We start from the raw sequence: 144,179 nt of genomic DNA, 5'->3' as shown, positions 1-144,179 counted from the left end.
AAGGATCTTAGACAAGAGCTCTAATGTGAAAAAGAAAACCCCAGTTTTCTTCATTCAGGAGCCCCATCCAGGTAATACTAAAAGTTACAAGACTGTGCTAGACTCAGGAGGAAGAACTACAGGGAATCTCTTGATGCTTTAGGAGCTCAGAAGTAAATAAACTCCTCTCTGTACTGTTCCTAAGGAGATGTAGTGGCTACTTTTTGCTAGGGTAACAGAAACTAAAGCTGGCAGGTTCTATCTGGGTGAGCCCAAGAAACCAAAGAAGTGAGAGAGCCCCAAAATGCTCCTTGATCCTTCATATAAGGAAAGATCCTCTGAAATATGAGCCATTTATATATTCTTAATAATATTTTTATTCTGCTTCAGCAAATCTGTAGCTATTAACCACCATATGCATCTGCTATATATCTTTCCATTGTCCTTTGAACCACCTGTAATTTTGATCATTCTAAAATCATGGTGTCCTACAGATCATTCAAGTAATCATTCAATAATCTATTTCAAAACATCTTAGGTGAGAGACTATTTCTATTTCTAAAAGACTTTTTCTAAAATTAAGGATGCATGGATTTCGGAGAGCAACTTTGACATGAATAGTGAAAATGGCTTACATTACACAAAGTGTGGGATGAAGAATCACTGCTCCGGATGGCAAAGGATAGTAGAAGATGGCTCAAGGATCATGGCTTAGACATCTCTTTTCAACATCTTTATAAAGGATCTGAAAAAGAAGAAGAAGGCATTTTCCAAATGACACCAAAGTCTCTAAGTATCAAAAGGCCAAGTAGATAGAAATAAAATACAGGGAGATCTTATGAATATCTACAAATGGCCAAAAAAGGTATCAGGTCAGTTTAAGTATGGATAAGGACAACTACTTTTATGGATTAAAAATCCACACTCTTCTCCCAGGGATGCTTAATAGCTATGAATCACAGAACACCACAATTTTCAAAGAATCACAGAATCAGAGAATTTCAGAGTTAAAAGGGACCACTATGGGCATCTAATTGAGAGGCATCTAGGTGATTGCGTGCTGAGCCTGGGGTCAGAAGACTTAGTTCAAATCCAGCCTTAGACATCTTACTAGCCATGTGACTTTGTGCAAATCAATTAATCTCTATTTGCTTCAGTTTTCTCAGCTTTAAAATGGAGATGATAATAATAGCACCTATCTCCTGAGGTTGTTTCAAGGATCAGATGAGATGATATTTGTACAGTGCTTATCATGGCATCTGGTTATATAAATGCTGACTATTATTAGTATCATCTAGTTTAAACCCATACCCGAATATACTCCCTATAATGTTCCTGTCAAGTGGTCGGCTTGGCGGCAGAGTGGATAGGGCACTGGACCCAGAGTCATGAAGATTTCTCTTCCTGAGTTCATATCTGGCCTCAGACTCTTACTAGCCATTTTGGGCAAGTCATTTAACCCTGTTTGCCTCAGTTTCCTCATCTGTAAAATAAACTGAAGAAGGAATTGACAAATTACTCCAGCATCTTTGCCAAGAAAACCCTAAATGGGGTCATGAAGAGTTGGACATGACTGAAAAACAACTTAAAACAACCACTGCTTCAAGACCTCCAAAGTGGGGGAACCCACTATCTCCCAAAAAAGTTCCCAATTCTAGGGGCTAATAAGTTTCCCCTGGCATCAAGCCCAAGTTGACCTCTTCACAAATTCCATCCATTGTTCCTTGTTCTTCTCTGTGAATCTAAATAGAACCAGTCTTTTCATGACAATCCTTCAAATACTTGAAGATATCTACCATGTGCCCCCGAGCTTTCTCTTCTTCAGGATAACTGTCTCTAGTTCTTTCAGCTGATTCTCATGTGGCACAGACACAAGACGCCCTACTATGAGGCTGCCTTCCTTCATGTTGTCTATGCCCTTCCTAAAATGTGGCATCCAGCACTGAACACTGAGTGTTAAAGATATGATGTGAACAGGGTAGAATGCAACAGGAATATAGCCTCCTTATTTCTGGATTACTTGGTAAGACTTGTCTAGCTGCAGTTGGGCATGTGGATTGAGAGTGTTAGCCAGCCAGGGAGAAATGCCCTGGTTCCCACTTCCCACTAAAATCCTCTCTCAAGGTCACTGACCAACCAGCTTATTGGTTGGTCAGGTCTGAGCCCATCTCTTCCTGGGGAAAAAGTTGAGACCTTTCTATTATGAAAGAACCTGACTCCAACCTATTATTATAGCTTCATTATATATCACTCCCTTTCCTGCATTCTTTTGGCTTGCCCAGACAAACTGACCTTCCTTCTGTTCTTTACACATCTATCTCCCTGTCTTTGTACTCCTCCTAATTATCCTCTTTGTCTATTATCTCCTTCTACCTCACCTCCAATTAACAAAATTCCTCCCTTCCTTCAGGACACAGTTCAACCACTACCTTATACACTGATTCCAACTGTCAATGCCCTCCCTCCCTCTCTAACTGCCTTGCATTTATTTATTCTGCATATACATATATATAATACATATAAAATATGCACAAGTATACATCCTTATGTGTATATATGCTTACATACATATATATGCTTGTATATATTTATACACTATATGTTATCATATATACTTACATACTTATATATGTATATATAAATATATACTTATATACAGAATACATACAAGTATGTACATATACAGAACATATAAATATTACAAATATATACCATCTATACATATGTATATACATATGTGCACACATACATATTGTCTCTATATATGAGAATATAAGCTTATATAACCACATAAGGGATAGTGAGAAAGGAGTTCAAAGAGATCTTTAAGATTGTCTAGTCTAGCTCCCTCACTTTACAGTATGGAGAAACTGAGGCCTGGAGAGATGAAACCACTTATCCACAATCATATAAGACTCTGGAGGATCCTCTTGGAATATGGGAACAACCGATATACATCTTCATTTCCTCTGATTTGGCCAGTGCTCTTGATGGCAGAGGCCACAGCTAAATGACTTTGTCCCAGAGCTCCTTAAAAGATGACCTAGCAGCTAGAATATTGGGGGAAAAGTCATAACCTCAGAGTTGGCTCGGCCAGTAGCTCCCTGGGTGATCCTGAGCAAATCAGAGTACCCAGCACCGTTCAGGACTTTCACGTCCTCATCTGTCCCTGCCTTGCCCACCTTGCCATAATGTCCAAAGATCTATAATACAATAATCAATGTGAAAGAAGTTTGAAAGATGTCAAGTACAAAAGTAAAGTAGTGTTTAACCTTTCTCATACTTGGCCCCTAAGTGGGCAGATCTGGGAGGAATGACAGAGTGAAGAGCCTAGAGATTTTGCCCTATGAAATTTGGCCATTTTGGAAATACTGAAGATGTTTACCCTAGAAAAAAATAATAGGCTTAGAGGACAAGTGCTTCAAGTTTTTGAGGGCATGTCACTTGGAAGAGGGATTATATACTTACTATCTTTCTGTTTGCCTCAGTTTCTGCCTCTGTAAAATGGAGATAAAAATAGTCATCTATCTCCCAGGGATGTTGTGAGGATCAACAAAAATAATATTTGTAAAGCATTTTGGAAACCTTAAAATGCTCTATAAATGCTATCTATTATGATTACTTTGCTTTTTGCTTGCATCTGAGGGTAGAGCTAGGAGTAATAGTAGGAAGTTGGAGATAAACTCTGTAAGCATCAGAGGATCATAGACCTCTTCATCCAATAGTCCCAGACTGATTACAACCCCTCTATGTTCAGAACTCATCAATGGGGGACTGCAAGCAGAGTCCATCAGAATGATGTTCTTCACTCAATGGCCTCATGCCAATATCTACCAGTCCAGGGCCCATCACTTAACAAAGGAGGGTGCAACTAATATGAGACCCCTTTTCCCCAATAATCCCAACATGATTCCCATCCACCCAAAGTCTACCAGGTTCTCTCCTTCCTAACAGTAGTGAGCCAAATCTATCCAGGACCCTGACCATCCCAGAGGACATGCCCACTCAGTCATGCCTCCCATGAGCAGCGACAGAATAACCAACAGCAGTCCTTCTAGTAAGACAGAAGACCCCAATCTTAGCATCTGTCATGACACTGTCTTTATTCTCAAAACCTTCATCTTCTCTGCAACTGATGCTTCCTGTATATGCTGTCTCCTCCAAATTAGAAAGTATGTTCTCAGTACTTAGCACAGTGTTTGGCATACAGTAAGTGCTTAACTAATGCTTCTTCATTTCATTCCCTAGCACTTGAAGGGACCTCAGAGACCATCTGGTCCAACCCCTTTATTTTGCAAATGTGGAAACTGAGGCTCAAGGAAAACTGTCCTTTTAAATTAAATTAAATTTAATTTAAATTTATTTAAATTAAATAAAATTAAAGCTGTCTAAAACTAGGATTCGAGTCAATGCAACATGTATAAAGCTCTTACCATGTGCCTGGCACTATGCCATACAAAAGGATAAAAAGACGAAAGGAAAATAGCATGCCTGTTCTCAAGATATTTGTGGAGGGAGATTCATTTACACCGATAAATCAAGGCAATAGAGGAATTGTAAAGACAATAAGGAAAAGGAGAGATGACTAACACCTAGGGGGAAGTAACAGTGTCCTTCAAGTGAAGACTAGAGGGAATTTCCTTCCAGGTCTGGGTCAGACCAGATGGCCTCTGAAGTAGATCCCTTTCAGCTCTGAAATATTGTGACTAAGGCAAAGAATACAGGTATTAGATCTGGGTTCTAAGCCCAGGTCTGCCAGTATAACCTTAAGCATGACCCTTCAGCTCTCCCTCCTCTGGAATGTTCTTCTCATTCTTATAGTCTGTAAGGTATCCTATCTCCTCTCATTCTCTCAGGCACCAGAGTTCAGGTCATCAACAGGGGCAGCCAGTATGGCACCAGTCACAGACTCGGTACAAGGAGTGGGGATGGAGCCCCTTGAATGGAGATTCCTGAAAACAACCAGCAAGGGTTTCTTCTGAATCCTCCCTGGCTCAGCTAAGGGGAAAGCATTATCATAGATTCCCAACTCCAGGCCCAAGGGCTGAGCCCATGATCTGGGTAGAGAGGTACTCAGAGAGAAAAAAGAGGAGGGGGCTCCCTGTGTTCAGCTCTCCAAGCCGGCATTATTTATGTTATACTATTTTAAAACGTCACGTCAGCAGTCAGGAGCCTTGTATGGCTGCCACCCCTCCCCCAGTCTCTGCTTCCCCACCCCCACCCCTATCTCCCCCACACACTTGCCTGTAGGTCTCTCCAGCAATTCAGTGGCTCTGGAGATTACATTCCAATTAAACTGTGTTTTAATGCTTCAGAGTAAATAAATACTAGACAGCCCTCAGTGTCAAAACCAGAGGGATTTCGGCAAACCTTGTGATGATGGGATCCAGGGAATCTGCATTAATTCCTTCCCAGAGAAAAGAAATGCTTTTCTGTCTTTAAAATTTAACGAGGCACCTACCCCTCACCATTGATGCTAGCTGGTATTTACACAGATTTTTGAGATTGATGCACCATCCTTACATCTGCTCAGGGTGATTAGTAAGAGGACTGATTTTCAAGTCTGAAGAACTGGGTTCTAAGCCCAGCTCTGCTTCTTAGGACTTGGGTAACCTTGGATCACTTCTGACCCTCAATTTCTTTACCGCTAAAAAGTCTGAGCAGAGTTGAGGATGGGGAGGGAGGTGCTCAGGGGTCAGGTGATCTCTTACCATTCTAAGCCATTTTCTGTTTATTTATAAATGCGCATGTTCTATCTCATGAATAAATATCACCTCCTTGAAGACAGGAACTTATCTTCAGTGCTGGCAGCATTCCTGTCCTTGTTCATTGACTGATCAATTGACCAATATCCCAATCATAATAATAGCTCACAGTTGATAACTGAAATTTATGAAATGGTTTCACTCTAGAGACCCATGAGGCAAATTGTACAAATAATATTGCCTATACATGAGGAAAGAGGCTCATGGTGTTGAAACGTAAGGCACGCAGTATTAGCTCTTTCTGCCACAAAGCATGAGGTTTAAATCGTAAGTCTTGCAACTGAGTGACCACTCCCCCCAGGGCAAGTTACTTCCTCCCTTTGGGCCTCACTTTCTTCACCTATAAAAGAAGGGGTTTGGAGTAGAATACTTCAGAAGTGTCCCTTGCAGCTCTAAATGCATGGGCCTAATAGAAAGTCTGAGAGGGGAAGGGGAATGAAGAAAGGTTTTTTGAAGGATTTGCCAATTGATCTGATCCCTGAAGAAGGAAGCTAGGAATTTTAAAAGGCAGCAGTAAGGAGGAGGAACATGCCAGGGAGATAGACAAGCCATGCATAAGCACAGATTGTGGTTCAGACTACAATGCATTAAGCCTGAAATGGTAGGAAGAAGCCAGTAATGAATGGTCTTTATATGCGAAACAGGAACAGGAAGAAAGTTCAAAAATCACTTCTACCCTACCCTTTAATTTCCATAATGAAACAAAACAGGGATAGTAAACTCTTGCATTAGAAGGCAAGCTTCTTAAGGACAGGGACTGTATCCCCAGTGCTGAGCACAGTGCCTGGTATACAGTAGGGGCTTAATAATTGTTAATTGATTGATAGAGAATCTGGCATTTGGGTTCCTCCTCTGAAATCCTCCAAAGTAAACTGGAAGCAAGCCTGGATCCTCTAATATTATGCTGGTGAGTCCTATCAGGTGCATAAGGTTTGAGGATGGCCCCAGACACAGACTGTGTGTGTCTGCTGTCCAAGGACACGCCAGGCTGAATTCAGAGATCCATTGTCAGACTGGCCCACGGGGCTGATGAGTTTTCAGCCATGGAAGTTCTCAGAGATGACTATGTCAGAGGGAAACTATAATCTGTGCTGGAGAAGTAAGGACCCATATTAAGGAAATAATAGATTCCTAGAGGACTTAAGTACATTTGTGCCTTCTTCTTTGGTATTATAACCTCTTTGAATCCATTATTCATCAGGATCTTCAAGAGCCCTGTGAAAAAGTGGGGAGGACAGTCGTTTGACAGATGAGGAAATAGTGACCCAGACCACTGATCTAAAGTTGCAACAGCCCTCAGAGGTCATCTAGACCAATGCCCTCATTAAAGATGAGGCATAGCTCTAGAGCTAGTAGGTGCCTCAGACACCAGCTGGTCCAACCACCTTCATTTCATAACTAAAGAAAACAAGACTCAGGCTACATGACTTGCCCAACTCAGCCTGGCTTGTCCTTGGACAGTGGACACACACAGTCTATGTCAGAGCAGCCCATCCTCAATGCAGGTGGTCAGTATTGGGGGGAGGGGCAGGATTTGAATCTAAGTCTTTCCCTTCATTTCAGAATTAGTGTGCATTCCACTGTAACAGGCTACCTCCTCAGGGCAGGCAAAGGACTCCACCAAGGTCACACAGAGAAACAGTGGCGGAGTCGAGAGGAGCCCAGATCTACTCACTCTTCCAATTATGCTCCACCACATCTTTTCCATTATGGTGGTCATAGGTCAATGCCAGTTAATGCACAATATACTCTAGACCCATATTTCAGAAAAATCAACAGAGCCTAAACTCTATAATCTATAAGTTCTTGTAAGAGCCTTAAAAGCAGAAACCATTGAATTTTCATCTTTGTATTCTCAGTGTCTAGCAGAGAGCCTGGGACAGAGTAGGTCCTTAATAAATGCTTTTTGAATTGTTGAACTAAATTTCTCTTTCTTCTCCATCCCTATAAGTCAGAATCTCTGTATACAAGGACTAGAGGATGGATGCTCAGTTCATTTTATCGCCTATCTCATTTACTTTAGGATTTTTGCCACACCTCTCCATCCCCTCTGCCTCCACTTCTCCAGGGATCTCCGCAGTCCTTGAACAGCTGAAATCTGGCCACACAGTGGTGGACTCTGGACCAAGTCATATACAAGGCCAGCAGAAAAGCTTGGTCCCTGCAGAGATGCCTTCCTCAAGTTCCAGTCCTGTTTTTTTACCAGGTTGACTGACTCTTATAGCTAGATCTTCTTATCACTCACATTGTGTGACCTTGGACGAATCACTTGACTTCTCATTTGCAAACTAGGACTAACAATATTTGAGCTACTTCTTTCATAGAGTTAGAGAGGAGTCAGACAGAGACAGAGACAGAGACAGATAAAGAGAGGGAGAGGAAAGGAAAGGAAAGGGAAGCAGAGGGGAGGGGAAGGAAAGGGAGGGGAGGGGAGCGGAGGAGAGAGAATACTGGGGAGGGAAAAGTAGGCAAGAGATGACTGAGAGAGATGAGAGAGATGAGAGTGCTGGAACCTGTTTTTAGAGGTCATGTAATCCAAACTCCAAAAGAATTCATTCATTCATTCATTCATTCATTCATTCATTCATTCAGGATCCTCTCTATTATATCTCTAAGAAATGCTCTTCCAGCTTTACCTGAATGTTTAATTCCCAGATCATGTATTTAAACTATCTTGCATTTATATTAAGAGCACTGGTTCTAGTTGAAACAATGAGAGCAAGCCCAGAATGGTTAAATGACATCTGCTTATGTAACCTGATACCTTTGGGTCTTGCCATCTATCTTGCTGCTCACCCATTGGGATTACAGCACCTTTTCATCTGCCCTACAACTGAGCTGTCTTTTGTATGTTGTTTCTCTCAATTAGACAGTGACTTCTTTGAGGGTAGGAACAATCTCAAATTTTCCATTTACATTCCCAGAGCTTAATACGGTATTTGGCAGATAGTAAGAACTTAATAAATGTTTTTACCCTAGTTCCCTTATTTATATATTTCTTCTGTACTATATAAATCTCATTTCTCATCTGGATCCACTATCTTGGGATTTCTCTGACTTTTCCATCATGCCCCCACATTGGGTACTTTCTCCAGCTCCGTCCCCCCCCCTTTTCAGCTTCCTTTTGTGTGTTGTCTTCCTCCATTAGATTGTAAGCTCCCTGGGGGCAGGGAATGTCTATTTTCATATTTGTATCCCCGGTGCTTAGCTCAGTGCCTGACATTTAATAAATCTTTACTGACTGACTGTGCTAATCAGTAGAGTCTTAATTCCAACACAAATGTTCTGGCTACATACAGGATTCTTCCCTTTTCATTGTGCTGTCTCTGTGACCTTGAGCAAATTCATTTCCCCTCTTTTGGCTTCAGATCTCCATCTGTTAAATGAGGGAGATGACCCTGAAGTTCCCTTCCAGTGCTAACACTTGACAAACATGAAAAAATCAAGCTAGATTTCTGTCTCCCCAACAGAGGATTGCTTCTTAGCTCACATCAGGTCCTTTATGTACCTCTTGGAGTTCAAATATTTGTATAATGTCAGAAGTGAATAAGGAGTTAATGTTGGTGCTCTCTAGAGTGTCACTCATTCTTCTGTATGACTTTAATTAGCATTTGCAGGCTGATCAGGTTCAGGATATTAATGAGTCACTGAGTCGCAGCCAGTTTTCCAGTGTGTTGGTTGATGATGAATTAATTGCCTCGGAGGGCTCAAAGCTCTGAGCTCCTTGTTTGCTCTAAGCAAGGCCTGGGAATAGCTCTGGTATTTTTGTAAGGGGTTTTAAGACAGCCAAGCTCTCAGCAGCTCCCCCTTGCCTGCACTAGGCTGCATGCGGTTCAACCAGGCATTCAATGCCCTTCATAAGACTGACTCTATTTTCCCTATTTAATCTCATCTCCCATTACTGCCCAACATATACGCTACATTGTAGCCAATTAGATCTTGACTGTGCCTTGGAACTTTGGTAAAATGAGGAAATAGGTCATTTTCATCACTAAACCCCATGATCTTATGCCAAGCTCATTCCTGCTTTCAAAGCTTTGAGAGAGAGAGGCAGAGAGAAAGAGAGAGAGAGAGAGAGAGAGAGAGAGAGAGAGAGAGAGAGAGAGAGAGAGAGAGAGAGAGAGAGAGAAAGAAAGAGAGAGAGAGAGAGAGAGAGAGAGAGAGAGAGAGAGAGAGAGAGAGCGCATCATTTGTGCATCCTGTTCCCTTAGTTGTCCAAGTGATTTTCCTAAAGCACAGAGCTGGCCATGCCATTCCTCTGCTCAACAAATATTGGCAGCTTCCTATAATCTCTAGGAGCAAACATGAACTTCTCTGTTCGATGCTTAAAGCCCTTCACAACCTTGCCATGACCTTCCTTTTCAGTTTTATTATACATTGCTTCTTTTTTGATTCAGCTAAATGATCCTTGCTATTTCTCATACAATCCCCTTCTTGGAGTAAGCTTACTAAGTAAATGTTCATTGACTTGACATATATAGGACCCACTTCCTGGATCCTTCCCCAATTTCCACTAGTACTGGTACTCCAGGTTCCAATAGGATGATTGCTACTACTCTCATGATTGCAGAGATAACCCTAAGGAACTAGAATTTTAGTACTTTCTATCATGAGCCCTCACTAGTGAGCTTCCCACTCTCAGTCAGACAACATTTGCTTTTTTGGTAAAGACATTTTCAACAGTATAACAAATATTCCCCCCAAAAGTCTGAAGCAGAGTCATCCTCAAGCACACACAGGGTTTGTGAGGAGAGTGAGCACAAACTTAAAGTACAAATGTAGTTAATGAAGTTCCATTTGCAAAAGAGTAACTCATAACTCTTGGTCACTGGTTTCTCCCTTGTTGAGTCCTCATGAAGTCCCAGTATAGATAGAGGTAGATACAGATGTAGATGTAGATGTAGATATAGGCAAATATGTGGGTGTAGGAGCAAATATATTTTGGGTACATATAGATCTCTTTTGGGTTCTGAATATCAGTGTCTTCATAAGGTTATGTCCATAACTTCTCTCTGTAATGAGGAGTCATAGTTCATTAAGCTTCTACCACTCTTAGCTAATTATGTTGTCTCCTGCCAGTCCCAGTGTCTCTGATGACATGGTCAACAAGGATAAAGTGGGAGAAAAAAGTCTCTCCCTCCCTCTCTTTCTCTCTCTCTCTCTCTCCCTCCTCTTTCACTTACTCACACACACAAACACACACACATAAACTCACTCAATGAACCACTGCTTTATTGAACTGACTCCAAATTAGCTTCCTTTTTTAATATTTAGCCCAAGAAGTGTGACTTGATTTTTTCATTCAATCACAAGATGTTTTCTGTGTAGATTCATTTGCCTTTTGTCCAATTATCAGGTCATAAAATCCTTTCAAATTAAGGGCTAATTCATACCTAGCTTACACTTTTGATTGATTAATTCACTCAGGATGGCTGGATCTATGTGATTTCATATGTGATTCAGTTGATGATTGAACCCTTCACTTATATGATACCTTTTGTCTCCCCCTAGAGAATGTAAGCTTATTGAGGGCAGTTACTGCTTCGTTTTTGTCTTTATATCTTCATTGCCTAGCACGTTGCCTTTACATCATAGGAATTTAATAAACACCTGCTGGTTGATAGATTCTGAAATGACCCTCTTCCTTTCTCTCCACCTAATTCAAATTATACTTGTTCTTCAAAGTTCAGACAAAATAGGGAAGGGAATAGAGAAAGGGAGAAAGAAGAGAGGCACATGCAAAGTAAGGAAGTTATACAGTCACAATGACTGTCAGATTAGATTGTCATTTCCTGAAGTCATTTCCAGATGTTGTTGTATGTTGGACCAAGAAGAACTTGCTCAACCCCCATACAGCTCACTACCAGGGCTGTTGCTCCTCCTAAGAAAAGCTCTCTAGGCAGAGTTGATAGGGCCTATGGATTTCCATCATGATCCATTTTAAAGGGTGGAAAACATAACTTCATCTTCTCCCCAGGTCACAGAAGGTAAAGGGAAAAGCCTAGGACAGTTCTTTTAGCACCTGGAGAGAACTGTGGAGCAGCAAGGTCTGAGAGCAAGAGTCCAGTGTCTCTGGACCTCATTATAGCTCTTGAAGGAGAGAGTCTAGATGAAAAACTCTATCAAAATTCTATCAAACCACATCTGGGCAGGAAGCAGGGGCAGCATTTTCTCTGAACGAACTTCATAGATAACAGGATCATAGACTACTGGTCCTCAGAGGTCTTAGGGTTCAAAACCATCCTTTTACAGGTGAGGAAATTGACTTAGAGAGAAACAATGACCTGCCCAAAGTCGTATGGAGAGTAAATGACAGAGCCAAGATTCTCCACTTCTATGATCCTTCTCCATTCTCATATTACTGTGCCTGTGTCTGTTGGCCTTGTTGGATGGTGTCAGGTTGCTCCCACACTCAGACCTCATTGGCCCTGCTCCTACTCACAAAGGTCCTAGTGGAGTTCAATGCCAGCATTTCCCCTGGAACCCAAAGGGAAATCGAACCTTTCCAGCTCAATAGGTCATTGGGCCTCAATAATGCAGGGCCAAGAAGGGGGCCATGCTTTGTGCCCCTTTCTCAGACATCTGCACCCTCAAAACTCTGCCCTTGAAACCAGTAGCTGAACCTACATCTCTGAAAGGAACTCTTTCCTCCAATCAGAATGATATTCTTGGATCTGTAGAAAAGACCAGTTGCTATGGCAACCCTGTGACAGAATCAGCCTGTTTCAAAGGACTTTGCTTTCTAGCAAGGAGAGAGGAGGTATGCACCTGTCCTGATACATTATGAAAATAAAGCTCACCATCAAGCCTCAGACTCCTGACACTGGGAAAATGAGGCAGGATGTTTCTTGGAGAAAGATGGGCCAGCCTAGGAAAGTGGTAGCAGGGTGATTTTAAAAGGGTTATCACCTCTGAAACACCACATTCAGAAGTTCACCCCTCTGCCCTCAAATATTCAGTGGATCCCTGTTGCCTCCAGTATCAAACAAGGCAGAGGAAAGAGTATTGGCTTTGGAGCCAGTTTTGCCACTTACTACATATGTGACCTTGGGTAAGCCAACCTCCAAGGTCACTGCCAGCTCTGGACATATGTTCTATTGATTTACTCTTCTCCATACTGATATCTACCTTTTCTAGCTTTCTACAACCCTAAATTAGTATTTAAGCATCGACTATCTGTTGTTATTATTTCAGGAGACAGTAAAAATAATGGATTAATCATTGGATTCTGAGCCATGCTGTCCTAGGTTCAAATCCCAGCTCTAACATTTAATAACTGATTAACCATGGGCAAGTTACTTGACCTCAGTTTTGCTCACTTGTATAATGGGGCTATAATAATAGCTATAGCACCTATCTCACAAAGTTATTGTGAGGTTTTGGGTCAGATTATGTAGAAGAGATAGGTATAGGGACCAGACCTGTGATCTCACTGGAAATAGAGAATTCCTTGGTGAAAGAAACTTTCTCTACTCATGCAAATGGGTGCGCAGTTTAAATCTAGGAGATTTGCCTAGAGAATCGAGGTTAAGTAACCCACCCAGAGTTACACAGATAAGTGTCTAAGTTGGGATTTGAATCCAGGTCTTTCTATATCTGAGGCTAGCTCCATTAGTGCTAGCCTACATTGTCTTTCAAGATCATGTATATAAAGTTTAGAGTGCTGTAAAAATGTCTGTCATTATTATTGTATTTCAACCCTTTCACAATCTCCCTCCCCTGTTAGAGTATGACATAGGAATTTGCAACACGGTATCACATTCATAATCTTTCCGTTCCAGGAGCCTGTTGAAGCAAAGAGACACACACAAAGGACCCATAGAAACAGACTATGGAATAACATACTTGTCTTCTCTGACATCAACCTTCAAACGCTCAACTCAACTTCTCAACTTCTCTTGGGTGCCATTTTTGGCTTAGTCATGAGTAAATTTGCCCAAACTCTTTTCTGCATCTGCGTATATTTTCTACCTTTTCCACCTCTTAGGGCTAACAGACAAGATCTATTTTGTTCAAGAAAGTAGTAATTCCTGGGATTTTTCATCCCTCCTCAAGTTAAACAAGACACCTCCACATCCTCAAAATTTCTCATTCTAGGCTCTGTCCACCTGACCCAAAGGATCATGATTTTATAGATTTCCATCATGGTGCCCTTCATCCTAGTGTCATGGAAAGTGAAATTTGGAAGGAATCTTAGAAATCACCTGGTCTGATCCCCTCACTTGATACAGAAATATACTGAGGTCCAGCAAAGTGAAATTGAACTCACCCCATAGTCAATGGCAGAGTTAGGTGGCCTTAGTGAGGAGGAAAGTGTTGTGTGATAGGAAAAAAACTGCATATTTGTTAGTCAACAGGGGCTCAAATTCTGGATCTGCCACTGACTCACTATGTGACCTTGGGCAAATCATACTTCCTCTCTAAGCCTCAATTTCCTCATTGATAAAAATGAGAGAGCTGAACTAGATGATCTCCCAGCTTTTATCCAGCTCTAAAATTCACTTAGCCTCTGAATTCTATTTAAATTTTATACATATATATATGTTTTATACATATATATACATAAATATGCATATGCATACATATATACTTGAATAGAGTATATACACCTATGTATCTACAAATATTCGTATACACACGTACATATGTACGTAGTATGTGTATCTCAGTCTCATTTATTCAGTGCTTACTGTGTGCCAGGCACTGTGCTAAGCACTGGGGATACAAAGAAAGGCAAAAACCATCCTTGAACTCAAGAAACTCAGTCTAATGCAGGAGACAACAAACAATTACATATGTAGAAGATTAGATAGATGGAAAGATGAATAGCTAGATATAATGTGTGTATATGGAGAGAATGAGAGAGGGAGAGAGAGAAAAGGAGGGAGAGAGTGGGGGAGGAGAAGTGAGAAGAGGGGAAGAGAGAGAGAGGGAAAGAGAAAAGAGAGAAAGAGAGAGAGAGAGAGAGAGAGAGAGAGAGAGAGAGAGAGAGAGAGAGAAATTGGAGGTAATTTCAGATGGAAGGCCCCAGCAGTAAAGGGGGCAGAGCCAATCAGGAAAGGCTTCTTGTAGGAATTTGAACTGTCTTGAAGGAATCCAGGGAAGTCCAGAGGCAGAAACAAGGAGGCAGAACGTTCCAAAAATCAGGGACAGTCAGAAAGAAGGCAAAGAGTCAGGAGATGGAGTGTCTTGTGGGAGGAAAAGCATGAAGTGGCTGCATCATAAAGTACATGGGAGTGAGGAATACATTGTAAGAACACTGGAAATGTAGAAAGTGGTCAGATTGTAAAGGGCTTTAAAAGTCAAATGAAAGATTTTTATTTGATCCTCTAAGAAAGTCTAGGTAATAAGGATCCACTGAAGTCTGAGAGTTGGAAGGGGGTGCAGGATGATAGGGTCAGTCCTGCATTTTAGGAAGATCAGTTTGACAGATGAGTAGAGCATGGATTGGAAGTAGAGGTTTGAGGGAGAGAGACCTAACTACAATAGTCCAGATGTGAGGTGATTAGGGACTATATTTGTGTATCTGTGTGGATGTATGTATATGTGTATATATATATATATATATATATATATGTGTGTGTGTGTGTGTGTGTGTGTGTGTGTGTGTGTGTGTGTGTGTGTGTGTGTGTGTATACATATGTACATGATATAGATGTGTATGTATATGAATCAGGTATACATGCATATATGAGTGTATATATACACACCTACATTATCTGTAACACAGAATCACAAAATCTAAAAACTGGATCTTCAGAATGCCTTCATCTGACCCAAAATGCTTTCCATAATACTCCATAACCCTCCAGATGATCATTCAGTTTGTCTTGAAGACCTAGATCAAAAGTGCATCTACTACCTTCCTAGGCAGCCTTTGGACAGCTCCAGTTGTTAGGAAGTAGGTCCTTATGCTATGCTGAGTCTGTCTGTCTGTAACTTCTACTGTGTCCATTGTCCCTTGTTCTTCCCTCTGAGGTCAAGCAGAGTTAATCTAATCCGTGTTTCCCAGATCCAGTAGCATGTCCAGCCTGAATCATCTCCTTCAGGCTACCCACATGCAGGATGGTCTCAGGGGTATACTGGAGATAGCTAAAACCAACTCACAAGAGCTGATGGTTAAATTTTTCAGTGTGAACATGTATATCTTGGATATCAGCAAACTTACAAATTATAGCTTGATTTGTCTTCATTGATTTCTACTTTTAAGAAAGTGATATAGAAACTGTTAATAATGCAAATTAAACTTTAAAATATGCGCAGCACATATTTCCCTTCAAGAGAATCAGTTGTTAAATATTTACCAGAACACTCTTGGATGGTCTCTTATCCTCCCACAATCCTAATTATTCTCTGTTAGATGTACTTCAGCAAGTCTAAGTCTTTCCTAAAGTGTGATGCCCTCAATAGATGTTATTTCATCAGAGAAGAAGATAATGGAATGATATTACCTGCCTCCTTTTGGATGCTATGTCCCTTTTAATGCACTGGCCTTTGGGGATTAGCATGTCACAATGTTGACTCACATTGAACTTTTAGTCCATTTAAACCTCCAGATCTTTTTCACAGAAACTGCTGTGTAGTAATGCCTTCCTTAGTTTGTACTTGTGAAATTGATTTTTGTACCCCAGTCATATGACTTTATATTCCTCCCTATTAAGCTTTGTCTTTTTCAATTCAGGCCATCATTCTAGCAGGTGAGTGTTTTTCTGGATCCTAACTCTGTCATCCAACATGATAACTAAAGCCCCAGATTTTTGTCATTGGCAGATATGGCATCCATGCCTTTATTCAGGTCATTGACAAGAATGCTAGACAGCACAGGTCCAAGGACAGATACTTTAAACATTCCACTAGAGACTTCTTAATTTGACATTGACTTTTCGATACTCTTTGGGTCCATTCATTTAGTCTCTTCCAAATCCACTTTATCTGATCCACAACTTTATGCCTTGTACAGAAAGATAACATACTTTGTCAAATGCCTGATCCAGGTAAACTATGTCCACAGCATTCTCTTCATTTACCATGATACGTATCTTGTCAAAAAAGGAAACGTGCTTAGCATGGCTTAGCTTACCATAGAGTTCTCCATGGATCTATGCTTGCTTTTATTGGTTGCTACTTCCCTTTCTAAGTGCTCACATATCTTCCCTTTAGTCTTAGATTTTTGCAGGATCAGAAGTTAATCAAGCTCATTTTCAGCCTCTTTCTTTTTTTTCTTGAAATAATAACAACACTTGTCCTTTCCAGTTTTATGGTCGTTATCATAGAGCTTTCAAAGATAACTCACTCAGCAATCATACTCATCAACCAGTTCTTTCAGAAAACTTAAAGGGTAGTTCTCTTGGGTCTGGTGATTTGTACTCATCAAGAGCAGCTAAATATTGCCTGTCTCTAACCCTAACCTGACCCTCACTTATCTAGGGTTTTCATTTCCAGATAACCAGTCTTTCCTATACTTGAGGTCACTTTTGATAGAAGAGAAAATGGAAGAAAAAAAGGAAAATTAAATGATTTGTTGTTCTTTCCGTTATCTGTTGGTATGATTCCAGTGACATCAAACAGCAGTCCTTTCCCTCCCTTCACCCTCTTGTTATTCCCAACAGAGTTTTGTAAGAAAAAAAATTGACTTGTGGTCTTTAGTTTTCAATCATTGGCCTCAGATCATTCTGGGTCCTAGCTCTCCTGACACTATTTCTACAGAACCTTGTTCATCCCTGTGTTCTCATTTTCCATTACTTGCCCTTGCTTCCGTATTCTGTACAAGTCTTTTTAAAATATAAGTTGATTAATGAGTTCTCTGTGCATTTATATCAGTCTCTTCCACTACCCCCCCCTCACCTTTTCTTTCTCATTAGCAACATTTCTAGTTATATTTTCAGAATTTCATTCTTGAGACCTTCCTACTCCGTGTGGGCAGATTCCTCCTGTAAAATATTGTCACCAAGTCCTTCCAAACTTTTTTTGAACCTTTCAAAATCCGCTATCCCCAAATCTAAGATGAATGTTAAACTTTTCTTCTCCTTATCTATCATTGAGCTCAATGATGCAGTGGTATTTTGCTCCCAAAATTTCCATCATTTGTACTTCAGCAATCTCTGTATACATTAGAACCAGTCAGAACATAATGGGTCTCCTTGTTACTTTCTTCATATCTTGGTGAAATTATTATTAAGTCAAGTCATAATTTAATTAATATACTTTGCTATTGGTTATAAGACTTCCAGTTAGTCAACTAGTATTAATTATGCACCTACTATGTGTCTAGCATGATACTAAGCACAAAGGAAGGCAAAAACTATCTGAAGGAGCTCTACACTCTACTCACTGTGCCACCTCGCTAACCAGCCAAGGACCTTAGTGACCATCTTTTTCACTCCTCTCTTTTAGAGATAAGGAAGCTGAGGTCAGAGAAGATAAAAGAGTGCCTAAGGTCACACAAATTCAAACCCGGTTCCTCTGAATCCAAAACCAGCTCCATCCATTGTACTACCCTGTATCTTAACAAGAGTGTGTGTATATATACAGAGTATATGCACACATATGCATATATACATATATGCATGTGTGTTTCATGTGTGCATACATATGTTGTGTGTATATTCACAAATTTTTATCTGTGTGCATTCATATATGTGTTCACATGTTAGGTATTCCTTCTATCAAGGCTGATGCCATCTGATCCAAACTTTCTTATCCCTTAATTGTATACATATTATCTCTCCCATGGCACTGTGAGTCCTTGAGAGGCAGGGACTGGCTTTAAATTTTCTTTGTATTTTCACCACTTGGCATCATGCCTGACACATAGTAGGCATTTAATGAATGCTTGTTGATTGGCTAACTGATTTTTGTCCATGTCCTATGAATCCTCCCTGGATACACTAGATATTTTCTGTAGGGTTTATTTTTCCATATTTCTTGGGTATCAGCATAAACCTTAGGCATCAGTTTTCCTTTGCTCTTGCTAAAAGTATAACACCACAGGATTTCCCATCACCAAAAAGTCTCCATATATGAGAGATGTGATTCTTTACAACAGCTAAAAACATCCATAGGAAGTTTAGAGGTTACCTAGTATAGATCTGTCCCCATTTTACAGCGGGGAAAATCAAGACTCAGAGAGATCACCTGCTAGAAGTCATATAGGTAGTAAGTAACAGAACTAGCATCTAGACTTAGGCCATCTGATTCCAGATCTAACTGTGGGAAAAAAGGCTTTTCAAATATAATCATAATGATAACAAGAGTTAGTATTATATATAATTTAATTCAATAAACATTTGTTAAGTATCTACTCTGTGCCAGGCACCATACTAAGTAAGGGGGGTACAAAGAGGCCAAAGATAGTCCCTGCCCTCATGGAACTTACAATGTAATGGAGAAGACAACATGCAAACAAGCTATATATAGGATAAATACGAAATAATTAACAGAGAGAGGGCACTGCAATTAAGAGGGGTTGGGGAAGGCTCCTGTGGGAGATGATATTTTAGTTGGGGCTTAAAGGAAGCCAGCAAGTCAGTTTGCAAAGCATTTTTTTGTTACTATCTCATTTGATCTTCACAGTAACTCTGTGAAGTAGATGCTATTATACCCACTGTATGTGTAAGTATATGAGTGTGTGCATGTGTGTATTGGTAGGCGCGTGTTGTTCTGTACACGCCAGCAGGTGCAGTCTTGGAGCATGACTCAATGCCAAATTCCAATTCTCCCTCTGCAGCATTGCAGGTGGCTAAGCCAAACCTTCCCTCCCTCTAGCCCCTGTGCCCTGGGCAAAGCAGGGCTAGGAAGGAAGGGAGGCCTGAAAGATGGTCCAGATGGGCCTTGAGATGCTCAATTTCCTTTCCCATGATTTACCAGGTTTACTCACCCCTCATTTACTGACCATCTGTCGTCTGCGCCAGGAGCTTCCTAAGAACAGAATCTGTTCCTTTCACACCGGAGAGACCTGCTTCTCTTGCCAAAGGTTGCAGCCTTCAGAATGGACTAAAGGGTGCCCTCTTGCCTATATCCCCAAGATCCTGTGTTCTCTGGGCTTTGCTCAGTTCCTGATTCCTGGCTACCTGCCCCCAAATCAACTGACCTTCCAACCTCTTCGTCTGTCCCCCAGCCATTAATAAAGAGATGACTGGGTATAAAGTGTGCAAACCTGAGACAGAAGGCTTTTGGAGAAACCTCAAGATTATCAACTTTGTAAGAACACTGTCATTGGCAGCTTGGTAGTGCAGTACGTAGAGTGCCAGGTCTTGAGTCGGGAAATCTCATTTTCCTAAGTTCAAATCTGGCCTCAGATGCTTATTAGCTGGGTGACCCTAGGCAAGTCATTTCATCCTGTTTGCCTCAGTTTCCTCATGGAGAAGGAAACGGTAAACCATTCCAGTGTCTTTGCCAAGAAAACCCTAAATGGGGTCAGAAAGAGTTGGTCACAAATGAACAACAACAACAAAGAATCACTGTCCAATCATCTTTCCCCAAGAGCAGACTCTAGAGTTTCGAGGGAGCTAACAGATCAGTCCCTCCCAGAGAAATCTTTCTATGCAAAGAAGACTCACAAGCCCATGGAGCTAAAAGGAACCTGAAAACATGAAATGGGAGAGCTAGAGGGGGAATTAGAGGTCATCTAGTCCAAGTCCTTATTTAGCAGATGAAGAAACTGAGACTCAGAAAGGGATGCAGTAGTCAGAACACCAGATTCAGGCAGCTAGGTGGCACAACAACTAGAGCACTGACCTTGGAGTCTGGAAGACTGGGTCTCAGATACTTACTACTTATGTAACACTGGGCAAGTTGCTTAACCGCTCTCTGCCTCAATTTCTTCATCTGTACAATTGGGCAAAGTATAACATCTAACCCCCAGGGTTGTTGTGGGAACAAAATAAAATAATATTTATAAAGTGTTTTGCAAAACTTAATCAAGATATTATTATATATTATGTATAACCCTATGAAGGTTAGCTATTAGCATTATTATTATCAGAAACTGGGAGACCTGAGTTCAAATCCCAGCCTTGACACTTTCAACTACAAGATCTTGGCCAAGACACTTAGCCTCTCTGTGCCTCAGTTTCCTCAGCTATAAAATGAGAGAATTAACCTAAAAGACCTATAAGTTCTCTTCTATCTCTGAAGCATCTACATTTGTGGTCAATGAAGGATTTACTGAAGCTCACAAAGCCCACGGCCCTGACTCCCAGCCTATTAAGCTGACCATGCTGAAAGCTCATTAATTGAAAATTGATCAATAAGTATTTATTAAGCAATTGAGCACCAGGAGTTGTTCAGCATAAAACATGACACAGAACACAAGACTGAAGGTGGAAACAAAGGTTGCATCCTTCTCACTAATCTCCAACACCTCTGCTCATCAATCCCATCAAAGCTCAGAGTTGGAGGGGATCCAAGAGACCAACTAGCCCAGCCTCTACTTGACCAAAAATCCCCTTTACAACAACTCTAACAAAACATCATTCAGCTTCCTCTTAAATTTCTCCAGTGCTAGGGAACTCACTACCCAGCTTTCTATTTTTGGACAGCTTTTACATTTAGAAAGGTCTTTCTTATATTGAACTGAAATATGACTCCTTGTCATTTCTACTCATTGATCCTAATTCTCTCTGGAGATCTGGCAGGAAGGGATCTGACAAGGGATTAACAATCACAGACCATAGATGGCTAGTGTGGTAATAATAATGTCCACTTAAGGGCTCAGTCACATGGACTAAACTAGTTTTTCCATAAAAAATTAATGATACTTTCCTCATGTCTTAATCAGTCACAGGGACTAAGACTCAAGCTGTTGAATGTGTCTTCATGATCACCTAAGCACAACAGCCCAGCACACAAAGAGTCAGAGGTTTCTCAGTCTTAAAACACACTCCAATCAGGCATACCACCATTGCAACTGTGGAAACAGACCTGACAGCTGCACCCAGAAAAATCAATACCACGTCCTTGCTGAATATCCTTTCCATGTTAACGTGAAGTAAAGGTTAAAGGACGTATAAGCAGGGGCATGTTGGCAAATATTTAACAACCAGCTCGCCAGGGGAGAAATATACATGACACACTTTCACATTTAATTTTCATTACTAACATCTTCCCTCTCATGTTCTTAAATCTAGACAATCGACAAAATAATAAATGAAGCTTGATTTTTTGCCAAAGTGTAAATATTCACATTGAAAATTTAACAATCAGATCTCTGGAGCAGGACACGATGTTCTACAATCCCTGGATAATAATAGTAATGTTGATGATGAGGACAATGATAAATAGGTAGCATTTATATAGCTCTTCCTGTATTCCAGGCACTGTGCTAAATGCTTTCCAATTATTATCTTGTTATTGGGGGCACAATTCCCAGTTTGTATGTATTTGAAGAACTGGCATGTCCAAGAGGATTCAGTTTGCTCTGTTTGACTCCTGTGATCAGAAAAAGGAACAATAAACAGACACTGTAGAAAGACAAATCACGGTTTAATGTAAGGAAAAATTTCCTAGCAACTAAATATATGTTTTAAAAACAAAGTTCTAGGGGGCAGAGCAAGATGGCAGAGTAGAAAGATGCATATATTCTAGTGCTTCCCCCACAGCCCACAAAATACCTGTAAAAAATGATTCTCAACAAATTCTACAGCAGCAGAAGCGGCAGAATGACAGGGTGAAAGAGATTTCCAGTCAAAGGTAAACTGGAAGGCTGACAGGAAAGCCTATCCCACAGGATGCTGAGTAGAGTGGAGCCCAGCCCTGGTTGCATGGCGCAGGGAGGAACACGACCTGAATAGGCCTCTGGGACAGAATCCTCAGCAGGAAGGGTCCCAGATCCCTCAACCCACAAGCAAAAAAGAAAGCTTCAAAGGTCAGTGTGGGAGGGCTTTCCTGCTGGGCAAGAGGGGACCTGGGTCCCCCCAGCACTGGCCTCAGGCAGTGGCAGCAGCAGCAGGTGGTTATGATGGTTGCAGAAGCAGCTTGGGTCCATTGGCCAAGCAGATCCTAGGGGATCTGCACCTCAGCTCTCAGTGGTGCCCCACTGCCCCATCTAAAGCCCCTGGGGGAACTGAGCAGCTGATCTGAATCTCAGCCCTGAGCATGGTCCTGGAGGGAGGAGGAACACTAGGATCCTTCTCTTGACAAAGGATTCAGAAGTCAAGTAACTGGCTGGGAAAATGCCCAAAAAAGGGAAAAAAATAAGACCATAGAAGGTTACCTTCTTGGTGAACAGGTATCTCCTTCCATCCTTTCAGATGAGGAAGAACAATGCATAATGTCAGAGGAAGTCATGGCTTCTGCTTTCAGTACCTCCAAAATGAATATGAAATGAGCTCAGGCCATAGAAAAGCTTGAAAAGTGAGTCAGCAGCTTGCTAAAGGAGAACCAAAAAAATGCTGAGGAAAACAACACCTTTAAAAATAGGCTAACTCAATTGGAAAAGGAGGTCCAAAAAGCCAATAAGAAGAAGAAGGCTTTAAAAAGCAGAATTAGCCAAATGGAAAAGGAGGCTCAAAAGCTCACTGAACAAAATAGTTCTTTAAAAATGAGAGTGGAGTTCAGGGAAGCTAATGACTATACAATAAACCAAAAAGTTACAAAACAAAACCAAAAGATTGAAAAAATAGAAGATAATGTGAAACATCTTATGGGAAAAACAACTGACCTGGAAAATAGATCTAGAAGAGACAATTTAAAAATCATGGGACTACCTGAAAGCCATGATCAAAAAAAGAGCCGAGACATTATCTTTCATGAAATTGTCAAGGAAAACTGCCCTGACATTCTAGAACCAGAGGGCAAAATAAATATTGAAAGAATCCACCAATCACCTCCTGAAAGAGACCTGAAAAGAGAAATTCCTAGAAATATTGTGGCCAAATTTCATAGTTTCCAGGTCAAGGAGAAAATATTGCAAGCAGCTAGAAAGAAACAATTAAAGTATTGTGGAAATACAATCAGGATAACACAAGATCTGGCAACTTCAACATTAAGGGATCAAAGGGCTTGGAATAGGATACTCCAGAAGTCAAAGGAACTGGGATTAAAACCAAGAATAACCAACCCAGCAAAACTGAGTATAATACTTCAAGGGAAAAAAATGATCATTCAATGATATAGAAGACTTTCAAGCATTCATGATGAAAAGACCAGAATTGAATAGAAAATGTGACTTTCAAACACAGGAATCAAGAGAAGCATGAAAAGGTAAGCAGGAAAGAAAAATCATAAAGGATTTTCTAAAACTGAACTGTTTGCCTTCCTACATGGAAAGATAATATTTGCAACTCTTGAGACCTTTCTCAGTATTTGGGTAGGTGGAGGGCACACACACACACACACACACACACACGCACACAGAGGTGAATCAGAAGAGATGATATTCATAAAAAATTAAATTAAATTAAGGGGTGAGAGAAGAATATATTGGGAGAAGAAATGGAGAGATGGAATGGGGCAGACTATCACTCATAAAAGAGATAAGAAAAATCTTTTTTCAATGGAGCATAAAAGAGAGGAAGTGAGAGGGGAAAAGTGAAGCATACTCTCTTCACATATGGCTTAAGGAAAGAATAACATCTACACTGAATTTGGTATGAAAATCTATCTTACACTGCAGGAAAGTAGGGGAGAAGGGGACAAGTGAAGTGATGGGGATGATAGAAGGAAGGGAAAGTGGGAGAAGAGAGTAACTAGAAGTAAACATTTTGGGGAAGGGACAAGGTCAAATGAGAGAATAGAAGAAAAGAGGGGGGGCAGAGTAGGATGGAAGGCAATATAATTAGTTTTAAACAACATGACTATTATGGAAGTCTTTTGCAAAATGATACATATATAGCTTGTATTGAATTGTTTGCCTTCTCAGTGGGGATGGGTGGGGAGGGAGGGAAAGAAGTAAGAATTCAAAGTATTAGAAACAAAAGCTGAGAATTGTTATTGCATGTAACTGGTAAATGAGAAATACGGGCAATGGGGTATAGAAATTTATCTTGCCCTACAAGAAAAGAGAGAAGATTGGGATAAGGGAAGGGTGTGGTGTGATAGAAGGGAGGGCACATTGAGGGAAAGGGTAATCAGAAGGCAAGGTGTTATGGGGTGAGGGGAAGGGAGAGATGGGGAGAAAAATTGAAGCTCAAAATTTTGTGGAAACGAATGTTGAAATCTAAAAATAAATAAATAAAACTATTCAAATAAATAAATAATTTTGAAAAAGAAAATTCAAAGTTCCATCTCAAGAGATAGTGAGTTGCTCATCATTGAAGGTTTTGCATTGGATAACTACTTCTCAGGGAAAGTACAGAGGGGATTCATGCTCAAATATAAGTTATCCTAGGTTTTGGATTTTTAACTTGCCCCCCCACCAAGGGGTTCATAGATAAATGTTAAGGGATCTGTGAACCTGAAAAGAGAAAATCATTATGTTTCTATTTTTACTAACCTATAACTGAAATTTAGCATTTCCTTTTATTATGAATATTGTCAACAAACCTTTATCCTGAGAAGGGTCTGTAGACTTTACCAGATTGCTATAAAGGGTCTATGACATGTAAAATGTTAAGAACTCTGGACCTAAATGAAATCTGAAATCTCTTCTATTTCTGTCTCTAATATCTCTCTCCAATTCTGAAAACTCCTGAGTTGCGGTGATTTTTCTGATCCAGGTCTCTACTAAGGCTCAGAGAGTTTAAATAATTGCCAGAGTTCACCTAAACATAACTGGAAAGAAAAATTAGGCTTTTGGACCCCAAGTCTTGTGTTCTATCTTCAATATTACCCATTCCAACCCTTCTCCATTTAACAAATGAGAAAACTGCTATTTTACCCTTCAGGAAGGCAGGGGGAAGGGGATAGGAGAGGGAAGATAATAGAAGAGACAACAAATTGGGGAAAGAAGAAAACACTATTGTGGAAGTACAGGTCAAGGGAGAGAATGGAATAAATGGAGGGTAGGATAAGACAGAGGGAAATATGTCTAGTCTTTCACAACATAACTGTTATGGAAGTGTTTGGCATGGCTACACATGTATGACATATATCGAATTGATTATTTTCTCAATAAGGGTGGGTGGCGAGAGAAGGAGAGAATGTATAACTCAAAGTTTAAAAATAAATATTAAAAATTGTTTTTGTATGCAACTGAGAAATAAGATTTACAGGCAATGGGGTGTAGAAATCTATTTTGCCCTACAGGAAAATAGAGGGGAGGAATATGGAAGAAGAGGGGAATGATTTCAGAATGGAGGAAGGGGTGGATGAGGTGCACGCTGTCCTGGGATGGGGGGTAAGGAGAGATGGGGAGAAAATTTGGAATTCAAATTCTTGTGGAAATGAAAGTTGAAAACTGAAAAATAAATAAATTATATATTAAAAAGTTAAAAAAAAACAAATGAGGAAACTGGATCAAAGTGACTGGGACAACAAAGTCATGCATGGAAAAAGAATCCAGATCTTCTCATTTCTGTGCCCAATCTCTTCTATCCTCTTCTTCTCACAATGTGTATTCTGCCAATATTCCTATAAAAGCCATCAACTCTGTTTCCAATACTGGAAACAAACTAAATACTGACTGATTCTTTGCTTCCCTTCCTTTGTAGGGACAGCTACAAAAGTTCTCTGTATTAGGAGAGATTTCTACTTCTCTCTTCCCCTTGGGACCTGCAATTGAGCTATTTCCTTTATCAGCACTAGCCAGAAACTCCCTCCCGATTGGCTCAAGCTTCCCCTGGCCCTTGATTGCCAATTGTTTCTCAAAGCAACATTTTGATATGGGGGGAGGGGTTCTTTCCCCTTCACTAAACCTATTCTTGTCAACATCAATAATTCTTTTAAAAATAAAGTGCTGAATGCAAAATTTTAAAAAGACAGTATTGTGATTAGTTGCCACTCTAATAAGAATCAGAGCCAAATGAGCCTATTTTGACACTTTCTACTTTTGATTTCCTTCTCTAGAGACATGAAAATAGCCCCTGACCCCTTGATAACTGGAAGGCAGGCACTGAGGAGAAAGAATCACCCTAAGAAATCTCAGGGCAGAGCTCTTGGGTTCTACCCCAGCAGTGGTCAGCATCCTCTTCAGAGTGCCAGTCTTCTGACCCATTTCCTACATAATTGTAGAAAATTAGAGCTGGAAAGGACCTTTAAAATCATGTTATCTAGAAGCGAGTAGGGCTAGAGCAGGTAGAAGCAGTACAGTACAGTGCATAAAAGCAAGGAAGTGGGAGTGAAAGAAACTGGTTTCAGATCCCAGTTTTACCACATCCCATTTGTGTGACCTTGGACAAGTAATTGAACCCTCCTGGCCTTGGTTCCATTGAAGGGGCTTTGAAGATCATCTAATCAAACCTCTTCATTTTACAGATGAGGAAACTGAGGCCCAGAGATGATATGATTTGCCCACATTCACATAGTTGGTAAAATATTGGAGCTGGGACTCAACCATTTTCCTAACTCCAAATCCAGTGCTCTGGATTTGCAAGACATCAAACTGCCTTCACTGACATCACCAGCCTCGTCATAAAGTTCAGGTTCAAATTTCAATCACTTAATAACTGTGTAGCCTTAACAAACCATTTCTCTTCTCCTAGTTTTAGTCTCTTTATCCAAAAAGAAAGGATAATAACAACAATATGACTTATTAAGTATCTACTATGTACAAGGTAAGAGATAATATAGCATAGTGGACAGGGAGCTAGCCTTAGAATGGAAGACATCCTCAACCTATATCTATTGCTAAGTATGTCAGGGTTTAAGGCCTCTGTCCCTAGGCCCAGTAGTTGAGCCAACCAAGTTTATTAATTATCATTTTTAAATAAATTGGAGGAACCTCTTTTGCCTATATCTTTTGCTCATTTCTACATAAAACAAATCTCTGATTCCTAGGCTTAAACAATTATCAAAGCTATTGGCTATATAAGTTATTAATGGTATAACAAACAATTAAGCAAAAACTAAATATATTTGTCACTCTATTAGCTATTGAAAACTCACTGCCAGAGATTTATCTAACCATCACTGTTTCTATTGATTTCTTTTCAATTCTAGAGGCACAAGTACCACTAATCATCATTCTTAGGATAGCAGTCAAAACCTCTCAGGAACTCTCCTAATAATATTTCTGCACAAGAGAGTAAGTTAGATTCAATCTTTCAGGAAAGAAGTTATATTAATCCTTTCTATATCCCAATTAGTCTCTTTCTAGCCAGCAGAAGTTAACTCCACAGAACAACTGCTATACTCTCATCTCTCAAGATTGTTGAGGATTTCCTGACAGTATTCATAGGGCTATTGGCATGGGTGTCACAAATATCATATAGGTATATCTCATGTATTTCTCACATATACATATATGTGTGTGTTGTATGTATACATGCATATATAATTAAAAGAAACTTCTGGGAAGCTAGTTGGCACAGTGGATAGAGCACTGGCTCTGGAGTCAGGAGAACCTGAGTTCAAATTCAATCTCACACACTTAGTTGTGTGACCCTGGGCAAGTCACTAAACCCCATTGCCTCAAAACATAAAAAAGAAAAAAGAAACTTCAAAAAGAATTATAGCCTATCTAAAACAATTTCAAAAGACTCATGATGGAAAATGCTATCCACAGCAAGAGAAAAAACTGTGGAGTATGAATGCAGATCAAAACATACTATTTTCTCTTTTATTTGCTGTTTTTTGTGTTGTCTTTCTTGTGATTTTTCCCTTTGGTTATGATTCTTCTTCACAACATAACTAATAAGGAAATATTTAATAAGATCATACATATATAGCCTATATCAGATTTCATGTCATCTTGGAGGAAAGGGAGGATTTAGAACTCAAAATCTTATAAAAAAGAGTATTGAAAACTAAAAATAAATAAATTTTTTTTAAAAAGAAAAAGAATCATATCTCATTGTGAAAAAAAAATTCTCAGGGAATGGGGAAGTGGGATTGGGGCAGGATAGAGGAGACACAAGATAAAAGAATCAAATTTTACCAGAAGCATGGGGGTAGCGAAAAGGGTTGGAATAGTTAGGTAATGCATTGGATGATAGTTAAGACTCTACTTGGAAGGCTAAAACACTTAGCTTAAACTAATTATATAAAATTTAATAGAAATAAATGTAAATTCTTGCACTTGGGTTCAAAAAATCAATTTCTCAAGTACAAGTAAGGCTTGGTCATAAAGCAACTCATCTGAAAACTATAAAAGAGTTTTACTGGTTTGCAAGCTCAATATGAATTAGCAATGTGTTACGATAGAGAAGAGCAATAATATGATCTTAGTTAATATTAAAAGAATCATAGCATCCAGGACTGGGGCAGTAATAGGTCCACTATCCTCTGCCCTCTAAGTTAGATCAAATATCTCAACAAAGGCATAATTCATTAAGGATCATTCATGAAGCCTCTACTATGCACCAGCCACTGTGCTAAGTGCTAGGTATACAAAGAAAGTAAAAAACCAGTCTCTTCCCTCAAGAGGCTTAAAATCTGATAGAAGAGGTAGATGTAAGAAACTATATACAAACAAGACATGGAGTAGATGAATTGAGGACAATCTGGGGAAAGCACTAAGATTAAGGAGGATTGGGAAAGGATTATCATAGAGAGAAAGACTCTAGCTTATAGTTGAAAGAAGCCAGGGAAGTGTAAGCATAAGCAAAGTGGGATTTTTTGTTGTTTTCTTTGTTCCTGGAGTTCAGTTTCCTAGGCTAAATTGTGAACCTGTGAAGGATTGGTTTCCTTTGAACCCTGATAATTCACGACTATGCTGAGTCACATAGGTTTCGTGCCTACTGACTCTGAGCCAATCAGGAACCAAGTCTTTGTTATATATTCTAGAAGGCTGGCATTTTGCTTTGGGGGCTCACTCATGAGAAGGACCTTTTGATTCCCTGGTAACTGTTTGTTAAGAGCCCCCCACCTACTCAGATGTTGGTGCTCTTCCATTCTGGTGTTGTATGTAAGTGGTTGTATTACTTTGTTCAGACAGTTGGAGCCCTGTGTGTTGAATCTCTGTGCCAGTTTCTCTTCTTGTATTTTCTATACTCACTTCTTTCTACTTATTTGTTAATTAAAGTTAGATTGTTGACCCCTTTAAAGTTGTCTTTCCTTTAGGAAAGCAGATCAAAGAACCTGTGCTAGCAGGCCATCCTGTGTGCTAGTGCATTTGCTACTACAAGAAGGCAGGAGGTAGAGATGAGGAAGAAGAACATTCTAGGCAAGGGGGACATTGAGTGAAAATGGCTGGAGTCATCAGATGGAGTATATTATACAAGGAAAAGCATGGAGGCCAAGTGTTATTGGCTTGCAAAATATCATCTAGAGCTTAAAGAAACCTTAGACAAACTCAACTCCAACACTTGGTTTACTTATGTTAGTGTCTGAAGTAAGACTTGAACCTAGGTCCCCCAATCCCAAAGCTATCCTTTCTTCATTGCACCACTCTGCATCTGGAGTATCATGTTTAGTTCTCGGTGCTTCCTTTTAGGAAAGACACTTAAAAGCTAGAAAGCATCCAGAGAAAGCCAACCATCATGGGGAAGAGCCTTGAGTTCCTTTCATATGAGGATCATTTGAAAGAACTTAAGATGTTCAGCCCAGAGAAGGGAAGACTTACAGTGGGCATTAGTATGGGCTTCAAGTATTTTAAGGGTTGTCCTATAAAAGAGGGATAAGACTTATTCCATCTACATTAGACTTGTTTCATCTGTCACCAGACAGCATTCCAAGGAAGAATGGATAGGAATTGCAAAGTGGCAAATTTAAGCCGAACGTAAGGGGAGACTTCCTAAAAATTGGAGCTGTCCAAAAGTGGAAGTGGAAGCCATGAAATGTAGTGAGTACTCCTTCACTTGAAATCATCCTACAAAATCTGAAGAGCTTGTGAAGTATGTGGCAGCAGGAACGTTCATGGATGTATTACATTAGATAGCTCCTGCCAATTCTGAGATTTTCTGAATTACAAAGCTTGGAGTCCTGAAACTTGGGTTTGGATCCTGGCTTCAACACTTCCGAGTGTGTAACCATAGGCAAATTCCTTTCCCTCATCTGGAAAATGGGGATAATAGCATTCCCACTGCTTGCCTCTCATTCTTGTCAAGAAAAAAAGCATTTTGAAAAACCTTGAAGTACTCAAAGCCTGGCAGTTATTACCATTATCACTAGCTGAAATCTGAGAAATTGATTATGGGCCTTATCATCAGGGATTCTGAAGGAGGAACCCATTTCCCAGTCCATAATTGAAAGTGTGGCCCAGTAAACCTATGATTTAAAGCAATTTCATTACTTCCTTTTGCGTCTGAGTCTGAAGAAAGAGGTTTGAATTGGGCTCATTGCCGGCTCAAACAGAGAGAGCAGCCACCTCATATTTAAGGCTCGGCAGGCACAGGACAGCCAAATCATGGGCAGGGAAAGCTAGCAGCCAATGCAAAGCCAGGAGAGCTTATTAAGGAAACTGTCAGATTGCGTTCCATGTGGAACTAAATCGCATGCCTGGTGTGGAGAACAAGCCAGCCATTAGCATCCAGCCCAGCTTCAAGATTGGACAGAGCCAAGCCCATTAACACCTCACAGTTTTAGTCTCACCCAGGGTGGTAACTGGGTCTGTTAGAAGTGCCCTTGCCTAGACAGTATCCCTAGAATCTAGGTTATGATTTTTCTCCCTAGTACTATCTCCCTTGGAAGGGAAGATTCCTCAGCTTTTTTCTCCCAAGTTTGTCCCTCATTTCAAGGGCCACTGGGACCATCAGATCATAAATCTAGAACTGAAAGGGGGTTTCAGCTGCCTCATTTCACAGATAGGAGACTGAGATCCAAAGCGTATGGGCAAGTCATCAAACATTTATGTAAATACCTACTGTGTGCCAAGGCATAGAAGGAAATGGCAAACCACTCCAGTAACTTTGCCAAGAAAACTTCATGACATAGGGTCACAAAGAATCAGACACAGCTGAACAACAATTGTTCCAAGGAGCAGGTAAATCACTGGTCACCATGCCAAATGCTGATTTGGAAGTGGAATTTGAACCCAGATCCTGAGAAAATGAAACTGAATGTCTCAATGTCAGCCCCAATCAGAGCTTTCCTCATTTGACTATTTGAGTGACCATTGGTAAGTCACTTCAACATTCCAGGTCTTGGTTTTATCATATTTATAGTTGATGCTAGAAAGCAACTTCTAGAACCAATATTTTTATGGTTGGTGGTAGAAGAGAATATGGATATCATCTCATTCAATGTCTTTGTTTGTAGATGAAGAAACTGAGGCACACAGATATTAAGAGCCTTGCCAGAGGTCACAAAGCTATTGAGGTGGCCCAATTAGAATTTGAACATAGCCCTTCAGAAGCCAAGTGCAATACAATTCCCACCACAGCATGCTGTGACATATGATCCTGCCTACACATGATTCCTACCAGTTCTTAAGGGCAGGGCCATTTCTTCACACAGAGCCATATGGACAGATCACAGCTTCAGCAGAGTGGGCTGAAGATCTGTCAGATGTTTGGTGTGGAAAACTGGCTGATTGCTCATCCTTAGCCTTCCATGTCACCTCCAGAGAGAGAAGGACTTTTTCTGGTAGTAACTACCTTGGGAATGTGGGCTGCCCCCTTTGTATCTTGGTTGCTGCTTATCAAAATTCATCATGACAGCCACCCAATCTCAGGGCAACAAAAAATCTTTGCCTACAGACACATACCATTTTTGTTGTTCAGTTGTGTCCAACTACTTATGAACCTTTTGGGGTTTTCTTGAGTGGTCTTGCCATTTCCTTCTCTAGCTCATTTCACAGATGAGGAAACAAAAGCAGAGTTTTTACTTGCCCAGGGTCACACAGCTAGTGTCTGAGGCCGGATTTGAATTCAAGTCTTCCTGACTCCAGGCCCAATACTCTATCCACTGAATCACCAAGCTGTCTAGATAAATAACAAAACATAGGTATTAGCTCTCTCCATGAAAGCTAAGCACAGGTACCCAGGGTAGATACAGGGACAAGCTTGGCCAAGCTAAGGAGACGATTCATACTGAGTCCCCACAGTTGAAGTGCTTTTGTCTAGTCCCAAATTACAGTTTGTACTTTGTCTAGAATCCTTTCATTTAACTTTCGAGTCTGTTTTTAATTTCTAAAGCTGACATGCTTTCCTTTATACCACAAGGCCCCTCATCAACTCTCTAGCTAGTCTCATTCTGCCTCTCCCTCCCCTCCTTCCAAGACTCATTTTCGAAAACTCTTTTTCAGCCAGGTTCGGAATATAGGTCCACCTCTCTTTATTACCATCTGCATACCCTATGACAACTCACCTGTCCTTAGTTTCCTCCCCTGCAAAATTCCCTTCAGTGATGCATTTCAGCAACACATCTACAACTTAGAGGGCCTGAGACCTTGAAAGGTTAAGTTACTTGCCCAATGACCCATACTGTAGGCTATTTGTGTCAGAAGACAGATTTGAATCCTAACACCAAAGCTTGCACTCTCCCACCATGCCTAGCAATCTTTCTGCAAACTCAGAGATCTTGAGTCTCTAGGGGAGCCAGAGAAGCCTCTCTGGATGACCCACAAACAGTTAACTGCTGGAATCATTAACACTCGTCCACAGAAGATGGCCCAAATTCAAGTACATTCAGTGGGGTGCAATTCACCACAGCAAGATGCCTGTGATCTATGCCAGCAGGGCCCCCAGTGACTGTACAGCCCTTTTCCTGTCTCTGGCAGGACTCAGAATGAGAGAAAAAGGAAGGTTTTCATAAGTCTAGGAACTACTTACTTGCCCAGAATACTGCAGTAGAGGCTCATGATTTAGGTATGACCTCTCTGATTTCTTCACTCTGAGGTCCTGGGATCCTCTTGGGCCACATCTGGAAAATCAAGTGAACTTAGTCACTAACTAAATACTTATTGAGCATATGAGCAAGTCAAGCGCCAAGTATTTATTAAGTACCTACTATTTGGCAGGAGTGTATGAGATATTCAGAGAGGTGCTACTGCTGAGCCCTTTCTAGGGCTGCTCATCCACCTTTGGCTTCCACCTTCATCCAACTCTCACCTGGGGCTCTGAGAAGCCATAGCATGCTAAGTGGCCATACTCCAGTAAACTGTCTCAACAGATAGGCTAAACCAGGTTGAAGGTAAACAACAAGTCTCAAACTTGTTGTTGAATTAGGAAGATGTCTATCCCAAGCATGTGAAGACTTCCCTTGTGGAACTGGTGAATGAGAACAATGTGTTCCAGCGGCCATAAGGGTGGATAAAGCAGATGCTGTGGAGCACTGAGAGCTCAGTCAAACATCAAAGATGCCAAGTTTGTCTACCATATCCTGGGCCATCACTAGTCATATTAACTTTTGTCTTTCCACTGGAATCAGGAAAAGAGAGTGAGGCCAATGACTTTGCATAATTCTTCTTCAATTAAATCTAATTCACTGGCAAGTCAATACAACAGCCTGTGTCATTGGTCTTCTTCAAAAACAAAGGACAAATAACAACACTGTGTGCCAGGCACTGTGCTCAGCTCTAGGGATCCAGAAGAGATAAAAGAAAAAACCAGTCTCTTCTCTCAAGGAGCTAATGGGACTTGAGGGTTGAGTGTGATTGGCAGTAAAGGAGTTGGGCTATTTCAGATGAAAAGCCTAATTCTTGTATGACTTGAAGTCTTATTTACTTGACACCAATTCAATTTTTAAAAAGGTATCAAGTACTCACTATATGCAAGGCACTGTGCTAGGTGCTGGGAATTTAAAAACCCAAAATGGATGCCTCTGCCTTCCAGGACCTTCCATTTCTAGGAGGAGGATACAACATGTGAAAAACTAAGAAAGCCTTTGATTTCATGGGTGTGAGGAACTCATCTCCACCAATACAAACCAAGACTCATCTGCAATTTTTAAGCTTAGAAAGTTGTCTTAGGATACTTAGGGGAACTGACTGGTCATATCAGCAGTATCAAAAGAAGGATTTGAACTCATGTCTTCCTGATTCGGAGACTGGACCCTCTAGTCACTAAAATAAGCTTCCTCTTGATTGGTAAGGAATCCTTCACTTTATTTATGATCACCTCATTTGTTGTCAATGTTAATAAGTTTTTCCTGATCCCTCTACATAAGGGGGCTTTCTCTCTTCCTGTTCAAATGATGATGAACAGTATATATAACAAATATGGTAGCAAGTAAACAAAGAATATACAAATATGTAAAGTATAGACATACACATACATATATACATATGCTAATTTGAAGAAAATATATACAGTATGTACATAACATACCTGCTATTCCTCACACATGACACTCAGTCCCCAGGCTGTCCTTGAAGAAGGGCTGAATTGTTTGCATTTCTGTATGGAAAGATGATTGATACCAGTAACCTCTAAGAACTTGAACATTATTGGGGTCGTTAGAAGGAGTCTGTATAAACAGAGAGTAGGGTTATAAGTCTATTATGTTGAGATGATCTCAAAAAATAATAAAGGGGTGGTGAAGGCTGTGTTTGAACCTCACTCTCATTGGAATTGGTTCAATGAGAGAAGAATATACACACACACTTAGATGGGTATAGAAATCTATTTTATTCAATAGGGAACTAACAAGGGAAGAAGACGATGAGAAAGGTGGGACAGGTGATAAAAAGGAGAGTGGATCAAGGGAGGTAGTGGTCAGAAGCAAAATAGACTTTTGTAGAGGGACAGGATGAAAAGAGAAAGAGGATAAACAAAAGAAAATGACATAGAGGGAAATATACAGTCAGCAATTATAATTGTGAATGTGAATGCGATGACCTCACCCACAAAATGGAAGTGGACAACTGAATGGATTCAAAACCAGAATCCAACAATATGTTGTTTACAAGAAACACTTGAAAGACACACAGAGTTATAAACAAGTGGCTAGAGTAGATGCTATTATGCTTCAGCTGAAGTTTAAAGAAAATAAGAATAGCAATCATGATCTCAGAAAAAGCAAAAGCAAAAATAAATCTAATTAAAAGAAATAATTATAGAAACTACATTTCACTAAAAGGTACATAGACAATGATGTAATTATCAAAAAAAATTTACAGCAAGTTTCTCTGATAAAAACACCATTTCTCAAATGTATAAGAAACCAAGTCAAATTTATAAAAACAAGAGCCATTCCTCAACTGATAAATGGTCAAAAGACATGAACAGTTTTCAGAAGAAGAAATTAAAGCTATCTAGAGTCAATGTGAAAAATATTCTAAATCATTATTCATTAGATAAATGCAAATCAAAGCAATTCTGAGGTACTACCTCATATCTATCAGATTAGCAAAAGAAAAATTACAAATGCTAGAGGGCATGTGGAAAAATAGGTACACTAATGCATTCCTGACAGACTTGTGAAGTGGTCCAACCATTCTGGAAAATAATTTGGAACTCTATCTGAAGAACCATAAGTCTGTGCATACCCTTTATCCCAGCAATAGCTCTACTAATTCTGTATCCCAAAGAGATCAAAGAAAAAAAGAAAAGGACTTATATGTACAAAAATATTTATAACACCTTTCTTTTTGTGGTAACAAAGAATTGGAAACTGAAGGAATGTCCATAAATTGGAGAATAGCTGAACAAGTTGTGGTATATGATTGTGATGGAATACTATTATGCTATAAGAAATGACAAACAGGATAGTTTCAGAAAAACCAGGGAAAATGTATATGAATTGATCAAATTAAAGTGAGTTAGACCAGATGATTGTACACAGTAACAATAATATTCTAATAATGATTGACTATGAAAGAATTAGTCACTATGATCAATCAAATAATCCACCATCAGTCCAAAGGACTCATGTTGTAAAATGTGATCCACTTTCAGAGAAATAGTTGATGAACTCTGAGTGCAAGCTGAAGTGTAGCTTTTTCACTTTATTTTTCTTGCTTTTTTTGGCAACATAGTTAATATAGAAATATGTTTTACATGATTTCTCATGTATAATTGATATCATATTGCTTGCCTTTTCAAGGTAGGATATCTGATTAGAAGGAGGGAAAGAATTTGAAATTCATTTTTTAAAAGGATTTTAAAAATAAATACATTATGCATTTTTAAAAGAAGAAGAATCACAGAATCTGCATTGCAAGGGACCTTGACTTCTCCATTCCATACCTAGAGTATGAATTCCCTCTATAATATTCTTGACAAGGGGTCATCTGGTTTCAGAATCCATGTTCCTCTGCCAAGAAGTCTCTATTAAATGATGAATACCTCGAGTTTAGGATAGTAGATTTAGAGGAGGGGGGTGGAGCCAAGATGGTGGAGTAGAAAGACACAGCCCATAAAATACCTGTAGAGAGAGACTCTTAACAAATTTTGGAGTAGCAGAAGTGGAGAACAACAGAGTGGAGGAGATTTCCAGCCCAGGGTGACCTGAAAGGCCTGCGGGAAACATCTGTTGCACCAGACATGGAGCAGAGCCCAGCCCATCCTTAGCAGCGCAGTGTGAGACTCGTGAACAGCCCTTGGAGGTAGAATCTCCAGTCACTGTAGCAGCAGTTCACTGATCCCTCAACCCACAGGCACCAAAGGTCAGTGACAGGGTTTTTTCAGCTACCTGGGAAGGGAGAAGGGCCTTCCCATAGCTCCAGCCCCAGGCAGCGGCCACAGAGGCCACATCAGGCAGGTGGCAGCAGTTCCCACAGCAGCCCCTACAGCAGCTCGCATCTATTGTTGGATCATAAAAACCCTGGGGGCACTGAACAGCCCATTCTTACCTCAGCCCTGTGTAGAGGTCCTGAGGGAGCTGATCTTTATCTCGCACTGAATAGTGGCCCTGCCCATGCAGCTTATCTGAATCTCAGCCCCCAGAGCTGGCTTAGTGGAACTGAAGGCCAGATGGCTGTGGAGAGGAAACTCTGCTAATATCCTGGGCACAAAAATCTCTTCTTGCTCCCAGACCAGTGCACACACTTGATTGTGCCACCTTGGAGGAACTGAGATCTTACAGATTCCCAGAGCATATCCTACTCTTGACAAAGGACCCAAAAGTCAAGTAACTGGTTGGGAAAATGTCCAAGAAAGGGGAAAAAATAAGACTATAGAAGATTACTTTCTTGGTGAACAGATACCTTCTCCCATCCTTTTGGATGAGGAAGAACAATGCTTACCATCAGGAAAAGACATAAAAGTCAAGGCTTCTGTATCCCAAACATCCAAAATAAATATCCAATGGTCTCAGGCCATGGAAGAGCTCAAAAAGGATTTTAAAAATCAAGTAAGAGAGGTGGAGGAAAAATTGGGAAGGGAAATGAGAGAGATGCAAGAAAAGCATGAAAAGCAGGTCAACACCTTGCTAAAGGAGACCCAAAAAAAGGCTGAAGAAAATAACACCTTGAAAAATAGGTTAACTCAATTGGCAAAAGAGGTTCAAAAAACCAATGAGGAGAAGAAGGCTTTAAAAAAGCAGAATTAGCCAAATGGAAAAGGAGACTCAAAAGCTCACTGAACAAAATAGTTCTTTAAAAATTAGAATGGAACAGATGGAGGCTAACGACTTTATGAGAAACCAAGAAATCACAAAACAAAATATCTCATTGGAAAAACAACTGACCTGGGAAATAGATCCAGGAGAGACAATTTAAAAATTATGGGACTGCCTGAAAGTCATGATCAAAAGAAGAGCCTAGACATCATCTTTCGTGAAATTATCAAGGAAAACTGCCATGATATTCTAGAACCAGGGAGCAAAATAAATATTGAAAGAATCCTCCAATTACCTCCTGAAAGAGATCAAAAAAGAGAAACTCCTAGGAACATTGTGGCCAAATTCCAGAGTTCCCAGGTCAAGGAGAAAATATTGCAAGCAGCTAGAAAGAAACAATTCAAGGATTGTGGAAATACAATCAGGATAACACAAGATCTAGCAGCTTCTACATTAAGGGATCGAAGGGCATGGAATAGGATATTCCAGAAGTCAAATGAGCTAGGACTAAAACCAAGAATCACCTACCCAGCAAAACTGAGTATAATACTTCAGGGGAAAATGGTCTTTCAATGAAATAGAGGACTTTCAAGCATTCTTGATGAAAAGACCAGAGCTGAAAAGAAAATTTGCCTTTCACACACAAGAATCAAGAGAAACATGAAAAGGTAAACAATAAAAAGAAATCATAAGGGATTTACTAAAGTTGAACTGTTTACATTCCTACATGGAAAGACAATATTTGTAACTCTTGAAACTTTTTTCAGTATCTGGGTAGTTGGTGGGATTACACACACACATACACACACACACACACACACACACACATAGAGAGAGACAGAGACAGAGACAGAGAGCACAGGGTGAATTGAATAGGATGGGATCATATACTTAAAAAATGAAATTAAGGGGTGAGAGAGAAATATTTTGGGAGGAGAAAGGGAGAAATGGAATGGGGCAAATTATCTCTCATAAAAGAGTCAAGTAAAAGACTTTTCAGTGGAGGGAAAAAGGGGGGAGGTGAGAGAAAAACATGAAGCTTACTCTCATCACATTCCACTAAAGGAAGGAATAAAATGCACACTCATTTTGGTATGAAAACCTATCTTACAATACAGGAAAGTGGGAGAGAAGGGGATAAGTAGGGTGGGGAGGGATGATAGAAGGGAGGGCAGTGGGAGGAGGGAGCAATTGGAAGTCAACACTCTTGGGGAGGGACAGGATCAAAAGAGAGAGCAGAAGAAATGGGGGGCAGGATAGGATCCAGGGAAATATAGTTAGTCTTACACAACACGACTATTATGGAAGTCATTTGCAAAACTACACAGATATGGTCTATATTGAATTGCTTGCCTTCCCAAAGGGGATGGGTGGGGAGGGAGGGAGGAAGAGAAGTTGGAACTCAAAGTTTTAGGAACAACTGTTGAGTATTGTTCTCGCATACAACTAGGAAATAAGAAATACAGGTAATAGGGTATAAAAAGTTATCTTGCCCTACAGGACAAAAGAGAAGATGGGGATAAGGGAAAGGAGGGATGTTAGAAGGGAGGGCAGATTGGTGATAGGGGTAATTAGAATGCTTGGAGTTTTGGGCTGGGGGGAGGGGAGAAATGGGGAGAAAACTTGGAACCCAAAATTTTGTGGAAATGAATGTTAAAAACTTCAATAAATAAATTTGAATACAAAAGAAAGGGTAGTAGATTTAGAGGTACAAGAGACCTTAAAAGATATTCTAGTACAGTCCCCTAATTTTACAGATAGGGAAACTGAGGTCTAGAGAGATCAAGTTACTAATCCAAGGTGACACAGATATTAAGTTCCAGAACTAGGATTTGAATTCAAGCTCTCTGACTAAATCCACATGATTTCCAGTCCCCTTTACTATTCTATATGCTTTTTCCTAGACACTTTCCACATTGTCAATGTCTTTCCTAAAAAGAACTTTTCATTATCATGGAATTATCACCCTAACACATTGATATCTGGAGCCTAGTATAGTAACATATTAATTAATTGTTGCCCCTGAAATATGTGCTACAGAAAGTCACCAAAGTGAGATCAGTTTGCATGTCCAGTATGCATCCTGAATTCAACATGTACAGGACAGAATTAATTATCTTTTCCACTAAATCCTCCTTCCTTCTGAATTACCCAATTACTGTCAAGGGAACCACCATCCTCCCAGTCATGCAGTCTCACAGCCTCAGTGTTATTCTTGATTCCTTACTCACACTCCTACATATATCCATTCCATCACCAAATCTTGTCATTTCTACTTTTACAAACTATTTTGGGGCATTTTCACTGGCTGTCCCTTGTGCCTGGAATTCTCTGCCTCTTCATCTCCACTTCCTGACTTCCCTGGCTTCCTTCAAAGCTCAGCCACAATCCCACCTTCTTCCAAGAAGTCTTTCCCCAAACCCCTTAATGCTAGAGCCTTGTCTCTGTTGATTATATCTTCATCCTGTATATATCTTGTTTGTACATAGTTGTTTACATTTTGTCCTCCCCATTGGAGCATGAGCTCCTTGACAGCAGGAATTTTCTTTTGTTTTTCTTTGTATCCCCTGTGCTTAGCACAGTGCCTGGCACAAATTAAGTGTCTGATAAATGTGTATTGACTGACTAACTACTATTGCTCATATGTGAGCATCTCTCTCTACTCATACAACCACATCCATGATTCAGACTTTCATCACCTCTCATCCTGATTATTGCAATAGCTGCTAACTAATCTCCCTGCCTCAAGTCTCTTCCCATTCCAATCCATGTTCCATTTAGCTGATGGTGACTGTTCTGAAATATAGCTCAGACCATCTCACCTCCCTTCTCAGTGTCTCTCTATTCCTTTCAAGGCCAAATATAAAGATCTGACCAATTTCTGCCTTTCCAGTCTTGATACCCCTTACTCCTTCCCCATCCAAGAACTCTATCATACAGCTACACAAGTCTCTTTGCAGTCCTTCTGCCATGACATTATCTCCTGTTTCTATGCCTTTGCAGAGTGCTCTACCACATCACCTCCCTTTCAGTTTCTTTAGCTTCCTTGAAGACTCAGTTCAAATCCCATCTTCTACTGGAGGATTCTGTCAGTTCCCCAACTGCTTAATGCCTTTGTATTTCAGATTACTTTCAGCTACATTTTCTATATATTTATTTATGTTATATGTCAGTTCCCCCATTGTTTTATATGCCGCCTGCATCTTGAGATCAAAGACTTTTTTTTTGATATTTGTGTCCCCAGTGCTTAGCACAATGATTGTCACACAGTAAGCATTTAATAAATGCTTTTGACATTCATTCATTCTCAAATCTCATGGAAAGAGAAAGAGACAGTTCATGAAAAGAATTGGGCAAACTTGATGATTAATTCAGCATGGGAAATGAAAGAGAGAACACTGATTCTGATGTTTTGAACCTGGAAATCTGGAAGAATATCTGTGCACCATTGAAAAAGAAAATGGGAAAACTGGAAAAGGGAACAAGGTTGAAGATTATGGCAACGATGATTTTAAACATGAGGCCATTAAGTGGTGCAGGGGATGGAGCACTTATCCTAAAGTCATGAAGACCTGAGTTCAAATTTAGCCTCAGATCAAGCTGCGACTTTGGCTGAGTCACTTAAATTTTTGCCTCAGTTTCACTATCTGTAAAATGGAGCTAACAATAGCACCTCCTGTCTAGGATCATTGTGAGGATCAAATGAGATCATATTTGTAAAGTGCTTAGTACAATGCCTAACACATAGTAGGTCCTAAGTAAATGATAGTTCTGTTTGGACTTGCAATGAGATTGACATCTATTCAAAAAATTCTTCTAGATTTCTGGAAAAAAGGAGCTGACATTCTGGTGAGAAATTAGAACTGGAAACATAGATGTGAGAGTTGACAATATTAGGCAGAGATCGTAGTGAAATCCACAGATGGGCAAGCTTTCCACAGGTATAAATAGGGAGAAGAAAGAGCAGAAAGATGAGGATTAAAGAACACCTAGTTAGAAGGTAAAGGCAGAAGATAAAAAGAGAGCAAGGGAGAGAATTCAGAAAGGTAATTATTTTAACTTAATTCAATTCAACAAGCATTTGTTAAACACTTGCTTATCTTCAAGAACATACAGTAGGCACTGAGGATAGAAAAAGAAAAATAACTCAATCTCTGCCTTTAAGGAGTTTTCATCCTCTGGGAGCAGGAGGATCCAAAAGGTACACAGGTAAGTATGATACAAAGTAGAGAAGGGGGGAAAGGAGAGATTCAGACAAAGTGCTTTAGGGAACTGTGTGCAAGGAGAGAGTATTGACTGCTGGGATCAGGATAGATAGACTTTCTAAAGGAAGGACCATCTGAGCTGAGCTAAACCTTGAAGGAAGATAAGGAATCTGAAAAACCAGATGAAGAGGAAGTGCATTTCAGGTGTCAGGAATGGCTTGTACAGAAGTGGGAAATGAGAGATCAAGTTCAAGGAACAGCTAGTGGTGAAGTCTGCCTGGAACCAACAAGACATGAAGGAAAACAATGTGAAAGACTGGAGTCAGATGGTGGAGGGCTTTAAATGCCATGTGGAGGAATTTGAATTTTATCCTGGAACAAAAGGGAGCCTTTGATTGTTTTTGAGTGAGGAAGTCAAACATAGTCAAATCTGTACCTGAGGAAGATTATTTGGCAGCTGTGCAGGAAGAGGGAATGGATTGGAGAAGGGAGAAACTAGAGTCACGGACATCACTTAGGAGGCTGTTACAATATCCTAGGAAACTTTCAGTGGGAAATGAGAGGAGATGGATAAACAAGATATTATGGAGGGAAAAATCAAAAGGACTTGACAACTGAGGAGATACCAGACTGATGGCGAGAAAGAAAAGTCACTGACTCCAAAATCTGAATTTGAATTACTAGGAGGATAGTGATATGCTCAACAGAAAGAGAGAAGTATGGAGAAGGATGGGGTGGGGGTGGGGGACTTGAAGATGATGAGCTTAATTTTGAAAGTATTGAATTTAAGATATAGGTAGAGATGTCCAGGAGAAAGTCAGAGATATGCAGGGATGTTGTAAGGCTCAAATGAAAGAAAGGATGTAGAGTGTTTCACAAAACCCAAAGCATATATAAATGTTACTTACTATTATTATTATCAGTCTACAGCCTCCTGATGGCTTTATTTCCTGGTGATGGTTTTATTTCCTGAGTCTTCTATGGAACTTAAGCAATATTTATAGACCAACACAGGTTAATGTTCAACAACCAAGGTCTCCCCCCAAAAAATTTATACATGCAATTTTGTTTATTAATTTTACTAAATAAATTAATACCTGAATTGTAGTGATTGCTGATTTCCAAGGTATAAATTCTCACACTGAAAATTTAACAATTCTCTCTCACAAACCAGTTAGAGTTTCTCCAGTATATCCCTGAAGATAAAGATACTTCATTTCAGGAGAGAAGATTATGAGTAAATATCATCATGGGAGTCAACTACAGGTGATAACTGAACCCATGGAAGTTTTGAGAGCAACAAGGGAAAGAAGAGAGAAAGAGGAGAAAATTCAGGGAAGAACTCTGGAAGAAATGAGGGAACCAGCAAAGCAGATTGAGAAGAAGCAGTCAGAGAGATAGAAGGAGAACCAGGAGAAAAGTGACAAACACATCCAGGTAGGAGAGAATATCCAAGAGGAGTTCAACTGAATAGAAAATATTAAAAGGGATAGAATAATATCAAATAATAACAAGATAAATTCATATGAGGATATCCAAAAAGCAGGTAAATATGACAGAGAACACTAGAGTAATGATCTTTCTGGATGAGCCGCCATTAACATCTATGGAAATTCCTTTTCTATTCTGTCCTTCCTCCCTAAACAATCACTAAAGCAAACAGCAGATCTGGAGAACAGAAAAGCACTGCTTCCCATCACGGTGGATTGAAAGAGTTTTTACCACACTGTGAACCAACATGAGCCAGAATTAATACCTACAAAAACTGTAGCAGCCCCATCCCTCCCTTCTTCATGCTGCCAAGAAAGGCCAGAGTAACCTGGCCTACAATGAAGCCATCTCGGCTTGGCTTAGGTCAGGAAGTAAAGGGAAGAGAGAGTGTCTAGGAGGAGGAGGAAGGGGATTACAGTATCAAAAAGTGAAGAAAGATCAAGGGAGGAAAGATTTAGAAAAGGCCACTGGATTTAGCAATTAAGAAATCACTGGTAACCTTTGAGAGAGTGATTTCTGTAAAATGGTGGGGTTGGAAGCCTGATTGCAAGAGACCAGTGAATGAATGAGCTGCTGAGGAAGTAAAGGCAATGATGTGATAAAGGAGGAGACAGAGACAATGAGCAATCGTTTGAGGGGATAAAAGTGGAGGAGATCTGAATGTGTTTGTATTTGTTCTTGTTGCCAAAGAAGACCATACCATCAGAGAAATGATGACATGACTTGCACTTGACTTTGTTTTGAGTGAGGGAGGGCTGTGCAGGTCACCAGCCACACTTCTCCTCCAGAGCCATCTGAATCCAGTGACCAGATATTTATCAGGATGACTGGAGATGACCCAGGGTCTTTGCAGGTACTCACTTAGGGTGAGGTAATGTCCATTCATTGAATAGAACTGTTTAAGAAGTAGCCAGGGCATGGCCCCTTTAATGAAGCCAAGAAAAAGAAAGACATTAGGATGGGAGGGAAACAGCAACAGTTACTATTGATAAACACTCTAAAGCTAGGAGGGTCCAGAAGAGCCCTTGGACAGGGGCCCATTGGCGTCCGAGTTTCAGAGTGCTGTAGGTTTAAAGGGAAAGGAAAGGAAAGGGAAAGGAAAGGAAAGGAAAGGAAAGGAAAGGAAAGGAAAGGAAAGGAAAGGAAAGGAAAGGAAAGGAAAGGAAAGGAAAGGAAAGGAAAGGGAAGGGAAGGGAAGGGAAGGGAAGGAAGGGAAGGGAAGGGAAGGGAAGGGAAGGGAAGGGAAGGGAAGGAAAGGAAAGGAAGGAAAGGAAAGGAAAGGAAAGGAAAGGAAAGGAAAGGAAAGGAAAGGAAAGGAAAGGAAAGGAAAGGAAAGGAAAGGAAAGGAAAGGAAAGGAAAAGGAAACAGAGCCAGAAGGCAATTAGGAAAGAGCTAGAAGATAGGGATCATTTGAAGATAAGGTAGAATGGGGGAGATTATCAATAGAACAATAGCCTAGAGGAGACAGAAAGGGATAGAATCCAGACTACAAGTATAGGGGTTAGTCTTGGCAAAGACAGGGTCACCTTCTTCCCTGAGGCTCAAGCAAGCCATAGGTTGGTGAAGATAGAGACATTATGGTGCAGTGACAGATATACAGAAAGTGCTCACTAAATGCTTGGTACCTGACTGACTGAATGGTTAAGGGAAATGAGAGAATTTGCCATAGTTGAGTTCAATTTTTTTTCACTAAAGAAGATTAGATCCTTTACTAAATGATAGGAATGGGGCTGGCATTGGGTCTATAAGAAAAAAAGATTTGGCAGAATCCCTGAGAGGTGTTTGATAAAGAATCGATCAGATTCAGCTAAAGTATTTGCCACACAGCAATAAAGATCCAGTGGTATTAAGCGAACATGGTTTTAGAATGAATGTGTTGCAGTTGTATGATTTCCTCCAGCAGTGTTTAGCATCATGGGAGTAGGAGTGGAGAAGGTAGATGGAGTTAAAAGACCCAATATGAAGTTGAAAAGTTGTAAGGCATGAATGACAGGGTGAAAAAACAAGGGACATATATGTAAAGTAAAACTGAATTGGTTAATAATGCCGTCAAGACTACAAAAGGGAGGAAAATGAAACCAGACCAATGTTGATGGACCAGAACCCCAAGAACCTAAAGTCATAGGAATGATGAAGAAGTTTCAGAGAGAGAGAAAGAAGTGCAGCAGTTTAGACTCAGAGAAGGGAATTTCAGGGTTCAAGATTGTGACCACTCCCACGGGAGGCTGAACACAGAGGAGAAGGTTAGAGACCTGGGAGGTCAGAGTGTTTGAAGGGTCATCAGAATCAATAACTAAATGGACAAAGATGAGGGTTCAGTTTGGGAGAAGACTGTAAGACAAGTATAATACAAGAAGAGAAAGAGGGAGGTGGAAGCTAGTAGGTGACAGTAACAATAGTCTAAGCAGAGTTTCCTGATGGATAGAATGAACCAGAATGAACCCGAATGAAGGAGAAATTGCTGAGAGATGGTATCAAGGAGGTTGTAGAAGTAGAATACTCTAGTGGTCCACTAGAGTGAGGGAAGCCAGCTTCTACTGGCATGAGAGAAATGCCCAAGTGATTGGCAAGGGGTAAGGTCTTCTCGAGAAAGTCAGGTTTTTGTGAACACTGGATGGAAATAGTGGAAAAGAAGGAGATTCAAGATGAAGGAAAGTTTCTTAATTATAAAGAAGATGACTCAGAAGTCATAGTAGAAGGGGAAAGCAAAAGAGAATAGGGACTGAGAATGTTGGGGCTACTAAATAGGAATGAGGGCTTGGGTAGAGGTCACAGAGGAAAAGAAGTTTTTTGCTTTGTTTTACTTTGTTTGCCTTAAAAGCTAGTGAGTCTGAATTGTAAGGATTAGAGGGATAGTGCCTGGGAATTTGTTAGATCAGAAGAAACAATTATCAGAGTGTTAGGAGTAAGAGGAGGGATCAAGGGACACGGTGGCCTCTAACATTGTGCAGTGTGGGGCAGGGGCAACTGATATTGCTAAAGCAGAAGCCAACATGTCATTCTCCTCCTCTGGAAACTTCGATGGCTCCCAACTGCCTCTGTTAAAATATAAAACTCTTCTGTTGGACATTTAAAGCCCTTCACAATCTGGCCTAGTCTTTCTTTCCAGGGTAATAATACACATCACCCATCATAAGTCAATACAAGTATTTGCTAGAAGAGTTGTTTTTCTTTGGGGGAAAGGATGTTTGTTCACTGAAAAAATGTAATCAATACTAGCTAACATTTATATAGTTCTTACTATGTTCTAAGCATTTGGTAAATATTATCTCATTTGATCCTCACAACAACTTTGAAAGATGAGTGCTATTACTGTCCCAAACTCCAGTTGAGGAAACTGAGACACATAGCAGATGACTTGACTTGGCCAAGGTCACACAACTAGTAAGTGTCTGAGGCTGGATTTAAACTCGGGTCTTCTTGACTCCAGGATCAATGTTATATCTACTGCACCACCTAGCTGCCAATTAAAAAATAAAGTTGAAATGATCTTGTTGATCTATACTCTATATATGATGCACTATCTCCCTCTTCCTCTCCATTTGCACAGGTTCTCCCCCATACCTGGAATATTCTCCATCCTCACCTCTTCCTCTTGCAAGACCTAATCCTTGTCAAGGTTCAGCTCAAATGGCACCTTTGGAATGAGTCCTTTCCTGGTTGCCCTCCCTAGTTATTTTCTATTTATTTTGTATTGCTTGGTATTTAATTATCTGAGTGTCTGCTATATCTATGACCTCCCCAACCCGTAAGACGTAAGCTCCTTGAGGATAGGGATTGTTTGTATCCCCAGAGCCTAAGATACTGCCTGGCACACAGTAATCTCCAAAGAAATGTTTGTTGTTTGCTTGGTTTCTTGTATGGTATTGAGCCAGTTTACTGCCTCTTTCTTGGAAGCTTCCTATGTAAGGCATGGTAGGAGGTGGTTGGATCAGACAATCTCCAAGATCCCTTGGAGCTCATATGGGAGACTGTTGATCTGGGAAATTTAAAAGTTATTGGGATCCTTTAGTCAGACCCAGCAATAGGTGAGGAAGACAGATGCTTGGGGAGTGGGGGGAGGAGGTACTCAAAATGAGATGCATAAAAATTAATACTTTTAATAAAAGTGCATATTTTATTGCCAGAAAAGCCTGTTCTCCAAAGTACCTCTGTGTTTATTTTGTGGTGACACCTGTGTTGTAGCACAAGGTCAAAGTATCTGATGGACAGATACAAACATAGGAGGCCAAGTTTTCCAACCTTGCTTAGTGCTTCAGAAGAACACTTGAAGGGGGAGTGGTAGAATGAGAAAGTGGTCAAGAAATAAGAGGGGTGGGTTATTCTTCCAAGAGTCTAGCACTACTAAAAAGTTGGTGGGACTGGGCAATAAACAGAACGTGGTGAAGATGAGACACAGATTTGCTTTGGGTAGATTAAGCATCAAGGGCTCCAAAAGCAGAATGCTCACAAAGCAGCCCCTTCTGCTGACTCATCTGTAATTTGTAATGCAAAATGGCTTTTTGGGGTGCCCATTACATTGACCCTGTTCTGTGAAATTACTTCTCTCTGCCTTAGTCCTGTCCATTTGGTTCAGGGTGATGGGAAACCTAGGAGAACAATCTTCAGTCTGTACAATTTGCAGGCTAGAAGGGACCAAGAGACTCATTCAGGTGCTTGCCTCTAGGCAGTGCTGCTGTTAAAGCATTCCAGGAGAGTACAAGTTAGCTCTCTCTCTCTCTCTCTCTCTCTCTCTCTCTCTCTCTCTCTCTCTCTCTCTCTCTCTCTCAATAAATAAATAAATAAACATCTGTCTTGGAGAGTGGTCTTTAGAAGGGATGGGAATCTGAGACCTTGAACAGAATCATTGGGGTCCCTGGAACAAGAGGAGCCCCCCAGCCTGAGACATTTGTCTGACACAAATACGTGTACATGCACCACTTCCTCGAGTCCTAGCACTTTATTATTTCTACCTCTGGAGACAAGAGAGAAAGGCTACCTCTCTGGGTCCCGCAGGACTCCCTCTCCCCAACTCCGATACACGATACACGTTAGACTATGCTTCTCTTCATTTCTCTCACCACCACTACCCCTTGCTTCCACCTCCAGGTATTTTTGGCTATTCAAATATAAAGCCCCTGACACCAGCTTCAGGGAAATAAAGAGCCCAGGTATTTGGACATCTCCTGGCGAGATCCCTAGGCAAGGTGAAGGTAAGGGAGGCCAAAGATTTGAGTAAGAGGGAAGAGGAGAGGGAATAAGAAAGAGGGAAACACAGAAACGGGAGGGAAGAGGAGGGGGAAAGAAAGATAGAAGAGGTAATGGTGGGAGGGAAGCGAAAAGGAAGAAAAAGGAGAAAGGTAGAGGAGAATAGCGAATCGAAAAGGGAATATCGGATAGAAAATGGAAGGGGAGTAGAGATGAAGAGAGAGGAAAATTACAGGTGTAAGAGGAAGAGGAGGGAAAGGGAACGGGGGGAACAGCGAAGAAACGAGAGAGAAAAGGATCGGGAGAAATGAAAAAGGAAGAGGGAGAAAATTATAGAAGAAAGAGAAAGGAAAAGGGATAAAAAAGAGAAGTGTGGGAAAAAGAAATGGGAAGAGAGAGAGAAGTCGATAGAAAAGCAGCAAAGAAAGAGAAAGAACGATGGGAGAACAGAGGGACGAGCGGATGGAGACAGCGAGGAGAGAGAGGAAGAAGGAAGACAGAGAGAGAGAAAGATATGGAGAGAAAGAGAGAGATGGGGGGGGAGGGAGAAGAGAAGAGAAAAGGAAGAAAAGGGGAGGAAGGAAAGGAGGGAGGCCGAGAGGGAGAGAGGAAGGGAGCGCTCTACTGAGGAACACTGCGCTGGAGGGGAGGGGAGGAGAGAAAGGAGAAAAGGGGTTGGCCGACTACGGCCCAGCCCCGCCCCCCGTTGGCCTCTCTGGGCAGTGAGCCTCAGCTCTAGCGCCCCTCCTCCTGCTAGCTGCGCGGCTTGGGAGAGAGAGAGAGAGAGAGAGAGAGAGAGCGACCGAGCGAAAGAGTGAGGAGAAGAGTGAAGCAGGAGCGAATGATTAGAACGGTGCTGCCTGGCTCTGGGCAGCGCGGCGCAGCTCAGCAGAGCGGAGCGGACAGAACGAAGCCCTAATTGGCCCATGCGCCTCCTCCAGCTGTCCCAGGAACGCAGTCCCGGCCCGGCCAGGTCCCATCCCGGCCCCGGCCCTGGTCCCGGCCGCAGGTAGGGAGGCTGGCTGTCTAGTTTGGGGTTCTATGCTCCAGGAGGGGGTACGGGGGAACGTAGGCGTGACTGCCCGGGACTCAGCTCTGTCCTGCCGGGAGAGTGTGGGCAGCCTCGCTCTGGAGCTGAACCTTACGTTTTCCTATTCCAAAGAACTCGATTGGGGGGAGGGGGGGTGTCCTCCAAGGGTGGGGGGGAAGAAGTGCAAGAATTAGGGGTAAGAAACAGGGAAAAGCTTCGAGGGGTTTAGGGAGACTGCGTTGGGAGACTGGAACTGGGAAGGTCTGCCCCGCTGCCTATTTTCCCCCACCAACCTTCTAAATTGAACAGGGGTCCTTCCTAGAGAATTTGGGAAGAATGTCGTGCAACACCCCCCGGATCCCCCGGCAACTGGAAGAGAGAGACTGGATCTCTTCGAGGCTTCTGATTCCATTTTCCACCCTACCAAGGATTTGGGGGCTAACTGCTTCCCCTTCCCAACCCAAGTCCCAACTCTGTTGGAGCTGGGCTCTGTACGATTTCCTCCAAAGCCTTCCCTCCCAAATCTGCCCTCCCACTATCCCCGTGATCCGACCCTTCCCTTACAGCACACCCCCTCCCCCCCATCCCAGTTATTCTTCCGGGGACTAGTAGCCTGGAGGTCGTCTGGAATCTAAGACTCTGAACCCCTACTCGGGTTGGCTAAGCAAAAGAAGCCCAGCTTTCTCTCTGGGGTCCTTGCAAACGGAGGTTCGAAGGTCTTTCCGATGGGTTAGCTTTGTGTTACAGATGCTCTGGAGTACAGCTGTTGTATTACCTGTGGGCTACTGTTGGGTCATCTCCGTGTGTAACAGTTGCGTCTGACTTGTATCACACGAGTAGTCTTGAGGTATTTCAAATGAGTTCTAGGTTTGGGTCAAGGAAGGAGATGTACAAAGTCCAAAAGCATATTTTTCCTCAGAAACCTTTTTCTTGTATGACCGCTGCCTCCGCCGCCACCACCTCCCGCCCCCCTCTCTGTCTTTGCACCCCTGTCAAGCCCAAAGGGGAATTGCAAGGACTGGCTTTTGGTCTGGCGACATTTTCATTAGAAATGAAAACTGGTTTTTTGGTTTATTTTCCTCCGCTACAAAGTCCTGCCCCATAAGGAGATCAACCTTTTACTAGTCTTGTTCTCTGGTTAAGCTTCCAAACCAGAAAGCTCCGAGTCTTTTGTCTTGAAGAATTCCAGAGCAGCAAATCTTCGTAAGTGAACGTCTGAATCGCAGGTTCTTGTTCTGAATCTCCCTCTTGGTCTGTCACTGCTTTTTCGAAATGAAGGAGGTTGGGGGAGAGAAGAGATCCAAATGTATATACTAATTATGTATTGAAAACATTTTCTTTTGTTGCTAACTTTTTCAAAAATAAATGTTCAAGCATTTGACGGAGAACGCCCCCCCCCCAAGGCCACAGGGGAAAGGGGGGACCTCAGACCCACAAAAGAGGTCAGCCGAGAATTTTAGGTAAATGATCCCTTGGGGAGTCTACAAAGAACAAGAACAATTTTCTTATTCTGGGCAATGTAGGGGGCGGGGGGGGGAAGGGAACCTTTGCTGCCTCAGGCCATGGGAGCCAAGAAAATGGTCAATTTCCATCCCGTTTTTCCCTAAGCAGATGTGAATCTGACCATCCTGCATTATCCAGATTTGGGGCAGTAAGATGACCTTGACCTTAGAAGTCGAAGATTGGGGCATGTGTATTGGCATTTCTAGTAACAAACACGGAAAAATGGTTGAGGCGATAGTCATGTAAAAACCGTGAGAGGAAAACAAAGGGAGGTTGTGAGCCAAGAGCTGAATTCATGGTGGGCGCGAGGACAAACGGCAGGTCCAGTGGCAGTGGTGTGGACAAAGAATACAGGGCAACTTGTTTCTGAGAGGAACAGCAGCCCAGGCTGCGGCTTCGCAGGTGAATTGAAATAAGACCCTGCTAAGCAGCCCCAAGAAGTAGGGGAGAGAAAAGAACTTCTCCCCACCCCAGAGGAGTAGATCGTACAATTTTGAGAGCTTTGCCTGCTCCCTGCTGGACAGATAGTTAGCAAGATGCAAGGACTTCCCCAAATCTGGATGAAAAAAAATGCTGTTTCCCAAGCATCAGGGAGTGCTTGCTAGATTCTGATAGGGGGCAATGGAAAAAAAAACCTAGTCTACAAAGGGAAACAGGAGAATCCAACAATAAATGTATCAAGGTAATGTAAATAGCAATTCCCCTGGGGGTCCTCCAACTCTACCTCCAGGGAAACATACCATGCAATGCCAGGCACAGTGAGTGCTCAGTCATTGTCTGACAATAAGATGTATGAGACTGTAAGTCTCTTATTGATGTTTGTAACAAAACTCAATTCTCCAAATATCTCCTCAAAATGAGTCTAAAATCAGATTACTATTGATAACTACCTCTGATGGTATCCTATATCAGCAATTTCATGGTGTAAAATGAAGGGAATGTGCTTTCAGAGGGTTTTGTTAGGAGTGGAAAGAGCACTAGAATAGGAACTGGACGACCTGATCTGCTACTCACTAGAGGTGTGACCTTGAACAAGTCAGTATTCATCTCTGAACCATCCCTTTATAATAAGGAACTTGCACCAGATGATTTCCAAGGTCTCTTCTAATCCTGAAGTCCATTCTTATGCATTAAAGCAACATTCTTGGATGCTGTTTATAAAGATCTCATAAATGTCTCAAGTTCAACATAAAATCTAGTCTAGAACAAAGGTCAGCCTATCTATTTGGCATTGCATAAAGAAGGGTTCTTCTTCGTCGTTTAGCTTCATAGCACAGACATCCTGAGCCAGTCAGAATTGGGAAATGTCTCTTTCAGCTTCCTCCTTGCTTATACATGGATTATGAGCTGAATGTCAAATTCTTTGGAACTCCAGCTGCCTTTTGGGTTCTATTCAGCACAACCAGCAATCCCATATCCATTATTACTTTCATAGAGAAGGTAGCTGAAAATAGCCCAACTCAAGATAAAATGGGCTCACCATTCAGGAACAGTCAAAGATGAAATCAACAAGTCAACAACCACAAGAATTTATCAAATACCTACTATATACAAGGAGCTGTGCTAAGCACTAGGGATACAAAGAAAGGCAAAAATCAAAACAAAACAAGCAAACAAACAAACAAAACCTCAGTCCTTGCACTCAAGGAGTTTGGTCTAATGGGTGGGATTTCTATTCTAGAATAGCCAAAGACAAAGTGGGGTCACCTTCTTTTCCAATCATCTTTACATGACCATATTGCTGATCATATCTACTGACCCCAGAAAGGACAGGTGGCTGACATTCAAAACTGGCCTTAAATCAATGACTGTCCACCTGCTCTTTGGTCCTTCAAGATGGTAAATGAACTCTGATGCCTCAGCGAAGGGGAGGCAATGACAAAACCACTATGTACATCCACTCATCAGCTGCAGCCATGGTGCTGAATTGAGTTAGGACCACTTCACTCCCCTAAACAACCTAACCTAATAGAGAAATCAGCAGACATCTCTATGTCTGGTTGTATGGTGCCCAAACTACCCTCCTAGTTCAACCATGTAGGATGTCCCAAACCTTTCTCTGCCCATAATATAGTGTAGAGAGACACATTTCTTTTAGTGATGAAAGAGCCCAGCATTGACTCTGAGTGGAATGAACAGCAGTTCCTCTTTTTGCTAGCTTGAATGGCTTGTTAATCACAACCCATGGCAGTGCCTCTTCAACTGCCTCTGTGGATTTGGCTCCTACTCCCTAGTCCTTCAGGCTTTTGCCTGCACTTCCCTTTCTCCAGAGGTAATTGGAATGAATTGGTGCATTACAGGGGGAAAAAGCTGTAAGTGCTAAGTGCAAAAATGGAGCCAAAAAAAGGGCTTCCTAGAGCCTGTAGCCAAAGTAGCTTTCAGACAGACCCCACACCATTTTCAACTGCTTTCTTGCTGCCTCCCTGGGAAACCAATAGAGGAGCAGGGTGGCTATTGGGGTCACTAACATGTGGTCCAGAAGACGGCTGCATTGACATGAGCCAGGGTTAAGGGAGCAGCAGTCCAGCTATCTGAAGGATGAGCCATTTTGTTGATGAATTAATTGAGAGGAGAGATGGGGATGACAGGTATGTTTCAAAGGAGAGTTATTACAATAAATGGAGTGTAGCTTGGCATTATATAACTGGTTGTCAAGTCACGGGGCAAGTTTGTATATTGTAGGACTGCCTCCATTCTTACAATATATAATAAACCCGTGTAATCAAGAACAGCTACATGATGTGGTGGGGAAAGACTGAATTTGAAGTGAGAAAACCTGGGTTCAAATAAAAGCTGTGCAATTTACTATCCTTGAAACCCAAACCAAATCACTTGACTCTCAACCTCAATTTCTTCACCTCTCAAAATAGGGGATTAGACTAGATAATCTCTAAATGTCCTTCTAGCTTTAATTCCTATGATCCTATGGATCTTCAGTGTTGATGGCAAACAGCACAATATTGTTTAATGCTGTATAAGTAGTCTTTAAAACAAACCGTACAGTGACCCCTTCAACTTATAGACTCCTAGAATTTGATGTGGACAGGACTTAAGAGGTGATTTGTTTCCCCTTCCCCTATCCCTATCTCCGATCCCTTTTCATAGGCTCTCAGAGATCCAGTTCCAAATTTTGTATACACATAATCCAATCTAACCCAATGACTACCTACTATGTACAAGGCAGTGCGCTAGGCTCTAGGACTACAGAACCAAAAGGAAAAATTATCTCTGCCCTCAAGTAACTTAATCATACTGATCTTGCTTCTCACTACATAGCAGGGAAACGGTATAGTGTGGTGAAAAGAGTGTCGGGAGACATAAGTTCAAATTCTGACTGACAATTATTAGCTTTGTAGTACCAGAGCAATTCACTTGACTTTTTAGAGGCTCCATTTCCTCCTTTGCACAATCTGCTTCACAGAGTTATTGTGGTGAAATTGATTTATAAGCTTCAAAACATAAATGTGAGTTCTTGCCGTGCTTATCTATTCCAAAGAAGATGTCATCAAATATGGGAGGGTTGTACCCATCTATGATTTTCTAAAGAGTATTACTGTTTTTGAGAATCAATTTCCCGTGGATAAGATAGATGGTAGCGAACAGAGAGGTCAGTTTGGTTTTACTTGATCGGATATGACAATGAAGTGGCATCCAATTCGATCTGAGCTGCCTACAGTGAACATTTGTCTATTTTTATATTTCTTGCAAATTGAAAATTACAAGGTGGTCAGAACTTGCCATGTGATTGGCTGTGGCATTCTCAAAGGGGGGTGGAATTGCATCTGAGTGGAACAGGCTGCCTTGAGGTTCCAGAGAGTCATTCATGCCAGGAAGGGACAAATCTATGTTTGCTGTTATGACCTTGGGACAAGCTATATGCTTCTGCGGATAGAGCTGTTGATGTGTTTTATTAATAATAGTTGGAACAATAGCTCACATGAGGTCATAGAGCTAGAAGGTCCCTTAGAGACCATCTAATTGAACCCCTTTGTTTTACCTATGATGATACGGATGCTTAGTGAGGGTAAATGACTTGCCTGAAGTCACACTCATACAGGTAGTAAGCATCAGTTTCTATGATTAGAGGAGAGAGAAGGGGGAATAAGAATTTATATAGTAACCACTGTGCTAAGTAGTTGTTTTTTGTTTTTTGCTGTTGTTTTTAGAAATACTGCATTTGATCCTTGCAGCAACCCTGGGAGGCAGGTGATACTATTATTACTACCATTCTACAATTGAGGAAACAGGCAGGCACAGATTAAGTGACTTGTTTAGGGTAAAACAGACAAGATAGTAAGTATCTGAGGTTGAAATTGAGCTCAGGACTTCCTGACTCCACTCTATCCATTGCACCACCTAGTTGCCCAACTTTCCACTGTAGGTTTACAAAGAATTTTACATATAGGATCATAGAATTGAAGGTAGAGGGGCATCAAGGACCATTTAATTCAATTTTCTCATTTTACAGATAAGAAAACCAAATTCTAATAAGGTTAACTGATTTGCCAAGGTCATATAGTTAGTCTGAGGAAGGAGTTGAATCCAGGTCTGCCCCGACTCCAAGTCCAGTGTTCTATCTAATATATTCCTCTGCTTTCAACCTGAAAGAACAACTCCTCTTGGTGTCAGTCATAACAGGAGGGAGCATGGTATATTTGCATGGGTGGGTAGAGACACTGGATTTGAAGCCAGTAGACCTGTCCCTGAATCCTGGCTATTGTTCATCAGTTTTGTGACCTTGGGAAAATCATATCACCTCCCTCAGTCTCATTTTTCTCATCTGCAAAATAAGGGAGTTGGAAAAAGATAATTGTTAAGATGACTTTCAGCTCTAAATAGTACAGCTCTATTATGATTTCCCAAACAGTGGGACTCTATGCATAGACCACCAGGCTAGTGATGGAGAAAACAAAATGCTTAGTCACTAATGAGGCTCTGAACAAGTCATTTGCTCTCTCTAGGTTTCAATTTCTTCATTGATAAAATGAGGGCTATGGACTACTTCTGGACTTCATAGCCTGGGGTCCACAAACTAATTTTTTGGAAAATATTTTGATAGCTAATTCCATAAAATTGGTTTTCTTTGTAACCCTATGTAGTTTATTTTATGCATTTAAAAACATTCTGAGAAGACTTAGATTGACATTTAAAACTCCTGGACTGGTTAATCAAGGTGGTCCCTTTTAGTTCTAATATTCGGTGAGTAGGTGCCATCTCATTCTGCAAGATAGGCCCAAAGCCTTCCCTCTTTGTCCAGAAGGGACAGTTTATAAGAATCATTTTGGGGTTGGAGAAGACTTGACACCTTCACAGACATTCAGCTCTCCTGTCTGCAGGCTCACTCACTTTTAAAGTTCTTTTTAAGTCAAATAGTGCTGAAACAGAGGGAATATCTGGAAACTGGATGTCTTCCCTCAGCTCCTAAGTACACTAACATGGAGACAGCTCCAGGGTCAATCTCTACATCCATCAAGTAGTTTTACCCCGTTGGCCATCCATTGACCACAGCCCCAACCCTCCCCAGCCAGCTCAGGTGCTGTGGATCACTAGAAGGGGGAACAGAAGAGAAGACATGAATGACTCCTCCCCACTCCCCTGGACAAAAGTTAAGGAAAGCATCCTCCAACAGTTATAGTCATTATGGGCATATCCTCGCCTGGCAGAAACGATGGCATTCAGTTTTAAGCCCTGGCAACCCATTTCTGGGCTTTCACATTCAAATCTGGAGCCAATAAGAAGGGAATTAATTATCCACCACTATAGAATAGCCTTCCCACAAAGATGAATCCTCAACTCCACAAGGGCTGAAAAATCAGCTTGATGCTGTAGAAAGAACACTGAATTTAGAGGCAGTGGCCGTGGGTTCGAATTCTGGATTGGCTTGGATAACCCATTTGACCTTGGGCAACACTCTCTGGAGTCTTTTCACTTATAAATTGAGGGAACTGGACTAGATAACTTCTAAGTCCCTTCCAATTTTATATTTATGGTCTTACCCAATTATTTCATGTGCTACTGTTGAAGTAATATTATAGCTATACCATGCTTTAAGGTTTGCAAAGAGTTTTACATATTTGATCCTCAGAGCAACCCTGGGAGGTAGATGCTATTATGATACCCATTTTATGGTTGAGGAAACTCAGGCAGGCATACAGCTAAACCAGTAAGTGTCTGAGGGAGGATATCTTTCTGGGCAGCTAAACAGTGCAGTGGATACAGTGCCAGGCCTGGAGTCAAGAAGACCTGAGTTCAAGTCCAACCTCAGACACTTACTAATTTTTAACCCTGGGCAAGTAACTTAACCTTGTTTACTTCATTTTCCTCATTTGTAAAAATCTGGAGAAGGAAATGGCAAACTACTCCAGTATCTTTGTCAGGAAAAGTCCAAATAGGGTCACAAAGAGTTGGACACAATTAAAATAACTAACAACAACTGAAACTTCCTGACCCCAGTTCCAACACTATGCGCTGGATGGTCATGCAACATGAAGTTTTTGCTTATCCAGGCCTATTGCCATTCCAATATTCCTTTATGAAAAAGGACCTTATGAAAGATCCCTTTGGGGACCTTTGGTTAAGCAAATTTCATTTCTGTGATCTCTGCTTGTTGGACATAACTCATCCCCAGGTCAAATCAAATCACAGAGTAATTCCAGAACAGGGTCTCCACTCTCAGCCCTTGTTCAAGTAGGACCCAATGTTGATGCCAGGGTAGAAAGGCAGCACATATTTCTACTTGCACGTTGGACCAGTTTTGATGTTTGGGAGATTTGGGATCGTGAATCTCATGCTTTCCTTACCAACTCTCTTTTAAGAAGGACCAATCCACAAACTTTGGATCATAGAAACAGGTAGATGGCATAGAACACTAGACTTGGAGCCAGAAAGCTCTGAGTTCAAATCAGACCTCAGACACTATGTGACTCTTGGCAAGTCACACCCCTCCTCCAGCCTCAGTTTCCTCATCTACAAAATGAGTGTTAGAACAATAGCACTTATCTCATAGGATCAAATGAGATAATGTTTTATAAAATGCTTTGCAAAATTAATGTGCTATTTAAATGTTAGTTATTATTACAGGATTATAGATCAATGGACTAAGAAAGAGCTTAGACTTCTTGTAGGCTAACCCTCTCATTTTTCAAATAAAATTTAAAAAAGCAAAATCCTGAAAGCTAGTGCTAAAAACTAATTTGCCCAAGGTTATTTGCATAAGATCCTCTGACAACAAATATAGTGTTCTCCCCACTGTAGAGACTTTTTTACTCAGGTCATCTTCAGGATGGAGTAGGGGAGGGCAGTGTAAGCCAAGGCAAATCCAATTGTGTATGATGCCCTCCCAATCCCAATGTGCTTGTCCAGGTGGAATCAAGTTAACATGAATACTGAAGGCACCGAAATTGAAAACAAGTCAGAACATTTAGCTCGAGATGGGGTGCAGGTGAAGGGTCTTTGTTTGACTTGTAGAGAGATATTACAGATCCATTGAATGTATCCGAATCTTAGGTTTTTTAGGAACTAGAAGAAAGGGGATTTAGAGATCATTTAATCCAACCTAATCTTACAGATGAGGCCACTGAAGCAGAGAGAGGTTCAGTGACAAGGTCACACTAGTAGGAAGAGGCAGAATGAAGATGCAAACCCATGGCTTCTGATGACAAACCCAGTATTCTCGCCACTGCTGCTTCCAACTCCAGATCCAATGAGCTTTCCACTCCACTAAATTACTTTCTCTTAGAACTGACAGCTGACACCTGGAAGAGCTGTTCTTTCAGATTGTGAATGTCAGTGGCTGTACCCACAGACAGACACACATGACCTGGCATTTGCCTGGCCACACATCTCCAGGTCAAACCATCACAAACTGATTTATCATGTCTTTTTGGGGAGTGGCACTTTCTATTAAGTCACATAGAAAAGAGTGATTCTTCCCCCTACACTGCCCAGACCTGAAGCCCTGAGTCCCCACCTGGGGACTGGCAATTTCATGTAATAGGGGAAAACCTACTACTTTTAACATCTGAGTGCCTGGATTCAGTTCCCAATGCTCCTCCTTACTGCTTGGACCTCCTTGGGCAAGTCACTAATCCCAAGATTCATCTGTAAAAAAACAGAGTCAGCCAGTTTTTCTAAGGCTCCTGCTCTTAGTTGTTAATCTCACTGCCTATCATTTACTATTCTTTTTAGATCCATCTTCGTCTTAAACCAGGGGCTTTCTCTAAAAAGAGTGATGTGACTCAGTGGATCCCATGGCGGGGTGGGGGAGGGAGGAGGATTCAAGCCCATCAGCAAAGGTTGCAATAGGTTGAACAAGATCTTTGAATCATAACAAGAGGGCACTCATCCTTGCTGAGTTTCTCTTAAAAGCTCCAGGAGAAAGACTGAACAGAAGCAGCTACTAGTAGCCTAGTCAAATTCTCCCAGAAATCGTCAGTATGCCTACATCACGGAAGCCCACAAGGCTAGAGTGCTAGAGACAATCTTCCTTAACTTAGTATTTCTTTCCAATGATCCACACTAGTAGCTTGCATGATGAACCTGTGACTTAAGGGAAGGGAGGAGAGGGGAGTATGAGAAGAGAGGGGAGTGGATAGGACTTGTAGGTAAGGTTCTAACTTTATAAACATCTGTAAAGGTACCATGAAAAGTTTTATTTGACAAGATACATTTATTATCTGTATTTTGACATCATGTTTCTTAGGACCTAGAGCTGGGATGTGGTCTTAAAACACATTTAATCCAATCTCAGATTACAAATAAGGAAGCTGAGGCTCAAAAAGGGTGTGTGACTTGTCCAACACTCCAAGTAAGTGTCTACTAAACATATACATGAAATACGTCTAGACAGATATATTTAATTTTTAAGTTGCTTAGTATAGTGAAAAGAATTTTGGGTGAGGAGGGAGTTGGAAAGTCTAGTTTATATTCCCCACTCAAAATTAACTATATAACCTTGGGTAAATTTTCCTCCATCTATGGGCCTCAGTTTCCTTGTTTGTAAAAAGGACTTACTACTCTCTCTACAATTCTTTTCAGTCCCCATATTCTGTGATTCTCCAAAAGAACGGAAGGAAATCAGCATGCATGGCTTCCTCCACCATTTTCCCCTTTCTAATAGCTTCCCCCAAATTAATGACTTGAGTGGAAGATAATGACCCTTTCTCTGAATGGCATTGAATGCCATTAATGATATGGTACAGATGCAGCAGTGTTAATTATACTGTGGATATTAAGTGAAAATCTCAACCCCAGAGGAGTTAAAAGGCACCACTGGAACTGTGAGTGAGGAACTTAAAGACGATACCATTGTCATAAGCAAATGAAGAATGCTCAGAGCTCAGACAATACAACCCTCATCCAAAAGCATCCACTGTCACTCATGCCCATTGTCTACCTAGGGAGGTGATATCAGATGTTGACATCTTTGAGGTGAGAAAAGCATACACCTCCAAACCACTGGATGAAAGAAAACTTCCTTAGGGATTGAGCCTGCCTGATGAAGACTGTGTCTACATAGGCAAATATGGAAAAGCAAGTTAGGCTGGGATCCCTAAAAACAGGACAATGATTTGGAACCCAGATCTTTCTAGGTTGTATGGATGTACTGCCAGATCAACCAATCAATCAATCAATCAACAAGTGTGCCAAGGCACTGGGCATACAAAAACAAAAATCCCTGCTCTCAAAGGCATCACATTATATTAAGGGACAACATGTATGCATGCGTATATGCCCTCCTTGATTTCTCATGGAAAGATAAAATTGAAAGAACATTTGCAACCAGCAGGAGAGGGAGGATGTCAAAGTGTATGCATGTATGTGTACACACACACACACACACACACACACACACACACACACACACTACTAGCTCTAGCCAGGTCCCTTTTTCTCTCTGGATCTCTTTCTCGGTAAAATGAGTTTATTAGGCCAGATGGATTATCTTTAAGGTTCCTTCCAATTCTAAAATTCTTTTATCCTAACTCCCTTAACCCTCTAAATCTGTGTCCTCATCCATGTAGTCAGAATTATAATTTTCTGGCTAGCAGTCACTGGGCGCTTAGACTTCTAGATCAGGGGTTGGAAGGCACCTCAGAGCCATCTAGTCTAATTGCCCCAGTTTACAGACAAAGAAACTGAGGCTGGGGGAGCTGAAATGGAGGAACTGATACTGGAAACACCTGGAGGCAATCCAATATCTTTGTTAAATCAAATGTCCCGGCTCAGTGGAGACCATTGGCTGGTTAAGATTGCCCATACCTCTCTAGTCATCAGATTTCGTTTCTCAGTTGTTCTCTCTGTGTTCTCATTCACCTCCCCCTGCTTGCTTATCCCACTCCTAGCAGGTTTCTCTACTCTTGTCCTTACTCCAGGACCATTAGCACCTGGCAGACTGACGGGAAGAAGCCCAATGTGCCTGGAATAATAGAGCTGGGGGAAGGATTCTGGTTACCGTGACAACAGAACATGTGCCCTCCAAAGATAATGGGGGAGCTGAGAGCCCGGAGCTTGATGCTCTGTGTGTGGAATGTTGATTCAGGCAGCTCTGATATATTTGTTTATGGGGGTTCATCCCTTCTCCCTGCACTCTTCCCCTCTCTACAGGCAAAGTGTTCTTATTGACAGGAAAATGGCCATGCCTTCCTTGTTTCTGGTGGAAAGACAATATTGAAAAAGCATTCACAACAAGTGAAGAGAATCAACCAAGCATTCGTTTCTCTGATTTACAGGTTGGACATTGGAAGGTGATGTGTGTATGTGCACATGGACATGAGAAAGAGTTCTATTTGGTTTTTTCAATCAACAAGTATTTATTCTTCTCTCATTCCACCATCAAAAGAAAAATTCTTAAAGAAAAGCAAAACCCTTGTTTAAAAAAATGTGCAGTCAAGCAAAACAAATTCTCTCATTGGCCCTGTCCAGAATGAATGTCTCATTCTGCATCTTGAGTCCATCACCTCTCTGCCAGGAGGTGAGTACTATGCTTTATCATGAGTTCCCTGGAACTGTACCAATCAACTGGTCACTTCATCGATCAGATTTCTTTAAGTCTTTTACATTCTTTACCTTTGCAATGCTATTGCTATTCTATGAAATATTTTCCCAATTCTGCTTTACTTCACTCAGCATCAGTTCATACAAGTCTTCTCAGGTTTGCCTAAAACCATCCCTTTCCTCATTTCTTATAGCACAATGGTACTCTATTATATTTGTATACCACGGTTTGTACAGCTGTACCCCAATCAGTGGACATTTCCATAGTTTTCTAGTTCTTTGCCACCACAGAAAGAGTGAAACAATTCTATTTGTAGCCCTCTGAGGCAGTTAGATGCAGTAGCCTCTAAGGTTCCTTCAAAATCTAAATCTATGATCTATTTCCATACTCCAAGAGCCCACTTAAGACTAGGGTCCCAGATGGCAGTGGGATAGAATCCAGGATGATGCAGAAAGTGGAGTCTGGGAGGAGAACAAGGCCCAAAATGCTGTCTCTGCACGTTGTAGATAACACAATAAATACCTATTTTCCCAATTACTTTGTATATAATTCAAAGGTGACCTTGGGTAACAAAAAGCTGCATCAGCAAGGCACCGGATAACCGTTCTTCCTAAGCTGGCATGGCTGAAAGTGTGTGGTCCATAAGAGGTCATGGATCATCTAGCAACTAGTGGAACAAGACTGGAAAAGTTAAATCCAACCCAGGAGGGGTGAGCATCAAAGGAGGAGTGTTTTGGCCACACAAAGTCTCAAAGCCCATCTCCTAAGATGGCAGCAGATTCTTAACCTGGGGGCCATGGACTTACTTTTTGAAAACATTTTAAAATATAATTGGCTTCCTTTGTAATCCTATGTAATCCATTTTATGTGTGCAAAAACATTATTCTGAGGTTACCTCCCATAGACTTCACCAGTAAAGGTCTATGTTAACTACCCCTAGACTAAGGTGTGGAGCATTTGCAATTTATTTCAGTGGCAGGAGTGTCCATATTGGTGAAACCATGGATTTATGGGAAAGCATCTCTCTCTCTCTCTCTCTCTCTCTCTCTCTCTCTCTCTCTCTCTCTCTCTCTCTCTCTCTCTCTCTCTCTCTCGCTTTCTCTTTTTCTCTTCCTTTCTGTCTTTCTCTCTCTCCTCTCTTTCTCCTTCTCTTATTCTCTCCCTTTCTCTCTCTCTGCCTTTAGCTATCTGTCTCTCTTCCCATTTCTCTTCTGAAGGATCATCATTTCTTAAAGTCATACAATGTTAGATCTGGGAGATATCTTCAAAATGATCCGCTCTCACTCCTTCATTTGATTACAGATAACTAAACTGGACCCCAGAGAAAAGAGGTGACATGTCCAAGACCAAAGGAATTAAAAATTAATAGGAATTAGGAATAGATTTATTGAATGATAACTGGAAGGAACCTCTGAGATCATCCAGCCCAACCACTACCTAAAAAGGAATCCCCTCTACAATGTCCCTAACCAAGCAGTCATCAAGAGTCCCCTCTAAGACCCTCAAGTGATGGAGAATGCATTAATGAAGAGAGATAACAGCGCATGTTAGATAGGGCTGTGGACCTCGAGTAGAAAAGACTTGACTTCAAATCCCACCTCCATCACCTACTAGTTTTGTGACCCAGGGCAAGTCATTTAAACTCTCTGTATTTTAGTTTTCTCAGTTATGGAATCAGAGGCTTGACCTCTAAGATCCTTTCTAGTAACCCCATAATCCTATGAACTCCCACAGTGAGTCATTCCGCTCAAAGATCTCTATCTAGTCCTCAGCTGTCTGAGTCTAAGTCACACTTCTCTTTCTTTGTTAGCCTAACTGTCCATTCTAGGGGATGGTCCTTGAGGGCTTAGGGCATAGGCCCACGAAATTCAATCACTTTGAGGAAGGCGGAAAGACTGTGATTGAAATCAAACAGCATGTCAGATCCAAGCAGGAACTTAAAGTTATCTAGTTGGAAACTGAGTCCCAGATGGGGGAAATACCTTGTCCAAGGTTGCAGTGAGGTCCAGGCAGAGAATAGACTAGGTAAATTTCATAACTATGGATAACTAAATGAGGGAATGCCCAGCAGGGCAGTTAGGTGGAGCCATTGTGCACAGACTTGGAGTTAAGAAGACTCATCTTCCTGAGTTCAAATTTGACCTCAGACACTTACTAGCTATGTGACCCTGAGCAAGTCACTTAACCATGTTTGATTCAGTTTCCTCGTCTGGAAAATGAGCTGTAGAAGGAAATGTCAAAACCACTGCAGTATCTTTGTCAAGAAAACACAAAATGGGGTCATGAAGAGTCAGACACAACTGAAATTACTGAACAACAATAACAGAAAGAGGAAGTTCGACTGAATCAGTCAAACTCACATAGAAAGAGGCCTACTAAATTGTATGTAAGAATCCCTCTGGACTTCATATTGGCTTAGAAAACTACATGTTAACATTATCTATGTTCTATTGCATTTTTACTTAATTTGTTAATCATTTCCCAATTGTATTTTATTTAAATATATTAGGTTGGCACCCCCTTTTGACACCTCTGTACTAAGTCACTTTTAAGGGTCCCTTCTGATCTATGATCCTATGATTCCATTAATTATCTCTTGTTGTGTGGCTGGCACATCTTTTTTTTAATCATTTCCCTGCAGATATCCTTTACAGCATTTCTCTGTGTAAATCATTGCTTGTCATATATAGAAGGTGGCATTGTAGAAAATTCAATACATGAAATTCTGAGGTTAAAATGTTATCATAATTAAAAGGGGTTCTTCATATTAGAAAAATATTTATAAGAAGGCTCATTTAAGTAACCAGTGAGCATATTGTATTTCAAATAACAATTGATTTTTATGAAAAAAAATTTGATTGGCAGAATTTTTCAGGAAAATGTGTTGTCTTGGGAGATGCACCTGAGCATCTGAAAGGATTGCAGTCTAATTCTCCCTTGGCTATGGGAGGAAAAAAGGAAATTCTTTTTTATTGCTTTGTTGTTTTTTGTTCTGTGAAATATTCTAAGAATCTGACAAAATAGCCTGAAGAAGTGAATTCTAGTCTTGGCTCTGTGATTAACTTGTATTACCTTGGTCAAGTCTGAGTTTCTCTGTATCTCAGTGGTGCCATCTATAGAATGGGGATAACGCCTCACCTATCTCTCAGGAGGTAAGGCTCAAGAGAAAGAACATATATACGTCAAATTGTGTCTCACCATTTGGGTCAGTCATTTTCCTAATGATTACTTAGTGGAGCAAATCCCCATATTGTCTCTGAGAGACAGAGAAAGAGAGAAACAGAGAGAGAGAGAGAGAGAGAGAGAGAGAGAGAGAGAGAGAGAGAGAGAGAGAGAGAGAGAGAGAGAGAGAGAGAGAAAGAGAGAGAGAGAGATCTGAATTTTGTAAAAGATTGTATCTTACTTTCCTCCTTAACCTTTTAAACACATTATTAACATAACAAAATTGTTGCTTTAATACAGTTGCACAGTGGTTTCCTCTCCTAAGAAAGTGAATTGAAAGGACAGTGGATGGACTCCCAAAACCTTGTGTGCCTTGATCAGAATGATCCCTTCCTTCCTGGCTTTCTGTGGTGAAATAGCACTGGGTTTGCATCTGGAGCTGAGTGATATTAACCAGGTCCATTTACCTCTCTGGGTTTCAGTTAAAATTCACCTTTAAAACAAGAAGATTGAAGGAGATGGTCTTTAAGGTCCCTTGTCTATCAAACCTAGCTACCATGGGACGCTACAATGTGAAGGGACCTTAGAAGCCATGTAGCCCAACTGCTCCATTTTACAGAGGAAAAAACTGAAGCCCGGGGCAGGAGGGAAGGCGAAAAAGGGACTGGGTGACTTACCCAGAACCACACAGGTTGTAAACAATAGGGTTAAGATTTGAATTCAGGTCCTCTGATTCCAAATCTTTCTCAATTCTGAATTCTTTCCACCCTCCTCTCCTGTAGGGTGCCTGGTTCCTTACATCAACTCCCCCAGAAGGTGCAGATACTCATGATGTCCGTGTCTGTATTTCACAGTTATTCTCAGTTGGCACCAGCAGTTGTGGTAGCATATGCTCATCTGCAAGCTGAGGGTGGTGTTTTTCAGGAATTTCCTTTCACAAGGCACGCCAGAGCCCTCACCGCTACTGAGAAACAAGTCATGTTTACAGTGAACAGGAGCAGAGCGTGGGTGAGACTCTTGCTACAACTTAGATCCTGTCCAAAAAAGGTGAGATCATGGAGAGAGGAAAGCATCAACAGTAGTAGTATTGCGGGGTAAAGAGTGCCAGCCTCCCTCAGGGGGAGTGGGTTTGAATCCTGCCCGTACACTTACTAGCTATGTGGTAACAGGAAAGTCACTAGGCCTCATTGTCTTCAGCTGTAAAAAAGATATTAACATTTAGAGTCCCCAAGCTGCAAGGTTGTCCTGGGGAGTGGGCATTCAGTGATGCTATTATCAATCTCAGTACTTCAAGGATGTCTTCTCTTTCCTCATACACAACATTCCATCTCCTGTATCTTTGCACACATATACACACATATACTTATATGTAGTCACACATACATGTATGCATGTATATATACACATATATATGTATGTGTGTCTATATATGTATGTATATATACATATATATATAGTCTCACCTGATAGAATATAAGCCACAGTACATGCCTAAAAAATGCTTGTTGGTTGGTCTTTAAAGTCAACTGGGACATGTCACAATGGACTTGGAAATGAGAAGACTTGGGTCCAAACACCTGTCAGCATGGGCAATAACACTTAGCCTCTCAAAGCCCTATTTTTCTCATCTATCAAGTGGGGATCATAGCTAACATAATTCCTTCATGGGGTTATTGTGGTGAGGCCCAAAAGTGACAATACAGAGGGTATATCAAAAGTCTGAGTGCAGTTTTAAGCCTTAGTGCTTTAAAATTTAAGATTTGGTTTCAGCTTTATATACAAGCTGTATATATGGTAACATCTGAAATTTTAAGTGCTATGTAAATATCAGTTGTTATTATCTGATGCTACTGTTTCCATTATTATACAATGTTATTCTTTTCATTATTATACAACGTTACTGTTTCCATTATTACTCCTCTCTACTCAGGACCAAATGGCAACATGAGCTATGAGTCTTGGAGGTCAACTATATGCCCAGCACATTATCTAGGAGATCTAAGAGATACATGAGGAGTATTAGACACAGTCTGTGCCTTTAGGGGGCTTACTATCTGTTCAGAGGGACCAGTTATACACACAAAACATCCTTGGTTGCTTATAAAATAGATCAAGCCTTGTACCCTACAGACCATAGTAGGAAAAAATAAGATAGAAGATGAGAGATGAGAATCAGAATGTCACAGCTGGAATGGAATCTCAGCACAAGGTTTTAGAGCAGAGAATGTCAGATATGGGAGAGGTCTTAGAATACAGAATGTCAGAGCTAGGAAACAACTTAGAACAGAGCAAGTCAGAGCTGGCAAAGGCTTTGGAATATAATGTTAGAACTATCAAGAACCTCAGAACACAGAATGTGACAGTTGGAAGGGGCTCGGGACACAGAATGATGGAACTGAAAGAGACCTTAGAAATCACAGGATCATGGATTTAGAGTTTCAATGGTCGTTAGAGGTTGTCTGGTCCACTAGTCTAGTTTACTCCTCATTGTACACAGTAGGAAATGGATCCATGGAGATTTGACCTGCCCAAGTTCACACAGGCAGTTCAGTGGCAGAGTGGAGATCTACACCCAGATTCTAACTTTGAATCCAAGAAAACAGGCTGCCTTGGGGCCACCCCAGCTGGTGCAAGGCAGAGCTAAGATGAGGACCCAGATCTCCTCACCTCTAGACAGGATGTGCCTTGCGGTAGCACCAGGAAATTCATTCATAAGTGCTGAGGCCATAGGAAGTTGCAGGAGTGGCTAGAACAAGGGGAGGTTCACTGGGGAAGGTTGACTTCCTGGAAGGGGTGGCTCAAGATGGATCCTGCAGAAACAAGAGCAGCATGGCTTGGGGCAGAGGAGACACACTGCTAAGTATACTGAGGTGTCATCCAGGTCTGTGGCCATTAAAACTAAAAGCCATAGGTTCATGGATCTAGAACCAAAAAGGATGTCAGAAGTCACATGGTTCAACTCTCCCATTTTTTAGATGAAGAAACTGAGACCTAGAGAAGCAGGGAGGTAAGATTTGAACCTGGGGCCCTGTGGCTTCAAATTCAGAGTTCTTTCTACTATACCACATTTCCATCCCAGTAGAAATTGAGAGATCATCTACAGCAATCCCTTCATTTTACAACTTAAAAAAAGAAAACCCTAGGGAGAGGGAGGGTTGTTAAGAGACTTATCCAGATAACACCAGGATTTGAACCCAGCCCTCAGATGCCAATCCAGCACCTTCCTCCATATGCCATCACCAGCCCTATCACCACCTGCTTCACTTCTCATCTTCATCCCTGAGGAACAAAGTCAACCTCAGTAAACATTAAGCAATTTTTGAGTTCATGGATGCCTTGTGAATTCTGAACTTTCCAGTTCTGGCAATGAAGGTCTTTCCTGCATTGAGGAGGACATAGGTGCCAGAGTGGGGTAGGCTTTAGATTGGCACAGGGATCTTTTCCTTTCTATCAGGCAGTTTACCCCAAACTACTGCCATGCTAGGTCAGGTAGCCCAGCACCAAGGTCCTGCTGGGGCATACATTATCCCAGGGAAATGGCTGCAATCCTGCTGAGCTTGTTCCAATACAGCCTCTGTCATACAAATTAGCCTTTCTACCCCCCATCACACCTTGGGTAGTCTAGTTTCCATACTTCCCTTTCAGTCTATGGAACAATGGTTCTTAACCTGGGATTCCATTAACTTGTTTGGTTTTTGTTTTTAGCATTTTGATAACTCTTGCAATGGAATTAGTTCTCTTTTTATAATCCTGTGTATTTTAGGCATTTAAAAACATTCTTCTGAGAAGGGGTTCATAAGTTTTGTCAGAATGTCCATGACCCCCCCCCCAAAGATTAGGAACCCCTGCCTTAGAAACAAAAATTCAGAGATGGAGGGGGGCTTAGCAATTATCTGATTCAGCTCTCTCATTTTGTAGAGAAGGAAATTGAGGCTCAGGAAAGGGAAGCAACTTACCCAAGGCCATACAACTAAGACCCATGGCACAGTTAGGAATAGGACCCAGAACTCCTGAACTCCTGATCCAATGATCTTCCACTATGACACAGAGAAACATCCAACTTGGAGACCAAGATGCGGATCTATGCAGAGACCCTACAAAAGGGAGATCTCTAACTGGTCTTTCTGCCTCTATTCAAAATATGTCTTTTCTTCCTGATGAAAAATACCATGCCCCCCACCTCCATGCCCCGCCCCCCTCCCCCCCCCCCCCCCCAGCAAAGAGATGGAAAGTGAGAGATGGTGACCTCAGGGCAGCAACAGTGATGTGACATGATATGCATCTGAAGGTAGTAGGAAATGCAGTCAAGTACAGGTCAATGCTTCCTCTGGGGAAAATGGAAGCCTTACACTTGAGATGGAGACCAGGCTTCTACTGGGCCCAAAAGGCTCCTCCAAAGACTATTACTATATAGGGCCTACAGGGCTGGACCTGGAAGTGGGAATATTGGATTCAAACCCCACCTCTGACATTTCCCATGACCATGGATCATCAATCAACAAGGATTTTTTATTTATTTATTTAGCACCTACTATTTGCCAGACACTGTGCTAGACACTAAAGAGACACAAAGGAGAAATAGTCCCTGCTCCCACAGGTACATATGTCAGTGCATACAAAATAAAGACAAGGTCATTGGGGGTGGGGAGTGAGACATTGGAAGATGGAAAGCTCAGGGAAGGCTTCAAGTAGAAGATGAGGCTTGTGCAGAGTCTTGAAGGAAACTGTGCATTCTAAGTGACAGAAGTAAAGAAGTGGTACATTCCAGGCAGGGGGACCAGCCAGCCTTGAAGTCCTATGTTCTATGACTTCTTCTTTTCTTCTTCTCCTTCTTTTCTTCTCCTTCCTCTTCCTCTTCTCCTTTTTCTTCTGCTCCTCCTCCTCCTTCTCCTCTTTCTCATCCTTCTCTTTCTCCTCCTCCTTCTTCTTGTCCTTTTTCTTCTTCTCATTTTCCTCCTTCTTTTCTTCTTCCTCTTCTTCTTTTCCTCCTCCTCCTCCTTCTCCTTCTCATTCTTCTCCTCCTTCCCCTTCTTTTTCTCTCTCTCCTTTCTTTCCTTCCTTCATTTCTTTCTTTACAGTTTTCATTACTCCAATATGTAGTGTTGGGCAAGTAGGGTCTGTCCAACAGCAGTAGTAAATTATATGATTCTCATGGTACATATCTAACCTTCTTGGAGAGCCAAAGATGTGAGAACAGAAGCCAGAGAATGCTAGAGAAAAGTCCCCTGGGAATCATCCATTTGAAGAAGAAAATGAGGAGTATGTTTTTAGTAACTGAGATTGAGAGGAGTGAATAACTTTCCCAAGGTCACAAAGCAAATTAGATTCCAAACTAGGACCTGGACTAGTGCATTCTTTCCATTGTTCCATGATATGTCCCTAATTAATTAAGTGGTTAATGAGTAGATTTTCTAGGGGGAGGGGAGTGAAGGGGGAAGACCCAGTTGATTGCTGATAAAGATGCGTGTATGTGTGTTTAGTCATTCAGTCATGTCTAACTCATCATGACCCCAAGGACCATACTGTCCACGAAATTTTCTTGGCAAAGATACTGAAGTGGTTTACCATATCCTTCTCCAGTGGATTAAGGTGAACAGAGGTTAAGTGACTTTTCCAGGATCACACAACTGGTAAATGTCTGAGGATGATTTGAACTCAGGTCTTCTTGACTCCAGGTCCAAGGCTCTATCCACTGCACCACCTGACTGCCTTTTGTTTAATAAAAATATTTTAAATCACACATGGACAAGAACCACCCAGGATGAGCAGGCACAGATGGGTTGTGACCTACTTCCTAAATCAATGAGATCAAAATCCATTTAAATCTTTGAAGAGAAAACTCAAATGGTATATACTACATGCAACAGCATCTTAAGTGTGAATCTTGGGTGTTGTTATAAACATGTTTCAACATGAGCACCAAACTCTCCCTCTTTGCCAGTCACTGGTTGGGACAAAAGAAGCCTGGGTACCCCATTGCCACCCCCACTCACTCTACATTATGACTTAGGCTGGGTCTGAGCCAGGGTTCTCAGCCCCAGACAAAGACAGAACTGAGCTCTAGCTGTTCTCCTGAATTTGCAGCCCTGGTCCATCCCCCACCTCTGTCCATGCCCACACTCTCTCCTCCCTCACTCACATCATTCCTCTGCCACACAGACAATGGGAGATTGTGAGAGAGACTGAGAGAAAATATAGACACACAAACACGCACACAACTCAGGGCTACTGTTAGACTGTGGGACACCCAAGAAGTATCCTGCAGGGGCATTTCTGCTCAAAACAACTCTCTCTTCTCCGCTCCCCACCCATTGCTGCCAAGGATCATAAGTGGTCCTGGCTTGGGAGACAGGAAACCTGAGTTCCATTCCTGACTCTCTGACTTAATAGCTACGTGTTCTCTCTGGGTTTCAGTTTCCTGTGTTATAAAAATGGAGTCAGACCTAACGTTCTCTGTGGTCTTTTCCAGTCTTGTCATTCTATGGGTCTGTAATCCTCAATAGCTCCTCCTATAAAATCTCAGACCAACCTTACAAAATAACTTCAGACATCCTCAATTCCCATCTATCCCCTAAAATAGTTATTAATCTCAATTTGTTTACCTCCCATGCCCCCTCTCCACAAGTGGACAAATCCTGTAACCTCTCTGGGCCTCAGTTTCCTCAGCTGTAAAATAGGGATGAGTGGTGATTGAGCCAAATGACCTAGGTTATACAGGTGTTGACTCTTAGCAGCTATGTGTGACCTCAGACCAATCACTTTGATCCTTTGAGCCTCAGTTTTCTCATCAGTAAAGTGGGGATGGCATGTTGTAAAATGGTCCCAGTATTGTCTCTGGAGTCAGGGACCTTGGTTCAAATCTGGTCTCTGATACTTACCACCTATGTGACTCCAAGCATTTAACTTCCCTAGGCCTCATATTCCTCGAAGGTTATAAAACCAGGTGAAAATCTGTTTTGTTTGACTATGCATATTTATTACAAGAGTTTTGTTTTTCTTTTTCTTTTTCCTTGTGAGGGAGGTGGTAATTGAAAAGTAAATGCTTGCTGTTTGTAAAAAAATAATTCGAATAAAATAAGGAGATTGGGTTAGATAATCATTAGCATTTATATAGCATTTAAAGTTTGCAAAGCACTTTACAGGCATTCTTTTCATCCTTATAATAGCTGCCCCCCCCCCCCAGTAGGTGCTCTTAATATACCAATTTTACAGATGAAGAAATTGAGGCTAAAAACAATTAAGTACTCTTTGAGTAGGAAATAACTTCCCAAATATCATGAGTTTCACCATCAAGGGATTTTACTGGTAAATGTTTAACAAACAATTCTCTGGGGGGAGGGGTTGAAATGTACCTACCTCTCCACCCCATGCACACACACACACACACACACACACACACACACACACACTTTTAAGTTTAATCTTCATTATTAACATTTTCTCCATTGCTATCTTAAGTCTAGAAAATCAACAAAACCATCAAGTCTTGATTTGTAGCTTTTGCAATTTCTGACATATAAATTCTTACACTGAACATTTAACAGTTGGCTTGGTTTGAACTGGCACCATCACACCTGTTGTAAGTATCAATGGATGGAGAAAATGCATGGACAAAAACTTCTATTGGCTTCAGTAACTCTTTCAAGTAAAATTGCTCTTTCCTCATCACAACAAGCTCAATAAACACACAGTAGGGGCCAAATAAATGCCAAATGACCCTTGAAAAATAGGACATAGCAATTATTACATTATAATACATCCATCTATTATTAAGCATATTGTTATATTTAATAAGATATAATATTAATACATGATATATATTACACATTAATATATCATGTTATTCTATATAATATTAATATATATTTAGCATGCATAAGTGGAAGTAATTTGATGTATAACAGGCATGGTTTCCTCATTGTAGATTTACCTGTGGTTTCGAAGACTCCATTTCGAAATCTTCTGAGACTTATAGATTTCTCTTCTGAAAAATGAAAGGGCTGTACTAAAACAGTGGCTCCCAACTTTCGGGTCCCATTTTTCAAATGAGAAAACTGGAAGGCACAGAGAACTGATTTGCCCAAGTCACACAGTGAGAAAAGAATAGCCAAGCAGTCCCCCACCTCACTAACAAGTTTCATCATCCCTGGGATCATTGGGGCCTCTAGAACAAAAACATGTGAATTCAGTCAGTCAATAAAGGGAAATGAGCCAGCATTTATTAAGCACATACTAGTTGTCAGCTGCTCTTAAGTACCTACTATGTGCCAGACACTGTGTTGAGTACTTTAGAAATCCTTTGATCCTCACAACAACCCTGGGAGTTCGGTACTATTGTCTGCCTTTTACAATTGAGGAAATTGAGAAAGACAGAGGTTAAGTGACTTGCCCAGGGAAATCGTCATGATCCTCACCATCACCATCACCACAGCACTACCACCAGCAGCCGCAGCATCATTTATATAGCTCTTCCTCTCTGCCAGGTACTTCACAGTTGTTATCTCATTGGCCCCTTGTAACAACCCTGGGAGGTAGGTGCTATTGTTATTATTTCTATTTCACAGTTGAGGAAACTGAGCAGACGGAGGTTGAGTAACTTACCCACAGTTACAAGTTAAAACATGTCTGAGACCAGATTTAAAGCCAGGTCTCCTGAGCCCATGCCCAGTGCTCTATCCGCTGTGCCACCTGGCTGCCTCTGTCAATAATACATACGTATTAACTGTCTTCTATGTACAAGGCACTGTACTGAGTACTGGTGATATAAAAAGAAGTAAAAGACAGTCCCTGCTCTCAAGAAGCTCACGATTTATCAGCAACTGTCCTATACCCCCATTTCCATTCTGTGCCCTAATCCCCCCTAAGCAAAGCTGATTACGTCTTAAGTCATTATCCTTCCAAAAAGTTATTACATTTGCATTTTAAAGGAATTTAGAAAACCAAAAATCCATTTCAACCCCAAAGGAATGAATTTCTAATATTAGAGTTTCAGGCACCATAATAGGCAGTGGAAGGATCCCTAAAATCAGACCACTTTAAGTGTTGCCTGTAGTGGTATAGTAAGTAGAATAAGGTAGTGAGAAGAACACTGGGTTTGGAGTCAAAAGACCGGAGTTTGAGTCTTGTCTCTGTGTGACTAAAGACAAGGCACTATTTAAGAGCTTTATAAAAGGAATATATAATACATGAGTACTCTATGCCATATGGTAGTTTCCAAAGTGCTTTACACAGAATCTTACTTAACACTCACAACAATCCTGTGAAGAAATAGTGCAGATATTATTGTCCCAATTTTACAAACAAAGGTCACCAAGCCTTTAAGAGGTTAAATTATTTATCCCATGGTCATACCATTAAGTAAGTTTTGGAGGCAGGCTCTCCACATAGGTCTCTCCTGACTCACAGTCCTAGTGCTCCTTCCAATGTGCTGCATTTCCTCTGTCTGTACCTCTATGAATTCATCTGTAAAATGGAACTAATGATATTGCTCTACTCATCTGAAAGAAATCACTTCATAAAACTTAAAACACCATAGAAATGTGTTCTATTATATATGTATACCTAAAGTCAGCCCTACCTCGGACTTCCTGTCAGGCATGGGGGGGAAGAGGAAAGACAAAAATAGTTTCTTTCTGGTAGTCTTTGACCCCCAACCCCTTCCTGCCAAAACCAGGGCTGGCTCTTCCTGTCCCTTCCTGTGGCAGACAAACTTCACCTCAGCAGCCCCTGCCTTCAGGATGGGAAAAGTAGGTCAACAGGAGTTAGTCAGATGGTTCCAGTATCTCTAATCCATTCACACAAGCCATTTTCTCATACTTGGAACACCCTTCTCATCTCAGCCTCTCAAAATCCTGTCTTCAAGGCTCAAACAAGGCATTACCACTTCTATGAAATTTTCGCTGATGCCTGCAAGTGAGTGCCTTCTCCCTTCTCAGGTTCCCTTCAGTTGACTGAGAGGGCAGTGTCAATAGAAAGCTCCCTGGACCTGGAGTCAGGAAGTTCTGAGTTCAAATCCAACTTCAAGCACTTACTAGCTATGTGACCCTGGGCAAGCCACTTGACTTCTGTAATTCTGTTTCCTCGTCTCTAAAATGTGAATAATGGTAGTGCCTAACTCCCAGGGTTGTTGTGAGGATCAGATGAGTTATTTGTAAAGCACTTAGCAGGCTGCCTGGCACATAGTAGATAGACACTTAAATGTTTGCTCCATTTCCCCTTAGAGAGTTTCTGGAGAATTGAGAAAGCAAATGATCTGCCCAGGGTCACACAGCCAGCATGTGTCAGAGGCAAGATGTAAATTCAGGTCTTCTGACTCTGGCGCCAACTCTCCATTCAACGACGACAATGATCACAACAGCATTTGTATAACGCTATGTGCTGGGCGCTGTGGTGAGTGCTCTACAATTATTATCTCATTTGAGCTTCACAACAACACTGAGAGGTAGGTGTATCATGATGCCCATTTTACCGGTGGAAAAACTGAGGCAAATGGGTTAAATGACTTGCCCAAGGTCACATAGCTACTCAGAGGCAGAACTTGAATCCAAATGTTCCTGACTGTGCTGTGAAATCTTTATCCATAACTCCCAAAATGCCTCTTTTTACACATGTTGTTCTGTCATTTATTCAGTCATGCCCAATTCTTCATGACCCCACTTAGGGTTTTCCTGGCAAAGACACAGGTTTGGTTTGCCATTTCCTTCTCCAGTTCATTTTACAGATGAGGAAATTGAGGCAAAAAGGGGTAAGTGACTTGTCTAGGGTCACATAGCTAGTAAGATATCTGAGTCCATATTTGAACTCAGGAAGATGAGTCTTCCTGACTTCAGGCCCAGCTGTATCACCTATTTTTGCACATAGTAGGCACTTAATAAATGTTTTCTAAACTGAGAATGGAGATTTCAAATCTTTAAGGTACTGGAGGAGGGAAGAATGCTTTCACAAAATGCTTTCACTAATCAAGTTTTTAACCCTTCCCCTGCCAACAGAATGTGATTATTCATTGGCCTTGGCCAAGGTCATTCATTCACCAATTGCTTACACAACTCAACAAACATTTGTTAAGGGCCTACTATGTGTGAGTTTCTCTGTTAGATTCAGGGACTACAGAAAGCAGGTGAGCACAGTTGTCTACCATCAGGTTATAGATGTACAGGTACAGTCTACCACGAGGTTATAGGATGGACACACTGGTGGCCTTATGAATTCAGATGTGATCCAGGCAAAGAAGAGACTCTAGACAAAGGAAACATAAAGAAAACATTACAAATGAGAAATAACTTCTACCTGAAGGGATCAGGGACAGCTCATGCATAGAAGAAGTGACTGGGCCGTGTGGGTAGTGGATTTCAATAACAGAAAAGTGTGTGTGTGTGTGTGTGTGTGTGTGTGTGTGTGTGTGTTCGTCCTTTGTTGCTGAAGAAGACCATGTCATCAGAGAAATAATGACATGACTTGCACTTGACTTTGTTTTGAATGAGGGAGCACCGTGCAGGTCACCAGCCTCACTTCTCCTCCAGAGCCATCTGAATCCAGTGACCAGATATTCATCGGGATGACTGGAGATGACCCAGGATGAGGCAATTGGGGTTAAGTGACTTGTCCAAGGTCACACAGCTAGTGAGTGTCAAGTGTCTGAGGTGAGATTTGAACTCAGGTCGTCCTGACTTCGGCAAGGGTGCTCTATCCACTGCACCACCTAGCTGCCCCACAACAACAGAAAAGTAGATTTAGAACCAAATCAGAGATCATCTGGTTACCCCGATTGGTAACATGGGATACTGTATTATTGCTTGCATACACATAGAGTACTGTACTTGGGGTCAGGAAAACATGAGTTGAAATCTTGCCTCAGAGACTTACAAGCTGTGTGACCCTGGGCAAATCATTTCCCTTCTCTGTGCCTTCCTTATCTGTAAAATGAGGAGGTTGGACAAGATGATATGGAAAGTGTAGTCCATTTTAAGTCATCATATCCTCTCACGTACAAAACACAGGAAAAAAGGAGGGGAAGAAGGGGTGTCCCAAAGCCCTGCATCTGAAAAACAACTCCTTATAAGTGAGAGGCATTTTATCCGTGTTGTTATTGTTGGTTGAATTCAGCTCCAACAAATTATATACAATGTACAGTACACTTTTATAGACTGATCAAAATAGAACTTGGTTATATATGGGAAAAATAGTAATAATGTTAATGTATTAGAAGTTACTTAATAAGAAACAAATTCATTAAAAGTTTTCCTGAATTCTCAGTCATTTCCCACCTTTTCATCTTCCTGTATTATCTTAACCAAGAATTACATGTTGGGGTGGGGGAATGGGTCCCCTAAGTTTTCTCACAGATAAAAAGGCTAAGTGAGAAATCATTGGTTTAAGGCATGTGATTAAGGTCTGGAAGCAGAAGGGAATAAGCATTTATATGCCATTTATTTATATTTTATATACCACCAGGCACCACAGTAAGCACCTTACAAATGTTATCTCATTTGATCCTCACAAGAACTCCAGAAGTAGGTACAGTTGTTGTCCCATTTATAGGTGAGGAAATTGAAGCAGATAGAGGTTAAGTGACTTCCCCTGGATCACACAGTTAGGGTGTATCGAAGGTTGGATTTGAACTCAGGTTGTCTTCTGACTTCAGGCCCAGCATTCTAGCCACTGTACTATCTAACTGCCTCAGGGACAGGACTCTAAAGATCATCTCGTCCTACCTTCTTATTTTTCAGACAGAAGCACCAAGGTCCAGAGAAGTTATATTTCTTGTCCAGGGTCACACGGCTAAGATTCAAATCTCCACCTTCCATTCCCACTTCATCAGCAGTGAGTGATCTGCTCAGAATCACATAGCTACTCAGTGGCAAAGACAGGGTTCTAAGCCAGGACTGAACTTGAATTCCAAGCCTATGGATCTTTCACTGCCTCTGATAAATAGACAAAGATATTTTGCTAATTGCTTTCATCACCTTTATACTTGAGGTGAACCACAGACTTACCAGGGTATGGCTTAGTCAGTCTATTATGGAACAATTAAAATGCTTACCCTGAGGAAGCAGAGTCAGAATTTGGTAATTAACAGCTTTCTCATCTTCCCCAGGGCATCATTCAGAATATGAAATGTATTACAAAGAGAAATCATCTGAAAATGTACCCACTGTGCAGGAAGCCTTCAGGATTCTTAATCTCACTACAATATTTACAGACTCTTAAATTTTAGTGCTGGAAGAGAAACTAATTGTCACAGAATCCAACTGCTTCATTTTACAAATGAGGAAACTGAGGTCTGGAGAGAAATGATTTGTTCAAAGTCACACAAGTAGTATATAACAGAGCCAAGATTTGAATCCTAGCAGCTAAGTAGCACAGTAAGTAAAGCCCTGGGTCTGGAGTGAGGAAGACTTTAATTCAAATTCATTCTCAGATTTGTTGTGTGGTCCTAGGTGAGTCACTTAACCTCTGTTTGCTTTAGTTTCCTCATCTGTAAAGTGAAAAGAGTTCAGTCAAATAACCACTGGGATTTCTTCCAGATATAATATTTTAAGAATCTATATTTGCAGTTCAGTATTAAGCTTACAGACAGAGCCTCTTCCAATAAGGTTTGAAGACTTTAGAGTCATAATTCTTCAAAATGTATCAGCCCCAATGTTCCTTTTTCCCACTAGCACCAAATTGAAATAAGTGAAATAGAAGAGGGGTTATGTGTCATGGGGTTTGAAGTGATCAATGGTGTTACTGGAGCAGAAATCAGAGTCAGAGGAGGACCCTAAGAAAGATATTAGAGCAGAAGCTTTTAATGAAGGGGGAAAAACAACTAGCTAGGAGGCTGCTTCTTCTAAGTCAGGATTCATTCTTGGGGAGGACTTAGGAAAGTCCTGCATTTGTGCATTCAGTTTCTGTTTATATAAAAAAGGGCATCTAAACCAAGACATGAGAATAGTAGTATGTGCAGTTTGAGAAGAGAGTTTAGGATGCTTTTCTTCACGTCATCAAGACTTAAGTAGTTACAAAATTGTCTTTACATGTAATTGGGAAAAAGAATTTTAAAAGAAGAATAATATAACCAGTTTTGGCCAAGTGGACCTTGAAGAGAATTTAACTTGGAAGGGTCTGAAGCCTAAATTCTGTGTAAATGATAAAAAAAAATCACAGAATTTCAGAGCTGGAGGAGGACTCCAAGACTCTCTAGTCCAATGGGTACTTGAACAAGAGTTATCCTGACAAGTAGCCATCCAACCTTTGCTTAGATGAAGAAGGGCTTCCTGAGGCATCCTCTCAGCTTTTTAACAGCTCTAACTGGTACAAGCTTTTCCTTACACTGAACTTAAATTTAACTCTTTGAAACTTTTATCCAATTCAATTCAATAAATATTAATTAAGCCCTTACTATGTACCAGGCATTGTGCTAAGTGCTCGGAATACAAATAAGAAAAAAGGAAGACATCCCTTAACACAGTATCAGGCATATAGTAAGAGCTACATTCATGTTAGCTAATATTATTGTTATAGTTACTATTACCATTGTGATTCTGCCTCCTGGAGCTAAGCAGACGTCTCCTTTCTCCTCCATAGACACCTTCAAATTCTTATAGAGAGCTATCCCCACTTCTTCTCTTCTCCAGCCTAGACAATCCCACTTTTTTAATGAAACAAAACAAAAGAAGTCATTGTGTGATGTACCTCAGAGCATCTCTCTGCAACATGATGGAAAAGGCACTGGAGTTTAGCAGGAAGTCCTCGATTCACAGCCCAGTTATCCCTCTGACTATTACCTAATTTTGTCAAGTCACAACCTTTCTAAACTTGAGCTTCTTTGTAGGTAAAATGAAGGATTGGGCTGGAGAACTCCAAAGGTCCCTTTCAGGTATAAAAGAGCTATGATCGTATGAAAATTCATAAATTACAAATAATTCATAAATTCAGCTATGATCCTACAAAATGTATTTTGTTGTAATTAATGCCTCATACTAACTTTTGGTTAACCGAAATACCCCTAATCCTGACAATTTAGTCAATTCTATATTAACTTTGGGTGTTTTCTTGTATCCCAAGTCTCACTTTTGCACACACCTCCATTGTCCCTAATTGTCAGTTGAAGAATAAGCTACTTCAAGGATGGATGTCCCCTACAAGTGTTGTAGTATCATCCTAATGCCCATTAAATATAGACAGTTTGGAAAGGACTCATTTATGAGTAATGCTTCACTCCTGTTCTTAACATGTTCATGGGAATAAATAAAACTATTATTTTAGTAAGACATACCAAGGGGCCAAAACTACCACCATCATGTGTCAGGGTGTTTGTCTGATCATTTAAAGTCTTCAAGGAAATTTCTCCTGGGGTATGATAAAGGTGATCAAATCTCATCTGTGCCTATGACCTTATTCTCTCAGATCTTCTATCCCTTGGGTAACTGGTGGTAGTAAAGTTGTGTTTGTAAAGTGAAAAAGCCCTTGGCAATCCACTGAAAACCCAAGGAATTCTTTTCCTCTGGAATCCTAGAGGATCCTTATTGTCTATGTGACTTTAAACAAGTCATATTATCACTTGCGACTCAGTTTCCTTATTTGTAAAGTAAGAAGGTTGCAATAAACAAATAGTCAAAGGATATGACCGATTTTCAAAAGAAGAAATTCAAATAATCAACTGACAAATATAATAAAAGATAGAAAGGCTGTAGGAAGACAGCATACTAGTATATGGTTGATGTAGTTTTTATTTAGTCCAGCTATCATGTAAAAGTATTTCGAATAATACAAGTAAAGTGACTAAGCTGTATGCAGCCTTTTGTGGTTATATATGACTTAAGGAAGGCAAAGGCAAAGGTTAAGGATTTACTCTACTCGCCATCTGCAGATCTGCCTCCAAGGATCAAGATGCCCTTCTCAAGATATAAGCTCATCACTTCTGTTCTCATCACCATGCTGCTAATTCAAGCCTTGATACCACCTCCCTAAGCTTCCTCTCCTTTCTTCTTGAAGAAGGGAGGATGGAGTACCAAGCCTTCTTAACACCTTCCTTTATAAAATGCTGAACTTGGACTTTCAGCTCACTTCACTTTATATCTGCAGTTCTGCCTAGTTTCATCTCCAAGAAACAAGATGCCTCTTTGCAGGCTGCCCCTTGGCATCCAACTTTATTTGTGTATTTTCTTTTCTATTTTCTGTAAGTTCCCTGAAGGCAAAGATTGTATTTCTCCTATGTTTATCCCCAATACTTAGAACAATGCTTGGTACATTTTTGTTGCTTTCAATCATTTCAGTCATGTCCAAATTCTAGTGACCCTATTTGGGTTTTGTTGTCAAAGATAGTGGAGTAGTTTGCCATTTCCTTCGCTAGCCCATTTTACAGATGAGGAAACTGAGGCAAATAGGGTGAAGTGACTTGGAATAAATGTTTATTGAACTGAATAATATTGAATATACCAAAATATTTAGAGCAACACTTTTTTGTCACAGAAAAGAAATGGAAGTTAAGTGGGTATCCATCTTACAGCATGACAAACTGTGGTATATGAATACAATGGAATATTATTATGCCATAAGAAATTATTAAAATGAAGGATTTGGAGAAACAAGAGAAGATTGCATGAACTGATACAAAGTGAAGTAAGAAGAACCAGAAGAATAGTACACATAGTGATTACAGTAACACAAAGGAAAACAACATTAAAAGAAACTGAACTCAGATTAAGAAGAACTTCCCTGGATAGAGAAGTATTGGGCTGTAGGAGTGAAATAGCTCATATACGATCAAACATGATTCTTCTATGGCCAAGTTTTTGCTTAACAGTTTTTCTGTTGCAAAGTGGGAAATGTTTATGTTGGGAAAAGGTTCATGTTGGGAAATGATTATGGAGGAAAAGAAGAGGCATCAATAAAGCTTAAAATAAAGGGGTTGGATTAGATAGGTCTTTTCCAACTCTAAATCTTATGAGTCAGATGGAACCTCTTGGATCCTGTGGTTCTCACTCATCATAGGAAACAACTATCCAAATGGGTTGGGTTGCTAAGGGGGTCTTTCCTTGCCATGACTGAGTTAGGCATGTGGATCATCACAGAAGATATCCTTCTGGGTCCTGAGACCAGACTAAAACATAGTAAAGGCTGAAAATGAACAAGGTCATCTTTGAGGACGAGAACCAAGTGATGTAAAGGTAGTGCTTTCCAAACAGAAGCCCACCATGCCTATCCATCTCTCTTCAACCTCTAGGAAGAGACATTAGGTAACTGGGGATTGTGTGGCCCATCTCACATAGTAATGTGTGCATGTGGGAGCAGGGAGGGGGCTATGCACCTTGCAGATAGGGAGATCAACCTCACTGTCAGTCATGGTGCTCCTGCTCCTGGATGATTTGGCAGTGCTGAGCTGGGGGGCCTCTTGGGGAGGAAAGCATCATGTAGAGAGTTCATGGTGCTTTGGCTGGACTGGGCTGGGCCTGGATCCTGGATCTTTTCTGAGGTGATTGCTTCGGTGTTCACAATTCGCTGTATGGGTTCCATAAGTTTAGATGTTGAAAAAAAATGTTGAGAAAATTTTTGAAAAAAAAAACCACATCTGTTGCAATTCAACAGCTCTTGAGAAGGCCCTTGAGGAGTTGAGAGCTCCTTGGATTATTTGTCTTTTCTTCTGATAAAATTATGGAACATCTTTCTCCTATCTCCATCCCTACTGACCCACCTGCCCTCTGCTCCAAAGACAGCCAACACTGGCACATTGCATGTCTTCAGCTCCCTGTAGACCTGGCTCCATGCTGCACGGCACCACTGCCTCCTCATCGAGGAGATCAGCTGGGCACATGTTCATCACTGGCAAGGGCTGGCAGATCCCCACCTCCCACCACCCTAGCACTGCTTCAGGTCACTGGCAATCCACCACTCCTTCTGCTCACAACTTGTCTCTCCTCCCTCCACAGTGATATTGGCTGTACATGTGGATGGAACCTCACCCAGGTCGACTGACAACAAAAGTATTCCAGGTAACTGAAGAGGGAGCTCAGTGGGGCAGTATGTGGGAGGCTGCAGGAAGATGATGCAGATTTTGAAGTCAGAGGATCTTGGTTCAAATCTCTGTTCTACCTCTTGCTACTGTGCCATGTTCTCCAGGTCGTTTGACCTTTGTTTTTCTCATCTACAAAACAAGGAACTTGAACTAAATGAAATCCAAAGTCCCTCCCAGCTCTAAATCTGTGCTGTTTAGAAGCCATTCTGTCTGTCTTCTGTTTATAGGCAAAAATATATCCCTAAGTAAATAATAGGGATAACTGAATATTTAGCTAGCGTTTTAAGGTTTTCAAAAGGTTTCACAGTAATCTTATTTAGAACTCTGGTTAAGTTCATGGATTGCCTTCCCCAGCTTCCCAGCTGATGCAAACTCAAGATGGGGAAAAAAGAAACCATAGTACAATATAATATATCATAACATAATATAATATCACATAATGTAATATAATAGTGTAATGTAACAATATAACATAATTAATATAAATCTAAGTCAAACTACCTTAAATATCTATGCAGACAACTAGGTGGGTGGTATAGTGAATGGCATGCTGGACTTGGAATCAGGAAGACTTGTGTTCAAATCCTGCCTTACACTTAAGAGCTGGGAATCTACAGGCAAGTCACATAATCTCTCTCCATCTCACTTTCTTCATCTGTAAAATGGGGATGAGAGTGCCTCCCAGGGCTGTTGTGCATATCAGATGAGGTCAGTCAAGTCCAGAAGTATTTGCTGAGCACCTGCTGTCCAGGCACTGAGCTAAGCACTAAGGTACTATATGCAAAATATTTTGCAAACCTTAACGTGCTATATAAATACTAGCTACTATTATTAGGCTACCAATACCCCTTCTTATGCATTAAATCACAAAATATCATCATTTGGTGAAGCAGAAAGATTTCTGGGTTTGGCGTTGGGAGACATAGATTAAAGTTCTGGGCCATACACTTCCTAGCTATATGACCATGAGCAAGCTCTTTAATATCTCAGTTTCCTCAACTGTAAAATGGAAATAAGAGTATTAGTATTATCTATCTCACGGAGGTATACTATAGCAAAATGTTTTGTAAAACTTAGAGTGGTCTGCCAGTGGGGGTTATCCTATGTAAACAGACATGCTGGATGTCAGAGAAAAAGGAGTCAAATCTTCTTGAGCTAATCTATGGTCAACAAGTTAGTTTTGGGACTGAAATCATCTCAAATTCTATATACGTCATGTGAGCTTTGAAGAACAATCATTTTTCTTCCATCTTCCAGTCGGGAAGAATTTGGGAAGGAAAAGATGTAGAATGACAACTCCACTAAATCACAAATTTGCATTTTCTAGGAGCTGAGGCCCACTTCCAGGACTCTTGTGCCCTGATCATACTCATCATTCCCTCTCCTGCATTGATCTCAGCAAATTTTTGACTCCCTAGTTGGGCAATTGAGGGCTGCAAAGCTGCTGTCCACGTGGACTGGGGCTGATATTTCCCGTCCATCTGCCAGGGCCTCCCCATCCAAACCCAGAGACATGGCGACCAATGGGACCAAGATTGCAGATGGGCAGATTTCCACTGAGGTCAGTGAGGCCTCCATCACCAACGACAAGCCCAAAACATTGGTGGTGAAAGTACAGAAGAAGAAATCAACAGACCTTCCTGACCGAGACACCTGGAAAGGCCGATTTGACTTCCTCATGTCCTGTGTGGGCTATGCTATAGGACTGGGGAATGTGTGGCGCTTTCCCTATCTTTGTGGAAAGAATGGTGGTGGTATGTGATCATAGTCTGTCTCAAATTCCTAGAGAGTGGGGAGAAGAGAACAGTAGACAGCTCAGTCATATTCCTCAAAAATCTAAAAAGGACAAAAAAAGAGACAAGGAATTGTCTTTTGGAAGAAAAGTCTGGGTTCTTGTCCCAGCTTGTCCACTATGTGGCCTTTAGTAGAAATCTATAAAAAATGTCCCATTTGCTGCCTTGTTGCTTTTATACCAGATAGACTCCTCAAATGGTGAAATGAAATAGTGTTCTGGAAAGAATTCCAGTTTTGAAGGTGGATAACCTCACTTTAAACCCTAGTTTTGCCACATATGACTTACACAAGGGACTTCATTCTCTGGACCTCAGTTTCCTCATCTGCAAAGTAAGAGAATTAAACTGTAGTGGGGTTGGGAGTTGTTAACCTGGGGTCTATGAACTCAACTTTCAAATATATTTATTTATAATTACACTTCAAAATAATCAATTTTATTTGTTATCCTCTGTATTTTATGTAACGACATTATTCTGAAAAGGGATGCATAGAGTTCCCTTTATAGTCAAAGAGGTCCATGAAGTGCACATACACACACACACACACACACACACACACACACACATACACAGTTATAATGCACATAGGAGATTAAACACCATCGTTTCCTTTCTTAAACAGCTTTCACTATTCTTATTAAAATCCTAGTTTGGTGCCTTGTGATTTAGAGAGGATCCTAGCTAGGCTTTCAACAGCTATGTCAATGGAATGTAAGTTCCACGGATCTTACCAAAATTTTAAGGCTTTGTGTATGGACTCAGCAGGTGTAGTACAAAAGCCAGCCTGGCCAAGTTCAGAGAAGCTCATCATATGAAGTCTAGCCACAGAAGGGGGTGGGAGTTAAATTTTTGGCCCCAACAACTCACAAAAACCATCTGTTCAGTGAAGAACACATCCACAGGGAAGAAATCACAAAACCTTGAAAGACTGCAGGAAGTTTTCCCTCCCCACTAGTGTCCTCCCCCTCCCCTGCCCCAGGGCTTCCTTTGATTTTTCCACTTTACTACTGGGCTAATGGCTGTGTCCTGCCCAGTCAGTGGTCTTCCTAGGGCCTTGGTGCCTACTGCCTTTCTTCTCTCTTCCCTTCAGGGGCATTTCTGATCCCTTACTTCCTAACTCTCATCTTTGCTGGAGTCCCTCTCTTCCTTCTGGAGTGTTCCTTGGGCCAGTACACATCGATTGGAGGCCTTGGGGTTTGGAAGCTTGCTCCAATGTTCAAGGGTAAGTTGAGGGAAAGTGGAAACTTTGTGATTATTGAAGAGGATGTGCCTTAAGCTCCAACTTCAGACCCTAGGGGTGAGCAGGTGGCCTTGTTTAAAGGCCTAGGGCTTGCTTGGAGAGGCAGTGAAGTGGTAAAAAGCACCCATTGGCCCATGAGTCGGTATACATGGGGTCTGGCCCTGCTGGTTGTATGACCTTGGGCAAGGTAACTCTACTTCCATGGACTTAAGTTTCTTCATCTCTGAGCTTCCTTCCAGAGCTAACATTCTATTAGAATTTATTCATTTAGCAACTACTTAGCAAGCACCTACTATCTCTGCATATTAGTCATTCCACAAACACTTACCAAGGACCTATTGCATGCAGGGCAGTGGTCTAGGGCTAGAGAACAACATTTGGGTAAGACTCAAATTCTACCTCTCCAAATGAATTGTAAGCTCTTTAAAGGAAGGAGCCCTGTCCTGCATGCCATTTCATCCTCTATAAGTTCATGCACATAGTGAATACTGGAGAAATACTTATGTGAGTACTAATGCTGCCCTAGGTGTGTCCATAACCTTCATGCTAGCTCTTCTTTCTTTGCCAGGTGTAGGACTGGCTGCTGCTGTGTTATCCTTTTGGCTCAATATTTACTACATTGTCATAATCTCATGGGCCATCTATTACCTGTACAACTCGTTTACCACAGTAAGTACCTCCTCTCCCCATCCTTTTGCTCTGCATCAGGAAATGGCTCCCATCTGGGTAGGGTTATGGGTCTCAACAATAAAAAAACTAAGAAGCTCACACAGTTTGTGTTCAGCCTCCCTCCTAACACCCAGCCACACATGCACACATACATGCAGTCTCTATTTCTTCAATTTCAGTGTTTTCTCTACATAAGTTGCTTCATACAAATTGCCCTCCTAGTCAGTCAAAAGCAATAATTTTTAAAATATATTTTAATGACTATATTTTATTTTCACATCATCTAAATTTCCTCCAGTTCTTTTAGAAAAAACATTCTGTATAACAAATTTCTTTTAAAAGACAATGAGGCATAAGGAGTGAAAATTGGACAAGCCAGCCAATGAGAATGAGGGCATCTCAATCCTGCTGCCACCACTATCAATTAGATTCTATCAGACCCTTCAGTTATCAAAACCCCAAAACCTCTCTCTCTCTCTCTCTCTCTCTCTCTCTCTCTCTCTCTCTCTCTCTCTCTCTCTCTCTCTCTCTCTCTCTCTCTCTCCCCCCCCCTCTCTCTCTCTCTCCCTCTCCCTCTCCCTCTCCCTCTCTCCCCTCTCGTCTGTGTCTCTCTTCCCATCTCTCTGTGTGTCTCTATCTCTGTCACACACACGCACACACATACGCACACACATACACACACACATACACACACACACACACACACGCATTTTGATAGCACCACCTTCAGGTCCTCCATTATATACTGAGGTCACTCAAATTCTAAAGACCTCTAAAGAGTAGCCAATCATAACTCTGGGTTTCCCTTCTTAGAAAGGACCTATACCCAAGCCCCACTGCCTACAAAATTTGCCTGCTGCAGACAATTGAGGCAGAAATCACCCCAGAGAGTAAAAGAATTACAATTAGTGACCAAAATGCCTATGATATACCATCTGGGGCAGGTATAGAACCTGGTCTAGTCACTCTTGGGGGAGACAATCTATCTCCCATGCAAAACCAAATCATGATGGAACAGTTCATTCTGGTTGGCTGGATCTCTTTCCCACGGGTCCTGCCATTGTCTCCTTAAGCAGTGACCTTGTCAAGACACTCAGTTGGGGCCCAGGCAAGACTCTGACCAGTATAAATGCTAATCCTCCTCATAGCCTCAGCCTTGGCCTTGAGGAGCAGAATGTGAGAGTGGTTGCCCCAGCTTCCCCCCTCCCCACTTTGCCTGACCCTTACTGCAAGCTCTCTCCATGTGACTCCTATTAAGTTTCTGGCCTGATTGTATCTCCATAGACACTTCCCTGGAGACATTGTGAAAATTCCTGGAACACAGATCGCTGCTTCTCCAACTACAGCATCGCAAACACCACCAACATGACCAGTGCTGTGGTGGAATTCTGGGAGTAAGTCTGGAGCTTCCCTTCTCTCCTCAAATTAAAGGACTGTACACCAAGAGTCCAAGTCAGATAGCTAAAAGAGGCTGTAGATCATAGGATAACGTATTTAAATCTAGAAGGGATCTTTGAGGCCATCATATCCAGCATGTTCATTTTATAGGTGAAAAAATCAAAGCCCCAGTGACTTGTCCAAGGTCACATAGGCAATTAGTGGCAATGGTGGGCTTTGGATGCAGATCCTCTGACTTTAAATCCAGTGTTCTCAACATGCTAATCTCTCTACACTCAGAAAAAGACTGCCTTCTCCTCCATCCAACAGCAGTTAGTAAGCACCTACTGTGGGGGGGGGGGTACCATAATGGGCACCAGGGATAAAAAGACGAAACAAAAAACTATATCTGCACTCAAGAAACTTACACTCGACTGGGGGTGAGGGTGGGGGTAGGAGGAATAAAGCATGCAAACAGATAGGTATGTGAGAAAGGGGAGAAAGTGCTGATGATATTCCAGGGATATTAGGAAAGACTTCTAGTAGGATATAGCACATGCAGTGAATCTTGAAGTAAGCCAAGATATCTAAGAGTCAGAAGTAAGAAGAGAGTATATTCCCTTTTTGGAAGGATCTGTCAGAGCCTGTCCATCTCCAACTTGGGGGAAAGCTGTGCAAAGATGTGGAGGTGGGAAATGGGAATGGCAAGTTGGTTTATTGAAGTGGAGCACAGATTGTGTAAAGGGGTGCGACATGAACTAATTATGAAAGGGCAGACTGGAGACACATCATGAAATGCTAATCTGAAGACTTTTTGTCCCAGTAATAATAGGAAACCTCTGAAGGTTATTAGGCAGGGGTTTGATAAGATCAGAAGTGTTTTAGAAAAATCATGTTGGAAACTGACCTCAGACACTTCTTAGCTATGTTACCCTGGGCAAGTCACTTAACTTTGTTTAGCTTGGTTTCCTCATCTGTAAAATGAGCTGGAAAAGGAAATGGCAAACCACTCCAGTATCTTTTCCAAGAAAGCCCCAAATGGGGTCATGAAGAATCAGACACAACTGAAACAACTGAACGACAAAATGTGGAGGTGGGACTGGAGATAGTAGAGCTTGGAAGCCAAGAGTTCTATTAGAAAGTTATTGCTGTAGGCTAGTTGAGACCTGCACCAGGATGGTTGCCAAGGAAATGGATGGAAGATATATGATTATGGGAGAACTAATATGAACAGATTACTTATTGGACATAGGATGTGAAGGACACGGAAGTCAAGGTTGCAAACCTAACTAACAGGAAGGATGATGATGCTTGTAACACAAAATTGTAACATTTGGAGAAGGTAGGTTTAAGATAATGAGCTCTGTTTTGGACAAGTTGAGTTTGAGATACCTACGGAATCCCATTTAGAGATGTCCAACAGGCAGTTGATGAAGAGGAATGGGAGTTCAGGAGAAAGAGATTGAGATCAGACCCTAGATTTCAGAGTCATCTTGGTCATTGAAACCATGGAAGCTAAGGAGAAATTCAGTCAACCAATCAAGCAAACAAATATTTGTGTTCCAGGCACTGTGCTTGGCACTAAGGATGCAAAGACCAAAAATATTAAACAGACCTTGCCCTGAAGTAGCTAAAATTGTAATAGGAGAGACATCATGTCTGTATATAAATATAAGCAAAAGAGATGTAAAGTACTAGGGTTGGTGGTGGGGGTGGTTCAGCGCTGGTTAGCAGTTGGGATTTATCAGGGAAGGTCTCATAAGAACAGAAGAGAGAGAGAGAGAGAGAGAGAGAGAGAGAGAGAGAGAGAGAGAGAGAGAGAGAGAGAGAGAGAGAAGGATAGCAGGCCAAAGACAATAGAAGGAGAGGAGTTGGATGATGATCCACCAAAGGGGACTGAAAAGGAATAATCAAATAGGAGAACTAAGAGAGAAGTGTCTTGCCAATGACCTAATCAACAGTTCTAACCCCCTCCTCCATCCTATTTCTTCCTAATTCTAATCTCCCTTTCTCATCTCCCTCTTCCTCACTTCCAACTCTTTTGCCCATCTCCCCTCTGTCATAGGGGCTCCAGCTAAACCTAACAGAGATTTTTCTTTCTTGTCCCCCACCACCTTCCCAAGGCGCAACATGCATCAGATGACGGATGGATTGGAGAAGCCAGGGCAGATTCGATGGCCACTCGCTATCACCCTGGCCATTGCCTGGATCTTGGTGTATTTTTGTATCTGGAAAGGTGTTGGCTGGACTGGAAAGGTAAGTTGTGCATGCTCTAGATGGAGGAAAGTATCTCTTATGGGCTTTGCAGGTTCCTACACTGGGTGATTAGTTAGACTACAGGGCCACAGGTCCTTTTCAAGTCTAGGATTCTCAAGTGGTGTGTGCCCTCAAAGCCAAAAGACAGAGACATAAAACTAACTTTATCAGTACTTTCCAGGTGTGATTCTCCTGATTTTGCTAAAATCTAGAACATTCTTTCATGGACTTCCTTTCTTCCCAAACTGGTATATTTCTCTAAAAAATGGATTGGTTTTTTTGAACATACCTCCAAAAGGACCCTTCCAACCTGGGCTAGCCAAGTCCACAATACAGGTAGCTGTGTATCTAAGGATTCATTCAGGTTTTAAGCTTAGATGTGTTACTTTTGAAAAGTAATGGAGCAGGAAGAGGGGATGAAACTTCTAGCGGATTTAGGGTCAGAAGATATGGTTTTATTTTTTTTATTTGGGGGGGAGGGTTTAGGGTCACACAACTAGTATATGTCTGAGGTCAAATGAACTCAGGTCCTCTTGACTCCAGGGTCATTGCTCTATCTACTGTACCACCTACCTGCCCCTCAGATGATGTGGTTTTAAAATCCAAATTCTGCCAACTGCTACTATATAATCTTTGGCAAATTATATAATGTCTCTGGTCTCTGTTTCCTCATCTGTAAAATAGAGGGTTTGGAATAGATGATTGCTGATAATCCTTCTACCTCCAAATCATCAAAACTATGAAACAATACAGTTTCAAATACTGTCTCAAACACGTGTGATTTGTCTGACCCTAAGTAAATCATTTAACATCTTTGTGCCTTAGTTTCCTAATCTATAAAATGAGGGCTGTGATATCAGTGGGCTCTAAGGTCACTTCAAGTTCTAAATCTAAATCTTAAGACCTGAGAATGGCCTTAGACATAAGTTATTCACCTCCCCTGTACCCCAGAATGGTACAATGGTCACTGGCTCAGGAGTCAGAGAATGTGATTTTAAATACTGTCTCTGATGCTTATTATCTATATGATCTTGGGCAAAAGTCATTTAACCTTGAAAGGAGTTGAGCTGGATAACTTCTGAGGGATCTTCCACCTCTAACTATGATCCTATTATCCATCAGGTCTCTGCCAGTTCTAAATCTTTAAAACTAGGAAACATCACAGTTTCCAAGGAAAGCCTTGAATATAAAAACAGTCCAGGTGTCCCAGAAATACATAATTCAGTTAGACTCTATTTCCTAACCTGTAGATGACTACCTGGGAGGAATCATGGGATTATGGAATCTCAGAGCTGAAAGGAACCTTAGATATCATTCATTCCAACCTGCCACATTTGAGGAAATCGAGACCCCTAAAAGAGGAAGTGATTGTCCAAGGTCATACAGTGAGTGAGTTAGGGGTAGAGCTGGGTCTAGAATCCAGGTCTTCCAACTCCGTCAAGTCTTCCTTACTTCATCCTTCCTTTTGCTCAGTTGTATGTCCTTGATACCCCTCAGTATGCTTCTCTAAAGAGGCTGACCTTGAGTGGCTGGATTAACCAGTGAGACAGCTGTAGGTTAGTAGATCCAGAACTATCAAGTGTCTATCCATTGACATAATCAAGCCAGTCAGATGTCTGTGGACCTTCTCCTTATCTATTTCAGAAGCCTCAAACCCAACAAGGATCTAAAGGATAAGCTTCCCTTCAATAAAGAAAAAGTAACCCAAACCTAAATAGGCAAGGGGATCAGTGTGTGTTGTACTCACTGAAAATGGTGAGTGCACCATTGGACAAGGTTTGCTCCTCTATGGGCATGTTGTAGTTTATCCTTCATTCTTAAAGAGAACTATAACATGAGGGAGGTCATGCCATGAAATGCAAGTGAATTAGATTTAAATGAGGAAGAGCTGTGCAAAGTCACCAGCCCTGCGTAGAATAGTAATAGAGGGAGAAGAAACTGACCCACTGAACAAATCCTCCCAGGAGCACTCTGATTCCTGGAAAGGGCAGGGTGAGATATTCAGGTTACTCATATATCCCACTCCCCTCCCTGAGCCAGACCCTCCAATTCCACATGGCTTAGCATGCTCATCCATCCTAGCGAAAGGCCATAGATTCTCTCCCCTAAGAGTGAAACTGGCAAAAAGGTGGAGCTGCCCTGAAGGAATGTCCACCCATGAACCGTCCTGCATGGTGAGAAAGGAGGAAGCTGCTCAGTACAGGCAGTGATGGGGTAACGAGTACAGGTCAGCCTTAATGAATTCTGCTCTCAGACCTCACCATAGCTAATAAAAAGCTTCATTCTCCCAGGATTGTGGGAGCTACAAGTCTAATTAAGCTACCAAATGAGGTGGCCTAATTTCATGACAGCTTCTATTATGGAAACAGATTAACTTTGCCAAGGCCAACTTCCCCATTGCCCCTGGTAGTTCTTGCTCTTTCCAGTGATAGCTAAAAGTGAGGGCCCACCTCTTTGGCTTATCACGAATTCGTCTAAGTGGCCAACAGAGAGTGAGAGGGAGATGACCAGCTTCAAGGAGAGAAAGACATGCTCCCAACTAGTATCTGTCTTTGAGGCCATCTTTGGTCCTGCAACCATATAATCATTGCTCTAGAGCCAAAAGGGACCTTATAGGCCTCAGGAGGCCAATCCCTTAATTTTACAGATGTGGAAACTGAGGACTAACAAGATGAAATGACTGGTCTGAGATCACGCATGTATTGAATGTCAGAGGCAAAATTTGAATCCAGATCCTCTGTCTCTGAAGTCAGTGTTCTTTCTACTGTACCATGCTGCCTCCCCATAGTGGGGGCTGCCTTTCATTTCCTGGAGAAAGAGAGAAGGCTCCATCACCTCCAGCCCAAGGCTAACGCTGAGGTATGGCCTAGCTAGGAATGGAGTCATTGAGTTAATCACTTAGTCAGCCAACACAAACACTGATGCCTGCAATAGAGTATGGAAAAGTATGAGCCCCTGCCCTCAAGGAGTTTATACTGTAATTCATAACCAGTGAATAATTAATTGCAATAAGATTGTTGGTGCCACAGTTCATGGGACCATAGAGTTTGAGAGTTGGAAAGAACTTAGACACCCTTCTTTTATAGACAATGACCTGAAATTCAGAATTATTCATTGACTTGTCTCAAAGTCACATACATAGTGACTAATTGAGATTCTGTTCAACCCAAATCCACTGACCCAATTCCAGCACTCTTTCTACACTCCTCTGCCTCCAGTGTAGACTGGAAGCATAGATTATTAGACTGGTTCTAATGTACTAAATTCTAATATACTACTTTGCTTCCTAACCCACAAAGACTTCCTAGAGGAAGCTTGAGGCAGGTTCTGAAGAATGAATAGGATGTGGGTAGAATTTACTCAGGTGAAGAATAAAGAGAAGGGCTTGCCAGGTCAGAGAACAGCATGGACAGAAGAAGCAGGTAAGCTCATAGTTCTGTCTATTTATGAGAAAAGTGGACAATTGAGGAGACCCACATTACTAGGAGAGAGGATTCATGTAGCAGAGTAGTGTTAAGGGAGCCTTGCCTGACACAGTCTTTCCTCCTAATAGGTGGTCTACTTCTCTGCCACGTACCCATACATCATGCTCATCATTCTGTTCTTCCGAGGAGTGACGCTGCCTGGAGCCAGAGAGGGCATCCTTTTCTACATCACTCCCAACTTTGGCAAACTGTCTGACTCAGAGGTGAGCCTATTGGTTCCCTTATCCTAGGTCAGGTGCCTTCCTACTCTGCATGTAGGACTTTTGGGTCCCAGAGTGGCAAGGTCTAGCTGTAAGGTTGGCAACACAAGACAAGCCCATGCCAATATTCATGGGACTTTCATCTGCTCAATAGGTGTGGCTGGATGCAGCAACTCAGATCTTCTTCTCCTATGGTCTGGGTCTTGGATCCCTTATTGCCCTGGGGAGTTATAACCCATTCCACAACAATGTCTATAGGTAGGTAGGAAGAGCCCTTCCCTTAGTGCTTGTCTTTCTCTCTCATACAGTCTCCTTTCTCTAACTTCTCTCTTTCCTCATTCCCTCACTTTCCCCTTGTCTTCTCTCTCTCTTCCTCCCTCCCTCTCTCTTCTCTCTTTCTCATTCTTCCTCTCTTTATGTCTCTGTCTCTGTCTCTATCTCTCTGTCTGTCTCTGTCTGTCTCTGTCTCTTCCTCTCATACCCCAGCCTGCCTCTCTGATTTCTCCCTATCTTCATCATCCCCCTTGAATCTCTCTCCCTCTTTTGTTACATTTTCTTTCTGACATTTTCACCTATCTGTAGCCATTTCCTCTAGCCATTCTCTTTCTAGTCCTTACTTTCTTCTCACCCCTCTCCAATTCCATCCCCTCTCTAGCTCTATATTCGTCTTTACCTCATCCCCTCAATAATTCCATATAATTTCTATATTCACCCTTTCTTTCACCCCTCTTTGACTCCATCCTTTATCTGTCATCTCCCCACCCTCCTCCATCTCTGTCTTCTTTCTCTGACTCCTTTCTGATCCCATCCTCTCACTATCTCTGCTTCTTTCTTTGAGTCCTTTTATTCCCAGATTCTTCCATCTACCTATCTTCAATCTGTCTCTGATACCATCCCCTTACAGTCATCATCTCTGACTCTGCTATCTCCCTGTCCTCTATGACCCTTGTTTCCAACTCAGTTTTCTCCCTTCTCTTGTCACTACCTTCTCCCTATAACTCCCTTTACTCTCTTGCTTTCAGAGACTCCATCATTGTTTGCTGTATCAATTCCTGCACCAGCATGTTTGCTGGCTTTGTCATCTTCTCCATTGTGGGCTTTATGGCAAATGTGACCAAGAGACCAATTGCTGATGTTGCAGCTTCAGGTCAGGTACCATGTCCTAACTCCCATGTTTCCCTGGCAACTCCTACGCTCAGACTTGAATGAAGGAAAACTCACTTGAAAAGGCATTATAGAATGAAGTTAATCTCTGGCTCTAGTCTGGTCTGGTCCTAGGCTCTCTGGGAAGAAGAAGACTTAGTCTCTTCCCTCTAGAAAATCAGAATGTCATCAAATGTCATGATCTCATAGAGATAGAGGGGACCATCAAGATTATCTAGATCACAAGTGAGGAATCTGAGATTTTAATAGATGAAGTGACTTCGTGTCAGGTTCTCCAGTGATAGAGCTGGACCAAAACATGGTCTCCTGACTCTCAGAAATTTAACATCCTTTTCACCGCACAATGTTGCCTCAAACTTAGACACACAGGGGTCCAGGACAAAAACCATCAGTAACAACTTCACTGGTCAAGTGTTTAAATCTATTGGACTGGACTGAGAATCCTTCCCACCCTTTACCAATACTTTATTTCCCAAGAAAAATGACTCAAGGAAAATCAGCTAATTACATAGTAGCATCATACAATCTAAGAACTGTCATCTAATCCAACCCTTAACATAAAGAGCAAATGGTTTCCACAACATCTTCTTTAATGATATTTTATTTTCCACTGATTACATGTTAAAATTATTTTAACATTTTTAAAGTTTTTAGTTCCAAAATCCCTCCCTCCTTCTCTCCCCTCCCCACTCCCTGAGATGGTAAGAAATATGATATAGACTATATATGTGCAATCAGGCAAATATTTCCATATTACACAAGAATGAAAGAAAGAGAAAGAAAGACAGAGAGGGAGGGAGGAGAGAGGGAGGAAGGAAGGGAAGGAGGGAGGGAGGGAAAAGGGAGGAAGGGAGGGAAGAAAGGGGAAAAGGAAGGGAAGAAAAGGGAAAGGAAAGGAAAGGAAAGGAAAGGAAAGGAAAGGAAAGGAAAGGAAAGGAAAGGAAAGGAAAGGAAAGGAAAGGAAAGGAAAGGAAAGGAAAGGAAAGGAAAGGAAAGGAAAGGAAAGGAAAGGAAAGGAAAAATAGTATGCTTCAGTCTGTATTAGGTAATATCAGTTCTTTCTCTAAAGATGGATAGCATATTTCATCATGAGTCCTTTGGGATTGTCTTGGACTATTGTATTTCTGAGAATAGTTGTAGTTCACAGTTCTTCATCATGCAATATTGCTGTTACTATGTACAACATTCTCTTGGTTCCGTTCACTTCACTTTGCACCAGTTCATGTAAGTCTCTCCAGGTTTTTCTGAAATTATACTGTTTGTCATGTCTTATAGCACAGTAATATTCTATCACAATCATATACCACAACTTGTTCAGCCATTTCCCAGTTAATGGATTTCCCTTCAATTTCCTATTCTTCGCCACCAAAAAAAGAGCTGTTATAATTGTTTTATACAAGTAGGTCTTTTTCCCTTTTTATCTCTTTGGGATATAGACCTAGCAACCACAACATTTTTGACAAGGGAATGTTAAATCATTGCCTAAATACCTGGAATGATGGAACATTTACTACCACTATCACTGCCATAAGGCAGCCTATTTCATTTATGGATCATGAGGGCCATGATAAGTCTTTTGTATTTTAAAAAGTCTTTTGTATTTACAGATTTCCCTCCCTGTAACTCTTTCCCTCTTCTAGCCCATTTGCACCTAATTCTGGAGATAAATAGAATTAATCCAATGTCTGTCTGTTTCATTGAACACTACTTCAAATTGTAGTGCAGAAACAAGAGTATTAAATTGCTAGTCATAGGACCTGAGTCCAAATGTAGACCCCTCCTCTCTTATTGCCTGTGTGGCCACAGGCAAGTTATTTCAACTATGTTGGGCTTCACTTCCCCCATCTGTAAAAATGAGAAGATTTAATTAGAAGACCTCCAATGTCCCTTCTAGTTCTTTGCTCCTATGTATTCTATCAACAAAATGTTTTAAGATAGCAATCATTAATCTAATAGGAATAAGATATGCATGCAAATAATTATCATACAGTTTAAATGCATAAAAGTAATACAAAATGTTATGAAATCAGAGGGAGAAAACACATCCAGCTAAGGGATTCAAGGAAGGCTCCTCATGTCTACCACCCATACTTCTCATCATTCAATAAACATTTCTTCTTTTCAGGTACCTCTAGTTCCCCATGTTCTCAATAGTCTCTCCTAGTCCTAGAAAATGGTCACAGAACCCAAATAGAGGATGAGAGATCATGGTTTGTTTCACCCCTTTCCAGTCTTTTCCTGATGTTTGTAACCTGCTTTGCATTTCTAAGATATCGAAGATAGCTTGTAGAAAGGCAGAAGAAGAAAATGCCATAGAACATTAAAAGTTGAAACTGTAAGAAACCTTACCATATCCAATATCAAAATGGGAGAGAACCTCAGAACTCACAATATTAAAGCTGGGAGGGATCTTGGAATATGGAATGATAGAATATTGACTATTGGAGTGGAAATTGGTAGACCATAGGATATTCAAATCTATCATGCAAGAGGCAGGAGGAACCTTAGAAATTATCCAATCTCAGAGTTCTTATCCTTTTTAGTGCTATGGACTCTCTTTAACTGCGTAGAATTCGGCACATAGACCCCTTCTCAGAAAACCTTTTAATAATGGAAGGAAATGTTAAAATTCAGTTAGAGCATGGTAAAAATCAAGATGTAATTCCTTTTCCATCCAAGCTCATAAATTTCTTGAAGTCCACCCACAGACATCAGGTTAAAACCCCTTTGTCTAGCCTAATTCCTTCTGTTTATAATTGAGGGCTGTAAACGTGAAATGACTCAGCCAATATGGCACAGAGAGGTAGTAGCAGATAGAGAATGCAGGTGACCATATTCCTAGACTGGCTCTCCTTACTTCCTTCGTCTTTCTCTCTACTCTCTAACTCTCCCTCCTAAAGGTGTTTGGACATGAGTGGGTAGAATTCTATCAACAAATACTTAATGACCCCCTGGCACATACACTACCAGATTGTATGGAAGGGAGAATGCTAAGAAAAGTCAGATTGAGTCAGTGGGATGCAGATGAAAGAATACTAGACCTGAATTGAGAAGACCAAGGCTTGAGTTCCAACTCTACCATCTGTCCTTGATTCTGAAGCTGGAAGGGATCTCAGAGACCATGTAGTCCAACACCTTCACTTTACAAATGAGGAAGCTGGGGGCCAGGTAGATTAGGTAACTTTCCCAAGGTCACACAAAGTAAAATTGGAGATGGGATTTAGAATCATAAATCTAGAGCACATAGGGGCCTCAGGGACCATATAGTTCAACTTCCTACTTTTTTGGATGAGAAAACTGAAGTTAAGGGAGATTAGGTGATTTGTCCAAGTTCACAAAGGTTGTAAGCATCAGGAGCAAGATTTGAACACAGGTCCTCTGACTTCAGAGTTAGTGCTTATTCTCATAAATCACTTCCATTTCTAAACCTCAGTTTGCCCAGCTGAAATATACAGTTAATCCTATTTGCAGTACTTTCTATGAAGAAAGCACTATATATAAGTGAATTGTAAAAGGATGTAGACTCTACCCTCAAGGGGCCAGTAATCTAATTAGGTCAATAAATGCAAATAACTATTCCACAGGTCAGTATGGGATAAGTGATACAGACAATAGGTACTGCAGGTGGTCAGGGGAAAGAGAAGGATCCAAAGAGAAGATAATTAATTTTCTGTATTTTGATATTCACAGCTGACAGTCTCTCAGTTCTCAGAGGTATGAGAAGAAATCTATTAGCTCCTGTGCCTTTAGCGAAGAAATCTAAACTTAGAAACCTACTTATTAATAAAGCCCTAAGAGGCTGTTATTTTGCCTTTGATGGGGTGCACAGTTTTGGAGGGGCCATAACCTAGAGCTAGTCTGGGATTAGGGCTAGTCCCCCAAAGAACCATGCTTACTGTATCAGAAAGCTCTTCTTGCAATCCACCAGAAGCACCTCCAAATCCTATTCATGCTGTATGCATTTTTGTACTGGGAAGGAAGTAATATGAGAATTGTTGTCATAGTCACCTTCCAGAAAATGATTTAATGAAAGACTATTGTGTGTTCATGAAGTATGGATATGGGATAAGGAAACCAGAGGAGAAACAAATTACAATAGCTAACACTGATAGCACTTTAGGGTTTGAAAAGTTCTTTACAGTTATTAGCTCTTCACAACAACCCAGGGAGATAGGTGTCACTATTATTCCCATTTTCCAGGTGAAGAAACTGAGCCAGACAGAGGATAAGCGACCTGCCCAGGGTAGCACAGCTAGTAAGTGTCTGAATGTCAGTTGGAACTCAAGTCTTCCTGACTCAACATCAGCTCTCTCTCCACTGTTCCACCTGGATATCTCAAGCTCCTGCCTTTACCATCTATCTCTTCATTCAGATGTCTGCATGATTAGATTAAAAAGATTTTGTTCAGAGAAACCAAGTTTAGACTGTGGTAGTACAGATACAGAGGTTCTATCCTGTTAAAGCACATGAAATTTGAGTTTGAACCTGGGCTGAGATATAACCCCTGCCCTCCACAAGCCCTACTCAGGATAAAAGATTGTGGTACAGATACCTAGGGCTCTGGGAGTTCAGAGAAGAGGAGCTCGATGTGGGATGGTGGAATCAGGAGACAGTGCCTCAAAGAGGTGACATTTGGATTGACCGTCCAAGGAGATGTAAGAGGTGAATACGCCTTAGCTTGTTTACAGCTATGGTGAAGATTAAGACAAAGGCGATGTGAATGAGAGGGAACCAAAAGTAGTGTTGGGAAGTTGGGGTAGAAAACAACGATTGGCATCTTCACACACATTTGAAGTCCCTGTTCAAATGCCCTCTCCTCCATGAAGCCTTCCCTGATTTGTTCAGTCTCTGGTCTCATAACCTTTTTTGCTCCTTTTGTATATTAATTGTATAATAATGATTTGTGTTCATCTTAGTATCACTAGTAGATTATGAGCTCTTTGAGGGCAGAAACCATGTCATTTATATATGATCCACATTGTATTAAGCACAGAACCTTAAAAGAGGGAAGGGGGAGGGAAAAGGAAAAGAAAGCGGAGGAGGAGAAGAAGGAGAAGAAGAAGCATTTGCATAGGACTGTAAAATTCCTTACATGTATTACTTGGTCCTCACAATAACCCTGAGGCAGTTGCTATTATCCCCATTTTATAGTTTTGAGGGAACCATGGCTTCTCTTATTTATTCCTCACAACAACGATGTGAATTATGCTACAATTATCCTTATTTTACAGTTAAGAAAACTGAGACTGATAGAGGTTAATGGACTCACCCAGGGTCACATGGCAAACTGGTGTTGGATGAAATATTTGGATTCAGGTCTTCCTGATGTCAGTCACATCCATGATGCCACCTACCAGAAAGTCATTCATTAACAAAAATGGTAGCCACTTCAGGCCATTTTTTGGCCACCATTATTTGGCAAGTCAGAAGATGCATGGGAATTAAGTCTGGGAGAGATGTTCAAGGTCTCTAGTCCAACCCCTTCATTTTACAAATGAGGAAACTGAGACTACCAAAGATGAAGTTACTTGTCCAGGGTTACACAGTAAATAGTATGGTATCTCCAACTCAAGTCTAATGTACTTTTGGAAACCCCAAATTTTCAAGGGTCTGGAGGGGGCCTGCTTTGCTTCATACCAAGAGAAGTCTTCCCAGGGCAATCAGAAAGAAAGAGAGTAATGGTACTCTCTGATTTCCTCATTTCCAGTTCATTGACAATAGAGTTCAAATAAATTAACAAGCATTTAAGTGTTAACTATGTATCAGGCACCATGTTAAGTACTGAAGATACAAAGAAAGACAAAAAATCCCAGTCCTTTCCTCAGGGAGCTCCCAATCTAATGGATGAGGCAGCATGCAAACAGCTATACCAAAAAAAAGAAAAACAAAAAAAACCAAGATATATCCTGGATCCATAGGATAAACTGGAGATAATCCTCCAAGGAAAGAAGATATGAGCATTAAAAAGTCCTGGGAAGGATTTCTTATAAAAGGCAGAATTTTAGCTAGGAGTTGAAGGAAGCAGAGAAGTCAGGAGGTAGAGATGAGAAGGGAGAGAATTCTAGACATGGGAGAGACAGCCATTGAAAATGCCTGGAGTTGAGAGATAGTATCTTGTGCTGGACATGGCCAGAAGATCAATGCTTTTAGATTTCAGAGTTTGTAGGAGGAGTAAGGCACAAGAAGACTGGAAAAGCAGAGAGGGGCCAGGTTATAAAGGGTTTGAACATGAGAATATTTTCTATTTAATCCTGAAGATGACAGGGAACCAATGGAGTTTATTGAATAAGGCGTGACATAGACATACCTAGGCTTTTGAAAAATCAAGTGGACTGCTATGTGGAAGATGGACTTGAGCAAGAAGCGACTTAGGCAGAGAGACCAGTCAGAAGGTGACTGCCATAGTCTATGCTTGAAGTGATAAAGACCATCTTCACCATGGCAGTGAACATCTTCACAGAGGAGAGAAGGAGGCATATGCAAGGGAAGTTAAGCTAGGAACTTAATAAATGCAAATTGAATTGAATTGAATTGAATCTTTTCTAGGTCCGGGTCTGGCATTCTTGGCATACCCAGAAGCAGTAACCCAACTGCCCATCTCCCCACTGTGGGCCATCCTCTTCTTCTCCATGCTGCTCATGCTGGGCATTGACAGTCAGGTGAGGACTCTCTCCCTCCCTTTTCCCTCTGCAGTCTACTCTCTGGCTTCATAAGATCAAAAGGATTTAAAGCTGGAATGCATATTAGGAATCACCTAATCCAAACCTCTCATTTTACAGATGAGGAAATCAAGGCCCAGAGGTCAATGACTTGACCAAGTCACACAAGTAGTAAGTGATAGGTGGGATTCAGGCACCAGTTCTTTTATCCAGAACATTGTACCAGGGATCTGGAAGGATGGAATGACACTATCAGGCTACTTAATAGCCCAGCAGAAGATCTTCTAGAATTTAGGTATCTACTGGTTAGGAATCCCTGGCTATAGGCTGTGATGTGATCCTAGGATCTGAGTTGGAAAGGGAAGCTTAAGAGTCATGTGATCTAGACTCACACCCAATAAAGAAATTCTCTCTAAACCACTCCTGACAGATGGACATCCCTACTCTATTAGGCTGTGAACTGCTCAAGGGTAGGGACTGGCTTTTTTCTCTTTTTGTATCCCCAGCACTTAGCACAGTGTCTGACATAGAATAGGTGCTTAATAAATGTTTATCCTGACTGACAAAGGAGGTGTTTAATAAATGCTTTTTAACTGATTGTGTACTTTCTCAGACAAAAGTACTGCCTGAGACAAAATGCTCCCTACCTCAAAGGATAACTCATTCTATTGTTAGACAGTTGTCATTTTTTTAAATGTTGGGACCTGCCTGACAGCATCACCCTACTCAGTTTCTTGAGAGTTAGAACACAAAGGAAGCTTTAGCCAAAGACAAAATCTTTATTCCTAGAAACAGCTCTGTAATTGGGTTCATGATCTTTGGCATTATTGTGTCAAATCTAACCCAAAAGAATTCTGGGTAGGGTCAAACAGCAGAAGTAGAGGCTAATGCTTTTGGGGGAATGTATGGAGGTGTCAGGTCATCTCCTAAATCTAGGACCCCCCAGGACAGCCAGGACCGTTTACGCCTCATGCCAATTAGTCTGAATGCAATAGGGACAGTGGGGAGGGGGGGGTGGGTGGGAAGAGAGTTGGGAGTTCACTGAGGTCCTTGAAGGAGGGCACTGACCTCCTCTATATTTTCTTCCTGGAAGTTTTGCACTGTGGAAGGGTTCATTACAGCTCTGGTCGATGAGTTCCCAAGATTGCTCCGCAGCCGAAGGGAGCTCTTCATTGCCATTGTGTGCATTGTCTCTTACCTGATTGGTCTTTCCAACATCACTCAGGTGAGTGTTACTTTCTTCTCCCTTCTGCCACGTCCATCTCTGCTTCCCTCCTCCAAATCCCTTCTTGTCCCCAGAACTTCACTAGGGACTTCTAAGTTTAGTAGTAATAACTTTCATTTATGTAGTGTTTTAAGGTTTGCAAAACATTTCCATCTGTTATCTCATTTGATCCTCACAACAACCCTGGCAGGTAGGTACTATTATTATCAATGTGATTAATATCACCATCTTACAGATGAGGAATCTGAGGCAGGTAGCAGTTAAATGATTTGTCCAAGGTCACACAGCTAGTGTTTGAGACGAGATTCTAACTCAGGTCTTCCTGACTCTAGATTCAGTACTCTATACACTATGCCACCTAACTAAGAGGACTTGGAAAAAGTTCAAAAGAGAATAGTATATGACTTCATAGCAGAGACCAAGACCCTTGGCATTTATCAAGTGATATTCTTCCCTTTCTCCATTCATTTATTCAAAAGATTTTTACTGAGTGCCCACACTGCCTAGCTCAGAGTTAACTGCTTTGAGAAGATACAGAAGAAGACACAGTACCTGCCCTCACAAAGCTTAGTTAGTCTATTTGAGGAGAGAAAACTAATAGTAGGAATTTTACCACTGTAGGAACTCCTAGATGAGGAAACACCCTTCTCCAGTGCAGATTGGCACCTCCTCTGCCATTTTCAGTCATAGATCACTGCCCATAGCGACAAAGGGGGAACTAGGAGAAGATACCCAGAGTCACACAGGCAGTAGGAGTCAGAAGCAAGACTTCACTCTGGGTCTTTCTGGTACCAAGGCCAGCTCTCTCTCCATTACACCAACCTGTCCCTCATCAACAAATCCTAATAGAGTTCAATGACAATTCACACATAGCCAGTCTTTGGCTAAACACACAGAGGGCAGAAAGTCTTGGGAATTTGGGTCACCATGGAGAGATGTGAAGAAGGGGACTGATCTGCCCAACAGTTATAAAACAAATCTCCATGTCTCTGCCCTCTGTAAAGACTGCAAAAGGTTTTACATGTAAAACTTCAAGAGTAGTCCTGGGCTCATGCCAGAATGATGGAAACCATGAATGGTAAATGGTAGGTGAGTTCAGAAAAGGGAGTGACCTCTGAGGGATAGAGCTCTCTGAGAAGACTTCATGGAGGAACAGGATTTTGTTCTATTTCAAGTAAGTGATTCTATTGGTGCCAGGTAGCTCAGTCTCCTAGAACAAGTATATTAACTTGTTATTATACTAACTATTATTAGTTAGTATTATTAACTAAAGTTGGGTCTTTTACAATCTACTAAACCAGTGGTATTAAGAGCAGAAAGAAGTGGGGGTGGCTAAACTCTACATAAGCATCCCTTATGTTACAAGTCTTATGTTGACTTAGAAAATCACATATCCACATTATCTATGTCCTATTGTATTTTGTTAAGTATTTCCAACTACATTTTAATCTGGCATGGGTCACACTCAAATGTATTGTGGGCTGCATGCAATCTACTAACCCATTGTTTGACAAACAGCATGGCATGGTGGACAGAGAACTGGCTTTGGTGTCAGGAAGATCTAAATTCAGATCTCACCTCTGACATATCCCTTCTGTGTGGTCACTTCTCCGTGACCCCAGGAAACTCTCTAAGACTAAATTATAGAGGAGTTAAGGATATGCTTCACTGGAGGGAGTTTCCATACTAAGTTACTCCCTACACCAAGGAAACCAAAGATCTGAACTCATAAAATTAAAATTTTTAAAAACCATCCCTAACCATGACCATACCAAAAGACACCTTGTTCTCTATGAGATTAAGACCCCAGATACGCATAGTGTCCATCTTCCTACCTCTAGCTGGGAGGTAAAAGGGTCTAGACTCCAGCTATTCTATACAATCAGTTCATCTTTTTTTTTTCCCAAATTCATATAGCACACACACACACACACACACACACACACACACACACACTCACAGAGCTTGAGAGGTTGCTTTAAATTTGACAATGCATGTTCCTCACACTAGACCTGTGAAACGGTGAATCAAAGTCCTCCACCTTTCTAGCACATGATCTTCCCTGATTCCACCTTCTGTTTTGTGTGTATCTTTAAGTCTCTCCCTGCTATCTTAGTCTTTAGCTACTCCCATTAAGTTTTCTGGAGTTCTAAGGGAACCTCTCCTCCTCTTACAGGGTGGGATTTACGTGTTCAAGCTTTTTGATTACTACTCAGCCAGTGGAATGAGCCTCCTCTTCCTGGTGTTCTTTGAATGTGTTTCTATCTCCTGGTGCTATGGTGAGCACTTTGCTCTTCTCCCTACCTCCCCACCTCTACCCCTGCCACTGTCCTGCTACCCCTTACAATAAAAAGGCAAAGAGGGGAATGCAGTGATCTGAACCCAATCGGTCCTAAGCAGCCTCTGTGGGAAAACAACCCCCTCCTCCACTTCAGTGTACCACACTTTTAATTCAGCTTGGGAGACAATACAGTGTAATAAAAGGAACACTAGATTAAGTGACCTGAAGCTTTCATCAATTAGCTTTGGGAGCTTATCTCCTTTGGGTCCCAATTCCCTCTTTTTTCCCAACAAGCCTCTTGTGGTAGGATCCATAGACCCAAGTCTCTTTGGGAACAAAGCAGGATCCCTACCTGACTCTCATCCTTGACCCACTGGTTTCCTCTTGTCTTAGGGGTCAATCGGTTTTATGACAACATTCAGGAGATGGTTGGCTCCCGGCCCTGCATCTGGTGGAAACTCTGCTGGTCCTTCTTTACTCCAATCATAGTGGCGGTAAGGATGACCCCTGGACCCAGGTGCACCTGGTGCAAGAGAACTTTCTTCTGGTAGAGGAAAGGGATGGATATCCAAACCATCAGGAGAGGCTAGGACTATATCCAGGAATTCCTGGTTTCTTTGTACAAGCTTATCTTTCCACTCTATTTCTCCTTTAATGAGAAAGAGATGCAGCTGGATTTGGATCATTATGATTTGAAAAGTTCCAGATTCCCTCCACCCAGAGCAACCTGAGAGCTGCCCAAAATCTCATAGTGGGGTGCCCCACAAAGTGGTCTAAAACCATAGGGGAAAGCTGCCCCAGCCCCTGATGCTCCTAGAATCACCATGAACGGTATCCCCAGTGTCATGTTTGGGGGGACCTGGGCATGATAAATATCTCTTTAGGGACTGGCAAGAGGTTGTTTCTGCAGAAGGGTTTAAGGGATGTGCAGTGTAGGCCGAAAATAGCTGACCAACTGCCCGTATTATCCTGTCTCCTTGTTTCCCAGGGTGTCTTCATTTTCAGTGCAGTACAGATGACTCCACTCACCATGGGCAACTATGTGTTCCCCAAGTGGGGACAAGGCGTGGGCTGGTTCATGGCCTTGTCTTCCATGGTCCTTATACCTGGCTATATGGCTTACATGTTCCTGACCTTAAAGGGCTCCTTGAAGCAGGTAAGGACGCAGTCCCTGAGAACGCAACCAAACCTATCTCATTAAGCCACATTCTCCTTGGACCAAAGTTCAACCAAAAGCTCCTCCCCCACTTTCCCCAAGAATCATCAAATATTTTCTGAGAAACTACTAGGTATCCGGTAAATACACGAGAATTGTGAGACATAGCTCTTGCCCCTTAGTATACTAGCACACATGAAACACTATGACGTAACTAATGAAATAAATAATTGTTGTGATAGGACTTTTAAGCTTTGCAAAGATGTTACCACAATCTTGGGGAAATAGGGTATTATAATAGGGACAGCTAACATGTATATGGCAATGTGGAATAATATACACAGGGCCAACGTTGGCATCAGCAAGACTTGAATTAAAGTCCTGTCTCTCACATATACTAGCTATATGACCACAGGTAAGTCTTTTAACCATGTGTACCATTTTGAGTGTCTACTCAAAATGTGTATGTATATACACATATGTGTGTATATATATAAGTATGCATATCCAGATAGAGACATGTGGACATGTATGTTTATAGAATACATTATATTGTGTTTTATATTTGTATTCATGTGCACATATGTATACATGCTTATGGATACACATATGTGCATATACACATCTGTGTGCCTAGACATAGACGTAGAAATGTCCATATATGCCATTCATTAGTGCAGTGAATAGACTGCTGGACCTGGAATCGGAAAGAGATGCATTCAAACACAGGCTTGGACGCTTACTAGTTGTGTGAACCTGGGCAAGTCACTTTGCCTCACTTTTTTCATCTCCAAAATGGGAATAACAGTATCTACCTCCCAGGGTTATTGCAAAGTTAAAATGAGCTAAAATTTGTGGGTTCCAATCTTATAGTGCTGTATAAATGTTAGCCATTGTTACTATTATTGTTTTTATGAATGTAAATATGCGGGTTCCCATTTTCTCATCGGAGCCTCATGAGAATGCTGGGAGGGAAGGAACTACAGGTATTTTTAACCCCATTTGACTGATAAGAGGTCAAGGCTCAGAGAGGTTTAAGCTGCTTGCCTAAGGTCATACAGGATCTAAGCCTCAAGAGTAGAAACTGAACCCTACTTACTCAAGTCTAGAACTCAGTCTACCGCTTGTGCAAAGTAGTGCCCACATTTTATTCCCATTTCATAGATGAGAAAACTGAGGTGCAGAGAGCCTGAACTCCTTCTCCAGCATCACACAACTCCTATTACTCAAACCCAGGTCTTAAGATTGATTCCCAAATGCAGTGGTCTTGCCTTTCAGACCATAACTTCTTTAGGATGTCCCATCCCTACAGGTCACGTATTGCCTTAGTTTTTTAAATGTGGCTGTTATCTAGGTTTTTTAATTTTCTAATTTTTTATTTATTTTGTCAAATGTTTCCCAATCACTTCTTAATCTGTTTCTGGCTAAACTCTGGAGTGTCAAGACCCAGGGACAGTGTTTTAAATAGCTCTAGTATAAAGAATACTGCCTTTGAAGAATTCCCAGGTCTCTTCAGACAACATTTATAATACCCCAGCTCAGTTCCGTGACCACTCAGTGGCCTCTGCAGAACTCCCCCAGGCATCTTCATTTCCCTTCCTTTCCCTTCCCCCCACCCCACAGCGCCTCCAGGTCATGATCCAGCCCAGTGAAGATATAGTTCGTCCCGAAAATGGGCCAGAGCAGCCCCAGTCAAGCAATTCGGCAAACAAAGAAGCCTATATCTAGCAGGTTGCCCATGGCATCAAGACCAAGAGGACGCTGGAGAAAACTGTCACTCAATCCAACCTGGTTGAACATGACCACAAATTGATGTCTGAAGATACTATCGATCAACCTACCTCTAGTGGCAAAAAAAGGAGACCATCACCACTCAAAGAGAAGTGACGTGGGGACTGTCATCATTTGGTGGGCTCCAGTGGGTAGAAACGACTGGCGGCTTTCCAGCAATCCACAGACTGTTAATGTTTTTAATCCTTTCTCAATAAGAATTGAATTATTGTGGAATTTGTAATTAACAAATAGGGCATTTTTATCCCACCTTGTGGCACAACCAATGCTTTGAGGTTCTGTGCTGTGGATTTTTTCATCCTTTTCGTGACCTATTTCTTACCCACTGACTGTTATCTCTGACTTTGCAGGAGTTCAATTCCATTTGAAAGCTGTTTTGTACGTGTGAATACAGTATTTTGTATGCTGAAGATTTCCAGGGAAAGCTTGCCCTTAAGGTGTCCGTAACCAGCTCTGCTATTTGGTTATTTCTTGCATTCTTCTCTCTTTTGAGGCAGCTTAAGCAGAGTGACGTTAACCACCCACCCCAAATCAGATCAGGAAGGTCAGTTTCTTAGAGCACAGGCTTAATCCTTCCCTAGAGCTGTTTGCAGCAAAACTTTCCATCCCCAAAAGGAAACTGCCAATCAGGCTTTTCTAATGATTAGCCTGCTTCTCTCTTACTTGCCCATGTGGGTGCAGGAAACACAAAAGAATTTTTTTTCCCAACCATTCCAGGGACAAAAATGTCCCATTGCTGAAAGTCAGCAGAGATGGTGCCATTCCATGTTGGTCCTAAGATGCCCAACTCAAAGTCCAAAACAGCTGCAGATTTAGCCAAATTAAAAGGCTCAACTCTGACCTGTTTGTTCATTCATTTGTTCCTTTCCCCTACCACCCCATCTGAAGCCTCAGCATCTCACCATCATCCTTGAGTTCTATAAAGGGGTAAAGGGCTTTCCTCCATTCCTGTCCTGCCGAGGCCAGTCTGGTTTCCAAGGCTCTAATGAAGTCACCCATGTCATGCCGGGGACCCCAGGGCACTTGGAAGATTCAAACACACACATGCACACAACCTTTTGGTATGGGGGATTTGGGTTGTTGCTGTTGTTACCTGTTGTGGTCGTCTTTCCTTTCAAGAAGGTACGTCTTGTTGGCAGTTGTTTCGGTGACAATGTCAGTAGCAGTGGCAAGATGACGGTGGCCATGGCGTGAGGACAGATTCTTGGTAAAATACTAACATTCCATTCACAGAGCATTTCTCCTTTGGCAGCCCCAAGTAAGACATCTGAAAATTGGAGGATTCCAGTGTCTGATTAAGAGAGAGAACTGTGTGATGCAGCATGTTTTCGCGACCAACTTTCTGTGCATCATAAATAAATCCTTATCGAGCCCTCAAACCGCATAGGGCAAACCTGTGACAAATATGGTAACTAACTGTGACTCAGTTTATCTTTTTTGTCGTTTTTGTCTGAAGGTGACCAACATATACCCATTCTTGCAATAAAGTATTATTCTCAAAATGCTAAGCACATTATCGTAGGAAACACATATATACACATATAATATATATAAATACACACAACACATACATATCTATTTCTGCTTGCATTATACCCAGTCTCACTTTGCAAAACATTGTTCAATAGTTTTGAAACCATTTCCAAACTGTAATATAGCCTCAACCATAAGGCATTTTAAATGTTGATAGCTGAACTTATTATGAAACAAAGACATCTTGTAAATCTTTGGGATTTAAGGTGAAGAAAAAGAAATCCACCATTGCATAATCTCATGTACTATCAGGCCATCATTCCCATTCTGTCTCTGGACTTCCATTAGAATAAAAAAAATGAAAGCTCTTCCACCTTTCCTCTCATGTTGAATGTTAAGGAGATCTCATGTTGCTCTAAGCTCATTGTCTAGTATTTCATGTGTGACTGTAAACATTTGTAAGGAAGATGTCTGGCAAGAAGTCCCCTAGCTGGTTTCTGTCCAGACATCTCATATATAGCACAAAATTAGTGTTGTAGTCCTCCTGTGTGAACTGTGAATAACTGTAACTTTTTGTAGTATCTGCCCTGAAAGAAAAAAACAGATATTGTATTATCATATATGCTTTTTGCAATAAGGAATTTATTCTCAGAAACACCAAGCAAATTTATCTCTATATAAAAATATATATGTAATATATACATATTCAAAAATATATACAGAGCCTGTTAAAAGAGTACAATATTATTTAGAAGGGAAAAAAAGACCTGTTCTATGGACCAAATGTAAAATATTTATAAATGAAAATGCATTTTAATTGTCTATAAATGGTGTCATAATTAAAGCACGATTGGTATGTAAGTTTCCAAGAGTCTAGAGAGACAAATAAAGTACATTATATGATATCTTTGTTTCTCTGGCCTTGATGTTCTTGCCTTGTTCTCTCGTTCTCATTGGAACAAGACCCTTCTCCCCAGCCATACACAGCATGATTAGAATTCAAAGGGCAATAGGAATGGAGTTACCTCAAGATTTGGGAAAGGTGGATGATCATCAGCCCTGAGGTTGACCCTCAACAAAATTATGAAGGAGAAAAGAAGCTGTGTGGATGAGTGAGTGGAGCGATGGCCCTGGAGTCAGGGAAACCTGGGTTCAAATCATGCTTTTGACATTTGCTGGCTGTGTAGCCAGGGGTAAGTCATTTAACTTCTCTGAGAGGCCTCTAGGCTCCCTTCCAGCTCTCTAAATCTATGGTCCAGTTTGGTTCCATGCTCCCCCTTTATCCTAAGCTTATAGAGCCCATGTATTTTAACACTCTGACCGATGTGGGAATATCTCATATAGGACTCCTGACCTGAGCTCATCTAGCTTCTACTTGAGCACTTGGAATGATGGGAAACTCATTACCTGAGGAAGTTCATTCCATTGTTGAAAGGGTATAATTAATAAACAGTCCCTCCTCCTGTTTGTTCCACATCTACAAGTATTTCTTAAGCAAGTACTTTGTGCAACACATGTAGAGGCAGCTTGTGGCAGTGGATACAAAGCTTTCTTTAGAGACAGAAAGTCCTGAATTCAAATTCTGTCTTTGACACATACTGACTATTGGCAAGTCCTTTCATCTCTCAGAAAAGGAGGCAATTCTTCAAAGCAAGTGCTGCCCCCGCGCTGTATCACTGCCGTGATAGAGGGAGATTTTCCTCATTGGGGATGCTCCGTACCAATGAAATCACAGATTCAGTCCCCCCATAAAGAAAGTCTACTCTTCCATGTGACTGCTACTCAGGTATCTGAAAAAAGATATCGTGCCCAGGTCCCATCCCACAAGGCTCCTCTCCTCCAGGCTAACTGTCTCAATTCCTTCAGCTGAACTGAACTCTGAACTGTATTATACTCTGAGTACAATACAGCTTTCAGACTTTTCAGGATCCTGAGCACCCTTCTCCAGCTTGTCAGCTCCCACTCCAAGCGTGTCCTTTTCTGTCCTCAACTCCCCCTCATGTTTCCTTTAGTGCCCTCCCCCACAAGCATTATAACCTCAACTTCCTGCCTGGCATCCTGCCCACCAGTGCTCTGGGGGTAATGAGAAGAGAGGGGAGGGAAAGAGGTAGAGAAACAATGGAAAGGAGTGGGAGGGAGAGATAAAAGATGTAGAAGGGGTGGGATGGGGAATAAGTAGAGGAAGGAAAGAAAGAAGGGAGAAAGAAAAAATATGGGATGGAAAGGATGAGAAATAAGGGGAGGGAGGAAAGAAGAAGAGGGAGAGAATAAAGAATGTGGGAGGAGAAGGATGAGGAATAAGAGGAGAGAGGGAAAAAAGGAGGAGAAAATAAAGGATGTGGGATGGGAGGGAGGGAGAATAAGAAGAGAGGGAATAAAGGATGTGGGAGGGATGGAAAGAAGAATAAGGGAAAGGAAGGAGGAAAGAAAGAGGATTAAAGGACATGGGAGGAGTAGGATGAAGAATAGGGAAAGGGAGGAAGGGGCTAATGCAGTAGCAATGACTTCACTACAAATTGGATTTTTTTAAAAAGAGAAACCAGAGAATCTCAGAGTTAGAAAGGACAGCAGATGTTCATTAAACCTTTCTATAAGTAGAACAGTGTGCGTGGTGCTGAGAGAGCTAGGGTTTGGGGAGGAGAGAGACCCTACCCATCAGAGAACATCAGTTCCGGTCCCTGACCAAACACTTTCCCAACAAGAGGTCACCTATCTCTTACTTGATGTTGGGGTCAAGTTCCTGAGGCAGCCCGTTTCCCTTTGGGACAGTTCTTGTCATTTGCTGAGAAAATGTGGTGCAATGGAAAGCTCACTGGACTTGAAATCAGAAGAGAACTAGGTTTGAATCTCAGTTCTGCTGTGTACTATTCCTTCAAGGCTCTGTTTCCTCATCTTAGAACAATAAATTTTTAGAGTCAGAAAGAACTTTGGAGGTCATGTCATCTAACTGCTCCATTTTACAGATTAGGACACTGAGGCCAGGAGAGGTTAAGGGACTTCCACATTGTCAGAGATAGTAGCTGGAAAATACAAGATCTGAACCTAAGTCCTCTGACCTCATCCCCACTCATTTATAAACTGAGGTTTAAAAAATATTGGGTCTGTTACAAGATTGCTGAAAGAAAATGTTGTACAAACCTTAATGAATCAACAAATGCTTATTAAATATATACCTTATGCCAGGCATTATGCTAGGCAGTGGAATACAAAGGCACAAATGAAACATCCCCTTATGTAACAACATTACATTCTAATGGAGGCGACAACATATACATATTTAGATATATTCAGAAAATAGACAAAATCAATCCAAGATATCTTTGAAAGGGAGGGCAGTAACTACAGCAGATCAGGAAAGGCTTCATGTAGAAGGTGGAATATGAACTGAATCTTGAAGAAAGCCAGAGATTCCAAAAAGTAGAGATGAGGAAAGATAGCATTCCAGGCATGGTGAGAAGCTACAGCAGAGTTCCAGAAGAACTAGCAAGTTGGGTAGTACCAGTGGGATGTAGGGTCTAAGGGCAGCTGTGGATAGAGCACGGGACCTGGAGTCAGGAAGACCCTGAGTTCAAATCCAGCCTCAGACACTTACTAGCTGTGTGATCCTGGACAAGTCACTTAAGCATCAGTTTCTTCATCTGGAAACAGAAATAGCGAACCATTCCAGTATTTTTCCTGAGAAAATCCAAAAAAGGAGATCATGAAGAGTAGGACATGACTGAACAACAACAACAGTGTATAAGAAGACTGGAAAAGGAGGAAGGGGCCATATAGTGAAGAGCTTTATGTGCCAGACCAAAAGGAGTTTCAATTGTATCTTAGAAGTAATAGACTTTCTGAAGTGAACGGATGACATGGTCAGACCTAAGCTTTAGGAAAATCACTTTGGTGGCTGTGTGTGGGATGAACTGGAGCAGAGAGGAAAGCAAGTAAGAATCTATAGAAACCATACAGATAAGAGGCAATGATGACCCAAATTGGTGGGGGGGAGGGAGGGGAATAGAAAGGAGAAGCCAAATTCAAGATTTATTATGCCGTGATTTGGCAATCAATTAGATGTGTTGGATGAAAGAGAAAGGAGAATCAAGGATAATACTACCAAGATTTCAAACTCACATGACCAGAAAGATGACTGATTTAATAGGATCCTGGGTCTAGAACTTGAGGGGACTTTAGAAGTCATTTGGTCAGACCTTCTCATTTTACAGGTATAACACCAGGATTTCCAACCAGTATAACTAAACAGAAGGATGATGGTTCCATCAATAGAGATGGGGAAGTTTTAGAAAAGCATAGATTGGAGAGGACCAAAAATAATGAGTTTTGCTTTAGGCATGCTGAGTTTAAGATGTCTATGGGATGGTTAACTGGAGCTGTCCAACAAGCCATTGGAAAGGCAGGTCAAGTTCAAGAGAAAGTTTAGGGCTGAATATCTTCAAAACTTCTTTGGAGTGGGAATAATACTGCAGATCAGTAAGCACAGGAGGAAGAAGTAGGGTAATATGGGAAGGAGTGCTGGATTTGGCATTAGAAAATCTAAATTCAGATCCCAAATCTGCAACTGTGTGGTCTTGAGCAACTCACTTCCCCTCTTTCTCTGGCCTTAATTTCCTCAACAATAAAAAGACTCAGAAAACCTGAGATGAAACCCATAGCTACCACTGCCTCATCATGTGATTTTAAGCAAGTCACTTTTCCTCTCTGAAACTCAATATCTCCCTCTATAAAAGAAGAGAGTTGATGAAATGAGCTCTAAAATCCCCTGCAGCTCCAACATCCTATACTCTCCCTGATCTGTGAATTGAATTTCAGCCTCCTTCCCCCTCCGAAGGCTGCTACCACTGAACAAAACTCCCTGCCTTCTTCTCTAATTGCTCCCCATTCTCTCTGTACCCTCCAGCCTTTGTCCAATCTTTTCAGTATGAGATCTGACCCTAAATAAGCTTGCCATTTTCTTCCATCCTCCCAAGTCCTTATCAGTCTCATATTTGGAAAAACAATTGAAGCTGGCCCCATCCAATTCTCCCTTCCAAGAGCATTGTGCACAGAACAAAGAGAAGTAGAACAAGCTTTGAAGAAAGGCAGGCAAGAGAATGGGGTGCTCACAGCTGGAGAGGGAAGAGAAGAACAAGGAATGTGGAGATTACTGGCCAGGCAGCTGATTTTTCTAGTGTTCTAGGATGGAGAGGGCTACCCCCAGTTGGTGACATATTCACGCCAAGGAATCGGCAGAATGAGGACATGAAATCCAGGATGGGGGTGGGGGTTGGGGGTGGGACAGGAAATAGAGAGAGAAGAGCCACACACCCCCAGTACCCTGGATGGATCCCTAAAGAATTCTCAACCTTATGATTTGAGAGAGGCAGTGTGAAATAGCAGCTAAAGCATTGAACTTAGAGTAGGATGCTCCAGGTTCAACATCTCACTTCAAATACTTACTATCATCAGCATGGCTAACATTTATATAGCACCTACTATGTGCCAGTCTTTGTGCTATGCACTTCACAATTGGTATCTCATTTGATCCTTAAAACAGCCCTGGGAGGCAGGTGCTATTATTATCCCCATTTTATAGATGAGGAAACTGAGGCAAACAAAAGCTAAATAACTTGCCCAGGATCATACAGCAACTAGGTGTCTGAAGATAGATTTGAACTTGGGTCTTCCTGACTCCAGACCTGGGGCTGTAGTCACTCTATCCACATGACCCTGGATGAGTTATTTATTATCCTCTCTGCACCTGAGTTTTTCATTTACAAAGTGAAAGAGTTGAAATAACTGGCCCCTGAGGTCCCTTCCATCTCGAAATCTATGACCTTGTGATCCCTTGCTTGGCTGGTTGACTGACCGATGAGTTGGCCTTAGCAAAGCTATGAAAGAGCTTTTTGCTGTGGGCCTCTTTTCCTTATATGGCCCTTTTCAAACACTCAGCTACCCCTTCTTCTCCCTCTAAGTCCCTTGTGCTCCTTCTGGCTGGGTCTCTCTCTGAGGTTTAAACATAGGCACAATGGAATTATGCTTTAATTATGGAACTTCAGGTAACAGAAACAAGATAATGTGGAAGATATTTTGCTCAGGACAGCAACCTTCCTGAAAGGTTGTCCACCCCTTTTGTGTCTTTTGTCCCCATCAATAATTCCCCCTCCCCTTTCCCATATCTGTAAACTTCCCCCTGAAAGACCAAGGATTTCTGACTTTCTTTCATCCTTCCCTTTATATAGAATCAAGCTTTTAAACAAATTCTGGTATGAGGATTGCATGTTGGGGGGGATGGCAAGGGAGGGTGAGATTTAGGTTCCAAATTTAGCAGCAGTTAGTGGAAAAGCTGAGTTTGTAGCATCCAACTAGTAGGAAGAAGGAGAAACTTGGGCCCTTAGAAGGGCCCTTTGGATTAGATCTTGTCCACAGTGTGAGGGATAAGGGCATTAAGACTGTTTTTTTTTTTTTAATGTGTTGATCAGTTTTTCTAATTTTTTTCTCTTCTTCCCCTTTTTCTTAAAAAAAATTGTTTTATAGAATAGCTGTATGGGAGAGGAAGGACAATGGATACTGGGAGAAATTTTTGAGATGTTAAAACCAAAAGATATCAGTAATTAAAAAAAATACAGCCTTTCTATAAAAAAAGAAAGAAACGATTATCATCTTCAAGGAGAGAAGGGTGTTATACTTAAGAGAGAAACCACATGGTTCAGGGGAAAGAATGTTGGACCCAGTATTAGAGGACTCAGGATTCTAATCTAGATTCTGCCACTTACTTCTTGTGTGACCTTGGGCAAAGCCCTCAATTTCTCTTGGTCTCAGTTTCCTTATTTATAAATGAAGGAGGTTGTTCTTGATGGAAGGTCCTTTCCAGCTCTAAAATCTATGGTGCTATGATTATAAAGGATGAACAGATGGAGACTCTAACTGGGCCCAGCATAGCAAGGAACTCCTTGGAGCAGCAATGGTTTGTGGGTAACCCTGGGAGTTTGGAGGTGGGGTGGAGATAGGAGGGCTGGAGTCCAGCGAATGAAATTATGTCTGTGGATGGCAGAGGAAGCATTTACACTGCTCTGGTTGATAGTGACCATCAGGAAACATGAGATTGTAGAACTAGAGGGGTCGTTTAATCCAGTCCCATGGACACAAACTGAATACCAGGGATATGGACGAGAAGTAAAAAGTAAGGGGTTGGGTTTCAATTCCCCAGGTCTTCTCATATCTAATCCAAGGATATCTCCCTTCTATTGTGTCTGCCCTGATAAGGAGCTGGGAAGGTGCCCCCACTGCATGGCTCCTTGCAGGGAGGTAAAGGATATGTTCACAACAGAAGGCACTGAACAAACCAGTCCACAGATCCCCTCTTGGACAGACTTGCATCAGAGAGGCAGCTCGGTGTTCTGTGTGACCTTGTCCCCTCTGAACCTCATCTTCCTCATCTGTCAAATGCAGATAGTATTTAGACTATCAATATCAAAGGTAGTTGGGAAGAAAGTGCTTTGTAAACTATAAAACAACACTCAGATGGGATCTAATCTTCACCCTTGTGTTTATTGTGCTGTGGAAAGTTCAGCGGCTTAGGAATAAAGGGACATGAATTATGATCTGGATGACCTTGGCCAGGTTATCACCACTTAGGCCTCATTTTCCTCACCGGTACAGAGGATTGGGGTGGAGGTGGACTAAATGATCTCAGAGACCTTTTGCATCTCTAAATCTATGATCCTATGAACCCCTAGAACTAGGGAGAAAATAGAATGCCATCAAGCCTAGGGCTCTGCCATTGCTGTTCAAGTAACTTAAAATGATAATCTTTCAGGGATTCTAAGAGGAAGCATATTCTAGGTATAGCTAGGAACACAAAAGGGAAGAATGCTCTAGGGGCAGATTCTATGGCCCAGCCTCTCACAGGAGTCTGAACTTCAGATATCTAGGCTTGGAAGGAACCAAGAGATTATCTAATCCAACCCTAGCATTAAGCACAGTGCTTGGCACTTAGTAGGAGCTTCATAAATGTTCAGTGATTGGCTTCTCATTTTAAAGAAAAAGAGACTGAGACCCAAATAGATTAAATGACTTGTCCAAGGTTATAGACATGAACTCAGTTGGGAACTAGGTGGTGCAGTAGATAGAGTCAGGAAGAGCAGAGTTCAAATCTAGCCTCAGACACTTAGTAGCTGTGTGATCCTGGGCAAGTCACCTAACTTCTGTTTGCCTCAATTTCCTCATTTGTAAAATGTAATAATATCATCTACTGTCAAGCGTTGTTGTGAACAGCAAATGAGATCATTGTAAAATACTTAACATGATGCCTGGCATATAGTGAGGATTATATAAATGTTACCTATTATTATTATAAATCCATTGTCTTTTACCCTACATTTCCTTGAATCTCAGTCGATTCATCCATAAAATGGGGCCAATGATTTTTCCCCCACTGACTCTACAAGTGGCGTCAGCATGAACTCTCAGATTCACTTTTAAACCTGTCTGGGGTGTTTGGACAAGAGGTCCAGGAAGATCGCTTTGAACACTCACATACCACACTTCTCAGCTCAGTCAGAGATTCCACTTTAGGTTTTCCTAGCTCCATAAATCATCAAGGAAGACAAAAAAAGACAGCATTTACGAAAGCTGTGGTTCATCCTTAACCTGGATGGAGTATCTCGGGGCCTCAGGAATTAGTTTAGGGGAAGTAATTGGCTCAATTCTCATTCATTTTATTCAATAGATAGCAGATCTCCTAGCCCTGGGATGGGAGCTGAGACTTATATGGAGAAGAAGCAGAGAGGAAAGACACCATGATGTCATAGAATTGAAAAAGAACCATAGTTTATGGTCAGAGTTTCATAGATCTAGGGCCATAAGGGACCTCAGGGACCATCATCTAGTCTAGCCCTGTTGTTGTCAAGATGAGGCAACTGAGGCTCAAGGACTTATCAAGTGACCTGTCCAAGGTCATACAGGCACACATCAGAGACAGGATATGAACCCATGTCTTCTGACTCCAGAGTCAGTGTGTTTTACCTTGTACCACCAGGTTTCAAAGCTCAGCTCTGTCACTCACCTGTGTGAAACTGAGTGAGTCATATCACCCTTCTGGTCTCACTTTCCTTACCTGCAGAATGAAGGAATCTGGCTAGATGACCTCTAAATCCCTTTGATCCAATCAGCCAGAATGTTTACTGGTCGTACAAGAGCCCTGGGGCCTTGAGATACAATGCAGCAGCATCTGTAAGGGGCAAGTAGGCTAGGATACCCAGAGAAGAAACTGAGGAACCCCAACAATGGGCTGCCCAAACTTAGAAGGGGAAAAGAGATCTGAGGGCTCCAGGAGCATCCCAGGACTATAGTGAGAGCTCTCCTTACCACAAAGGGTCCCTCATCCCAACGATGTTGGTCGTTCAGAAAGGAAAGTAACAGTCACACAGCATAATTTAATTAAATCTAGGGTGAGGGGAGAAATTAAATAGATACAATAGAAGGTAAGAATAATGATTGCCACCCAGGCCAGGAGAGAGAGCTCCATGTGAGGGCTCAAATCCAAAAGACAAAAATGTCCAACACCAATCCTTTCATTTCAGAGAGAAAGAGGACAGTGATGGACTGATATGCAGAATGAGACATATTTTTGCTCATGGCCAATAAAGGAATTTGTTTTGCTTGACTGGGCATATTTGTTACAAGGGCTTTGTTTTTTTCTTTTTTTTCCAGCGGAGGATGGGGAAGACGGGAGGAAGAAAAAATTAAATGCTGAATAATAGAGGTAGGGGAAAATAGCAGAAAAGGAAGAAGGTAGGTCCTGAGTAGAATAATGGATGATGTAGCAACTTTTCCCTATGCCTGTGGGTGGTAGCTGATATAATGGGTCACAGCGAAAATGAACAGACATGAGCTGGTCTCAGGACACAAGGCTCATCCACTCTCTCATAGAGTCAAACACCTAACAGCCAATAAAAGCTACTATTTCTGTTTGCCTAAATGAATAGATAAAAATGAATATACATATGAACAAGGTCATGCCCATGCAAAGTTAAAAAACAAGGACATAGGTATGTATGTATTTATATGTGAGGGGTATGTGTGTATATAAATCCATATGTAATGTAGAAATACATATACATGTACATATATACATACATATGAACCCAGGGACCCGGAAGCCTCTTAAGTCCCTGGTAAGAGCTGTCACAAAGGTTGTCAGTCTGAAGAAAGTCTGCCTACCATAGGCTTCCTGGTTCCAACCCTTGTGTATACACACGCACACACATGCACACACACACTCACACACACACACACTCATGCACCATATATGTGTTGTACTATAAACATGCATACATGTATACTTGTACATATAGTAACTATGCATACACATACCCATGTATGTATACATGTGTATGCATATGTTTAAACATATATATATGCTCACACATGATTTTCCAGAAATCCCTGACAGTGGCTCATCAACTATGTCCCCTAGTTGTTAGCAGGGGTGCCTGGAGAAGGGCGCCTAGGAATGTAGTTCTTCTAACAGCAATGACTTGAATTCATCAGGAGTTGTTAAGGGTTTTCTTATGATCTCACTACTTATCTTGGGTATCACCTCCCTATTAATCATTTCTCTTCTGTCTCTCCCAGTCCAAAGAACATTCTAATTATCAGAGAAATCAGAAGCAAAATCATCACCAAGCAGTAATTCCCTCTCTTTTCCTTTGTCTAACAGCAGCAGCATCCCAGCCATTCCCAGCTTCCAGTCTATATCTTCTTTGCTTCCCCAGAAAAGCTACCAAAGCAAAACCAAACCCTGTCCAACTCCTTCTTCACCCTCCTTCCCTTTCTTCGACAGCCTCTGCTCATTTAGAGCTTTTGCACTCCCTGTCCTGCTCTTCCATGGTCACGCCATGATTTTTTTTAATTCATCCTCCATTACATGTCTTCATTTCCATCTGTTGTGTTGTTTTCAAATCTAAGTTGGTTGATGGTTCCCTGTGCAGCCACAGCTATCTAAACAATTCCCCCTTTTCCTCCTGATTAGAATTGTTTTGGGTTTTTTGTATGTCTTCAGCATTTCATTCTTGAGAACTTCCCATCCATCCTGGGCTGATTTCCCCTGTAGAATTTTAGCATTCAGTAGAATTGTACTTTTGATTTTGCTATGAACTCCTTAAAATTTATTCACTAACAATCTAGGCTGGATGTGAGACTACACTTTACTCTTGTTCTCTGTCAAATATTCTAAGAAGGAGTGGTCACTTTCCCCCAAAGTTCCCATCATTTCCACACCAGCAACCAATTCCTACTTGTTATGGAGAAGCAGGTCCAAAACAAGCTTTCTTCAAGTTTGTTTCCCTACCATTTGGAGAACAAAATGATCATTGAAACATGTCAAGAAATTGTTACCTATGTGAACTCAGTCTCTTCCCAATGCAGACCAACTAATGCTTTCTTGACTGCTATGAATATTTTTTGTATGTCTTTCAATGCTTGTTAAACTGTGGATGGTGAACCCATATGAGGGTCTTAATCGAATAGTTTAAGAAATGCTGAAGGGGCCTCAGGTGGAGAAAGTTTAAGATGCCTTGGCTAGATCTTTTCTTATCATCAATTACATCCTTGTTCTATGTAGTAGTGGAATTTCTGGGTCAAAGGACACAAACAGTGGACTAAGCATGCCCATTTTCCCACAGCCTCTCCAGCAAATGAGTTTCTGCATCTTTGCTAATTTGATATAGTAGCTAACATTACATGTATATGGGTGTGTTTGTAATGTTTTCAGCTTTGCAAAATGTTTTCCACATATTATGGGTGTGAAATAATGCCTCAGAATGTTTTCATTTGCATTTCTCTACTTATTAGTGGGGCAGATACGTCTCACAGTGAGTAGAGTGCTCTGGGCATGGAGTCAGGAAGACATCTTCCTGAGTTCAAATCTGGCCTCAGACATTTACTAGCTGTGTGACCCTGGGCAAGTCACTTAACCCTATTTGCTTCAGTCTCCTCATCTGTAAAATGAGCTAAAGAAGGAAATGGCAAACCACCGCAGTATCTTTGCCAAGAAAACCCCAAATGGGGGAGTCACAGAGTTGGACATGATTAAGCAACAACAACTTATTAGTAATTTTGAACTGTTTTCTGAATGACGAGTCAAACCATCCCTGTCACCTACTCTTCTCAGATCCAGGTGGAGACAGCCCATGAACCTTAGAAGTAACAGTGTCCTCCAGACCACCAGTCAGTCCTGCTTCCAGCCCAGGTCCAGTCGCCATCATCTTAAGAAGCAACCCAAGAGCTGTAGCCTGGCAATTAGACCTATAAATGTTGCAACCACAGTTAATAAATTAGACCAAGGAAAGAAAGTCTTTGTCACCAGAGTCCATCTCACTGTGATATGGTTCAATACCAGAAATTACTGAAATTTCTGTCATGAAAATGACATTAAAGAGGATCTATTCCCATCTGCTTTGCTGCTACACCTTAAGAACGATAGGACTTTTTCATCTGACTTGCAGCTGAAATCTCCCCCATTAAAATGTGAGCTTCTTGAAAGCACAGACTATCTTGTTCTTCTATGTGGATCCTTTGTACATAGTAAATACTTAATGAATGTTTTGGGTCATTTTTTTTTTAATTGACTCAAGTGTCCAGTAGTCATCTGAACATCATTCCCTCTGAATACAGACCCTTTTTCTTCTTTGACTTTATTCCAGGTCCTTCTTTTTGGAGGGTTTGTTTTTAAGGAAGGTTTTTTTTTAAGGATTTGTTTTCAGAAAGACTTTACTCTGGCAAGTCAAATCAACAAACATTTCAATGTCTTCTATGTGCCAATGCTTAGCACTGGGCACCTAAAGGAAATCTCTCAAGGAGCAGGCCTTCATTTCTTTTCAGGCTGTCCTGCTGACTCACCATGCCAGAGAAACCCTTCTGAAAGCTTACTCCATCCCTGGACTACTTTTCAGGTAGGAAGTTTTCCCCTGTTGCCTCATCCTCTAATTGGTTCCTCCCAGAATCTCCATTTTAAGGTGGATGCCAAGGTCAGCCATGTTTTCCTAATTAAGCCTTAATCACTGAATGGGCGTTGCCTCAATCAAAGTGAGATCCGTTAAAGACCTTAGCTTGAAAAGGTCCCCCACTGAATCCTGGGGCATCTCCAGTTGTCCTGATCTATATCTAGCCACTGAACCCAGATGGCTCTGGAGGAGAAGGTGAGGCTGGTGACTTTGCACAGCTCTGCCTCACTTAAATCCAATGCACTTGGTTGTCATGGCATCACCTTCCTGATGTCATAGTTCTCTTCAAGAATGAAGGGAAACCACAGCAACCTCTCCAAGCTGCATTGCTGACTCATCTCTCTCCAAAGTCTCCCTCTTGCTTTCCAGCTCCCCATCCCGCAATTAGTATGTAAACTCCTCAAGGACAAGGACTTTCTTTCTGTTTGTACTTGTAGCTGCAGGGCACATAAGCCAGGCATTTAAGTGCTTAATAGTTTGTTGACTTAAAGGAGCTCACAGTCTAAGGATAACCTAGAGCACTGAAGTCAGATTCAAATAGACTCCTGCAGAGTCTTATGTTGATTTAGAAAACCACAAATTAATATTATCTATGCTGCATCCCATTTTCATTTATTTTGTTAACCATTTCCCAATTACATTTTCATTTGGTTTTCATTTGGCACTGCGGAATTTTGACCCTGACAGGGACATCAAGCGGCCAGTTTGACACATTTAGGTGATACCTCTAACCTAGTTAGATGTTAAATGTCCCTCCAACTGCTGACTTATGCCTCCAGGATGGAGATCTGCCCACACTTGGGGCATAGATAACAGTCATCCAGCCGTGACATAAACATAACCATCACATACTCTGCTCTGGTCACTGTAAAATTCTCTCTGCTCTCCATACTTACTGGAAATGAGATCCTCAGTCCTATGTTAGTCTACCCTGGAGAATGTGTTTGTGTATACATATACACATATGTACATATACATGTATATGTATACATGTGTGTGAGTACATATGCATATATGACAGAGAATTATCCATAAACACAGAGACACAAAGATTGACACATACACACACATACATAATACAAAAAGGCATAAAGAAATAGGTGCGCATGAAGAGACAAACACACACATGCAAAGAGAACAAATTAGGGAATGGTGAGTGATCCTATCTGCTTTATGCCAGACTTCTCTGCAAGGGCCCAGTCATGAACTGAGAAAAACAGGGTATAGCTCCTAGAATATATGTGTGTACCTTGAACTGTGAGAGATGCCTGGCCCTCAGGACAGTGGAAAATGAAATTCCAGAGCACAGGGGCAGATGTCAACAGCAAAACAGGAAATGTACCCCCAGGAGTAGCTCTCAGATACCAGAAAGAAGCTTGAGAGGCAAAGATGTGTTGCCAACAATGACATCTCATTACCATGTACATGTATTTAAAGATTGTGCATATTTTGGTTCATAATGAGAGTTGTTTATTTTTTACTGAATATGCTAATGAGAACATTGGAAAAAACAGTGATGGAAAACTTTAATTATACAACAATAACATCTGAGGAGAAACTATATTGTTTCAATGATACGCTCATCTTAGCTTTGAGTACTTTTCATGCAAATTTATTTGTTCAGCCTGCCTTTACTTCTAAGCTGATATCTTCTGCCCAAGGAAAATTTTGCCCATAATGATGCATTTAGATTACAGTCATGTCCCCAGTTATATGAACTGAAGATACCTTGATTCACCATGCACATCATAAATAGTGTGACCCATGCATGTTTCATTTTCAGAATACCCTGAATCACCTGTGGTACACCAGATGGATCTTCCTTCATCTTCCTTCCTCCATTAATATAAAAATGATCTCTGTCTTTCTCTCTGTCTCTGTCTGTCTGTCTGTCTGTCTCTGTCTCTGTCTCTCTCTGTCTCTCTCTGTCTCTGTCTCTGTCTCTCTCTGTCTCTGTCTCTCTCTCTCTCTCTCTCTCTCTCTCTCTCTCTCTCTCTCTCTCTCTCTCTCTATCTATCTCACTGATATCATAGTGAAAGAATCTTAATAATAACTGAGAGTAGAGTAGAAACAAGGGAACTCTTTTCCCCCAAATCTGTGATTTCATCAGAAACTACTAGGGTGGAATTTCTCACCATCTTGGACAGTCATAAGGGGCATTGAGAGCTTAGCCAGGTTTGTGGAGCCACAGGCCTTCCTGAATCCAAGTGAAACCCTCGACCACTACAACATGCAGACTCTCACACAAGAGACAACTCCATAGGTTTCTGTCTATATTCCCTGGTTTCATCCAGCAACTGAGAGAGATGAAAGAGGGTTCCAGTTGATTACGTCAGTACCTCCATCTAAGCCAAGATAACCAGGGTATTTAAGCGAAGGGAACAGAGTGAATGGGGCTGTGTATTTTTAGAACACTGGAAGATATGACACTATAGTTCATGAAGAAATTTTTGTAAGGTAAGAGTGCAAACAGAACCAGGGCAAGGCTTGCAAGGGTAATGGGTTGTGTCCTTTGGAGCCTGTAACATGCTGCTTGTTTGCAATGGAGTACTTTGAGAACATTGGTCAGAAAATTTGTGGGGGGCAGGGGGTGTCAAAAGACTGTCATATTTGCCTGTGTTTGTGTTACTGAAGGCTCCAGAGTTTGGCATATTTTTACCTCAGGGTTGGACTGTTATGAATAGTATGTCCAGAGTCAACAGAGACTTTGTCCCTGAGCACATAGTCAATAGAGGCTGTGTTTCTGAACCATGTCCCCTCCTTAAAGGCAGGTTTGTGCCAGGAGTCATGAGACTTTAGAAGTCAGAGGTCATGGGACCCCAATAACTGGGTTTTACAAGATTATCCAATTGTAATTCATACTAGGTATAGGTGTCCACTAAGTTTTACTGTCAAATAGGGTTATTTGTATTTTACAAGAATAGCCAAATGACCCAAATGAATCTCTAATTAGTGGATTATTTCCTTTCTAAGGATTCTGTGGGAAAAGAAGGGAGTATTGTTGGGTATGAGCAGTCTCAACATCAGAAGGTCCCCATAGGCACAAGGGATTATAGAAAATCATAACTTCTGTGCCATGGTTTCATGACCTCTGATTGTAAGTGTCCCAAGACCCCTGGGCCCACGCATATCCAAGAGAGTAGGGAAGATCTCAGAAAATGTTATCAATGACACAGATATTGCTGACCTTACAACACAACATGGTTGATGTGCCCACTCATTTGTTCTATGCTGTGCCTTGAGACCACCATCAGCTTACACTGTAACCCACTGCATCTTACTCTCTCCAAAGATGCACACAAAGCAAGAGAACAGAGAAAACAGAGAAAGCTACTCAGAAAACCAAACTCCCTACAGCTGACTACTGCCAAATACAGCTCTCACCTGATTGCCAGGCTTGCCCTCCTGACAACACAACTCTGCTATGCTAGGGCCAGTTTAGAAACCATCATTAGGAGCTGGCTACAGCCCACTTCAGGCAAGAAAGGAGTCTGGTCTCCTCATCGAGGTATTGGCAATTGTCTTTCTATCCTACTAATTTTAATCACCTATAATGGATAGTTCTGTGGCACAGTGGATAATATGACTGTGGCCTGGAGTCGGGAAGATCTGAGTTCAAATCCAGCCTCATACACATACTAGCTATGTGACCCTGGGCAAGTCACTTAACTTTGTATGCCGCAGTTTCCTAGTCTGTAAAATGAGCTGAAAAAGGAAATGGCAAACCACTCCAGTATCTTTGCCAAAAAAATTCCAAATGAGGTCACTGAATGGGGGAGTTTAAGATGCACCAGAGTAAGAGGAAGCAGAAGGGAATAAGCATTAATATAACACCTACTATGTTCCAGGAACTGTGTTAAGTCCCTGCCTTCAAGGAGCAGGACATTCTAAAGAAATAAGCTTTATAGAAACTTGAAGTGTCCAAGAGTTGCCTATGGAAGCAACTGCCTTAACCATGAGAAATTTACAATCTGATAGGAAAAAGACATGTATGCATTTAACCCATAGGGATGTTGATAGTTCCTCATAGCACAGTCCCATGCATAGCCCAGTGTTTTGCAGGTATCTCCCAACCTTGAATAGACAAAGAAATGAGACATTACAATTCCCCTAGAACATAGGTCTGGTCATCAAGGGTCAATGTAGAAATTCTAGAGTCAATCAAAGTCTGTCCCTCAGTTTCAACCTGGTACTTAGAACTCAGACTCTCATACAAAATAGAGCCTAAGAGTGTCCCAGCTCTCTGAGGGTCATTGATGGGACCTCTGACTCTGACTGGCCACAGTTAACTCATTCTGAAACTGAATGAGTGAAATTGATAGCCACATTCAGCAAGCTGACCCATTATGTTAGGTTCTTGCATCCCATTCACTCTACCCTTAACTAACATAATCTGTTACTACTTTCTCACTCATTTCCCCATGCCAAAGCTGCCTCTGTTCCTTGGAGTAGGAAGAAAGGAAACACAGCAGAGAGGTATCACACATCAGCCCACACACAAAGCAGTTTCATGCTACCAGTCACCCCTAAGTCTCAGGTAGAGATGCCAACTACTCACCCTCTTTCTCAGGGGTGGCTTTCCTTTCAAATCTTATCTATTCTACCTTCCAAGGGAAGGAGAAAAATGGCTACTGTCTTCATTCACTTGCTCATTTTGATAGTTTTACTGGCTTGCTTTTTTAGGAGGAATGTTCTGATCTTGGATTCTTTTGCCAGGCTTGAAAAATTCTGACACAAATCTTATTTCACCTTAATAGATCCAGGTTCCAAGTCCTTCTTCATGTCCAAACCAAATATCTTTAAAACAGGGAATTTTCATTCTCCCAAGAAGACATTTAGAAGAGAGGCTGAGGTGGTGAAATAGTGAATTGCCTAGGGTGGGAGGAGGCTGAGATGTTTTCAAGGTCCAGCCCCCAAGAGAAACCAAGTCAGAAAGTAAGCAATACTATAAAAAGAAGAAAAAAAAATTAAATTACCAATGATATCAGGAGGAAGAAAATTCAATTAAAGGCATTCAGTAAGAACAGATAAACCAACAGGGAAGATATTAATAACAGAAGGGGAAAAGTCCAGACATCTATAAATAAATTTTGCAAAACAACAGAAAATGAATCAACACCTGATGAAGCAAATGATCCTTTGCATTCCCACGTGGTCATGGAACCATAGCAGGATGTTTCTGACTGATTTACAAAAGAAATGAGAATTGCAAAAGCAGAATTTGTGACCTATAAGGCAGAAATTGGCAGAATAGAAAAACTTGAAGGCAAGTCTCATCCCGGAAACAAAAGAGAGACTAACTGGGAATTCAATTACACAGAAATAAAGGACGATCTCAGGAAAGAAGCAAGAGGCAACTATTTAAAATAAAGCATGTTCTTCCTACAAGCACAACATATGGAACTTCAAAACAAGAGGCAGAGAGACGACTTAAGGATTATAGGTCTTCAAGAAAAACGACAAGTCAAATAGCCACAACAAGGCAAAGAGAAGCAATGGGGAAAGAATTAGCTGGCACCAATGGGAGAGGGAAGGAAAGAGCATGCCACCATCTCTCTCCCTGGCCTATGCTTTGCACAGTTCATGGTTTGTGCTCAGATTGGTCCGCTTTGGAAATGGACCCAACTGTACTCCAGTTAGAAAGTGTTAATACCTATACAGTGCTTACCACGTGCTAGGCACTGGGCTAAATGTTTTACAGTTATTATCTCATTTTGGAATGTAGGTGCTATTATTATCCCCATTTTGCTGATAAGGAAACTGAGTCAAATGGAGTTTAAGTGACTTGTCCAGCGTTATACAGCTAGTAAGAATATGAGGTCACGTTTGAACTCAGGTCCTCCTGACTCCAGGCCTAGCTCTCTATCCACTACACCACCTTGTTACCCCAGCTTCTTGTGTCTGCATGTGAGCCATCACTTCTCGTTTCTCCATCCCCTTTCCAAAGACAGCATCAGTGGCACTCCAGGTAGACTACTCCCTTCCAAGACCAAGGCTCCCAGAGTTTAGGGAATAATGAGAAAAAAAAGCCCACAAGAAACTCTCTCATCCCTGACCCTGCCTCTTTGGTGACCAAGTCTTAGCAGGCAGAGACTGACACATGAGAGAGTGAGTTAAGCACACAGGAGAGATTCAGGGAAAGGACCACCTTTTCTTGAGGTGTATTTGACTAAAGATTCAGAGACCAGCAGCCTTAACAAAGACTACACTAGTTATTACCAGACCACAGGCCCAGAGGAGCGTGAACAAAACAAATCTGAGCCTTAAAAATAAGTAAATAACCGAGAACCCAAGTTAACTAAGTCCCCCAAACTGAAAACTGTGTGACCTTAGACCACACACTTGTGTATATTGATTTACTGATTTCTCTAGGCCTCAGTTTCCTCTCCTATAATTGAAGAGGTTGTAGTAGGTAATCTTTCCAAGGCCATTCTCAGGTCTAAAATCCTAGGATGACGTGATCCAATGTTCCCAAGCCACGCCCCCACCCTTCCTAACATAATTGCTTCATCTGGGCATCAAGGAAGACATGAAGCAAGTTCATGAACTTCTAGCCCTTTCTGCCCTAGCAAAACCAATGGGACCATTAGGAATAGGCCTCCTTAGGCCAATTCTACCAAGGGAAGCAGAGGCTCACTCTTAATTTCCCACTTCACACACTCCCCCCACCCCAGTTCCCTAAGATTCTTACTTCCCAAAGGGCAGGTTGCCAAGTCCTGGCCCATTAAAATATTAATTTTAAAGAAACTGCTTCACACATAAAGTATTTTTAAACTGGGGCTTCACAACACAACAATTTGTCTCATTAGGCTACATTGAAAACATGGAGCTGCGCTGTCCAATCAGGCTAATAGATCTATCACATGAGGCCTGCAGCTGGACCAATTTGAGGATGTGGAAACCAGCTGAGGGTCTGAAAGCAAAACAGCCCCCAAATGAGCAGCTCCCCTTCTGAACCTGCCTGCACAGAGATTATTTCTACAAGCAAAAGGGAAAAAATAAAATAAACCAAATTCTCTTTCCAACTGAAGGACTTTCATGGTGAGTCACCATTTCCCCAGAGCTCTTCTTCTCATATTTTTCCAGGTGTGCACTAAGAGGCAGCCTCCAAGAATCATCTGGGCCCTGCCAAGGCCACCTCGGAGCTTTTAGCCCTGTGACCTTCAGTCTGAAGCAATTCCAACCCTCCTATCTTCCCCACCTCCCACTTTCAACTCTGAGAAGAGACCGTGAAGGGAGCTAGGAGAGACCATGGGGAGGAGGCAGAATGGTTGCCTAAAAAGGTCAAGATCAGAACCATGAAACTCAGGATTCTATGAAGTCAAGACTGAGGCATAAACCATAAACCTCAGGCCAGATGGGTGAGAACGTGGTGTCCTCTTGCATGTGGCTCTGTAGAAATTCTTATTTCTACTCTATTTCCCCAGCAGCTACCATCCCTTGGGCTGAGGTAGTCTACTCTCAGGAATCTGGTTTCTGGCCTATACTCAAAAACCAGGAAGCAAACACATGCCAGCCTTCATGTGCTTCTGCCCAAAGGCTAAGTAAGGCTCCACTGATAAGAGTCTGTCCTCCTAAGAATCCAAACCAACCATAGACTCTTGGGGGGTGCCCCCAAGTCACTAGACCCCTTCCACCTAGAGGTGACAAAGTGTGACTCCATAATAGACTCAATACAGTCTCAGTCTCTGGGACCTAACTGGAATTTGTCTTTGTCTCCTAACAAGATGTCAGTCAACGTTTCTGTATTCTATAATAGGGGTTCTTAACCATTTTTGTGTCATAGCCCCTTCTGGCATTCTTGTGAAGTGTATGAACTCCTCAGAATAATGCTTTCTAAAGGCAGAAAGTACATAAGTTGCCAAAGGAAACAAATTATATTGAAATAAGGATGTATTTTTCCACATCCAATTTCTGGGATTCCCTGAAATCTATTCATTGAGTCTAGGTTAAGAATACCTGCTCTGTTGGGACGATGCTTTCAAAAACCCAAAGACTTACTGTCCCTAAGTTCATCAAACTGATGGAAGGAACTTCCCTAATAAATCTCTTTTACATCAGTGTTTTGGAGGGTTGGAGGGAGGGTTGTGCATATGCATGTGTTTACGTTTCCCTTGGGTAGCTAGCAAAATTCTTCCCTTTTCTTCTTTAAGCCTCAGGTTCAACTAAAAGATCTCTGGGGTAAGAAATCTGAGAAGTCTGTGCTTCTTTCAGAATTTCTCAAAATTCCATACCTGGCTGAACTAAGGGGAAGATTTTTTCCTTATACTTCAGTAAGAATTAAAAAGGAGCTCAGAGGGTGCGGTAGTGGTGGCAACATTGAGCAGTAGGTTTAGTCCCAACCAGATTAACAATTACAATAATTATAAAACTATGACAAGTAACTATGTAGTGTTTTAAGGTTTGCAAAGCATTTAACAAATACTTTATCCTCTCAACAGCCTGGGAGGCAGATGCCATTATTATCCCCGTCTTGCAGATATGGGATGGATGAACCAACGAGCCAGACAAAAGTTGAGTTGATCTGGAGTTCAACTGTGAGTACTTATCCCTTCCTACCCAGGGTATTCCTTCAGAAGACCCTATACGTGAAACTGTCTTTACAAATCGAACAAAGAAAACCCAAGTGTCTGAGCTACGACAGGAACTCAGTGAGGACTGTTAGAGAGAGAAATGAGTTCTGTTCAGAAGAATATTGCGATGGGTAAGAAGACAGACTGTTGAGTAGCTAAGAAAGTGGACTGAACTCAGAAAGGAAGATGGCAGGAAGATAGAGACTTAACAATGAGCCAGGCAAAAGGGATGCTGGACTCCTAATAGATTGGTTTCCAAGGCCTGCTAGGCCTTGGAATTTATAAGGACTATCTCCAAAGATAGATAGTATGTGTGTGTAAACACACATACGCATATGTGTAGGTATCTATATGTATTGTTAACAGGATTTTACTGAGCTAGTCTCTAACCTAAGAATGATGAAACAGCAGGCCAGAGACAAAGTGCCACTAATCAGGTAGCCCTTCAATTAAATTAGTTTCATTATGAGGAACAGATTTGCAAATTGGGAATTTTCTCAATCATAATTCCACCTTTCTGAAGTGAAGATAGAGATTATATACATAGATCACAATGGGAAAGGAAGGGGGAAGATGGATGGAAACAAATTTGCTTCACTTCAGGCAAGCAGAAGGATGCCAGTGATTGTGAGTGTTGTCAAAGTTTTGATTGATCATTTCAAGCTGCATTGTGAATCTGCCTCATAAGAGAGGCAATTGTGAAAAATCTGATCTATTAGTATATTCATTATAGTACATTGTCTGTAAATATAATGTATATAATACAGCATATATATATTACACTAATCTATTAGCATTTTCATTACACATTATTATAAAAATCATAATTCCCTTTGCATCATGTGCAGCAATATATAACAATGCTTAGGTAATTGTATTACATTATAATTGTAATGTACATACATATACACACTATACATATATATATATAATACACAGTATAGAGTAAAAACATGAATTTGTATTTGAGGTCAGGAGATGTAGGTTTAAATTCTGGCAAGAACAATTACTATTTGCGTGATCATGAGCAAATCACTTAAAATACCTGATCCTCAGTTCCTTCATATAAAATGAAGTTGGTGGTTCCTGCTTTACATACCTGGTGGGATTGCAGTGAAACATTTTATAAAACTTAAAAGTGCCATAGAAATATGAGTTGTCACCTGTAAACTCAATCCAATTCAACTGAGCAGGGCAGCACCTGCAGTGAACCCTTTCAGACATCCCGCATCCCTGCCAAGCTGCCTAACGTTGGAAGTGCTCTGTGGGTCTGGGTGACTCTCAAATTTCTCTTTAATGTGCTTACTTTTACTAGAGAGCTAGAGGATAAATTACGTCAAAGCACAAGCATTTGATAAACTAGCATAAGTAAACTGACAGTCAAACATTCCTCTAATATAACTAGGGCACACTCTCCTACAAACACATCTACTATAAGTGAGGAGAGTAGATACACATAGGGACCTCAATGGTGGTTGCATATATGTCCAAAAATATGGGTGACCAGCACACATATGTGAAGGAACAATTCAAAACTCCCACATCACAGGGTCCCCAGTATCTTCTAATAGTGACATCATTCTTCTTCCATCAGATACAGATTTTTGCTGAGTATTGTATCTCCCTCTCTGCTACCCTTCACCTCTCTTTCTACTACCAGTCTCTAGGCTTCAGGGCCACCTGCATCCATCTTGTCTTCTGTCTGTTAAAGTCTAAGGAGTTTTGGGGGGAAGGGAGGAGAGAGAGGGAGAGAAAATTTAAAATTCAAAATGTTATAGAAGCAAATGTTGAAAACTGAAAATAAGTTATTTAAAATTAAAGTCTAGGGATTAGAATATCCCTACTAAATATGAACTGACATTTTTTTTTAAAAATAGAGGCAATGACATACCTCACCAATCCAGATTACTCCCTGGCTAAGATTAAAGCTGTTACTTCAGTTTCTCTTTCTCCTTCAATAGGGCCATGTATTAAGCACTTCAGAATTACTTACTAGGTTTTTTGTTTTTCTTTGGCATTATTTATTATTTTTTTTAGTTAATAGGTACTTAGTTATTTTAACTGTTTGTGAATCAAAGTCCAATATCCCATACATCTATCGAACTTAATTCTCTATGGGGATACTGTACCCCTCAATATTAGGGAGTCTGTTTAAAAAATTCCCATGGAAGCTGTGTGCTATCTAAGATATGAAGTATACTTCCCTACTAAAACCTCCTCAAGACTGACCAGCAAAAAACTCTAAGCAAACACAAAACCAAGTGAAGTAAACAAATAATCGCACTCCACCCTCCTGGACTACATTCCTGCCTTTATTACCTACGTCTATCAGTAGGAAAAAATTCTGACTTTTCTGCAGTGAGGGAGATGGGTTATATGATGCACACGATTTCTACAAACTGGCACTTTTCATGGCAAATACTAAAAGGAGGAGGCTCTGATGATTGAAAAGGAAGGGTCCTTGTGCTTCTTAGCCAAAAAAGCAAAAGCCCCCAATACCCTGGTAGTGGCATTGAAGGCAGTGGGAAAGTGACCAAGAATCACATTAGTGAGAAAGGGGCAAAATATTTGCTTTTCAAAAGGAGCCTTCTGTAGACAATGTCTCTATCTAAAAGCAAGGTCCGTGCAGGAACTGCTGTTTGTCTTTCGTTCTCAAAGAGGACCATACGTCGGGAAAGTGATGGCCATGATTTTGTATACAAATAGGATCTAAGTGACAAGAGGGCTGCACAAAGTTACAGCCTCACTTTCTCCTCCAGAGCCATCTGGGTCCAGTGGCAAGAAACAGATTAGGATGACTGGAGATGGCTCCCCAGTTCAGGAATATTTTGAAGCCTGTAAGACTTTCAACCTAAACTCAGAACTGACCCCATTCATACACTCATTTAAAAAGGATTTACTGAGCACCTATTAAGTAAAAAAATAAATAAATAAAGCAAAAGAAAAACAAAAAACCCTAGTAAGTAATCCTGAAGTGCTTAATATATAGCCCTGCTGAAGGAGAAACTGAAGTAACAGCTGCTGGGACCTGGGATCATGATTTGTTGGCATATAAAGCACCTTCCTACACATGAATTGGTACAACATGCAGCCTTTGCTGTAATGCCTCCAGTGAGGGAGAACCAACCACCTCCTTAAGAAGCCTGTTCCACTTGAGGACAAATCTAATTCTTTGATAATGTTTCCATACAATCAAGTCTAAATTTGCAGCTTCTCAACTTCTACCCATCACTCCTCTTTATTTTTCCCTCTGGGACCAAGCAGAAGAAAGCTAATCCCTTCAGCACATCACAGCCCTTCAGGGTACTTTAAGACAGTTGCCATAGTTCCTCTAAAACTACTCTTCCCTGGTCCCTCACATGGTGTGGATTTTAAGCCTTCTGCCATCCTCTTTGACCCTCTAGGTCAAAGGTCATTGACTTGGGGTTCATAGACTGATGGGTTGGGATTTTTTATTAATTTTGATCATTGGGTTTCAATATAATTTTTTCCTTTGTAATCCTATGTATTTTGTCTTATGAATTCATGAACTTCATTGCTCTACCCCTCAGTTTCACCAAATTGTAAGGCTCCATGACCCCAAAAAAGTTCAGCTGCTCATCAGTTTATCAAGGACCTTCCTGACGTGTGGCACCCACAATGATCACCATATTCTAGATGTGGGCTGACCAGTACAGACCTCAGAAAGACTCTTTCCTGGACTCTCCCCTTTCCTAATAGAACCAAAGATAGCATTGGGGCAATTTCATAGCTTCCGTATCACACTGTTGAATCCTACAGATCATTCTATCCACCAAAAACCCACATCTTTTTTCAGATGGACTTGCCTCTCCCATCTTACATAAATTAAGTTGATTTTCTGGACCCAAGATTGTAACTTTACATTTATTCTTGTAAAGAATGTTTTCAGAAATCCACCTAGTCCCAGAATGTTGTAGGATCAAAGAACCTCTTTTGGAAGAGAGTGATAAATGCCCAGTCCCAGAAGATTCTACTTACAAATGCATATAATATGTGGGTATCTCAAAGAAGCAGGAGTTTTGAAAAGAAGAAAACAAACAGTAGAGTGGAGAAAATGGCTGCTGGTACTCATGATCACATCCTGTGGATTTGAGACACTGAGAGTTTTACCCTTTCTGATGTCAACTTTTTTGACATGAGGTGATAATCACGGTAAGTTTTGTATCCATGTCTGGCCAGGAAAAACTTCTGGGCCCCACATAGGGGTGGTCAGCTCACCCAGGGCTGACCTCCCTCTTCTCAAAGGGACCAACCTTCCCATGGTAACCAGCCGGGGCTTGCAAATCCTGAAAATGCAGTGGTCCCACCGTAAGCAATAGTGAAGTCCAGGCAAAGAACAGTCAGGGTTCCTGTGGCCATGAAAGAGGAAGGTTTTAGAAGACGCATGAGGAAGTTGTCGACCCAATATATCAAACTTCTTTGGTTTAAATGAGAGGCTAATAGCCAGGCTAAGAGAGCGAAGCAGGAATAGATCCCCAATTCTGTCCTTGAGCATTCGAAGGTATTTTGGTTTGGGCCAAGGGTATAGGATAGGAGTTATTTAAGGTTTGAGGTCATAGACCCCCTTTGGTAGATTGGTGAAGCATATGGGTCCCTTTTCATAACCATATTTTAAAATGCATAAAGTAAAATATGTGGTATGAGAAAGGAAACCAAAGATTGATGGAAGTAAAGATGTATTATTTTTTTCCCATTAAGGCAGGTAGAGGCCTCCTGAAAGCAAGAAAACCCGAGTTCAAATCTAGCCGCAAATACTTACTAGCTGTGGGCAAGTCACAACCTCTATCTGCCTCAGTTTTGTCTATGAAATGGGGATAATAATAGCAACTCTCTGCCAAGACTGTTGTGAGACTCAAATGAGACATTTGCAAAGTGCTTAGCATGGTGCCTGGTATAGAGTAGGTGCCACTATTCCTTTTCCCTTTCCCCTCCATCCAAGTGCACAGAACCCCATGAAATTTTGAAGGGATTCAGGACTCCTGAGAATCAGTTTGAGTAGGCTGAACCACAATAAGGCTTTAAAAGTTTGAAAGTAGCTAGAGATGTTAAAACCATATGAAATTTCACCTTTAATTTAATTCAATAAGGATTTTTTAAGTGCCTGTAATGCTCCAGGTGAGGGTAGCTAAGTGGTGCAGTGGGTAGAGCACTGGGCCTGGAGCCAGGAAGACCTTAGTTCAAATCTGAATTCAGACACTTCCTAGCTGTGTGACCCTGGGCAAGTCACTAAACCCTGTTTGCCTCAGTTTTCTTATCTGTCAAATGAGCTGGAGAAGGAAATGACAAAACCACTCCAGTATTTCTGCCAAGAAAACCCCAAATGGGGTCATGAAGAGTCAGACACAGCTGAAATGATATGGCAGCAGCATGTTCCAGGCATCATTCAAGATGCCAGGAGTATAAAGACAAAATGAAATAGTCCCTGCCCTCAAAGAGCTTATATTCTATTGATTTGATTCAGTCCAATGTTCTAGGCTGTCAGGAAGCTTTTTGATCCTGACTTCATCCTCTAGTCATCTCACTTTCTCCTCGTAGCATTTCTATGAGGGGAGTAGGAGGGGAAGGCTTCGTTTGTTTTGGTTTGGTTTCAAATTTTCTCTCTTTATTAAAATCTTCTGTTTTCACATCATCTTCAATTCCAAATACATCTTCCATCCCCTACCCAGGAAGCCCCATCCTTTGTAACAAAGAAGACAAAGAGGGGACAATGAGGGGAGATGTTCAGCAAAACCAACCAACACATCGACCAAATCTGAAAATAGATGCTCTGTTCCATACCTATAGAGCACGCTCCCTGCCCCCACCACACTTCTTTAAAAAAAGAGAGAGAGAGAGAAGTGCTTTTTCTCATCTCTCCTTTGGGTTAAGCTTGGTCATTATAATTATACAACACTTGGTTTCATTTCCAAGGCAGAGGTTATTCTTCTCATTTTACAATTGTAGAAACTCAAACAGAGGGAAATATAAGGAATTTGCCAAAGTTCACACAGTGAGTAGGTCATAAAACATGGACTCCAAACCAAGAATTTCAATTGCCAACTAAGAACGCCAATTGCTCCCTCTAGGTGACTCCAAAGATGGTACCCAGCAGTGACTCCTCAGGAGATCAAATCAGCCCTGGTTGGATTACTCCTTCCTACCCACCATGGGCTGCTGCTGCTGCTTCCTATAAGTCACAACGACTTCCTATGAAGAGGAGTCTGCTGGAGGATGAGGAGAAAATACCTTTCCAGCCTTACTTGACCAAGGAGGTAGATAGATTGATGGACTGTGCCAGGATCATATCAATTCAACAAAGTAAAGGAGAGACAGAAGAGTCAGCTCAAGGCAAAGGAGGCTGGGCCTGAAATCCATCTTTCCTGAGCCCTCCAGGGACCAGCCAAGCCCAGTGGGTATTTAATGAGGGAACAAATGAAGTTCCATCAGGTTCTTGTAACACCAGCTGTTGGCTTTCTCTCTCCTAGCCTGGCCTGCTTTATGGGCCACGATACATTGCTGTTCTACTGCAGCTCTTTATGGACCACCTGGGAGACAGGCAGGGCTCTCCAGCTGCTCTTCTTAGTGAGGCTACAGCACTGGCAGCAGGAGGGGGCTCCTGGTACTGAGAAGTTCTCATCCTGATCACTGCCAAGTTGCTGAATGATTCCATACCTGCTGCACTTAATCTAGGGTTCATACATATTTCAGAACATGTTTTGTTAAGTATATTTCAATACAAATGGTTTCCTTTGTTATCCTCTGTATTTCATTGTATGCATTTAAAAACATTGTTCTGAGAACAAGTCACCTGCCAAAAGGGACCTTGACAATAAAGTGAAAAAACCCCCTATTCTTAAAGTGCCTCATCTCTCAGAGAGTCCCTCCATTTCTAAAATCACCCCACATCCAGAGGCCTCTTCCCCATTCTGAGTGCCCTGTTGACTTTCAAAGCACCCCCAACTCTATTAGGAATTCCACTCAGAACCCTGCTCCTATCCTCCCCCCTACTTAAAACCCTGTCCCTCTCAGACCTTCTTCTCTATCTTGTATAGTATAGAGCAGGGCGTCACCAAACATTTCTGTAAAGGTCAGATATTTTAGGTTTTGCAACCAAAAGATGAAATCAAGAATATAATGAAAGTACTTATAAAATAGGAAAGAAAACAAAATTTCACAAAAATCTTACTAATGAAATTCAAAATATAATAATTCTATATTGGTGATTATATATAAAATTTAATAATGAGCACAATTTTTGTAATACAGGCCTACTAATGAAAAAGGAATTCTTTTAGAGGATGATATTTCATTTAATTAAGATTCAAAGTTAGTGTTCTCTATCATAAAAATTGATCTGTTCATCTGTTAATGCTAATCTGTAGTGAGATTTTACATATTTCATATCTGAAATTTTTTTCTCACCGATAGGTATTGCCAAATATTAATATCAACCCAAGAGTATATGAGTTTGTTTTATCATATTCATCACTTAAAAGGCATTTACAGAACTCTGTTCAATTCTTCTGTTGATATTTACCTTTTAGCATGTTCTTACGTTGCAGATTAATCACTTTGAAGGAAGGTTAGGTGGAGGCTTGTCAACTGCACTCTTCAATGCAATTGAAATATAGAAATTGCCTTTGCACTTGCATTGAGGTCTGAAAATGTGCTAATGGAACTGTAGTTTGAGCTCAGAAAATGCATCCCCTGAAATTTGTGTGGGAAAGGAACTCTTGCTTCTTGTTTTGACTTTTGACAGCACAGCAAGTGCATAAACAGTATACTAATACGTGAAAAGTTCATAAATTACATTACTTGCAATTCAAATAATATTAGTTGTTAAATTGACTTTGCCACAATAGAAGTTTTTCATATAAGCATTATTGGAGGAATGCAATGAGAAATGCTATGACAGGTAAGTGGTTTGTCCCATTACTCCTCTGCTAAAAAAAAAAAATGGCCTACTTTGCTTAATCGTTTTTTTTTTCTCACCTGCCCCTCCATGTTCTCTGCCTCCTCAGGTTCAAGGGCATTTTTTAGTATCAGTCCTGCTGAAGTGCAAAGAGTTTGGGGGGGGGGGTGCTTTCTAGATGAAATCTACTCAATTTAATTAAAAAGAAAACATTTTTCTGGGCCATCTATCCCACTTCCCATCTAGGGAAACTTCTAATTTTAGATTGAACTCATTAGGAAGCATTATCAGTTTTAATTTCCAAAGTCAGTCAATGTTCATAAAAGGGCAAAGGGCAGATCTTCCTGTTTAGAAAAAAATTTCAATCTCAGTCTAGCTCAAAAAATCATAATAAGCCTTTTATTCTCTTGTTTTCTTATTTTGACAGGAGAGATTTTCACTGGTGGTAAAAAATAAAATAAAATGTGGCATTACAATGGCAATACTTGGGGCACTCAGTACTATCAAGTTGTAATTGCACCACTGTAGGGCACCAAGCAGCAGCACAAAATGATGAGAGTGCCATATTTGGTCTCCATTCAAACTACTTAGCTTTGTCATTGTAGCTCAAAAGTAGCCAAAGCAATACGTAAACAATTGAATGACACTTTATTTATGGACACTGAAATACGAATTTCATTTAACTTTCATGTGTCATGAAATTCTACTCTCCTTTTGATTTTTTTCAACTATTGAAAATATAAAAAAAAAATTCTTTTTTTTTATACAAAAATAAACAAGTGGAAGGCTTTATTTGCCCTGTGGTCTGTGGTTTACCAACCCATGATATGGACAAAAAAGCACTGATTTGAGAATCAAGAAGTCTAGTCCTGGGTCAGCCCCTACCTTAGCTATGTGACTTTGTCTAAACCATTTCACTGCCCTTCAGCTCATGCGCCTTATCTGTAAAATGGAAATAGTTAAGACCTGATATGCTTCACTTATGAGTTTACTTTGAAGAATAAATGATAAAAATGGTGATGGAAAAACTTCAAAATGTCTAACTTGCTGTGTAAATGTGATATTTTTGACAATCACAGAGGTGGAGGCTGGAGGCTGGAGGCTCAGCTCAACCCCCAGGAATGGAGGCCTTTAAGTGGCAAATTCTGTGGGGCTGAGGAATACAGAAGAAACTCAAAGCTGGAAGAGGCAGCGGCTACACTCCGACTTTCCTATCCATTAACCCTTCTCACTGAAGGCTTGGGACCAACTAAATTATATCAAATCCTTCTCTCATCCCCTTTCCCCAGGGTTACTGGAATAATTCAATTATAATTTCACAATTATAGAGCTGGAAGAGACTTTAGAGATCATTGGGGCAAATCCCTTCATTCAACAGAAGAGGAGGCTCAGAGATGGAGAATGATTTCCCCAAGATCACACAGTTAGGAAATGGCAGGATCTCTGAAGCCAAAGCTTTCTTTTCCACTGCCCCACAGAGACTTCCTCATTGTCTTCTCTGGGTCTAGTGTCTCCCCTTCCAAACTGATCTGATCTGGGATAGAGGGGCTTAAAGTTCCTTAAAGAATGGGCGGTAGGCTGTGGAGCTGTGGAAGGGGGACCCAGTCCCCATACTCTTTACTTTTACTCCCCTCCAAAAGTCAATCAGAACCAGAAAAACGGTCCTCCTCTCTTGAAAAAGAGCAAAATAAAAATGAAAACACCATATTGTGTCTCTCCTCATTACCTTCAGAAAGGCAAGCAGTGGAGCTCATCTGTAACTTTCAATTAACCAGACCACAGGCTCCTAAGGAGCTTTTTATCAAACAAAATGATCCTTCTGAAACAAATGCTCCCAGACGGGGTTGAGGAGGGACCCCAGATGAATGCTTTTCTTTTTAATTAAACTGAGAAGTAAGTTTCATCTAGAGACAGCCCCAAACCCTCTCTATTTCAGCAGGATTGGTGCTAAAGCATGCCCTTGAACCTGAGAGGGCAGGACAGATCTCAAGGGCAGGTGAGAAAAACAAAGGAATAGGCAAGTATAGCTCTATTTTTTGTAAGCAGAGGAGAGACGGGGCAAACCACTTACCTGTCACGGCATTCCTAATTACACTCCCACAGCCCTAGTTGTCCCATAGTTGCATTAAAGAATGACTGCTGATTCCCTCAGATGGTGCCTGTTCATTAGCTCTCGGCATCATTGTTCATAATAGCTATTAGCCAGCTCCTGAAGGCTGGGCCCTTGGGGGCTCACACAGCTAAGCCCCCAACCTCCAGCCCAAATCCAGGTGAACAGTGGGTCTGGCATTTCAGGTTCCCTACTCAGGAGGAGAGGAGGGAAGGAAACCTTGAGAGCAAATTCGATTGTCCTCTGCCCTGTTCTTTGTAAAGCTTCCCATAACATTAAAGGAAGGACTATAGGAAGGAATGGAATCAGTTGTGTCTCCCATTCCTTTCTCAGAAGAACCAAAGTCACTACTGAAAAGGGACCCCATACTGCTGCTGGGGGCCCAGAGGCTGTCTGGCTACTCTCTGTTGGCCCTTGTCATCATGGAGAAGAAGAGGGAGGGTTTCTAGAGGAGTGTGACCAGAATAATGGAAGGGCTCCAGATCTTACCACAGAAGGATGAGTTGAAGGAACTGGAAATATTGAGCCCAAAGACTAGGAGGGTTTTTATTAGGAAGGTATTTGAAGGGCTTTTAATACGGAAAAGGGATTAGGCTTCATCATTATCACCAATATGCCTTTATTAAGCATTTACTCTGTGCCAGGAACCATGCCAAAGGCACTAGGGAAACAAAGGCACATAGTCCCTGCCCTCAAGAAGCTTAGATTCTAATGGGAGAGAAAAACACATGTTATTTACACATAGGGACATGAGCAGCTAGGTGGTACGGTGGATAGAGTACTGGACCTGGAGTCAGGAAGACTTGAGTTCAAATCCAGCCTCAGACATTTACTGGCTGTATAACCCTGGGCAAGTAACTTAACCCTGTTTGCCTCAATTTCCTCATCTGTAAAATAAGCTGGAGAAAGAAACAGCAAACTGCTTCCATATCTTTGCCAAGAAAATCCCAAATTAGGGTCATGAAGAGTCAGACACAACCCAAACAACTGAACAACCATGACAACAAAATAGATATGTATGATAGATAAAGTATTCATGAAAAGTGTGTGTGTTCGTCCTTCATTGTCAAAGAAGACCACGCCATCAGAGAAATGATGACATGACTTGCACTTGACTTTGTTTTGAGTGAGGGAGGGCTGTGCAAGTCACCAGCCTCATTTCTTCTTCAGAGTCATCTGTATCCAGTGACCAGATATTCATCAGGATGACTGGAGATGACCCAGGATGAGGCTATTGAGGTTAAGTGACTTGCCCAAGGTCACACAGCTAGTGAGTGTCGATGTCTGAGGTGAGATTTGAACTCAGGTCCTCCTGATTCCAGCATTGATGCTCTATCCACTGCACCACCTAGCTGCCCTTCATGGAAAGTAATCCCATAGGCAAAGCACTAGTTGTAAGAGGGTAGGAAGGACTGGGAAGATCTTACAGAAGGTGGGACTTGAACTGAGTCTTGGAAGAAGGCAGGAATGCCATGATATGGTAATAAGGAGAATGAGCATTCAAAACTGAGCTACTTGGCCCCAGAAAACAAAACTGGGCATAATGGTGGACATTGTAGAGAAGCAGATGTGTCCTCATTATCAAGAAAAGTGTCCTAATAGAAGGCAGAGTGGAACAGAGGGATAGTACTCTGGCTCTAGGATCAAAGGACCTGGATTCCAATATTGTCTCTGGTACTTGCTGCTCCTTGACTACAAGTCTCTTGACTGGGAGTTAGAACAAATGGTCTCTAAGGTTTCTTCTGGCCTGAGATCAAGAATCCACTTTGGGAAGGTGGGGTTCTCTCTCACTGGAGATCCTCTGGCAAAGGCTGGATGGCCACTGGTCAGGTAGGTGACAGAGGGGATTCTTATTCAGGAATAAGTTAGACTTGATGGCTATGGAGGTCCTTCCAAACACTGAGAATCCATAATTCCGGTAAATCCATATTGGAAGTTTGCCACTGGGGCTTGCAACTGTCTTTGTTAGCTACTCTTATGAAGAAAAAGAAAACCTTGATTGCCCTTACCCTGACCTCCAATACCTCTAACGTCCCTTTTCTCCATAAATCTTCCATGACACACTCTGAGACCAGCCCTCTGAAACACTAGGACATCAGC

General features: G+C 41.3%; 1 protein-coding gene across 2 annotated transcripts; it reads left to right on the top strand.

Moving 5' to 3' along the window:
- Window positions 1-49,821: 49,821 nt before the first annotated feature.
- On the top strand, window positions 49,822-111,401 carry SLC6A1 (solute carrier family 6 member 1). Of its 2 annotated transcripts, none has more exons than XM_072598486.1 (16): window positions 49,822-50,052; window positions 83,644-83,706; window positions 85,057-85,483; window positions 86,613-86,744; window positions 87,331-87,431; window positions 88,716-88,825; window positions 90,932-91,064; window positions 94,618-94,752; window positions 94,904-95,007; window positions 95,772-95,896; window positions 102,460-102,572; window positions 103,666-103,797; window positions 105,974-106,076; window positions 106,472-106,572; window positions 107,067-107,234; window positions 108,858-111,401. In XM_072598486.1, exons 3-16 carry the CDS (start codon window positions 85,243-85,245, stop codon window positions 108,960-108,962), a joined length of 1,803 nt encoding a protein of 600 aa, XP_072454587.1. In that variant the 5' UTR covers window positions 49,822-50,052; window positions 83,644-83,706; window positions 85,057-85,242; the 3' UTR covers window positions 108,963-111,401. The 2 variants fall into 2 exon arrangements, with proteins under 2 accessions (XP_072454587.1, XP_072454585.1); XM_072598484.1 differs by lacking the exon at window positions 49,822-50,052 and adding an exon at window positions 62,046-62,548.
- Window positions 111,402-144,179: the final 32,778 nt, after the last annotated feature.

Source organism: Notamacropus eugenii, chromosome 3 (assembly GCF_028372415.1).
Source record: "Notamacropus eugenii isolate mMacEug1 chromosome 3, mMacEug1.pri_v2, whole genome shotgun sequence".
NCBI lineage: Eukaryota > Metazoa > Chordata > Mammalia > Diprotodontia > Macropodidae > Notamacropus > Notamacropus eugenii.
The sequence above is the reverse complement of the archived record's forward strand: the minus strand, read 5'-3'. Positions and strand labels throughout refer to the sequence as shown.

Coding starts and splice junctions, on each gene's coding strand:
- SLC6A1 (XM_072598486.1), top strand. CDS start 85,243: ATGGCGACCAATGGGACCAAGATTGCAGATGGGCAGATTTCCACTGAG. Junction 86,745..87,330: donor GCTTGCTCCAATGTTCAAGG/GTAAGTTGAGGG, acceptor TTTCTTTGCCAG/GTGTAGGACTGGCTGCTGCT. Junction 91,065..94,617: donor GTGTTGGCTGGACTGGAAAG/GTAAGTTGTGCA, acceptor TCCTCCTAATAG/GTGGTCTACTTCTCTGCCAC.